Raw genomic sequence first — 144,179 nt, 5'->3', positions numbered from 1 at the left:
CCCAGTTGCTGAAACAAAATAATGCCCATGTTTGAGGGACAAATTACGACTCTCAGCAGCCTCCATACATGATGAACCGTGTGCTAGCATGACATACGAACAAACTATACCAGGAATAGAGCCATGTAACCAAGCAAACAGCAGCTGAGCTCCAACCAATCACAGGTTGCCACCTGACCAGACTATGTCCATATAAAGAATAATGCTAACTCCAACCAATCAGGTTGTCTCTCTATGACACTTCCTTTTCTCTATGCATAAACACATCTTGAACCTGTGGCAGCACAGGACCTTAGAATCATTGTCTTTTGGGGAATGCTATCCAGTTCTAGAAACTTTGTCTTCATCAGGTAACTTCCTTACATTTTGCTGGTGTCAGTTTTTCTTTGATGAGGTGATCTTATTCTGCCCATCACAGTGGTGCACACCTGCAACCCTAGTGCTCGGGAAGAGGTTGCTGGAGGAGGCTCGGAAGTCTGGGCTATATGACAAGATCCTGTCTCAAGAGAAAGGGAGTCCTTTATCCATCTGCTTCCCGACGTTCAACTCCTCCCTGGAATCTATCCCGAATCTGCTCTAACCTTGGCCTACCATAAGCTTCACCCAAAAGCAGGGTCTAACCAGCTAACTCCTCAATGATCTCATGGTTTCCCTCTGGTCCATCTCAGTTCCGGAGCTGCTTTTAAATCCTTCTCAGACCTATTGGAGCTCCTTCTTCTCACTCTGACAACCTTTGCTTTCCTGCCATTTTGCTAAGCCATCCAGCTCTCTTCAGTCTACCCTCCCCCCAGGAGACTACCCACCCACCAGTACCCTAACAAACCTTTGCTCAAATGCTCAAATGCTTAAGGCAGGGCAGCACCTTACCTGGTCTTTTTCAAGATGTAGTATACATGGCTATGCCTGCGATTGGGGATGTAACTAATTTCACTTGACCTAAAAGACCTATCAGCTAAAACAATGTTTTAATCTAAATGTTTAACCTCAGTGTTTAACACCGCTGCCAAAGGATACTGCTGAGCCAAGTGATTATTAGATTCTGGGATAGTTTTAAATACCAACTTTCCACAACCTAAAGTTACCTGGGAAGAGAGATTCAACTGAGGAATTATTTAGATCAGTATGGCCTGTGGGCGTGTCTGTGGAGGATTGTCTTGTGTGTTAGTTTATATAGGAAGACTCATCCTACTGTGGGTGGCTCCATTCCCTGGACAGTGTGAGAAATGAGAAAGTTAGCCGAAAACAGGAGTGAGCAGGCAGCGTAGCTTGAGTAGTAGCCTCGGGTCCTAAGGAATTGAATCAGGCTATACTGGGCAATAGCCCCAAGTCATAAAGAACTGATTAGCCCTAGACTACCAATTCTAGCTGTTAACTTCCTGGTAGGTTGGAGCTTCTTACTGTTCCAATAAAGCAGCCTCAGCCTGTTGAGACTGAGACAGTCTGCCTCTCTCCCTCATTTTCCTTACAGCAAGGATGAATTTGTTCCACTCTGCTTTATACTATGGATGCAGCTGACTCGAGTTCTTCTTCCCGTGACTTCCTGTAATAATTGACTGTGACCAGCAATTAGTTCTAAGTTGAACAAACTCTTTTTTCCCAAACGCCACTTTTAGTCAAGGGTACTTTATCACAGCAGCAGACAAGAAACTAGGTTAGATCCTACATTTTTAATGTAGGAATGAGATTGTGGCGTCTTTAAAAGGAATATTTCTTCCCTAAAAGATACATCCTGAATCTCTGACAAATTAAACGATGGAGCTGATTTAATTCAAATAATCCAGCAGGCAAGAAGCGAGCAATGGAAAAATATAAATGAAATAAAGTTAGTGATATATTACTAATTAATGAATCTGGATAACGAGCAAGTAGACACTTGTTATACGAGGCTATTTTATATATATATATATATTATCTCATTTCCATAGTAAAATTAAAAACAAAAGACAACATCGCTCAAGTATATGAACCTCACTGCCTTCACAGTCAAGTACCAGGTCCTCCAAGCGAGGTGTTAGAGGTTGCCATGCCTCACTCTGATTCCTCCCTCCGGAAATCCTATCAGCCCCCACACATGCACATCTCCAGACCAGCCAGGCCCTGTGCTGCCTTCAGACACTGCCCTCAGTGCTGAGTTTTGTGACATCTTGTACCTGTCAGAATACTCTTTGCCTGTCTCTCCCATGCACATTCCCTACATGGTCCCTTTCAGTTCTGTGCAGCTTTTCCTGACCCATGTCTACTCCATCATCCTGCAGGAAAGAAGAAACCTCTTTGTCTCCCCCGTGCTATGTTCATGGCTGATACCAATGTAACGAAAGACAGACCAAGAAGGGAAAGACATAAAGATAAGATGTGTTCAAAGCCAGTATTCCACAGCAGAGAAGCATTCATGAGGAAATGAAGACCCAAGGAGAGAGTTTACACACCTCTGAGCTAGGGCTGTTGAAAACTGCACAGACATGAACAGATACAAACAGGCACAGAGGGACAACCTAATGGAAAAGAACGGGGTGGCAGAGTGGGCCTTCTTGGTTCAGGTTCTTCTCTGTGTCCCACATCTTCAGGAATAAGGGAATTACCCTGGGTGTAAAAAGGGAACTTCTTCAGGAGAATCTCATGACCTCCACATGAGGGGAAAGTGAGGGGGTAGATTCTTTGACTCTCATGGCTTCTCATGTGTCAATGTATATATCTTAGAGTCGTGTCCTGGACAGCATCATCTTCTCCAGTGCACAGGGCATGTGATGATTATTTCTTGGCTGTCAACTTGACTACATCTGAAATGAACTAAAACCCAAGTGGCTGGGTTTACCCATGAGGGGTTTTACTTAATTTCATCATTTGAAATGGAGACACACCTTTAATCTGTATCTTTGAGGTGGGAAGATCCACCTTTAATCTGGGCCACACCTTCTGCTGGCAATCTATATAAAGGACATGGAAGAAGGAAGCCAGCTTTCTCTGCCTGATGGCCCTTGCTAGCAAGACCATTCCTTCACTGACATTAGACTCTACTTCTTCAAGATTCTGCAAAACACTGAAGGCCCCTGAGACATCCAGGCTCATGAACTGAATCACTACTGGATTCTTGGACTTTCTGTTGGTAGACAGACATTGTTTAATTATCTGGAGAACAGACTGTAACCCATTACCCATTCTAATAACCTCCCCGTGTGTGTGTGTGTGTGTGTGTGTGTGTGTGTAATTTTATAATACAATATACATTAATTCTATCATTTCTGTTCCTCTAGAGATCACTGACTAAATATAGGGAGCCATAAAAAACAACCCTGGCAGCACATTTGTGGCATTTCTTTCTTTCACTCTTTTCCCTCTACCTTCAGTTTCATGGGAATATAAATGTGGCCTCTGAGTGCCATTGAGGGGACTACAGTCTTGCTCTCCAGCAGTCATTTAATAAAGAAGCAGAATGACCAGAAGAAAAAGGCCAAGCGGAGTGAACACTTGTCTAGGAAGGGAGGCACGCAAGCGTGTGGGATCTGCAGAGTGTGAGAGAGCTCAGGCTGGGGAGGAATTCTTGGCTGCAAGATGGATGATATGCTTTACCAACCAGGGGACAATACTGAAGAAAAAAGACAATGCTGCTATTGTTTGGGAGAATGTGGCCCAAAGGGCTGTATCTGAAATCTCAGCTTGCAGGTTGGCAGTAGTGGGGTGTGCTCAGGACTTACAAGAGGTGAGGACAGTGGGACGACCATTCTTGGATCACTATGGACACGCCCCTGAAGGGAATAGCAAGACCCAACCTGTCTCATTCTGCTTCCTGGTGAAGACATGACAGCAGTCAGTTGTACATGAGCCCCTCCATAAAATGGCACTATCAACAGAGCCCTCCGAAAATGGGGGAGCCTGATGTTGGCCTTGAACTTCCCAGCCCTGCCAGACAAAATAAATATCTCGCCATAAACCCATACGGATACGAGTCCTGCCTAAACCTTCTCAAAGAATTGATCATGGAAATGTCCCTGCTGAGAACCTGTCCTCCTTAAGGGAAACAAATAACTTCTTCTTCTACTGGAAGATCCCTGGCCTGTCTGTCTTTCTATCTTGAGCCCTGTGGGTGGGGCAACACCTCTGCTCTGTGCTATCCATAGAAGAAAGCTTTCCAGCCACAAGAATGATGCTTCTTTCCTACGGACTCTGAACAGTAAACATCTATGGTGACAGATCTCTCCATAGGGAACACAATGGAGAACTTAGTGATAAAATGGAAGGAAGTAGTTCAGTAGCTACCTAGGGAGCAGGAGTCGACTCTTCTTGATTATCTGGGGATCCAGACTGACATCTATTTATGGTTCCTTAAGGACCTCTAATCCACTAGGTTCTCTCTATGCATGGCCATTTGTTCTGCTCTTAGCACAGAAACAGTACCTAATGGTACTCACTATCCATTTCTTATGCTAAAGACAAGAAAAGGAGAAACATCAACCATCAGGTATCCCATGTCTTACCTCAGCCTCCTTTCTGATGTGGGATCTCCAGAAAGGAGATATGATACCACATGAGATATGACAAAGGCCAATGACTGGTAGTGATGATGGAAATCTCTTTCTTGGTGATGTGCTCTGGGATGTGGCCATGGATGAAATCCATGGTTCCCATCCTTGGCGCTCATCTTAAAATCCAGACACTGCTCAAGGCACCCCTCATGTCTTATCAAACCAATGACCAGGGCAAGTTGGAAACAAGTTATGGATGAAAATCAAACTATGAAATAGGACAGCCTTCCAGGGACAGACTCGGTTTCTAAATCCTTACCACCAGCCGTTCAGTTCTCAGGGCCCATTTGACGGAGAGATACACATAGATAGTCAAACATGGGTGGAGCACACCGTTAGGTACGGCACACAGGAGGCAGACGCAGGAGGATCTCTGTGAGTTCCAGACCAGCCAGAGAGCTACAGCAGGAGTGAGACCTCAGGTAATTACCGAGTCCGTGGCAAGCGTGAGGGAGATAGCAGGCTGATATTGACTGAACACAGACTATATGTTTTGCATGTGTTGCTCCACTTATTTTTTATAGCAACCTGCTGAGGCATTCTTCACCTTCTCTTTCTGGAGATGAGCAAATTGCGGCAGAAATGGGTTCTACCTTTGGGCAAGATCAAACTGGAGAGGAGAGTCATTGTAGGAATCTGAGCCCAGGTTTAACACAGTCCAAAAACCTCTGTCCCTAGACTGTCATAGTTTCTCACATTGGCTTCAGCAGGATCAAATGATACAGTAGAAGTTTAACCTGGATATCCTGCCATCCAAGTGAGAGATTTATAATAATAGCCCTTTGCCAGTTTGCTCAAGAACTTAATCGAAAGAATTTTATCTTTTCTTCTCCTATTATTTTTTTTCTAAGCTTTGGTGCCTATAATCCCTTATCTGATAGTGATATCAAATTCAGCCATCCAAAAATGAATTGAAAACTTGGGAAGGATAATTAATAACCCTTCATACTCTACAGTACATTTGCTTTTGTCCTAAAAATAAACGCTACCAATGTTGATTTCATATTGTATCTGTGTTCTGAGAGCCCCAGGGCCTCACAAGGAAGTCATGCATATAAGGTCAATTTTAAAAATTGTTTGAGACTGGATGTCCTAAGATGGACCGTCTGTCTACCAGGGAACACCAGGGTGAACCCACCTCCAAATTAGCCAGGACACAGCAGGGGTATTAAAATTAATTTCCTATTCAGAAACAGCTGCTCATGTTCCCTCTTTGTCTTTGTAAGTAGCTTCTCTATCCTGGTATCTACAAAGGACAGAAGCAGTCCTGGGTGACTCAGTGGATCGCCGATTTCCCACAGAAAACACCTCCCTTTCAGTAAAGAAGGAGAGAAATTAGGTCACTGCCTGAGAACCATGGAACAGAATTGTTATGCTGCAAACAATTATATAAAAAGCCAGGCCCCACTGAGAATCAACCTCCTAGGACAATAAGGAAAGATGAGAAGAGAGAGCTTCGTAAACAGCCAGGTCCAAGGCTCCACGGCCCTGCTGAGAGGCCAAATTCTTCCTGCAGGGTAGCCCTTTATTCAGTCTCTCTGCTAATTTACCCACCCTTTCTACAGTCCTGCTCTGTGCAGCCCAGGGCTTTGCAAGGTTCCTGGATGAACAGGGGAATAAGCTGGCTGGTACTCATGGAACACAAGGGGTGCTGCAGAGAATTTAGAGAGGGTAACCCGAAGAGAATGTAGGGTGGGAGCCACAAAGAAATGTGAGCCTTTGGGAGAAAACAGTATTAGAGACTACACTGTCAGAATGTCCAAAAGGACCTTGTAGTATGGCACAGGCAAGAGAAAGAGAAATGGATACTGCTTTGTCAGAATGAAAAGCTTTTGTGCATCAAATGACACTATCCAAACAGTGAGAAGACAAATCAGGAATAAGTCTGAAAAGTGTGTGTCCGCCAGGGGGTTAATATCTGGAACACTTGTTGAACTTCCACAACTCAGCAACAGCAAACGTGTCCCTGTTAGAAAATGATCAAAGGACTCAAATAGATTTTTTTTTTTAGAAAGATGTGTAAATAGCTGTAGGCAAGCCTGCAGGGGATTCTCTTAATTAGTGATTGATGGGCTAGGGCCCAGCCCACTGTGCGTGGTTCTACACTTGGGCTGCTGGTCCTGGCTTCTATAAGAAAGCAAAATGAGCAAACCGAGGGGAGCAAGCCAGTAAGCAGTACTCATCCATGTCCTATGCTTCAACTCCCGCCTCTAGGTTCCTGTCTGGCTTGAGTTCTCATCCTCTCTGTTTTCCATGATGAACTGTGATCAGGAAGTAGGAGCGAAATAAACACTTTTTTTCCCAAGTTGCTTTTGGTCATTGTATTTCATCACAGCAATCGTACCCTAATTACCCCATATTTATTGATATACAGCACCCTGTGGTACAACAAAGCACTGTGCCAGGTTCTTCTAACAGGTGCCCTGCTCTCTCCTTTCTTCTTTCCTGTACCTGATATTTGCTGGAGGGGAGCATTTCCTTAGTTTTTAGTTAAGTAGCATCAGGGTTGGTAGTTGGGGATGGTGGTGGAAGCCATTCTGACGCTCCTGGTAGAGAAAAGACATACTTACAGGTGAGAAAGAATATTCCCTAATTGTGGGTAATGCGATCACTGTCTCACAGAACCTCCTCTTCCACCTACAAAAGCCCTTCATGTTCTGCAAATCAATTTCTCAACAAGCTCAAAATGCTATGTTTTCCTCTAAAAGTTTATACTTGAAATTGCAATCTGTGATCAAACATTAACCTTTTGTACGAAACAGGAGATTTAATGCCGGGCGATGGTGGCACATGACTTTAACCCAGAACTTGGGATGCAGAGGTAGGTTGACTTTTGTGAGTTCAAGGCCAACCTGCTCTACAGAGTGAGTTACAGGACTGCCAGGGCTGTTACACAGAGAAACCCTATCTCAAAGGAGGAGGAGGACGAAGAAGAAGAGGAGGAGGAGGAAAATAGAAGATTTAAGTCAAGATCCACTCTTTTTTTGTTTTATGCAGACTGAGCACAGTGTATTCATATATCTATGAATGTGTGTGAACATATATGTAACAATAATTAAATAAAAATCAATCATGAATTTGAAAGAGAACAAGGGGAGGGAGTACATGGAAGAGCTTGGAAGTGGGGGAAGGGAAAGAGGAGATGATGTGAGCATATTATAATTTTTTAATTAAAAAAATTAAAAGTTATTTAAAATATTCTAGCTGTGTTTGCTTTTCCTTATATATTTTAGCATAATCTTATCTTCATCCACAAGATCATCTTGGTAATATGACATAAACTATATTAAAATATGTATCAATTTCAAGAGACTTTGCTTTGCTACGTTGATTATTCAAATCTATGGGAACAGTGAGTGTCTCCACTGATTTGAGTTTTCTTTGATTTCTTTCATCAGTATTCTGCAGTTTGTTGAAGTACTTTATATTGGTTTTAAAATATTACACCTAGAATTTCAATGTTTTTTCATGACTACACAGTTTCACATTCTTAATTCTAGTTTTTAAGTGTTCATTATTTTTCATAGGTATGCCACCTGCAGAGGATACTTTTATTTTTTTATTTTTATTGCAGACATAAGAGCTCCCTGTACTATGTTTCTGAGGGAAAGGGTGATGAACATAGACTTCTTTATTTCTGATTTTAGAGATTCTTTGTTGGGGTTTCTATTGCTGTGATAAAATACAATGGCCAAAGCTGTTTGGGGAGGAATGGGTTTATTTGGCTTATTCTTCCACATCATAGTTCATCATCAAAGGAAGTTGGGGCAGGAACTCAAGTAGGGCAGGAACCTGGAGGCAGGAACTGATACAGAGGTCATGGGGGAGTGCTGCTTACTGGGTTGCTCCTTAGGCCTTGCTCTGCTTGCTTTCCTATAGGTCTCTGAGTCACCAGCCCAAAGATAGCTCTGCCTACCAAAGCTGGGTCCTCCCACCTCAACCACCAATCTGAAAAATACACCACGGGCTTCCTCCAAGCAGATCTGGTAGAAGTGTTTTCTCAATTGAAGTTTCTGCTTCTCACATGACTTATGTCAAGTTGATGAAAACTAATGAGCAAAAGGTGGGGAGGGGCCCAGTGTTTCCACATGCAATGTGTTGTTACTTCTCAGACTCTCTGGATATCTGGATGCCCAGTTGGGAAAATTCCCACTAGACTCCTTATTTTCTAGTTGTTTGGAATATAAATGGGTATTGGGTTATGTCAGATACTTTTTCTACATCAGGTGGCATGATAATGTGAATCTTCTTGAGTCTGTTGATGTGCTATATTACATTGATTGGTTTTAATAAATTGTACTAGCCTTGCAGACCTGAAATAATCCTTGGTCAATCATGATGCGTGTATAACATTTTCATATGATGTTGAATTCAGTATTTTACTTATTTTGTGGTGTCTTCCTTGTATATTTCTTGCCTTGTTTTTGTATTGGGTCAATAATGGCCTCATTAAAAATGGAAATATTCCTTCCTATATTTTCTAGAAGTCATTGAGGAGAACTGGTGTCAATTTTACTTCAAAATTTCAGTTTTTTTTTTCAGTGAAACCATCTTGACTTGAGATTTCTCTTTTGATAGACTTTAAATTAGGAATCAATTATGAGAATTATAGAATTCTTTGATGGATCTATTTCATATTGGGGTTGTTCTAGTTACTCTCTCTTGTGTAGAAACACTGCCCAGAAACAATCTGGGGAGGAAAGAGTTTATTTAGCTCACAGGTTATAGTCCCGTATTGGAGGAAGTTGGGGCAAAAACTCAAGCAGAAACAGGCAGAACTCATGGAGGAAGGCTCAACCTTCACGGCTCACTCAGTTTACGGTCTTATAAAACCAGGGCCATATATCCAGAGGTGGCACCGTCCACAGTGGCCGGGACCCTTTCACATCAATCATTAGTTAAGAAACACCTACAGGACCACCTGATGGAGAAAATGTTGCAATCGAGGTTTCTTCTTCCCAGGTGGCTGCAGATGGCTGCAGGTTGACAAAACCGAACCAGCACGGGGAAGTTGTGGTGGCTTGTGTGCTTCTTTTCTTGTTTCTTTTTGCGCAGGAACTTGTCTTTTTCATCTAGGTTTTTTTCTTGACTGGAGTAGCTCTTGGAATTCACTTGTTAACCTCTTGGCATTTACAGGAGCTGTAGTATGTTGTTTTGCCTTGAGACTAGCCATTTCTGCCCTTTCCTTGTCTATATTATTGTTTGATTGGTTGGTTGCTTTTTATTGTTGTGTTCCAAGAATCAGCTATTTATTTCATTGTATTTCTCATATTTTTTTTCCCGTTTCCAAATGCCTGAAAGAAAACTGGGGGAGGACTTGACGAGACGCTTTGGTAGGTAAATGCCCTAGTTAGCAAGGCTGATGGTCCAACTCCTGACAACCGGACAATCCTCAGAACCCACGAAGTAGAAGCAGAGAATTAACTTCCTTGAGTTGCCCTCTAATATCCAAATGCATGTAATGAATCATTTGAGCGTGACTGTATACACACACACGCACACACAAAATGTTAAAAAAAATACAAGTGTCTAGAGAGAAGGCTCAGTAGTTAAGAGTGTGCAGTGCTCTTGCAGGCACCAGAATTTGGCTCCCAGTACTCACGTGGGGTGGCTCACCAACACCTGTAATTCCAACTACAGGGGAATCCAACACCTCTGGTCTCTTTAGGTACTTTCCCTCAGGTAGGTATTCTCCCCTCAACACACATGCATGCATTCATGCATGCATGCATACACACATATACACATGCAACTCAAAAGAACCTTTAAAAATTCCATGTGTGCTGTGTGAGAGTGTGTGTATGCATGCTCATGTGTGTGTGTGTGCATGGCATGTGTATGTGTGTACCTTTGAAAGCCAAAGGCTGGTGTTGGTCTTCTTTTGCAATCACATGCCACTTCCCAAGGCAATACCCCTCACTGAACCTGGAGCTTGCTGATTTGGCCAGTCTAGTTACCCAGCTTGGTCCTGAGATCTTTAGTCTCTGTCTCTCGACAGCTGTATTACTGGTGGGCTTCCCCACTTCTGTGTTTCCACCTGGGTCCTGGGATCTGAACTCCAAACCTTACGCTTGTGCTGAAACAGCTTTACCAACTGAGCCGTCTTCCTAGCACCCTAAATTCACACATTTTTAATTGCATTTTTATTATTTTATTCTTTCTCCTTGCTTTGGCCTTTTTTTTTAAATACAGATTTTGTTTTTCTTTAGTTTCTTGAGGTGAAGGTTTAGAACGTTGGCTCGAGAGGTGTCCGTGTGCAAATTTCCCTTTCAGAATTGACTTAGCTGTGTTCCATGAATTTTGATATGCTGCATGTTCATTTTGATTCATCTTAATGTATTTTTATTTCCTCTGAGATAGTCTCTTTTATGCAGGAGTTGTTTTAAAATGTTAGGTTTGGCCTATAAGGCTTTGAATATTTTATGATCAACTTTCTCGTCTGGTTCCATTTTTATCAAAGAAATACATTTAAACTCCCAGTCCTTTCAAGTTGGCCACGGTTTGCTCATCACACAGACACAGCAGAACTCCACCGTTGTTCCCTGAGCTGGCGCAGGGTGTATGTTCTGCTGCTGATGGAGAAGTTCACAAGAGTTGACAGGCTCATGCCACTCTGTCCTACATTTGCGTTTGTTTTCATAGAATTATTTAATTTGATGCTGAGAGATAGTATTGAAGTCTCTAACCATGGTGACTTCAGAGACGGCTCAGTTCCCAAGAGCATGTATGGCCTTGTGGAGGACCTCCGTTCCTATCACCCACCTTAGGCAGCTCACAAATGCCTGTAACTCAAGCTCCAGGGAGCCAATGTCCTCTTCTGGATCCCCTGAATGCTTACACTTATGTGTACAAACTCACACACAAACACGCATATAGATCCTTAACATTTTTTTACGAATTAAATATTTATAAAGTCTCCAATTAGAGTTGTGGGTTTATCTGTTTCTCTATCGATTTCTGTTCAGACCTACCAGTTTTTGCATAGTGTGCACTCTGTGTTTGGTGTGTACATGTTTTCTTGGTGTGATGTCCCTCTCTGTTTCTGTCTTGTTTTGTCTAACCTGAGCTAACCTCATTTGATATTAGCAATTGTAGTAATTTTTCCTTTTGGAATCAATATTAGCATGGCATAACTTTAGCACCATTGTTTTCTACCTATATGATTATATCTGGAGTTGACTTCCTATAGGCATCATATAGGTAAATGATGTTTTAAAACCCACTCTGCCAATTGTCTTTTATTTGGTGTATTTAGACCACTTACATTTAATGTAATCACTGGTATTAGGACTGGAGTCCACCACTTTATCTTTCTCTTTTGTGGTTTCTCTCTCTTTCTTTCTCTCCCTCTTTTTCCCTCCCTCCCTTGCTTCCTATGCACTCACTTTTTTCTTTTTTGTGTGATGCTTTGTGTCAGCCTGTAAGAGGAACCTGACCAGCAGAGACTTGAACCCACCACTCATGCTGGTATTATGACATGGTGCCTCCTTTCTATGAATGTAGCACTGTTCAGTGGCCCCATGGAGGCTGCTTTGCTAACACTTTATTGGTAGCATCTACACTAGGCAGAGGCCACAGTGTTTTTTGTTCTTTGCTGCCTTCTATGTGGAAGAAGTCTTCACTCGAGATTGGTATTTGGATCTTCTAGTTCAACATGCTGCAGACCTCGGGACCTACCTATGTTTGCATGGCATCAGAATAAGCCTCCAAAGGCGTTAGAGGCTGAAATTTAATCCCTATTGTGTTATTAGGAGGGTGAAGCTTCATTCATCCTTGATGCTTAGAGGTGGGGCCTAAAGGTAATGAAGATTAGGATGAATTGACAGGGTGGAGCCTCAAGATTTCAATCCTTGCAGCTTCATAAAAAGCAGGAGAGAGGCAGAAGACAGACACACAGACCAGCTCTCTGTACCATCCTCGGGCGTTGGCAGGAGAAGACCATACTGTTCGTAGGTCCTTGAGCCCTCGCCAGAACTAGGTGTTATCTTATTCTCTGGCTAATATATCTTCTTCAAATTAGTTAAGAAACATTTTTGGTCTAAAAAGATGTTCTGCCTTGTTCCCTTGTTCCCTCTTAGTGGCACAGCCCTACATTTGGTGACAACCGTCCCTACGGATCTTGAACACCAAATGCAGAGGAAGGGAAACTGTGTCAGCACACAAAAGTGTGCTTGTCACTTTTGAGGGCTGTGTGAAGTGGGCACAGACCCTGCCCTGCCATTCAGTGATGATTTAAGAAATAAGGCTCATTCATTATTTCAGTCCATTTTTGTTTTGTTCCTTCATGAGTACAGGTCGGATACGTGGAACATGGGCAACGGAAGCATGGGAAGAAAGCGCTTGGCTTTCTTGGGCTATGATCATCAATAAACTAGGGCAAAGGAGAACTGTAATCTAATGTACCATATTACTGTAATTAGAGCTTCATACACACAGCTCTTTCCCGCCTTCCCTCTGAAATAATGAAACAGTTTAATATAAATAGTCATGACTTTCATCTCCATCATGTGGTGCTCAGTGATTGGGAAATTAGGCGAGCAGTGAACACTTAATGAATTCAGAGCTCAGAATGGAAAAGGAAGGTCGCGGCACAGGAAGCCAGCCTTGCTGAGCTGAGAAGCCCCATTCCACCAAAACGGAAACCGAGACCCAGAAGGGCCTGTAGATGCCAGGCACGTGGACCCAGCACTCAGAGCCCTCTTCCTTAATATTCTAGAAAGCTTTGCACACATTGATATGGCTGGGCTAAACAACACCTAACGTAGAGAAAATAGGTTCTGTTGCTGGGCTTTTCTGTGCACGGTTATAGCACTTGAATGTTATTACAAAAGACTTGAGTTTTTCTCTTCACTGAGGATTGAACCCAGAAAGGGATCTACCACTGAGCTACATCCTCCAGCCCTAGAAACAGTTTGCATCGTATCCATCTTGTGCCTATGATATATAGAGAAAAAAAATAATCACAAATACGTATTTGTTTGTTTGCTATTCATTAAGATGTTTGTGCACATACAATCATCTTTAACCTTGTTGAATTTCATTTCTGTAGTGATACTGAGAGCATCAGAAAAGGGGCTCTGCATAACATAAATGCTGGTTGTTGTAACGGAGGCACACAATGGTCCCCAAGGAGAGGAGCCACTATGCTCACAGTGCAGCTGGGAACAAGATTCCAGGTCACAATGTGTAATCCTAACGTGTTGAATTTAAAGAGACCTCAGTCAAAGTCACGGGCCTACCCTTTCTTTTCTCCTTACTTCTTCCTGTAGAAATAGAGGCTGAAGCCCTGAGGACAAGAGCACAGACTCCTCCCACAGTCCGTGCTCAAGAAAATCCCTGCTCTAGAAAGCTAGTCTCCAGGTGATTGATCCAGCTCTTCCTCTTCCTCCTCACTCTGCACAATCACTGCCAATAAAATACACTTCCTGTTGACCATTAAGGTTCATTCCCATTTGACCACGGCGCACGTGGAACAACCTATTTCTACCAGTCTGGATAAATCCATGAAGAAATACAGTGCCTATCTGCTGACCAGGCGGTCACTTGGCAAAATGAAGCAGGTCAATGAGAAACGGAAATAACAGTACCACAAAGAAGGAAACCATTTGTTCATGAACTTGGCTTTCCCAGTCCCAGTGTTGCCTCTCCTTATCTAGAGTGCAGTCAGGTCTTACTCCAAGGTCGCGAAAGGGAAGGAAATACACCCCAGTGTAGAACCGAGACCAGTCACGCAGGTGGAGGCAGGGCACCTCAGAGTGCATCTGTGGCCAAAGCTTGATGTGAATGTCAAGCTGACCACCCAAGGTCCCATTGTTGTCGCTGACTCATGAGGAACCCAAATCCCAGGGGAGTTAAACACACAGAGAGCTGATACAGGAGACAAACGCACAGACAATTTCTATTTTGTGGATGAAGAAACTGAGGCGCATGGGGCAAATGACTCAATCTGAGTCAACCAGCATGTAAAAGAGCCTCAAGTAGTCCCTGGTGCAGGTCCGTCCTCCATCACCCATAAATCTGATTCCTCCAGCGCTCACAGCACTCCTTCCTGCCCAGCCACCTGCTCTGGAAGCCTCCTTTAGGGAGGGAGTACTGTCACCTGGTTTAGATAGAAATGATTTGTCATCTCCCAAATAAAACCAATCATGAGGCCCAGTGATGAAGACTTCCAGGTCTCCCAGAAGTCTCCGGAGCAGAGAAGAAATTCTTTGCATCCTGATTGTCTGTGGTTAGGAATTAAGACAACAGTGAAGGATGCTCTCAGCAATATTACCGTTTCAAAAATCACTTTGCATTGTAATTTTGTATCTCAGTCTTTTTTTTCCTTTTTTTTTAGTGAAAGGTTAAAGTGGACATAGATGAAAAAATATAATTTCAGACAAACTTCCTTATCTCTTTGGCTCCTTGTATTATATCAGACATTGCATAAGTGCTTTTAAGAGATGTGAATAAACTAATCAGAAATGAATGCAACTGTCTTCCTGCAGACGGTTCCAAAGACTCAGGTTTACAGGGGTTGCATGAACTGCACCCAGAGAACCTCCGCTGGTTCTTTGCTAAAACGTCGCCTTTACATGTTTGATGTCCCTGATGCAAGGAGGTACCTTGGGAACACAGCAGAGTGCCAGCTCAGCCACAGCTCACACTGAGGTTGCAATATGCAACTCAGACTTGAGTAGGAGGCCCCAAGATTCTGCCAGGATCAACAGCAAGTGTGGGGGTTGGGGAGTGAGCGCTACACTTTCTTATGTGCTATTTTCTGGCAACTTACCAGTTCTGATCTTATTTCTACTCATTTGTCGATTCTTCCAAAGAATCAAGATGGAACTATTCAGAAGCCGACAGCTCTGAGATATGGTGTACATTTTATTTAAACTTTCATCAATGAGTTCTCAGGGGGAAACTGGACTTATCAGCATGCCTGGGTTGGTTTTGGTTTTGTGGTCTTCTATTAGCCAACTTTCTATTAACTATGCCCAGAGCTTTCCAAATAGAAGAAATGTTTATATAACCCACAGTCAGCGGTATGGGGTTTGGGAATGATTGATTCTGGTGAGGAATTCAGATGGCATTACAAGGGCAGGAACATACAAAAGGGAGGAAGAGAGGAGGGGGGGAGGAAGAGGGAAGGGGAGAGAGAGGGAGGGGGAGAGAGAGACAAATAGAAGAAATGTTTATATAAGCCACAGTTCTGAAGTTTCAGCAGTATGGGGTTTGGAATAATTGATTCTGGTGAGGAACTCAGATGGCATTACAAGGGCAGGAACATACAAGAGGAAGAGAGGAGAGCAGAGAGAGAGCAGAGAGAGATATAAACAGCACACAGGAGAGAGGAAGAGGGAGGGAGAGAGAGAGAGAGAGAGAGAGAGAGAGAGAGAGAGAGAGAGAGAGAGAGAGAGAGAGAGAGAGAAGCACCCATGGTAAAACAGCTAGAGGGCAGGTATGAGCCAGTCTTGAAATCTTCCCTTAAGTCCCACTTTTTCAAGGTTCTGCTACTTCCTAACATCCCCATTCTGAGTACCAAGTTTTTAACACATGAACCTCGTGACACAAGCCACATCTAAACCATAGTAAGTCTCAACACGCTTCCTGTTTCATTTACAGACGTGGCAACAGCAATGCCCACTGAACAGACTATGTTTGTCTCACGTCATCGTCGGTGCCAGCAGGTATCAACAGAGGTGGATCCAATGAGAGACTGGCTAGTCTTGGGGTGGGAAAGCAAGTCACTGAGGATTCGCTCTCAACAGAGGACAACTTCAGATCGCTTCTCTGCACCGCACTCTTAGAGACATGAAGCTTAAGTTTCTGCAGAGTCCGCCATTCCTGGGCCCGCCACCTTTGCACTTCCTGCCAGGGCTAGCTCAATCTTACCTGTGCCATCAGTTATAAATCTCCCCTTGTGTCAAACTGAAGTTAACCTTGTGTGCATCTTCATATTGTCTTTACAAATGGCTCACAGGCCTGACACACTGGGGATGAACTCACACACACTATTCATGCAGGAGTATTAAGCCAAGGGCCACTGCCTGCTGCAGACAGGAGTTTTGTTTTGTTGTTTGTCCTCAGAAAGAGATCTGCCAATGTCTCGTATGTACAGAGAAATGATTGGGACGTTCCATGACACAGAAGTGCAGTCGTGACCGATTTAAAGGCAGCCACACACTATAATTCACTATCTAAGCACATTCAACACGGACTCCTAGGGCACGTCACAGTTCTAACACACGCATGGTCATTAGACAGCGTGGTCACGACCACAGATGGAGCAGTGAGCGTGGTGGACAAAACGTCCCTCTTCCATAAAGAGCCCGAGACAGCAGAGAATTCCCAGGAGAGCACTGCGGGAATGAGGCTCAGCATCTTCACTATGCCCTGCTCAGGGGAAGTCTTACTTTTTAAAGAAAATCGGCCTTTTCCTTCCTTAGGCAGAACTATCATACTACCTTTTGATTCATCTGTCCTTCTGCCTACCCGTCCGTTAGCTGATCCATCCATTCACCCATCCATCCTTGAGCCATCCATCTATCCGTTCATGCACCTGTCCATTTTACCTGCCCTTGCATACAAGTATCCACATTCACTCACTTATCCATTCGTCTGACCATCCAACCATCTATCAGAGCGTGTGTGTGCACACGTGGGTGTGTCCATGGGAGCTTACACACCCATGTGCAGGGCTGAGAACTTCACTGATGTCAGGGAAGTAAGAACTCAGCCACTGAGCTATGTCACCAGTGGGGCATATTCATTTTTTAATCTGCCCGCCCCACAATCCACCCATCAAATCATTCACCCATCCACCCGCCCACCTTTCTAATCCATCCATCCATCCATATGCTCACTGAGTGCTTTCTCTACAGCCAAAGTCCTAGGCCTTCCCGCCAGACTTTATCCTCACAAACAGCAAAGTCTTCGTTTGGGACAGAAATAAAAGTGAAGCCTTTGCAAGTCTCCCCCCCACCCCCGACCACAGCAAAATGCTCTCATGTTTGTTTGTTTGTTTGTTTGTTTTGACAACTGAAGTAACAAACTTGGGAAGCTGACAACCAGAGGATAAGAAAAATAAGAAAAACAAAATCACCTTGTTTCTAAGAGCCCTTCCCTTCCTGAATTTGTCACAAGTACAGTAACTGCACTTGTGTAATGGGGAGCACTTGAGACGGGGAACACACACACTCCCAGGCCCTTTACACAAACAAGTCCAGATACTCAGGAATCCACTCCCCAATACAGTTCTGCAGCTTTTTGGACACGCTAATTCAAGTGCCTAGCGGTTCGGAGCTGAGATCCACTTATCCGCAGGATCAAGCTGTCTGGGATTTCAGAGCTGGAGAGTCAATGGTGTGGGTGCTTTAGGATCTCGAGTTCCCGTAAAGGGAAGGGCTTCAGTAGATCAGCAAAATCTCCAAAACCGGAGCAGACAGAACTCAAATCAATTGTCAAGTAGTATACAAAAGAGAAGGAAAGAAACCCAAACAGGCCAAAGAAATTTTGGCATTTTCAAATTCGAAATTTTCAAGTGAAAATCAAACTTGAACAGTTCTTTGGCTCCCGCTGCTCCTGTGCTGCCATCTCCACGAGCCCCCCCCTTCCCTTCGAGGCCCTGACTCACATTCGAACCCCGTCGTTCCAGAGCCGTATCTCCTCCCTGGCTGCCCCTCAAGTGACAGAGCGTGCCGGCAGAGAATGTGTTCAATCATTATGTGTTTCAGAGGACTTCCTAAGTAGATACCATTTCCAAATGCCCCACATGCTAACTAGGAAGCAAAGCCACACACATCGACAAAGGGATGTGTTGAAGCCAGATGGGATGACTTTTGCTCAACTCTCAGTGCTTGGGAGATGGGGGCAAGAGGGCTCGCTCTGAGTTCAAGGCCAGTCTGGGTTACACAGTGATTTCTGGGCCAGCCTAGATTTCAGAGTGAGACTCTGTCTCAAAAAAAAAAAAAAAAAAAAAAAAAAAAAAAAAAAAAAAAAAAAAAAAAAAAGAGATGAGCCAGGTGTGGTGGTGTACACCTTTAATCTCAGCACTCGGAAGGCTGAGATGGTAGGTAGACCTCTGAGTTCGGGGTCAGTGTGATCTACACAGTGAGTTTCAGGTCAGCCAAGGCTACATAGTGAGAACCTGTCTCAAAAAACAACAACAACAAGAACAACAAGGTGAAGAGCCACATCAGGGGAAGAGAAGCTGAATATGCCGTTCTAAAGTACAGTTATATAGGAGGGAGACGTTCTAATGTTGCATAGCACCAAGGAGTAGATCTGCTCCTGATAGTCCCTTGCTCCATGTTTATGAAGAACCAGAGGCACGCAACAGAAAGAAATGGCAAGGAACTAGAAATACTAAGTCAATTACCCTCAACGCATCATTACATACTACAGGTGTCATGACTTATCGCACGGCCCGCCCTGCAGGTGTAATTGCTGCTGTCAATCAAAAAGAAACGCATTTTTACAAAGCCCAAAGTATCATGTAAACTAGGTCCTTCCTTCCTATCTCTAGTGGTTTTATCATCCATTTCCCAAGACCAAAGAAACCCAAGAGCCATGAATTTCCCCCGTCAAACAAGAGGTTGTACTAATCCTCCCTTCTAACCTCAGATCCATCACTACCACCCAGGGAGCTGTACTATTTCTAAGCTGGATGCCCAGGCATCCACCCATCAACACCTCCTTATCTGGGAATGATTGATCAGCCAGCCAGCTCCTCAGCTGTCTCCTTGCCATGTCTGCCACTAGAGTTAGTCCCAGCCCTTGGAGCAGTGCTGCAAGCCTCCAAGGGCAGACCTTTGAGCATGTACTTGATGGTGCCTGTACCCCAAACCCCAGCTATCTCTAATGACTTCAGTCCTCTGTCTCTCTGCTCTTCTGAGCCAATGACTTCAGGCAGGCCCTCCACATGCAGCACGCCTTTCCCTTTTCCTTCTGTGTTAGAGCTGGTCAATACTCACGTCTCTGTTTCCAGCTGAAGAGCTCACAGCTCCCTGGGAGCCTTCCACTTCCGCCTCCAAACAGAACTCCATTACAATCTGCCTCCTTTCCAGTCTTACACCCTGAATCTGGCGGGCACTGCCCACACGTTATTGGTTTTCCATTCTTGCCCTAACAAGGCCCATATCTATACAACACTGATCGCAGGGCCAGCACCCTTAGTGAGCCAAGTAGATTTGATGGAATACATTTTTAAGACGTTTAGAGATTATGTTAAAAGAACTGCTTTTTTAATACTGTTTAAAAGTCAAGTAGTGATTATAACCTGAAGGCGTCTGACTAAGGGTCACAAGGCAGGATACGCATCAGCAAAAATGCATCAAGTGATGCGTGATGTATGGAAATACTTCAAAAAAGATGAGAACGTGGCGCTGTAGCTCAGTGGAAAGAGTGTATGCTCAGCTCACACGAGGTCTGTTGATCAAGTCCCAGTACCCCAAACTCCAAAACAAAACAAATAGATTATTTTTAATTTGTAGCCTATTTCTTGTGTGGGAATATAAAAACTCACACAAGCTAAAACATTCCCCCTGTTCTCTACAAGAGAACTCAGTGACGGCCCTCTGTGGACTGAATGTTTGGGAGCTCCCTGCATTCACACCTTGAACTCTAACCCTCAATGCGCTTGCACTCATAGGCTATGATTAATGAGTAAGAGTTCACGCTAAGGAATGGAATTGCTACCCTTGTAAGATGCCAGAGGGAGTTTCCTAGGCTCCCGTGTCACACAAGGATAACTAAAGGTACCATCTACGAATCAGAGAGCAAGCCTTCAGGAGCCGCTAACCTGGGGTCTTGACTGTACGGCTGCAAGTGATAAACGCCTGTTGTTTATAGTTTGTCTCAGGTATTTAGTTGTAGCAGCAGCAAAGACTAAAACACCGGCAAAGACATGACGGCCCATTAAGATGCCAATTCTTCCCCAAAGAACGGAATTTACGACACAGTAGGGTAGCTCTGTAAGTTTCTACTCTGAAACACGCCTGTGTATGCCTCACTTAAATTTGGGATTTGGAACACTTTTAGACAAGAAAAACCTTTCTCCACAAAATTACTACTTTGAAACCCCATTTCATAAACTGCGGAGGTCTGAGTCCACGAGGCGCAATTACACTTCAAGATCGGAGGTATTTCCAACTATGCCAGTGACAGGTACAGCCCAGCTAGATCTTTATTATTGTTATTATTATTTTATGTCTTAAAATTATTTCTCTTTTTGATGAGTTAAAAGTCTGTCCATGAACAGTTTCACACATGTACACAAGGCATGCTGACTGCTCTTGCCCCCACGTTGTTTTTAACAGCGCCATTTTCCCTACTTGGTACAGGATACAGGGTGAGCCACATCATGAGGGCCACCCTCACAGACCTGGGGCTACCTCTTTTGCGGACAAGCTTGTCGTAGCCTGAATCAAGGCTATGTCAAGGTCATTAAGGAGAAGCTATTTCCTCCTGGAAAAGAGTCGGCTCTACCCCTGGCCTTGGATGGAGACCAAAGGTTCCAAGCTAGCCAGGACACAAAAGTTAATCCAGCCGGGCCTGTTGGTCACCTAACCAAAGAGATCAGCCCTCAGGACGGCAGATTAGCTTTAAAGCATCCCAAAGACATGGGAGGAATAAATATTTCTTCTTGAGATAGCAGATTTTTCCTTACCAAAAACTCCTGACTGTGTGGCCCTGCTGTGATCTGTTCGGTTTTCTCAATTACTTGGAAAAACCTAACTTTTCCTTTTCCCTTCTTTTTAATCTTTTTCCTTCTTTCAGATTCTTTCAAAAAGCCTGAACATGCTGCCCTGAACACGCTAAACTTCCTCACTCCCTTTTCTGAAGCTGTCTCTGAGACCCACTTCTGTTGTACAGGAGAGCCGTCTCTACCTCTTCCTTCATCCTCTTCCCGGAAACTGCTTGTCCTGGAGTTCAAATAAAATAAAACTCAAATAAAATTGTCCTCGAGTTTCCTTCTGAGTTCATTCTTACATTTTTTTTTTTATTAACAAGATTAAGAATCTTAAAAAGGAATCCCTATTGGCCCCTTACCATGTGGCAACCCAAGTGGGGTATCCCTAAAATTCCAATAACAATAAGGGAAATAAAAAAATGGGCTTAGGGTCTTACAGTGTCTTCAAAAGAAGGCAGGTTCTCAGGCCCACTCTAGGAATGTTTGTCCCCACTATTCTGTGCTGGGCTGGCAAAAGACAGTTTTGAAACCCAGTAATTAAGACATTCTTCCGGTGGGGTGAAAAGCATCCAAAATAATGAGCCTCACCAGAGATCCAGCACTAAAGGCGGACTGACACTGCCCTTAGCAAGCTGAAGTGAATTTCCTACAAAATACCTGATTTTGCTTCTTTTTTGGAATAGTTTGGTCAAAGTTTCATTTCTTTAAGTTTTCATTTGCCATTAATACTTTGACACTTAAGAGATAAGGTATGAAGTTTTAAACCCCAAATCTCTGGTTTGATGAAGACATTACTATGGTGTCTCTTTCGTCGTTAACAAGTGAGACATGTCTCTGTCCCTTCTAGCACCAGGATTAAACAGCCGGACATCGAGCCACCTTAGTGGCTACGCAGAGGCGGCATCGCAGGCCCCTTTCCCTGACGGGAAAAACGAGGCTGCCCAGTGGCCTGTTTGATAAACATCCCACAGCAGCTGCGCTCACTCGCGATCATTCTGTCCAAGTATTACCCGATGCAAAGGAAATGGTCTGACAAAGTTGGCGGGAGATGAGATGGGGGATGAGGCGGGGTGGTGGGATGGGCGACGACCAGTGATGGTGGTGGTGATGATGATGGTGGTGACAGTGGTGGCGGTGACGCTGGGCCGGCTCCTCTCCCGTTTTTCCATGACTGCCAGTCCTCGCAGCCTCCGCCGTCCCCGCGTGGCCTCTGCCCGGAGAAACAGGATTTGCACCCAAGTCGCACGTTCGCTGGCGCGAGGCTGCGGCGCCCCACGAGCCGGCCACGCGCCCCTCTGAGCTCCCGCGCCGGCTCCGCCCGAGCATCGCAGCCTTGGTTCCTCTGGCCCGGCCTCCCATCACTTACTACCCCTCCTCCCCACCTGCCCTCTCTTACCCCCCCCCCCCCAACCCGCGGCAGCGCCCGCGCCAGGGCCCGCCCCGCTGAGCCCCCCACGGCCCGGTCCCGGCCCCCATCACTTACGCTGCGCTGGGCCCGGCGCGTCCGGCGGCCCGAGACAAAGGCTGAGCGGCCCCGGTGCCGCCAGCTGCTCCCCTAGCCGCGGTTGCCGGGAACCAGGAGGAGGATGGGGAGGATGGAGAGGATGGAGAGGAGGAGGGCCGGGGTGCAAAGAGAGGCAGCAAAGGAGCGCGGGGGAGGGGCCCGTGGCGTCCGCCACCCACCGCAGCAGCCCCAACCCTAGCCCTCCTTCCGGGCCGCCACCCTCCGGGGGTGCAGACCTCCCCCCAGGGACCAGGGTACCGCCCCCCTGGGGGCGGGGTGGGAGGAAGAGGAAGGGAAGGAGGAAGGCGGTGAGTGCGCCTGTGTGCTCCTCCTCAATCCTGATCGTCTCCACCCACCCCCGCGTCCGCCAGCAACCCCATGAACATGCTAGACTCCCCGCCTCAGCCGCCTGGCTCCCAGCGGCCCCGCTCCCGCCTCCCTCGGTGCCGGCATACCTCTGCCCCAGACCAGCCAGCCCATCCACCTCCACCGGAGAACAGACCTGAAGGGTTAAGTGGCCAAAGGCGCTAGCGAGGGAGAGCCACCTGAGAGGTGACAGCAGGGTCCGAGCCCTTTGTGACCCTACTCTTGTGGCACATCTTCTGCTCTAGCACTACCCCTAGTACCTATGGGGACCGCCAAGGTTGGGGAGTTGGGCAGGTGAGATCTGCCGGGCTTGAGTCTCCCATAGGCATCTTGCTATAAAAAGTAACTCCGTGGCTTGGCTCAGTCTTTTGTGTCTTGGTGAAAAGATTTTTTTTTCACATTTTAAAAACTTTGTATTTTTTTTTTTAAGTCAAAGGAGGAGAATAGTGTAACAAGCCATCTTCAGCCTTAAGAGATGTCAGAATTTTCCCGTCCACTTCACTCAAAAAGCACAATGGCTATGCCAGTTTCCATCCCTTAGTGTCATCTTAACTGTTATTTTCAGAGCATCCTGGATCCCCGGGCCTGTGCTAAACGCTTCACCTGTGCCGCTTGGCTTGGGGGAAGAAACCAAACAATTTATCCCCGAGTTGGTAGTGGGAAGGCTTTTGATATGCCTTCCATGAGCTAAGCAACACTGACCCACCAAGGGCCAAGCTGTTGTGGCTATGTCCTAGACTCTGCCAAATATGACCTATTCCATCCCTGGGGGCGGGGGGGGGGGGCAAGACAAGCAGAATGATGGCTTAAATTCCAAGGGCTTCAGTTCAGTCCTTAGCTTTAGGAACCCAAGTGCAGAGCGGTTATAAGGCACAGAGGTAGCTGGAGTCTGAGGGTGGGGCCTGGCATCCTCCGAGAGAATCCGATTTCCTGCAGGAGTCCACACACAGCATGAGATTAATGCTGAAGCACCCAGCCTTGGTCTGCGTTTAAGTTTCATGTGTTTGAGTTGAAGAATTGGTTCCTGCTTGTTCCTTAATTGGTGCAGCAATCTAAGGACAGACTCAGGCCATGCTGAGGGTACCCAGCCCGCCTCTCTGTGTGTCTTATCCCTCGCAGTGGCAGAGCAGAGGGGTGTCTTTGGTGAGTGATTCAGGGAGCAGTTGGGTAGACGGGTCAAGATGAAGACTATGGTCTCAGCCCATCTGGCTTTCAGCCCTTCACCCCTTCTCAGGGTTGTGCCCTTGGGCAAATGACTTGGCCACGCTGTGCCTTATTTTCTCAATGGGAAAAACTGGGAGTATGGATGGAGTCTGTCTGATGGGGCTGCTGGGAGGCATTTCTGCATGTAGAGCACTTGGCCTAGAAAGGTTGAGAAGGCATTGTACGCCCTTAGCCTACTGTATGGGAAAAGTAAAATGACTGAAGCCCAGAGAGACTGCTGTTCCAAAGGATCTGCGGCCTTGTTTTCTGAGGACGGAAGGGGCCCAGTCCTCGTTGGTTTGCAGAATTAGCTGAATGTACAGAAAGCAGAATGACTCTTCACTTTGCAGAGGCCTGCAGAGCTTCATAGAGTACTCACAGGCCGGCACATCTGCAGAACCCCTCTGGACCTGGCTCTCCTTATCACATGACTCCAGGACAGGGCCTTTGAAGGCTGGAAGGAAATGGAAGGTTGCATCCACTTTCCCAGCCAAACAGTGACTAGAAAATGCCCTGCTGCCCTGACTCTGTGTGAGCTGTCCCCAGCAGCCTGCCCAACCCCGCCCCATTTGTGGTGGCAGCTGTCAGGCATCCAGACTGTTGCAAGGATTGAGCTGGTGTCCACCTTCAGTCTTGGCTTTCCTTGTGACATTCTCACCACTGCCCAGCCCCGTGCTGTGCAAACTACTTCTAGAATGAGCAAACAAAAACCATTCTCCCAAGAATGTTTGCCCTGTACGGTGACTCCCAATCTTTAGCTAGCTCGCGATCTGGTATGGGTGACTTGAACTTGCTCTCAAGCTCATCCTTGCCTGGGTATAGAGAGACAGAGGCATGTGTGCCCTAGAGCTAGGGCATCCAGCACCTTGATAATGGCATCCTGGTTTAGACTTTTCATGTCCTGGTTGCTCTCGCTTCCCATCTGTAATGATAACCATGGTGGGGCTCAGGACTTCACTAGCTTTTTCTGATGAGAGCCGTGTTGTGTCTGTCATCTTGGCATCCCTTGGAAAAGCTCCTGAGAAGCCTAGTTTAGAGGGGGGAAGGTTTTGGAGGTCTTTCCATGGTCCCTTGGGTTCTGTGGCTTTGGAACAACAGAGGAGCGAGGTAGAAGGCCATGGTGGGGAACTCACAGCGCAACAAGGCTACTCATCTCATGGTGGCTGGGAAGCAGAGAGAAGATGGGACAAGGTTACAGTGTCTCCTAGGGCACACCCTCAGTGCCCCAGCTTCCACCTGCTACTTCATCCCAGTGACCCAGCTTCCTGCTATTCCACCCCACACTTCAGAGGTTCTGTCACTTCCCAAAAGTGCAGTCAGGTGAGGACCAAGCCTTAGGCATGTCGGCTTCCGGCGGGCATTTAAGATCTGAACCAAGGACCCATCTGCCCCTCTTCTGTCTTTGCTGTTTCATTTCCTTCACGCCTTCCTTCAGTTCCCTCTTTGCTCTGTCAACCCGACTGTCCTTTGCTGTGTCATATTATCCCATTATACGGAGTTTTTCCAAAACTTTTCATTGTGCTTTGCCTGCACAAAATCTGGAAAACGTAGATGAATAAAGCCGAGTTTCAGGTTTTGTAGGATGAGCTCGGTAAACGAAGCTTGGTGTCTGGTCCTCTTCAGAGAAAAACCGCCAGATCGTAAGTGTTCTTACAGAACATGGACTATCCTACGATTCTTGGAGATAACTTTACCAAAGAGCCTTAGCAATGGGTTAAGATGAAGCATAACGAGGGACATTATTAGCATCCATTTGCTCTTTGTGGACAATCTGACACTCAGAGGCGGCTCCAAGGGAGAACTCTATAAACTATTAAAATGACAAAGAACTTCAGTCTAGATAAAGAAATCGAGTTCAGTTAGCTAAATGGAAGACCGTACAAATGTAAGCGGACAGCTTGTGGTGATGAATGGGCTCCATAGCTATAAAGATCAACTTACAGAAGATTAATAGGAGGGGAGATGTATAATATCTGGGCTTCCAGCTGTTGAGGAGTGCTAAACTTATTGACATTGAAGATAAGCTTGGATAAAAGAAATTCCATCCAAATGGAGAGAAACTACTTTAAAGTAAGCCTAATGCTGGCGACTAAATTAAGGCAGTAAATATATCTGTGGTTCCAGCTCATTTACTCTTCTAGGGACTACAGATCATTATAATGAACAGCAGATTATTAACCACAAAGTGCCCTATGCATCATGAAGAATTTGAGCCACTCACTCTCCCACACCAAGGGAAATCCAGTTGTCCTAACAACAAGAAAGCTGGTACACACTGGTTGAAAACTAAGAAAATTGAGAATTTCATAGAGAGTGTTTTTATATCAAGAAGTGAAACCTGTGGCCCCTCCATGCTGATCTGGATGGATCTGCCAACCAAGAGAAAATAATGGGAGAACTGATGGTAACACCTGAGGCTGGTTAGGAAAAGGCTGGCAGTACATCGGCCTCACCTGGAGTGCTTGTCTTCGGTGTCCACTCCAAAGGAGATGCCAGCCACGGAAACAAGCCCAGGTACATGGAGACCTCGAGAAGAGATACTGAGGTCAATGATCTCGGCTTTGTTGGCATCTCGGTCCAGGCACCTGATGGGGGAATGACGCTGCCTCCAGATGACTGGCATGCCCAACCCTCAAGTACCCTCCAGCTGTCGAGTCTTTCCAAGTGAGACGCCAAGCTTCACAGAGAGAACTGCCACCCCCTTGATAATGTGACCAAATTCCTGATCCCCCAACTCTGTAAGCACAATGAAGTAAGGTTGCTTAATGCCATGAAGTTTGGGTAGTTGGAGCGATTGAAAACTAGAATACTGAACAATGTACAGACATGCGCCAAAGGAGACCATTTACACCACAAAGTTTACAGCCTTCGCAGGGTCCCATGGGAGACAAGCTGAATTAGGAGGTAGGGGTTCTGTTGAATTTCAAGGTGTACTGTGCCACCTACAGCCCCACACCCCTGGAAAAGTGATGGCCTCCTGCCTGTGTCTATAAAATAAGACAACCTGATCTCCATCACAGGGGAGTTAGAACATGGACTGTCCACAGATGTTCGTCATTATTGACAGGCTCACACACCAGGTGTGCCCATTCCATGGCAGAGCACGGGGAAAGGACTCCTGCTCCCCAGCCATGGCATTTGGTGATTTCCATTTCAGCGAAAGGAGATTCACATGATGGGCTTGGTAAACCGGTCCTGTGGTTTTATAGGGAGTTGACCGGAAGTTAGAGTTGTACACTCTTGTTTGAATTGTCACCTACAGTAAGAGATACACAGACTGTAAGCCAGGTACACAGTATCTACCTATGTAAAGCCATAGTCAGATGCTGATGAAATCATACTGGCCTAATACATATACCCTGCATGCTGATACTTTCTGTTTTGTTGTGCTGACTTCTTCCAAAAATGCTACTTGGGTTTCACAGTCTGCTAATGAATCAGATTTACAAGTTGAAAGCCAAGCAGTAATTTTTTTTATATGGCTTCTGCAGTGGTTCATCCTATGTGCCAACTTGATGAGCCTAAGGGATGCCCAGACAACTGGAGAAAGTGTGTGTGTGTGTGTGTGTGTGTGTGTGTGTGTGTGTGCGTGCACCCACGTGTGCATGTGTGTGAGTGGATCGGTGTTCAGAAGAGATTGCTAGAATCAGTATATGGAGGTAGAGAAATTCACCCCCCTCAGCATTATTTGGCATCATCCAATCCATATAGTCCCCACATTAAACAAATAGGAGGAGGGAAATCTCACATTCTCGAGCTGGGACAACAATCTTCTGTTGTCCCTTGGCCATCAGCCCTCAGGTTCTCAGGCCTCCAGGTTTAGATTAGAGCTAAACCAGTGGCACCCAGTTATCCATCGAGCAAACAACACGCTGTGTGACCTCAGCCACCACGATCCCACGAGCATTCTAACATATTACCATCATTTTCTATATTTCTCTCGTCTATCGCTTCAGAGTCTCCTCTTTGGTCCTGACCAAGGCGGAGTCCTTAGAGTAAACTTTTTGTTGTTTTTGTCTTGCTCGTCGAATCTTCCCCGCTTTTTGTATGTCCCACCCCTGCAGGATCTCCAGTCTACTGTCTTCCCAGAACGAGTACCAGGGCTGCATTCTGCAGAGCCAAGGGTCCATCCTGAACAGTGGTGCAGGGTCTTAGGTGGATGCTACTGTCTCTGCAGGCCGACGCATGTGCCCAACACAGAGTAGGTGCCAGATGGGCTCTTTGGAATTGATCTTGGAGCAGGACCACTGACCTGTATTATTCTGCTCATGTTCTATGTGTGGGAAGCGGTCAGTTGCTCCCAGATGATGTACAATTAGACGTTGTCACTGACAGGGATGTAATTTGGGTGTCGGGGAAAGAAGTTTGGCTGACATCCCTTCCTTTGGTGTCTCAAGCCAACGTGCCAGGCACTCACTTCTGTCATAATGCTCATCTTCTGGAAAAGCTGCTTTCCTTTTTAACAACAGAACATTTAAAATCAAAACCCAGAAAATGCCTCTCAATTAAAATTTTACCCTGTCCGTTGCTGTGCGCCAGCTTTGTTACTGCTTTTTGTTGCTGCCCATTATAAATAATGACCCTAGAACACGTTTCGTAACCAGAGCCATTAACGAACATGCCATTCTGCTCCCATGAAACAAGTCATGCATCTGCTAAGGTGATTTGGTAGATAGTTTTTATATTCTCTCTCTCTCTCTCTCTCTCTCTCTCTCTCTCTCTCTCTCTCTCTCTCTCTCTCTCTCTCTCCTCATACAGACAATGGAAATTTCAGAGAAATGTAAGTCGGAGCTGTTGCTTCCTTCAGGGGCCTCTCCATTTGGCTCACAGTTTTGGGGGCCACACTTGAGGCTGCTGTATCAGTGGAATGAGAATTTGTTAATAGAAGGATGTCTTGTTTTCATTTTGTGATTTCAGAGACAGAAAATGACCTTTTCTTCAAAGGTAACTTTGTGGTGGAATGGAAAAAGACCAGGGCATGGCACACAGACAAGATAGTAAATCCTAAATCTGTCATGTATTAGAGCTCTACGGTGTTGGATGAGGAGGAGGGCCTGCTCATTCATCCTGGCTGCCAGGCTAGCTTAGCCTTGAAATAATTAAACAGAAACTGTATTAATTAAAACACTGCTTGGCCCATTAGTGCTAACTTCTTAAGGGCTAACTCTTACATCTTAATTGAACCCATTTCTATGAATCTGTGTATCACCATGTGGCTGTGGCTTACCAGCAAAGTTTCTGGTGGCTCCATGGCTTTCTCCAACTCTGCCCTTCTTCCTCCCAGCATACAGCCTAGCTTTCCCAGCCTAGTTCTGTTCTTCTCTGCCATAGGCTCAAAGCAGTTCTTTATCAACCAATGACAGCAACACATAGACAGAAGGACCTCCCACACCATTACAGAGGCTGAGAAGTCCTGGAGGATGCTGCAGGCATCTAGTCAGAGCTGATGAGGCCTTCATGCTGCATCACAACATGGAAGTAGACATCACATGATGTGACAGAGTTGACGTCCAACAAAGCCATTCTACAGTAACTCATTGTCTTGATGGCCCAAACACCCCCCCCCCCAAAAGGCAAAACCCTGAGGACACGGATTTAGGGATTAAAATCCCAACACTTGAAATCTGGGAGACACATTCGACCGTAATAAAACATGAACAGGTGAAAAGAGAGGCCTATTAACATTCATGCTAAGAACAACCAGGCAGGACTCAGCCAAGGGACACAGCAAGGAGACTGATAACCTCTAGCCTCCTGCTGATGCCCCCACTGGCTGATTCCATCAAGGAGGCAGAATGAAAGGGACCTGATAGATGGCATGTGAAGGGTGGGCATCCAGCCACACAGGGTGGAGAAAGCTGGAGACAAGATCCCAGGGTCAGTGGTGACACCCTTCTGCAGACTGCTTGCTCCCATTCATTATTCAATTGGAAAAGATAACTTTACAGAGGGAAATGAGAAACCTTGCTCCATGTTGGATTGTCTCTGGTGGTATAGCCCAGCCAAGTGTTCACGTGGAACCTTTGGTTTTAGCCCCAGCGGCATCGAGAAGGAGGGGTTGTGGGGAGGAAAAAGCAGGAGGACAACAGAAACATAGCCTCAGAGTCTCTTCTCCTGTAGCTGCTCCTCAGGCCTGATGAGGGACCTAGAGGTGACTTCTGGGTCAGTGTTCCTCATGCACTGTGGGATGGATTTGATTTGGTTGTAGCCTATGGTTGAAGACTCTTTTTACAAGCCTGTGGCTCCATGAGTCTACTGGGGTATCAATGGAACAACCCCCGCTCCCATCTCTATTGCATGGCAGGAACCGAAAGCTTTCTTGGATTTCTTCAGACTGATATTCCTGCTCAGTCTGGTGAGTCTATCTAGACATTTTGGGTTGGCAGGATGAGGCTCAAAGCCCGGGCTCACCATCTAACGCGTTCCCTGGTGATATAATACGCTGTGGAATCTGACGCTCTCAAACCCACTGATTCCAAGATCCCACTAGGAGACGAAATCGTCCCAGTGTCTTTTGAGATGTAGCGGACTTGGCGACATTGCTAACGCAGCTCCTTGTTTCCTAGATCGTGTGTCTTGCTTCTGGGCAGACACCACCAGATACTGGCCATGGGTTTGAGGCAGATGCTTAATCAAGTCATCCACAGCTTTAAGGATGGTGTCTCCCGTCTGCTACCGCAACTGAGCCTCCAGCACACCATTCCAGCATCCTGTTAATTAATACTGCTTCTAGGTAGGGGAGCTTGAGGCAGTGATAGCCCAGCTCATGAACTTCTGTGATCACAAACATGTTTTCTGGTCACAGTCAATGTTGTGAGGAATACAGTTTGAAGGTTAATCCCAAAGTTTATGTTAGAAGTCTGATCCCTAATACAACAGGGAGGAGAGGTCAGATCTTTAAGAAGGTCATGATAAAGATCCTTAAGTAGGTCAGGATGACCAACTCTACCCACATCAACGGAAGAATGCCATGTCAGGAAAGTGGGCATTTTTAGTCCTCATTTGCTCTCTACTGCTACATAGTGCCTTCCACCATAAGACGATGCAGCACGAAGGCCTCTCTAAGTGTGGAGACTATTTAGGCTTTCTAGCCTACAGAATGTGTAATCATATATAACTGAAACATATGAAACTTTTATTATTTATAACTTCCTGGACTATTGTATCCTGCTGTTTCAAAACAGGAGAGAGCTAGTTGGCCTAAAAGTCCCTGCTCATGATTCGAAGTGGGTCCAGATCTCTTCATCTAGATAAACGAACTCCTTGATGTATGACCACATACTTAATTGCTAGCACCAGGAAAAAAAGAGGAATGAAATGCCTTCTTTATATCCTGGTGGGGTGGCACATGCCTGTAATCTCAGCACAGGGGAGGCTGAGGCAGGTAGGTAGACGGGCATTTTGAGGCTAGCCTGGGGTACACAAGAAGACACTCTCAAAAGGAAAGAGAAAATACTGAAGAGCAGGTAACACGGGTGAAGTTTCTAGGGTTTCTGTGGTTAAGGATATCCTTTCTGAAGCAAAGACAAACTTTTCCATCTTGGCTTCTAGCAATGATGAAAGAATTGCAGTGCAGGATGGGCTTCTCTGATGTTTAGAAGCAGCTAATTTCACAGCATGTTCCTAATTGCATCCACCTGTATACCAAATGTCACAGGTGTCCCCCATGTTTGAGCGAAGCTCACAAGAGTTTGCAGCGGCTCTTGATTTTGGGGCCTCTACACATGCCATTTGCAGCCTACCGTACTGAGAGTATCAGTGGTAGAAAAGCTGATGGATGGAGTTTGTAACAAGCGCCAATTGTAACAATGCAACCATCATATGACTCTGAGGTTTTTTGTGTTCCCCAAAAGTTCATGTATTAGAAACGTAACCTTCAAATTCAAATGTTGCCGGTATTTGGGAGGTGTGGTGTTTTCAATGAGAAATGTCCCCCCAGAGGCTCTGAGATTGGAGCACCCGGTCTCTGGTTGGTTGGCAGTGTTTGAGGTGGTTTAGGTGCTGGAGTCTTGCTGAAGGAAGTACGTCACTGGAGATGGGCTTTGAGAGTTCGTAGACTTGCTCCACTTCCAAGCAGAGTTGGTGCTCTCCGCTTTCTGTTAAAGATGTGATCCCTCAGCTTCCTGGTTTGCTTGCTGCCACACCTCCTCAGCCTGATAGACTCATCTGTCTCCAGCAAACACCGACCAACTGATTTGTTCCCATCTGACAAAAGCATAGCCTAGCAATAAACATTCAATATGGTCCCAGAACTCAGAGTGCAGCTGGTCACCTGGTCGCAGAATGACTCCATTTATTTTAATAAGAAAGACAGCTTCCAGGTAAGAGTTTCCCTGTTCTGCCCACGTGACATCCATACCACCTCCCAAGGCCTGGCATAGTGTTTGCTTCCCTGGTGAGTCAGCATTGATCCTGTCTTTTTATCCTAAGGTGTTGTCCTCTGGGGCCTTGCTGTCTCTGGGGAAATTGTCCAGTTCCTAGTGACAGTAAATGGCTCACCTGTGAGTGCAGACTATGAACGTGAACTGACCCATCCAGAGTCCCCATCCACAGCCACCTTCCCCGTGGGGTTCTCACACTATGGATTACCATCCTCCTGCCCTAATCAGTACAAGGTCAGACACCAGACAGCTACTAACAATCCCTGTACCCCCAAACATTTGGAAATCACCCTAGTCGGCCAATCCCAAGCCTGCTTCCTATGCCCCACCCATCCTTTCCTGTGGGAAAAGCTCACAAGAAGGTTTGCCCTTTGGTTTCTCCGCTCTCCCTTATCCTAGGCGGGTCCTGGCACTTCCCCAGGCCATCACTGTGGTTTGCCTTCCTCTTGAGAACACTGATCAGCTATCTTTTCTGCAGCTTTCTCTTGTGACATGTTGGCCTCATCCAGCTTAGAGAAAGAGTAAAACTGAACTATTCTTTTGTAAAGCATTAATATGCAATAATCAATTGGGCACAATAGATACAATTTCACACATATACACCACTCTCAACTCCTTCCTCTCTACCGTCCCATCCACCCTCTCCCGCCTCTTCAAAATCTTTTTCACATTCATATTTGCTTGTTTTGCTTTGTGACCCGTTGGGATTAGCCAAGGTCGTTGTGTGGCATGAGTTTGAAGCTATCCATTGGAGCCTGGAGGGCTTAGCGGTGGGTGAACAACAAAACAGAGTGTCTCCATTTCTCCACGGTACAGATTTTGACCTGTGTATGCTACTGGTAATGATCAAAAAGATAAATTGGCATTTCTTTCTCCCTATCATTTCCCTTTTTAGAGCCTTTGCGTTCCTCCGTACAATTCTGCAAGGAATAGATGGATCACAGGTGGCCATGAGCCAGTCAGCCCCCATACTGTGGAGCTTGAGAGCTCAGGAAACAGACTGCAGATGGCACCAGACTCAATGGCCTGTTTTACAGCAAAAAGGTCTGGAAGGGAGTCTGTGACCGTGAGACTCACTGATTCTATGAGCTGTGGAGAAACAGGACCTGCTAATGTCCTGGGGGAATTGCAGGAGCCAAAGCAAGACAGAGAGTTCCCTACGAGACAGAGGCAGCACTCTCCCCTAAGGCAGAGCCTTGCTGGTGGCAGGGCATGGACAGCACAAGCCGTCATTATCTCTGTCAAGGCCATAGCGGTCACAGAGCTGTCTGACCTGAGGTCACAAGTGTGAGGAAGCAGCCCCCACTGGGTGATATAATGAGGTGGAACGTGAAGATACAGCCACCCCGCTCCACAGCTCCCTGCAGGGTTGGGTACAACTTTGTGGGGCTTAGTGCGATTCCATCTGTCTCATTTTCAGCATGATGCTTCCCCCCTCCCCCATTCTCTTCACAGGTGCTGATCTCTGAGTGCATCAGTCTGAGGTACCTTAGCAAAACCACCAACTGCTGGGCTTCAACAACAGAAATGCGTTTTCTTGAAATCTCAACACTACACATCGAAGACCAACGTGCCAACAGAGCTGTTCTCAGCGGCCATCTCCTATCTTCCCTCTTGGGTGTGTCCCAATGGTCTCTACAGAAGGATGCCAGGCTTATGTGATTGGAAGCCACCCTAATGGCCTCATTTCAACCTGAGTAACTCTATACCAGGCCTGTCTCCAAATACAGTCGTGTTCTGAGGACCCAAGGGGAAGGGTTCCAATGTGTAAATATTGGGCACACACAGTCCAATATAAATTGTGTAATGAGCATCTTGGACTCTAAGCTCTACCTTAGCACCTGTTTTGAGAAAACTCAGTCTGATACAGAGAGCCCTGAGTCCTGCCATCCGAGGGCTAAGCCTGATCTCGGCTTATATTTCCTTTTTGTCTTCTCAATTCCAGTCTCTTTCTGTGCCTATTAAAGTATACACACTGTCTCCCTGGAGAGCAAAACAGCCCAGAATGAAGCTTTCACATAATAAATTAATATTAATATCTAAATCGTCGCTACTTGGTCCCTTCTTCATTCTGTCACCACTACCTTGGCTCATTTGCCATCACCCTTTGCCTGGATATTTGAGCATCCTCCTCAGTGGTCTCCCTGGCTCCAGACATGTCCATGTTTAATTCATTTCCCGTCTTCCTGAAGAATTCTGTGGCAGGGTGCTTTCCTGATATTGAACCGCTGTGTTTCCCCTCCCTGGAGATGATGTTGTCTCCCCTTGAACTGAGCTGGTGGAAGACAGAGCTGGAGAGAGAGGCTGCACATGCCTACAGGGTAATAACACTAATCTTTTAAAGAGTGGGTAAGCCCCTTGCTAGCAGCTGACCCTCATCACTGGCTAAGACAGAGGACCAGAAAGGACAGCCTTTGGCAGGGGAGCAGTAATCTTTGTGTCAAGTCACAAGCCCCTCCCAGAACTGGCAGCAAATATCATCCTTGCGGCCAAGATGACAAGATGCACACAGATCCCAGGGTGCCCTGGGAAACATCCAGTCCTGCTGCTTTGGGAACGAGGGTAAGAAGGTTAACAGAGACAGTTAGTGGGGCTCTTCGGTGTAGCCTCTGCTGATGAGACCTGTTCTGGCTTCTGGGGGTAGATATTGCTAAGGGGTACTGTTCAAGACCCAGGGTAGCCTCTCAGGCCTTTTCCAGGGAGGCACTTAGCCTATGGCTCTGCCATATTTTGCCTGGATTGGATTGCTTGAATATTAAACATTTGCATAATCAAATGTAAATACAACCCTACATTTGAAAGTCAAACATAAAAGGATTCTGGATTTGTATCATTTTACATTATCCAGGCTTCGACTTTCATCCACAAGAATGAATAAATAAGAGTTGTTTGAATCCGAAACAATTTTCTGGGCAAGGCAGAATAATGTGTTAAAATGAAGAAAAGGACGAAAAATCCCCCAGAAGATGAAAAGGCTTTCACCCAAGATTGAGCTAGGAGAGAGAGAATCTGCCTGCTATTTTCTATTTGTATCTTCCAGCCTTTTATTAACAAGGTGAGGATAGGGGAGTGCAGGTGCCGTGGAAGGGAAGGAAGAAAGCAAAGATGAACAAATGGTGTCCATCTATTAGCCCCAAGGCAGGCCCGCTAAAGCCCCGCACTGACCTCTGCATGCATAGGATGCCAATCAGGTCTCCTCTAGGTCCTCGAATTTGTTCTAATAGCTTAGTATTTTGAAAAGGAGCTAGAGTAAGCCAGCCCATTTGCTAATTCACATCAAGGAGGTCTGGCAAATTGTGTTTTCTCTTCTCATTTTTAGAGAAGAGCAGACATTTCATAGGCTGAGGGCTTTTCAGAGCCTTCTATAACGAGGAGAAGGCATTCATTGCAGAGCCAGACCTCTTCTGACAACTCTGAGGTGCTCATCCTGGATTATCTAAGAAGTCCTAAAAGTCTGTTTGTTAGAAAAAGCTTTCTTGATAACATTTATGCAGAAATTATTTCTGGCTTTTAAAGACTGTGTCAGCCCCTATCAAAGGCAACAGGTACTTGGGTTGGAGAACAGAAAGCAGTGGGTGGAAGCGGTACTTTAAAATGGGTTATTTGGGGCTCTCTACTTCTCTGAACATGAAGGCTGCTCTTTAGACTATGAAATATGTCTACACGCAGACACACGTAACTAGCAAGTGGCCTGGAAGTAAACGGCCAGTGAGACCATTACTCCCCCAACTCCTGCTCTCTCTCTAGGCTCAGGCCCTCAGCCACGCACGCCCATAACTTCCCCAGCTTTCATCTTTTGTACCTGCTGACTTCCTAGACATGGACCCCCAAATAAAGACAAGTTCCTCTGTCCTCTGCCTCTCTCGTTATGGTCCATTAGATTTTTGCTTTTTTATTCTATAGAAACCATTTTTTTTAATGTCCACATTATCCTAATAGTATTAGAGGAGGCCTAGCTGGCTGGTGTTCCATGGGAGTACAGAGGTCAGAGAAGACACTGGATCCCTAGAAGTATAGTGATAGGCAGTTGTGGACCACCAACATGGGAGCTAGGAACCAAATTTGGGGTCTCTAGAAGAGTAGAAAGGGCTTTTAATTACCAGGCCATCTCTCTAGCCTTTATCCCTTCAACTTTTTTTGTGCCCTTTTTGCTGAATTCCCAGCTGCTTTAATTACTTTTTTGCTGCTGAAGCAAAACACCACATGACCACGGCAATTGATGGAAGGAAGAACTGATTGGGGTCTTACTTTCCAGAGAGTGAGTCCATGACCATCTTGGTGGGGAGGGGGGCATGGCAGCAGATAGGCAGGCATGGTGCTGGAGCACCAGCTGATATCTTCCATCTTTATTGGCAAGCAGCAGACAGAGAGAGTTGATTGTAAATGGCACAAGATCTTGAAACCTCGAATCCCACTCCCAGTGACATACCTTCTCCAACAAGATAACACCCCCTAATCCTTCAGAAATAGTTTCACCACCTGGAGACCAAGTATTCAAATATATGCGCCTATGGGGGCCATCTTCAAGCAAATTGCCAGTCTCCCTCCCATGTCTTGTGTTGTTTTATGTTTGTTAATTTTTTATTTTCTATATTTTGAGGCTTCCAGCATTGAGGGGTGTACCATGGCTGAACCCCCATTATTGCTAAGTAGCACTAAGCTGCAGGCTTGACAAGCTCATGCATCTATTCACCTATCAGTGGTCATTTTGAGCTGCTTCCTATGTGACCTGGGAATGTAGCTTCTATAAAATTGGCACACAAACAAGTCTTCGTGTAGACATGGTTTTCACTTGGGATACAGTCCAGAAAACATAATCTCTAAGCTTTGCTGACAGGACTGGATGCACCAGTCACCCTGGGAAATAGTTCTTCAGCATCTCACACATGTTCCATGCAGTCTAGCAGCTGTGAATAAGAAATCCCAAGAGGAATCTCTGGAGACCGATGCTCGTGCAAAAATATACCCATGATCAAGCTTCACTTGATCTCAAACTGAAGGAAACAATATTTTAAATTATAGATAAGAAATTTCCACAGATCAGCCAGGTAGTGATGGCACATCCCTTTAATTCCAGTACTTGGAAGGCAAAGGCAGGTAGAACTCTGTGAGTTTAAGGCTAGCCTGGTCTACAGAGTGAGTTCCAGGACAGCCAGGGATACACAGAGAAATCCTGTCTCAAAAAAAAAAAAAAATGGGAGGAATAGTCTTTCTCAGGGAAGAGCACCCTAATTGGTTAGCCATGGAAATATATATATATATATATATATATATATAAAATATTACAGAGATTTAGCAGGTTGTACTTAGGAATAGATAGATAGATAGATAGATAGATAGATAGATAGATAGATAGATAGATAGATAGATAGGTAGGTATAGAAGTAGTGAGGTTTTGGGAGGAGTTGAGGCAGGGGATGACCAAAATACATTGTACAAAATTTTCTTTCTTTCTTTCTTTCTTTCTTTCTTTCTTTCTTTCTTTCTTTCTTTCTTTCTTTCTTTCCTTCTTTGGTATGGTTTAGAGAAACGTTGTTGTTTAATGGTAAAGCTTAGCACACTCCAGCACCAGGACTGGCATGGAATCAAGCAGCAGGGACAGCCTGGTGACCCCATGGAGCCTCACATGGCAAAGAGGATGAGGAAGGTGACCATCAAACAGAAGAGCCCCATGGCCTCAGACAGGGCAAAGCCCAGAATGGCATAGGAGAAGAGCTGTTACTTGAGAGACGGGTTCCTGGCATAGCCAATAATCAAGCTACCAAACACTGTTCCAATGCCAGCCCCGGATCCAGCCACACCAACTGTGGCAGCCCCAGCACCAATACGCAGCTGTGTCAATGTCCTGGGAAACAACACTGGTCTGGAATTCCCGTCTGGCCACCTGGAGAGGAGAGCTGCTGCAGGAAGGCTGTTTAACCTGTTTAGATGGGGCCTCTGGTCTACTCAAGAGGGAGGCAGACACAGGCCTGATTAGACCCCTGGTACAGGAGCGGATCAGAACTGGAGAAACGAGCAGTGCCTTTGGTGGTCTGCATTTTTCAATCTCCCAGCTTTAGCCCTTGGTCTCCCAAAATTTTCTTACATGATAAAAAATCCAGCTATCATTTAGTACTCAGACAAATAACATTCCATACTTAAACAAAACCAATAGCTAAACTACACTTTCGGTGAAACTTGTTCTTTCTCTGCATATAATATAAATGGGCAGGAAAGGAAAGTTCTGGTAAGAGAAGGGAAGTTTTCCACTTAGTATATTAATAGCCAAGAAGATTTCCTAATCTTCGAAAAGCCATTTAGGGGAGAGAAGTAGAGAAATTGCTCTGGCTTAGGAACGGAGGCTGAGAGCTGCACGCTTCCTCCTGACAGACTCCCATCACCTCTTACCACCAGGATGAATTGCCAAAAATTACCTCCCAGCTTCATTTCTTGCCTCTCATTAGAAAAACTCATAAACTTTACATTCTACTTATGCTAATGTTTTTAAACAGCCTCACTACTTTACATGCATACCATCAAAACATTATTTGAAATCTTACATACATTTGTCTCAGTTAACTTCCAAGGCAGAGAGTTACAGGAGCACGGAAGTGAGCTGAACTCCTGTGAGTTCCCACCCCCTCCCCCGCCACCCCCAGGCCCTGCATCCTGGGGAACCCGGGCTTCTAAGAGGCATGGCATTCTCATTAATTCTCATTAACACTACCACTTAGTGGTGCTCAAGATGCTGGGAGAAGGGTCCAGCCTGTGATTTCTTTGTGTCAGAATCAGAGGTCTTTCGCTTAGCCACATCAAAGACTTTTAGGTCAACTTCCTAAGTGCCAGGCGAGGGTCTCAGCATTGCTAATATGTTGGCCAGTTTATTTCTTAAGGAGAGCCTGTGAAGTAAATAGTAATAGTCCAGGAGTGGGGTATTTCTACAACAGACCTAACACAGTATTTTGGGGAGGGTTGTGGTAGCATTTGATCTTTGGGCTAAGTTGTTAAGTGCTCACAGCTCAATGGGCTGTTCTTTGGACACTTGGAAGAGAACGGTGAAAGAAATACAGATGATGGAGGTCTGGCTTGTGAGGTTGTAGAGATAAACAAAGATTCCATTGGGGTTCTTTATATGATGTCCTGAGATAAGAATCGTGATTCTAGTCAGCTGGAACTGAAGAGCTGGAAGGACCAGAGGCACTAAAGAGAAGAAGCCTTTGCTTTGCTGAGGCTTATCAAAATCTTCTGCGAAGTGTTTCCTCAGAGTCAGCACACAGAAACTATGGTCCAGGTGGTTGAGGCTGCATCCCATGCTGGCAGCCAAATCTGGCAGTGTAAAATCTCCCAGGTAGTTCTGATTTTGAAGGCTTAAAGAGGTCATGGAGAGTAGCTGAGACTTGGTACCATGGAGCTAGGGGGAGTCACTGATGGAGGTGCAGCCTCAGTAGCAGTGAGAACCCCAGGACTGAAGGGATCATGGAAAGAGGCTGAAGCTTGGCATGCCATGGCAGAGTCAGAGTCCCTGAAGAGAACTCAAGAGAGGCCATGGGTGAAGGTGCAGCCCATTTGCCCTGGAGATCCTAGGATGATGTGGGTTTGTTTGCTTGTTTGGTTGGCTGGTGGGTTTTTTTTTTTTTTGTTGTTGTTGTTGTTTTGTTTTGCTTTGGAGATGCCAATACCATAGGACAGTCACCAAAGATAGCAATAGGCTTGGAGTGGAGCTGGCCTGGGCCTAGGAGGATAAACCATGTGTGCTGTGGCAAGCACTCTGGAGCCTAGATCATGAGTCCCCAAAGTCTGGCATTGAGCTTCACAGTGTTGGATTTGGGGTTTTGCTTTGACCTGATTGTAATCATGTCCTGGTTCTTCCCTCTTAGAATAAGAAAGTATTTAACTGATCTTGATTTAATAAGCGCCCACACTTGAAAACTTTAAACTTTTAAGGAGATTTTGGAATTTTATAGAGATTTTGGATTTTTAGAGAAATGTGGACTTTTAAAAAGATTGGCTATACTTTAAAGAGACTGAATTTTTAAAGATTTTTGAATTTGTAAAGACTGTGGGACTTTTAAACTTATTTAAGTTTTATACTACAATATTAAAATTAACATCTCATTCTGAGGATAAATGAGAAAGGAAAGGTTCAAGAGGAAAAATGTGTTTGTGTGACAAGTTGTCAAGTTGACAAGGGGTCAGTTGTCCTGGCTAGTTTTGTGTCGACTTGACACAAGCTAGAGCCATCTGAGAGAAGGGAATCTCAGTTCAGGAAATAACTCCTTAAGATCAGGCTGTAGATGGGGCTGGAAAGATGATTCAGCTGGAGAGATAACTCAGCAGTTAAGAGCACTGGCTACTCTTTCAGAGGTTCTGAGTTCAATTCCCAGCGACCGCATGGTAGCTCACAACCATCTATAACGGGATCTAATGACATCTTCTAGCATGCAGGCATGCAGGCATACAGAGCATTCATACATTAAAATAATAATGGTGATGATGATGAGGTCATGGGCACTGGGAACGGACTCTGCCCCCTCACCTGAGGTGGGCTGCCCGGACTGACCAGTTCAACTACCATCCAGGCTCTCAACCGCACTTTGGGTTGGCCCACCCTAACATCTACCCCATCTAGGACCTGCTGGAGATTGTGAAGGGACTGATCCCGTGGAAAAATACCTGCAGAATCTCTATGACTTAGGGCAGCCACAGGGCATGATAGAGGGGTCCCTGTGAAGATCCAGTGATGATGGTGTACCGGAAATCAGAGGCCTTGAGCCAGACCAGTGACTCACTGCAATGAGCATTTTCTGGTGAAGCTGGCTGGACAAAGGGTTTTATTATATGCCACACTGAGGAGAGGCAAAGAGGCTGTCGTTTGTTTTTTTTTTTTTAATAGTTTTGTTTGTTTGTTTGCTTGCTTGGTGTTTTCTTAATTTTTTAAATTTTATTTTGTGGAGGGGGGCTGCAAGGGTAAGGGCAGGATGTGGTGGGACTGGGAGGTGGGCAGAATTTTGGGGTGTATGATGTGATAGTCTCAAAGAATCGATAAAGACGCTTTTTAAAAAAGAAAAGAATGGGAGGAAAGAAAGAAAGCAGGCTGAGAAAGCCATAGGGAGCAAGCCAGGAAGCAGCATCCCTCCATGGCCTCTACAGCAGCTCCTGCCTTCAGGTTCCTGCCCTGTTTGAGTTCCTGCTCTGACTTCCCTCAGCAAGAGTCTGACTTGAGAACTGTAAGCTGAAATATACCCTTTCCTCCCCAGGGTGTTTATGTTCATGGTGTTTGGTCACAGCTGTAGAAATCCCAAACTCCTGCTCAGGCTGGCTCCCCATGTGTGACAGGCTATGGGCTGTCATTGTGGCTGCAGCCTGGATGTGGCCTCCCTCGGTCATACACGGCCACTGTGACAGCCTGAGATAAGTGAGTAGCCTTCCCTTCCAGGATATGTTAATAATACAACAACCGAAACAAAACACAAACCAGGAGAGACGTGCACAGCTTGCTCTGAGGGGAAAATCGCCTATCCCTGAGACAAGCTTAATCTTTTTTATTGGTGGTGTTTCTATAATTTACACCACCTATAAACTATTCTTAAGGCTTCAAAGCCTTACAGCAGCCCATTAGGATAGCATTTGTCTTTCTGTCAATTTTCCCTCCCCTTGGAAACTCTGACCCAATACAAATCTTGCCACATTTGCTTTGAGTGACCCTGAAAGACCCCCGTGTCGGCTCTGCCCTCGTTCCATCTCCTCTAGATCTCTTTAGCACTTTGCTGACATGATTTATATTCTGGAACTGATTTATATGCTGGCCAGTCTAAGTCATTCAGATCCCCCAAAGCCCCTCCCACCTTGTAAAGATCATGCCTCACCACGGGACTCAGCAAAGCCATTAAAGCCCCACACCAGTTCTGAAGTCCCTGCTCAGGGAATTCCTTCCGCAGCTCTCCTATGAAACGGTGGTGAAGGTTGGTTTTAAATGTCAACGTGCCACAATTTAGAATCACCTGAGCAGGCAGCCTCCACTGAGGAATGGGCTTGATTTCCTTCGCTGATGTGGTCCTTCTGGTAGCATCCCAGATGAAGAAAGGCCATGCCAGAAGGAAGCGGGATTCACTTTCTGTTTGCCTGGCGTCCCTATTGCTGCTTACTTTAGCCTGTTGATGCTGCTGCTGATTTCTTCCGGCCTATTAGAACCAGCATCCCAACATGGACTGAGGATTAGCGGTGCTCCAGGACCCTCCAGGTCTTTGGCGCCAGATTGGGACTTCCGAGGCAGCCTGCTTAAGGATTGTGCAACCAACCAGTTGTTACGACTTTGATCAGTTGCATAAGCTGATCTGGTACATTCTTCCGTATGCAATATATATATATATAGTTGGCTCTGCCCCTCTAGAGATTCCCAACTAATACCATAGTCCTACTGAGCCCAGTGAACTGGACATCAAACACAAACCTTTCTCATGCCTGCTTCTGTCAGGAATGCCCATCCTTCCTCTCCTGTCTTCCAGTCCCTGAAATTCTCGAGGATCTCAGCCTGTGATAACCGAGTGTCCCCAGAGTCTCAAAGGATGGATTTATTTCCCTCCTATCGGCTCAGACTATGGAGTCTTTCCCTCAAAGGAGGTGATCAGTGACACATCTTTGCTTCTCTCCTTCTCAGCACTTGGACTGACCCCATCTCTCTATAACCCAGAGCCTCACAAACTAGCCTAGGAGAGGCTCTTTCATTGCTTGCTTAAAAGTTTTATTATTTTTTAAATTCAGATAATTTAGATGTTGAGAAAAAAATTTTTATTACCATAGTTTCTTGTGTTAGGTCATTATAAGGACCCTATTTTCATGTGGATTCATGGGCAACCCCTCCCCTTCTTCTCTATTAAAGGTCAGACATGATGGGTATCTTCTTTCACCTTTCCCCCACTCTCTAGCTCCTTTCTGGGCTATTCTCAGAGTTTCCAAGTACTTCCGCTACAACAAGGGCTAAATCTCTAGTGTGATCTAACTTATATTTTCCTTCCCTTTCAGCCCCATTTCTCAGCACCTCCACCTCACCCACTCTTTAATCCAGTTTATCTGGTGTAATAATTACTTTTCTGTAACTCTGATAAAAGTCCAAAGTATATGGCATCAATTTTAAGAGGGGTGTTTACAGCTACCAGTGTTTCTATTAAAATGTCAGAGAGCTCTTAAATAACTTAATGACGCACATTAGTGCCTTGGAAAAACAAAAGCAAGCCAAACTCCACATCATAATATGGAAAAAATTAAGATCAGGTGGAAAATTAATAAAATGGAATTAATAATAATAATAAACAAAACAAAGAGTCCATGAAAGAAGGAAACTGGTTCTTTGAAAAGATAAACAAGATCACATTGCATCTCCTAGTCACTTCTTGGTGTTGGGCTTAGACGGTATGAGATTACCGCTGTACCTGAATAATCAAGGTAGGAGATAATGGGACCCACAAACTGTCTCAAGAAGCAATCAAGGCAGACAGAGGGGAGAGTGTGATTTTAACAGGTGTGATGTGAAAGTTTTTAGTAGTAACGGATGCGGGGAAGGGGTCCGAAATGTTGGGCAGATTTGAATTTGATCCCATAGGTGGAGAGTGGGGTCCTTTACAAAAAGAACAGAAAACCAGCAGGTGTGGGGGGGAGGAAAATGATTCTCTTCTGTCCTTGCTGAATCTGAAATGCCTGCGTAATAACATAGAGGTGACCTGAACAGGCGGTGGAATTCAAATGCTATACAAATACCTTGTTGGGGGTACAGAAACACATGAGGGGGTTAGAGTATTCTGAAGAGCAGAATTTGTTCAGGGATTAAATGCGTGGAAAGAAAGGGAAAAGGTGGAGACGGAAACCTAAGATACAGGGGGGTCCCACAGCTGAGGTAGACGGCTCTGTGACATTGGCGCATTTCAGGACCTGGAGACAGTGGGATCTTCCCTGCATTACCCAGTCGCCGTTCTCCCTTCTGTTCTCCATTTGGGGGGGACACCAGCGGTTAGGAGGAAGCAACTGACATGAGAGGACTCTCACCAGGGCGAGAGGATAAAAACACAGGTGGGGGCAGAATTTAAGAACGGTGTCAAATGCCTGGCAGACATCCCATGAAACGGAGCTGAAAGTGCGCACTGACTCTCCTAGTGAATGTATCGATCGATGACTTTGGAAAGACTCTGGGGACAATATGAAAGCAGGGGTGAGAACTGGCCCTGCGGGGAGGCATGCAGGGGAGTGCAGATTGTTCGTGGGTGTCTAGCTTTAAAAAGAAGAGAGGAAAAAAAAAAAGCAGAGATTCTCTAAAGTATGATAATGCAGTGGTGGTCACATGACCCAGCACTATGGGTATGTGCAAGAAAGGGAGGCCAAGGGCAACTTTTATCAAATATTAGGCTTGCACTGGATGTTTCTAGACGACAATTCTTGGCCACAATGGTTAATGTTAGATTTCAAAGGCAGCGTAAAGAGACAAAAGGCCCATAGCTGGACCTCAACAGATGAGACTGTTTGTTAGCACACACACACACACACACACACACACACACACACACACACACACACACAGAGAGAGAGAGAGAGAGAGAGAGAGAGAGACAGAGAGACAGAGAGACAGAGAGACAGAGAGAGCAAGGAGCAAAGGAGCAGCCTCTTTCCTTTGGGAAATGGAGGGGTCTGCAAAGGGAAAAGCCATCTGGGGACCCTTTATGGAGACCTGGTAATGAGGAACTTGATGTTGTTGTGTGTGGTGGGTGCTATGTGTGGGCCTGCGGTCTCTCTTTACTATTGTTTGCCTCAGGCAAGACAGATTATCTCAGGAGACGCTGTACTAGCTGAGGAATCCGGTTTCTACAACTGAGGCATTCCAACAGGGGTACCTAGGAAGATGTCAGTCCAGGGTTGAAAGAGCAGGGAGGAAGATGATTCTGAAGCTTCTTGTCTTTGGAAAATTGTGGTTCTGACAGACTTCAGTGGTAGACTCCGTAGGGACCTGTTTTCATAACCTAGCTTGCCTTGCACTTGTTGATTAGGGTTGGCAAAAGTGACTCCATTTTGCTAAAAAAAAGTTTCCCATTTCTTCCACATTGGTACGGAAATCCTGACAATTGATCCTGGGTGTTTGGTAGTAGAGCTAATCTGTTGGTCGCTCCAGACACCTGGAGCTCTTTCCCAGAGTCCAGAACAGGGTAAGAGGCAGGGTGAAGAGTCTTGGAGCACTGTGAGGAGGAGAGAGCAGGCACACCCGTGTGAGGAGCCTTTGAAGATGGCCTTTCGGTGCTGAGCCTCCTGCAGAGAAGCTACTCAAGTGCAGAAAATGGCAAATTACTTTCTGAAAGGCTTTGGCAGTAAAGGTACAGCTGTTGCCCACTAACCTGACAAAACATTAGTGTGGGAACTTTGTGAACTTCAAGAATAACAGAACATCCCCAAAGGGTTCCCAACACTTGATGGTTATGCATTATAAGTATACTCCCTGTTCCTGGTATCAAAACCAGGTTTTGTGGTCCTAGTACCAAGAAAAGCCGACTTTTGCTGTGGGGCCTGACTAGTGCACTAGGATCTACAAATCATGCATAAATGTCAACCAAGCAAGAATGGGCATGATTGTTTTTTTCTCATTTACATATGAAAGACCAATCAGGATGGATCCCATTCTGCCCTTCCAGATTACACTCAAATGGGGGTGTCTGGGATGTGCAGGAGAAGAGGGAGAGGAGTTCCCAGGCAAGTTGGGTTTGTATAAATGCTAGTAATAGGAGCCTGGATGGAAACTTTCTGTAGCAGCCAGCTTCTCCCTTCGGCCCTTGGCATGCCCTCTCATTGTGTAAGGAAGGCTGCCAGCCCCATGGTTTGTACATTTTTGTTTTTCCTTTCTTTGTTAAGTAAAACTTCCACTTCTCTTGGATTCCGTTCTGGTAAATCTTGTTGACATACCCTAAGGAGAAGTGGAAAATGCATCCGTATGAATATGCTCGTGGCTCATTATTTACAGTATTATTTTTAAAAAAGCGCATGTGGCTAATGGTATGGAAACTAGTTAAGTAAATTACAGAACATATGCTCGATGGATAGAATATTATGAGGTCATTAAAATTATAATTATGAAGCTTAAAGCGCCACAGAAAGATGGTGATGACTATAAATGGAAGATCGGTTTTTAAATTGTGTGTGCTCTAATGGTAACTGTGAGAACACCCTTTTGTGCCAGTATGCTGCGGGAGAAGCCCAAATAATTGCCAGCTATTGGCTGGGGGAGAATGCTAAAATCACTGGCAATCTTTGTTTTCTTTCTCAACTTAGTAATCTTGCTTTGCCTCCCTGTTTGCCTCGCCTCTACTGTTCCAGATCACCAAGAGTGCTTGGTCTGCTATCACTGATTAGCTAGCCTATCTATGATGCCACTAATCTTCCCCTCTCGACTTCCACAGTACAGAGTCAGGCTGCTTCACAGTGGAGCAATCCCACCAGACTCTGCTTATAGTCCACATTCAGAGTTGAGTGTTGCCAGGAATGGGCGTCTCCGGTGGGGACTGGATCCTTCTGAGAGAAGCAATTCTGCCTAAACCAGTGCTTCTCGGCCTTCCCAATGCTGCGGCCCTTTAATACAGTTCCTGACGTTGTGGTGACCCCAACCATACAATTATTTTCTTTGCTACTTTGTAGCTGTAATTTCGCTACTGTTATGAGCTGTAATGTAAATATCTGACTTGCAGGATATCTGATATACAATCCCTGCTCAAGGGTTGTTCGACACTCCCAAGGGGTCACGTCCCCCAAGGTTGAAAACCACTTGCCTGCTTGGCAATGGAGGATGTTAGGATTAAGTGAAGACAGCCAGCATCAGAAAGATGCACTGAGTGTTGTCTTCCTACGTGAGGACAAAAGAATACCGATCTTAGAAGCTGACAAGAGACTGGCAGCGCTCAGAGGCTGAAGCAGTGGGGTGAGGGCTGGGTAAGGTTGGCCAGGAGCACTAAGCTGGTTACATAGGCTTAAGCTCTGGGCTTCTCTCATGCAGAGTGGGAACCACAGTTAACAGTAATGTACTGGACATTTCAAAAGAGCCAGAAGAGTGTTGAATGTTCTCGTCCTAACTGGAAGAGGCCAGGACTTATTAGGAAACTGTAGCAGCGAAGTAGAAACTATCCCATTGGTTCATAAAAGGATATAAGAGGGGGGAGTAGAGAAAGGAAGAAAGACAAGCCACATTGGCAGCCCAGGCACCAGGCTGGGTTGGGTAGTAGGTGAGAAGCTGGGCAGAAAGGGCAGCTCTTGTCAACCTGAGCTCTGCCAGGAGATAAGCTTCTCCCGGACCTCTGGGCCTTGTATGCCCCCCACAGGCCTCTCCTCATGCCCATCATCTCCTGTGCCCTGGATCAGGAGTCTCAGGTGCTCGCTCAGCGTTTGCCCTCGCCCAGTTGGAATCAAATGCCTTCTGTGCTCCCTCCCCCGCTTTTGGTCCATTAGCATTTAGACAGCATATGCTAAATCGAATCATTGATCAAACACAGTTTTGAAATGGCAGCTGATGTCCAGAAGTTGTCATTCAGGTCTGGGAACCTCATGGTTGGAGATGGAAGCAGTGGACACCAGACTTATTGGCAAGGGCACTAAGCCTCGGCTGCAAGTCTTTCCCAACCATTGATGTCTTTCACTGAAAGGGCTTGCTTTAATGGGGAGATAACTATAGGTTCAAATGTAAGAATAAAGGAATAGGCGAGAATTTAGAAATGTGTCTTCAGTGGGTAGGCTTAGGAAGATAACCCCCACACCTGGCATTACCAGAAGGCAGAAAGCGCACAGGAATCACTGAGGTTAAATCTAGGAGGAAGCTGGAATCCCTTCCTGTCTAGGGCCTTCAGTTGCTTATTCTGTTGTACACTGCTCCATCTTGTGGCTAAACAAGGGTACTAATTGGGATGCTGCTATTTTCACATACAAAAGCAGTGCCTCCTCGCTGTTCCCCACATCGGCAGAGATCCGTTCTGAGACCCCCGTGGCTACCTGAGCATGGATAATAGCAAACCACACATTTTTCCTGACTTAAATTAATATGTAGAACAATTACAATATTTTCTAATTAAAGACTCATGAATATTCTGTCTCTGCCTCTCTGTCTCTCTGTCTCTTTCTCACACACCATCTTCATCTTCTTGTGTGTTATCTATCTGAATTTTTAGCACCACTATCTTGCACTTTGGGCCACTGTTAAATAATATAAAGGCTACATGGATTCTGTGATCTCAATATAGTCATCCTGGTCATCAACATGATTACTAAGAAACTAACAGCAAGTATTGTACATATCATGAGTATGTTGGGCATAGGGATGATTCATTCCAACCAGAGATTTCATCAGGCTACTCAGAAAAGAGTGGATTTTAAAGCATATAAATTGTTTACTTCTAGAATTTTCCACTTAGTATTTTAGAGCACAGTTTCACTCAGATAATTGACACACTGGAAAGCAGAATATCAGATGAAGAGAGTTACCTTGTTCTATATGATTAAAAGTTATGAGTGGCTTTCTAAAAAAATTCAAACCAAGGCCTCAGGATATAGCTCAGTTGGTACAGTGCTTGCCTGGCATGCACAGGGCCCCCAGTTCAATCCCCAGCACTGCATAAAGCCAGGAATGGCAGGGCACACCTATAATCTCAGAACACAGGGAGGAAGCAGAAGAATCAGACATTCAAGGTTATCTTTGGTTACACAGTGAGTCTGAGGCCAGCCCAGGATTTATGCGATCCTGTCACAAAAGTGCGCCCCATCAATCAAACTATACAAAAATTACCAACAAGATTTACAGACTTCTAAACACATATAAAAGGGAAAGAAAGCTTTTCATAATTCATAATTCCATAGTCTAGAGATACCTGCACATATATATGTTAAAAGTCAGATATATACTTCATTAAATAAGAATTTATGTAAGATAATAATAGTCATTGGCTCTTTTTTAAAGATTTATTTTTTATGTGTGTGCAAGTTTGCTCACATGTATGTCTGTTACCACGTGTTTGCATTTCCCAAGGAGGTCAAAAGAGGGCATTAGGTCCCCTGGAACTAGGGTTAGATAGTAGTTAGCCTCTATGTAAGTGCTTGTTTTCTGGAAGACCAACCAGTGCTCTTAAGTGCTAAGACTTTTCTTTCTGCCTCCCTCTCCCCCCACCTTTTTTTTTTCTGGCTTCAAACAAATAACTATTTCAATTCAGTTCAGCGAGTAGAGCCATACAAGATGGGCTAACAACTGTTTATCGTTGTGGTGATTAGGCTAAGTAGCTACTGGTTGGACAGGAACCTCTTGACTTCTTAAAGGGGATATGGGATGTAGCAATGGGGTGCCAAATCCAAATTCACTATTTCATAATAATTTAAGCTTTCTGTGATGACAGTGTTTTCCTTTCAGCTCCATCCTCTGGCCTTGCCCTGGTCCATGCATTTATAGTGCTTGCCTGGGAATGGATTTGGCTGGCAACCGAAGGGTCAAATGCTGCTTTAATTCCTCTGCCTGAGACATTTAATCACGTAGTTCCTATCCGGAGGATTGTTTTGGTTTGTTCAAGACAGGTCATTATGGTGTCTGACTTGTTCTTGAAATCTCAAGTGCTTCTCCTGCCTCTCGAGTGCTGGGATGGCAGGTGCTCACCACACCTACCTCTCCCGGGCACACGAAAGTAGTGGTCCTTGGGCATCCAGGGAGGAAGGACCACGACTTGCCTTGGAAAGAGAGGTCACACTGGTGGAAGTTAACTAGCGTAAACTCTGAGGGTCACCGATGGAGAGCATTGATTTAAAACCCCTACTCTTTCTTATTGGCCTGTCTTTCTTCATTGTTATGAGTTCTCTCTGTTTTCCATCCACTCAGGAACAGGCTACGATCTGGCAGTGATCACAATATGAATTATATAATTTACCAAGTTTGGGGTTATTGGCAGTCTCCATCAACTTACAGGGCGTGGCAACAACTTGTAGATAAATCGAGAATCGCTTCCACTTGGTTTGGGAACTGGCTTTCAAATCCATCCAATGTGTTTGGATCCATCAAGCAAACCAATCTCTCCCCTTTCTCTGCCTCCACTTTAAGTACTCTGGTCCGTGCCACCATTGTCTGTTATCTGACTTGGTGCAACGGCCTCTTGTGTGAGCTCTCAGATTCCATCTCCCATTCTCTAAAACAAGTAAGGGGAGTCACACTGCATTCCGGTCACACTAATGAGTCCCCTGTCACCATGAAAAAGCAGAGCCTTAAACGACTTTGGTCACTTGCTGAGCTGGCTGATGAACGAAGCTTTCTTGTACGATCTTACTGCTCTGCAGATCTGCAGGCTTGGTCTTCCTGGACTGAAATCAGGTGGCACACTTTGCTGTCCTTCCAGCAGGAGCCTTTCCCAATAAATGCCCCTTCAGACAGTTCAAACTGGGTCTTTTTTTTTTTTTTTAACCTACTAGAGTCCTAAGCCTTTCTAGTGTAGCCACAGACTGCAATGCAAAACTCAGTCTCCTGGACTTTATCTACTGAACAGCACCATGCAGAACAGCTGCTGCCACGGCTCTCTTCAAACAAGTGATACCATAAAAGAAAGTCAACTGGACGATGGGCTCACTGGGAGGGGCAGCTTCTTCCAGCAAGAACAACACCCCTGGAGAAGGGAAGGCTAGGAACCGCTAGAGAGGGTTCCAGAAGTTGCTTCATTTGTCTCAGAGAGAGGCCTCACACGGTGAGGCCAGCTCCCCTGGAGGTTTCAATCATTTTTAGGAGGGCAACTCAGAGCTGAGGAAATGAAAAAAGACACAAGCTTGATGATATTCGCCTGTAGTTTTCGTGGAGGAGGGTGATTTAAAGGGAAGTGGGGTGAAGACTGAGCCCAGACTAAACAGCACACTGACCTTGTGGGCATCAAGGAGGGCTGACCATGGTCAGCATGCATTCTTCTGGGGGCCAAGGAGTCACTCTCGGAGCCAATAAAAGAGTAAGACCTCAGTCTCCAAGACTCCACTGAAAGATTCCATCCTCACCACTAAGTGCCAGCTCACTAACCTGCCCTTTGTATTTTGCTTCTCCAGTTCTGGACCCTCCTCCCCTTCTCTTCATATTAAAAACTAACACGTACACTTTTAGGCAAGAGCTCAACATTCAGCCTTGCTAGTATATTAGTAGAACAGAGAGGCCGGGGTGTAACTTTTCTAGTTTTGTCTTTGTTATTTAATTTTTCTCTCTCAGTCATTTCTCTACCACAGTTACAAACACCAGTCAGGCAAAAGTTCCTTCAAGGATTCTTCTGTAAAAGGACAGGTCCCGTTATTAACACAAAATGTTCTTTCTGTTAGAATGCCAATGACCGGATGATAGGTTTTTCAAAGGGGAGAACTTAGGTACCCGGTGGACCAAGGTGGAGATGAAAGATCAGGTCTCAGATCTGTTTCCCTGAGGGTAGAGTTGTATAGCTGACAAGGCTTTACCAAAGGAAGTGGCAATCATTTTTTAAATGTATTTTTAGTATTAACATTAATAGCAATAATACTGATATAAATTATTAATGTTAATTCCTGCTTCTTTCTGTAAATATCAATGTTTATAAAGCAACAAAAGTCTTTGTTTATAGATAGCTGTAGGTCATCCTGCCTGGCATCACTTTGGAGTGAGGATTCTTGTCTCAGCCTGGCTTGGGAGCTAGTAGACTTTGCCAAATGATGGTTTTCTCAGTATCTGCCTTAAAGACTACTGGAGATAGCTAACCTGAAGGAGATGCTGAAGGAACAGGAACTCCCAAGGGTCCTTTGGGCAGCATCTGCCTGTTTCCTGGGCCGGATCTCCCCTCTTGGTGCTGCTCTGTCAGAAGACATTTCTCCACCTGTGGGACCAGCATGTAAGGCTCCTCCACTGCACTTCTTCCTGTCCACCTTCCAAGTCCCCTCAGTGGGACAGTCTTCCTAGTCTCTCCCTTCTGAATGTGGGCGAACACTGTGGGTGCTGTAGGCGAAGACACAAACCCTGGTAGACCCCACTGGTCGCCTTTTGCCCCCCTCCCCCACTTTTACCAACGTTCTGTGCAATGCTTGGCCTGATTTTATATTGAAGATCTGCACCACCGGTTGCGTTATCGCATCTGCCCAGGTGAGCGGAGAAACATTTCTCCCTCTGAATTCTGCCTTCTGGGCTTCAGCCACCTCCTTTCCTCCACCTGCAAATGGTTCCTCAGCTTCCTGAAGATTCTTTAAGCACTTTTTCTCAGGTGCTTTGGGGTTCAAAACTGTTGTTTAGGAAGGTGGGATTTAATGAGGCTCACATGTTTTCATCAGATTAACTATGGTGACCCTGCTTCATATATCTTTCAAGTGTTCTCTTGTTTAACCACGGTTGAACCCCCAACCCTAACTTTGGGGAGATTCTCTTTTGGCAAGTTATATCTGATCAAATGAAAAGCATTTGTTAAGTGTTTTTGTTTTGCTTTGCTTTGCTTTTTTTAGACAAGGTTTCTCTGTAGGGTTGGAGCCTTTCCTGGAGCTAGCTCTTGTAGACCAGGCTGGCCTCAAACTCAGAGAGATCCGCCTGCCTCTGCCTCCTGAGTGCTGGGATTAAAGGCGTACACCACCATCGCCCAACATATTGTTAAATGTTTTATAGGTTTAGATTAAATGGCCACGCTGTTTGATGAACTATCATCTCTTCTAATTAAGAGGCGTCTGCTGTTCAAATCAAATCTTTATCAATTTTGACGGTACCAATAGCTTTTCTTTTCCTGTGGAAATAAAAGCAAAGCCCCTCTCCAATGTAACACATGTCCCAGTTTTCCATTCTGAGGTCAGTACTTCTTTAAAGTGTCTTAACTGATTTAATCCTGTAGTTTTTTCCTACTATCCAGTCTCTCTCTGCAGATGTTGTTCCTTTCTCATTAGCATTTAGAAAATACAAAGTTAAAAAACCATTATGCAATCTATTTCTGGGGGTATTTATCATCCCTTTCTGTTTATTTAACATACCTTTAGAGATTGATTTGATCTCTCTATAACTGCCTAGGCTGTAGGATTCTGTGGTGTATCTGTAATATGCTTTATAATAAGCAAAAACCTTTCATTTTCTTAGAGAAATATGCTAGAGATTGTCCATCTTTATTTGTGCAGTATACCCATGATGACCATAATTTCTAGCAAATGTGTGATTATTGAATCACCCTTTTCCAAACTCAAAGCAGTTGTCCATTGAAAACCTGAAAGGGTATCAATGCCGTGATATACATATTTTAGTTTTCGAAATTCTACAAAATGGAACACATCCATCTGCCAGATTTCATTCCTTTGAGTACCCTTTTGTTACTTCCCGAGGGTAGTGGTATTTGGTTGTATAAAGAAGTAGGACATTTCCTTATAATTTCCTTGGCTTGAGATGGAAAAGTCTTCTTTTAAACCTTTGCTACTAACATGTTTTTAATGAAATTCTGAGACCTTCAGCACATTTTCAATCAATAATTGATCAATTTCTGCACTACATTGTGGTAGAGGACCTGGGAGACACATATGGGATATGTGTTATGTATATGGGATGATTCCTGCACCTGATTGTCTTGTAACTGAATAGATAATTCTGTATCATCTGGTATAAATTCAGCAGTTTTAATATGCAAAACAACTTTTTCTGCACAATATGAATTGGTAACTATTTTGAGAGGTTCTTTAAAATCCCCTAGTACCATGAGAATGGCAATTATGACTTTTTAACAGAATCATAAGGGCTTTGGTCCATTTTACTTAAATTTTCTGATTTGTAACCTGCTTTCCTGATTTATTTGCACCAGTACAGAATACAGTAGGGGCTCCAGTTATTGGCGTGTCCCGTGCAATGCAATTAATGATCCAGTTAGTGCTCTTTATAAGTTGAATTCTCTTACTTTAAAGATTTTGTTAATCTTTCCCAAAAAATTACTGCAAGCTCTTTGCCAGGGTTTAATTTCTTCCCCTGACTTTTCAATTTCAACATTATTAAAAGGTACTATAATTTCTGCTGGGTCTATTCCTGCTAATTGATGAAGTCTCAATTTTCCTTTTAGAATCAGCTCAGAGACTTTTCCACATAAATTTTTAGTTTTTTCCCCCTCAGTTTACGTGGTAAAAAGATCCATTCTAAGATAATATCTTCCCTTTGCATAAAAATTCCTGTAGGGGATTGTTTGGAGGGCAATATGACCAGAATGCAGTTAAGATTTGGATCCACACGATCCACATGTGCCTTCTGTAAATTCTCTTCAAAGCCAATTCTCTCTCAGTTTCAGCTGGTAATTCCCTGAGACTATTTAAGTCCTTGTCACCATCTAAGGTTTTTTTTACATTAATCAGGCTATCAGGACCTAGCCCAATAGTGTGCTGTAGATGGGACATGTCTCCTAGCAATCTTTGGAAGTCAGTAAAGTCTGCAATTGATCTTTCCTAATTTGCACCTTTTGGGGTCTAATTTTTTGTAAACCTATTTTGTAACCTAAATTAATAGAATCTCCTCTTTTGTATATTTTCAGGAGTAATTTGTAATCCCCAAAAAAGCAAGATTTTCTTTACTACTTGAAACATTCTTCTCTGAACCAATTACTCCACTGTAATTGTGGATGCCAAATGTAGCATGAATAAAAAACCCAGAGGCAAATATTGGGGTTTCAACCTGAAGATCATAGAATCAAAGCAGCCAAGCCACTATTCTTACCTCTATGAATCTTCAGATGGAGAAGAGTGAGTTCCTGTCTCATCCTGCCTTATATCCCTCTCTAGTACTGGGATTAAAGGCGTGCACTGCCACCACCCAGCCTCTATGGCTAACTAGTGTTACTGTTTGCATTCTGGTCTTCAGGCAAGCTTTATTTATTAAAATACAAATTAAATACTAAAAAGACTTGAAAATAAATGCAGGAGATGGTAGAGGTATATACGTGGGTATTGGTTGAGTATGGACAAAGTATGCACAAGGTGTGCACATTTGAGAATGTCATAGTGAAACTTGTTTTGTACAATGAATACATATATACTTAAACAGATAAGCAATTGAATCACTTAAAGTACTCTGCCACAAATTGCCTTATTTTCCCTCAAAGACCCACTACAATATAGTAAGAAGATAAAAATGTTAAGTTTCTTTATTTAAGCCAGGGTAGTTAGGAATCTCAATTTAATTGTCACTGTGACTGAAGAGTCCAGCTCCTGGCCAAACACCTGTGATGGGTCACATCCAACTGCTTTACCTGCCCAATCTCATAGGCTTTCTGTCCACCTGGTCTGCAGCCCAGCCAATCTCTGGCTACCATTGAAGGAGTCATTAAGGGAACCCAGACTGCCTCCTTGGTCCAGGCCATTTGCACAGCAGCCCTTAGTCCAGGTACCTTCACCCAGAGGTCCCTGTTGCCATTTCCTTAACCAAATCCCTTTCAGGCACCTCCAGCAGGCTCTGTGGGGGAAGAGCTTGAGGATACCTGACCCTCCATCTTGCTGCTTGGAAATGGATTCCAAAAGGGACCAGTGAAGAACTCAGTAGTGGTGAGCATTGCTTGTTTCATTGCTATTACAGATACCTGCCAAACTGCACCCAAAGGAGAAAGGGATTATTTGGGGTTGGTATTGGAGGGCAGAGGCTGTCAGAGCAGGGATGGCATGGCAGCGGGAGCTTGAGGCATTCAGAGTCAGGAAGTAGAGGGGCAAATGCTGTTACTCCACCCTTTTAGTCCATCTGGGATGCTGACCTACAAGGTGTTGCACAGATTGTGAATTTTCCCATTTAACAAACATTTCTAGAAGCACCTCATAGACAGGCCCAGTGGTTTGTCTATATGATTTTAAACTGCATCAAGTTGACACAAGATCAGTGCACGTGTGCACACACGTGTGTGTGTGAGCCTATATAACATCTGTATTATACAATAATTCATCTGTCTGTCTGACACTGATGAACCTCGAGGCCAATACACTAAGTGAAACAAGTAGGCACGGAAAGACACTGCACACAATCTCACTTAGCTGTGTCGTCTATGAGAACTGATCTTGGAGAAACAGTACAATAGTAATTACCCCATGCAGGGGGTTGGCAGGGTTGGGAAAAAAAGGGGACCTGGTTAAGGGTGAAAAGTCTCAGCACCACAGGAAGGGAAGAGTAAGTCTACACAGCTAACACAGAGCATATGCACCTCAGGAGTCTGCTTTTCATTCCCCACACAGAGGAGGAGCCATCTGAGGTGATGGATGTGTCATTTCTCTTGATTGCAGCAAACATTTCATACATCAAAATACCCTACTGTGTACCTTAAATACAAGACTAAAAAATTTATAAAACCCAAACTCCAAACTGATCCAAAATAGGCTCAGTCTCACCATGCTCCTGTCCAGTGACTGGGGCTGAACCACCCTCACCGGCTGCAGTCACCAGTCACCCAAGTCCGGAGGCTCCGAGCCTGCTAGCTCTGCCGAGCTCCTGCAGCAACCCATTCCCTCCTACCTTAGAACTCTGAGCGCTCAGTTCTAAGAGCACACTGCAAGAATGACCAACTGTGTGGGACAACAAGCCTGGTGCAGCGAGTCCTACTATGGGTCTAGCATCGGCCGGCGAGCAGTGGTCTGTTTCTGGTAGGCTGCTTCGCCCTTCAAGAATAGAACTCCATACATGATGGGGTGACTGTAACTTTCAAGTCCAATATGCCAAGATTTTGTAAATTACGCTTCTGTATTTTAAAAAGTTAAAAAAATAAATAACAAAACTAAGATTATTTTTTATTATTTTAATGATAACCACAAGAAAATAGCACTTAAAAATAAATCACGTTATAACTCAAACTAAAAACGATGTCTAAATGTGCTGCCTCCCTTGGTCAGTGTATATGACTGTGATCTACCACGAGCCAGGCATATAGACACAGGTGCTCCTTGCTCTCCTGTGAAAGTCTTAGCGCTTCTTCCAGGTGAACTTCCTTCGGGCACCCTCCTGGCCTGGCTTCTTCCGTTCTCTGACCCGTGGATCCGTAGTAAGTAGTCCAGCTGCAGTATAAACGGAGCCTTTGTGAGCTGTGGGAACACAGGCTGCCTAGCAGACAAGGCGTGAACTGCACAACATTTACAGAAACTGCTCTTAGAGAAACCCAGAGGCATACAACTAAACTAATAGTTCCCGTCACCAGCAATGTTTTATGAGACTCTTTCTGCATCCTAGGAGAATTAAGGCTCTTTCTTTGGTTCACCAATACTGCTCAACTTAGGTTGAAGTCATTCTTCGTGGCTAGCCACTATTTACTGAGCTGGAATGTATTCTTCATATCTCTAAGAAGGACCCTGACCTTGTGATTTTCACATCTATCTCCCAGGTGCTGGGATTATAGGTGTGTTATCACACCTTATTAGCGAGGTCCCAGGAAGCTCAGACACCTGTTAACAGCACAGCAAGGCTCATATAGAAACAAACAGCTGAACATATTGGAGCAAGAAAGTATCTTGTTAGAATTTCTGTGAAAACGATATTTCTTAATGTTTTAGTTCAGAAGCTGGATAAGTTTTGAGTTGTTTTTTGGATAGAAGTTGTTTGTTTTAGAAGACTAAAGTCACTCTTTGATGGAAGCTGCTGCCTGTCTGGTCAGCAGGAGCAACCATGCTCTGAGGCAATAGCTTGTGGTCCACAGGGAACGTCAGTAGCAATCACAGACACCAGCAGCATGCAGGCCTTATATAACTGTATACACAGAGCACTGTTTTTTACCTGTCTTTTGGTTGTTGAGACAGGGTCTCACTATGTAGACTGGCTGACCTAGAACTCACTTTGTAGACCTGGGATTAATGGTGTGCTCTTCTGAACCTGCTCCTTTTCACCTTTGTAACACGAGCAGTCTTCTTATTGGCACGGGGCTTACGGTGCTAGTCAGCAGGGATTCACAGGATAAAATAATTACATCGAATGGGATACAGATACATTCTCCATTAAACTCAAAGTCATGAGCACACAACTCGGTAAGTCAGACCTATGCAGACCTCCTTCACTGTCCACTCATTTTCACAGTTGGTGAACTTGATAAAATGGCAAACTGTTTAAAAGCAAGCAACATTCCAAAAGAAAATCAAGTAGCCTAAGCCACAAGCATGACTTCTGTCACTTCCCAGTGCCTGGGGCTACAGGCAGACAGGGAGACCATGTAAAGAGTTGTATGATCTGGAAAGGGGTCAAGTCTGAAGCACTGAGTGACTCCTGGGGGCTGCTGCATCAGCTGCACACACGGCGCTTTCTCCCTGTAGATGGTGCAAAGACCATCTTGAGCTTGAATGGCTCCTACATGTGCAAGCAATATCGTAGTGCAAGAATGAAGCACACTCCTTACCCTAGTGCGGAGACCCTCCATTCACACACAGGTAATGAAGCACACTCCTTACCCTAGTGCGGAGACCCTCCATTCACACACAGGTAATGAAGCACACTCCTTATCCTAGTGCGGAGACCCTCCATTCACACACAGGTAATGAAGCACACTCCTTACCCTAGTGCGGAGACCCTCCATTCACACACAGGTAATGAATTCACAAAGTGAAAGGAAAAAGAAAACCAAATTATAGTATCACAGTGCAAAAAAGGAGAACCCCTAATAATGTTGGAAAAATTCATCTATCATCAAATTATTACTGATTCTTATGATAAAGTAAAACAACTAATCTGTTTCGAATACACGAGTTATATGCTGGTTCAGCTACACGGAAGATGATGCTAAGGCCAGAATAACTCCCGCTGGCCTTGACTGCACATCCTCGCAGGGACATGGCGGGGTGGGAGGCCCTTTAATCTTGGTTCACTATGTACAAGTCCAGGCTGAGGGTGACAGTGTGGTTCTGCAGATGGAAAGGGGCTCGTAGTGTGCAGAGCACAAAAGGAAGTTTTCTCACAAGCATAAGTAATATCAACAGGGCAGCAGCAGGACCTGTGCATGGGCACTTGTACATGCATGTACACACACACACACACACACACACACACACCCACCTACCTTGCCTCATCCACTCTATCTCGTCCTCTGTGCATGGGCACATGTATGGGCACGTGTACACACACACACACACACACACACACACACACACACACACACACACACACACACCCCTACCTTGTCTCATCCACTCTATCTCGTCCTCGGTGACGAAGCTGCATAAAGCTCTGGCCATTGCCAAGCGTATGGCTCCCGCTTGCGCTGATCTCCCACCCCCGGAGACGGTGCAGGTTACATCGTGTTTCTCCAGTCGGTCCAGGAAGTGGAAGGGGAACATCAGCTGCTCTCTAAGGCACATCACAGACAAACGGATCAGGCCTCCTACGAAGACCCGTGATGTCATAAACTACTAACCTTGTGCACGGTCATGAAAACAAATGCTGCCTGCCACAGTTACACTGGTCACACTTCTCCATCAGCTGGACACCAGGACAGAGAAACACGATCCTCCTGAGTTTTACAGGGTTCACAGATTTAGTTTGGTATGGACAGAGTAGAGCAGTTCCCTGACCTATCTGATCATCTCATAAGAACCTTGTGAAAATCACCTGGTGAGGAAGTCTTACAGCTGAGGAATGCCATTAACTCACACTGCATCCAGCCTTGGATTCAGTGACCATGTATAAATTAACAGGCCTTCTTAAGCAACACTCAAATGCCTTTGGCTTTCCTAAGTGAGGTGTGCTCTAATGTTTCAGCATAATGTACGATACTCATCTCCGTAATGCTGCTTTGAATGTTACCAGAACCACAGTGAACATGTGATGTGTCCGTCCACCCAAAATCCCACATTCCTACTGTAGCCCTAAAATGCATATATGGTCAGGCCTGCCCCTCAGGGCCAGGGAGCAAACCAGGCAGGTGCCATGAGGAGGCCACACACAAGCATGGTCCCGTGCCTCCTCCCACTCAGTGAAGAAGCACCTGCTAAACACCTTCATGTCAGTATGATGTGCACTGGCACCTCTGCTAAAGAGCTGGACTCTGTTATCTCGCTTTTACCTCTGCTGGGTTTTCTACTTTATTTATTTACTCAAGGCCTGTGTGCACCGGGCAAGCACTCTATCCCTGGGCTACATATCTCCTGAACTTCTCCTTAGGTCCATCTATACTGTATTTGCTTGCTTTCTCTGCCACTGCAGCTTCTAGACCTCAAATGAAGCTGATTTTCCAGTTAGCTGAGAGTTGACTACAGCTGGGGATTCAAATGCAACTTTTCACACCGTGTAAGAAAAAGAACCTCTGCAAGCGGACTCACACAGGCGCTCCAAGGCTGCAGCAAACTATGTTTGCAGTGGGATATTCAAGGATGGGCCAATCCTACAACACACATGAACCTCTCCTGCCTTTTTGACAGAACACTTAAGGCAACCAAACAAAGCTAGCCATATTATTAAGATTAATACTACTGTAAGCAGTAGCAATATTATAGAAACTGAGAAAACCAGAAACTGATAACTAAATTCTGCTACTGTAGGGCAAAGTCGGATTGTCCCATGCATATGCTGAGAAAGTCCCTGAACCACCTGACAGGAAGCAGTTTGTGATGGAAGTGAAGCTATAAAAGAGGCCTCTCAACAACTACTTGTTTGGGACCACACACATTTATCTGTCTCAGTTCTCAAGGCTTTACGATTCCCAAACATATGCTTACATATAAACAGGATGAAACGCAGAAAAAACAGAACTTTATTAGAGTAAAGGAGACAGAACAGACAGGGTCAGAAGGATGAGGTAGCAGCTACAGAGCTGGATGCTGGGGGCGGGGGGACTGTAAATAAAAGACAAACTATCTACAAACCTCACCCCAAAGTTTAACAACGAGTAACGACGGCCCTACTGCTCCTGACTTTAACTGCACTAGACTATCAATCAGCATATGCTCCCAGGTCCATTACAAAAAAAAAAAAACCCTTTCCACAGCTCAGCGCCTCTTCTCTCATAGATATTATATCCTATAACATCCTTCTGTCTGTACAAGAACCACACTTACTTTCTTCTGACTGTACCAACTGGCATAGCCTAAGATACATAAATAAATGACTTCCTCATTCCTATGTTCTCTGACTGCTACTCCTCTGGTACCAAATACAGACACTGATTTTTCTGTAGCTGCTTTTAATGGAAGCATGTTCCTTCTACTATATGGTTAGTATGTGTGAGCATCAGGGAGTACTCCTTTCCAGAAAGGTTATCAGCTTTTCTTGTATCCTGAAGTACTAGGCACATAGCAGTCCACATGTGTTGTAAATAAGAGCAAATGGAAAAGTAAATTCTGATGACACTGGGAAGGCAACATTGCCTGCATCCTCATGACCAGCTTTCTGTTTGTGTAAAAACAGCAGACCCCATGGAAAAGACCCCAAAGGTGAATAGGTCTAGTGACTTTAAGACACACAGCTCAGGGACCATCATGCTCAGTTCCCTGATACTTTCTCCTGTTGTCTCCCATGGGCCAGTGGTCTCTTTACTGCTGACTTACAATTGCCAGCCCTGCTTCTCTAAAAGGAAAGGCTAGTTCATTGCTAGCAGGGCAGCCCTTAGTTCCTACAGCTATTGTAAGTCAATGAGAAGGTCTGAGCGTCCCTTCCCAATATGAGCAGCAGTAGGCTTCCCAGCTGGATGTTCTCTGACAGCAGGGATCATCTTAAATGTCACTGACATCTTTCCATGCTTTGGACAAGAGGATCACAGAAGATGCTGCTGGTTGAGTTCAAACTACAGATTGAAGCTGCCAGGAGTGATGGACATGCCTTTAATCACAGAGCTTGAACGGCAGAGACAGGTGGACCTCAGTGAGTTCAAGGCTTGTCTGAGTCTCACAGCAAGTTCCAGGCCAGCCAGAGCTAGGCAGCGAGACCCTGACTCAAAAGGGGATGGCTGGTTAAGATTTAAGGTGTAACTGGAAGACAGATCAAGCTACGGTTACGACCTGCTGTTAAATCATCAGGAATTTTGTCTGAATACCAAGTCACTCATCAAATACCACTCCTTGTTGCTGCTAGTGAAACCACCATCCTGTGGTGTGGGCCTCTCTCTGGCTTTTCCTAAGCTTCCTCCAATTATTCCAGTGCAGACGATGACAGAATGAGTTCAGTCTGTATCTCACGGAATTAAGAACAGATTCCTTCCTGACACAGGAACACAAGCACACTCCCTGAGGTAGCTACTCAGAAGGGCCCCTACTTCCTACACAAGCCTGAGCGGAGCTGCAGTCCCTTTGCCCTTCAACACCACCACACGTCAGGAAGCACAAGGAGTAGAAGCTGGGAAATAATCATGAAGCTTCTGCTGTGCACGAACCCAACAGCAGTGACTGGAACAATAACCACTGTCAAGAAGAGAGAGTTCCAAGGGGAGAGAGTTAAGGGGCACGAAATGTCTAATGTCTGTTTATGACAAATGTCTGCCTCTCAGGGATAACGCACATAGCACTGGGAATGCAGCAAAACTTGTCTTTTGACTTCACACACACCTGGTCTCTTTGCTTCCTCTACATGTGTCCAATTAACTTCCCCACGCAGGAGAAAGTCGAAAAAGACACGCAGACCTTTCCTAATGTTCTCAATTAGGAGAAACAAGCCTAAGCCACGGAGAGCTGCTCACACTTCCCCTTGCTGCTCGGCTTCGTCAATTAAGAAGCCAGGGTTGGTTCCTAGGCTGCTGTTTTCTGTGGACGCCTGTCTTCCCAGCAGAAGGTGATACGTGCTTTCCTTACGTCTTGGCACACTCTGCATTTCAGAATGTGAGATATGCCTCAGTATTCAAATTCCAGCAGGAACTGACAAAACGAGCCAATTAATGGGGGCTTCTAGGAATGTTTTCCTAAAAATCTGAAAAACTACCTAGAAAACTAGTAGTCTCCGCTTAGCTAGTGTATTGGTGAAGAGAAATAACCCTTCAGATAAACAATGAGAAAACTGCAACCTTCTTAATTATGATGATGAATTATAAAGCACGATTTCCTTAAAAGCAGGAATCAAAACCACACCTGTCCTGTGTGACGGGAAAGTAGAGCAGATAATCAACTCCGTTCACGTGGATCTTCCCGCTTCCGTGCTCGTAAACCACCGCCTGCGCTGTGGCGCTCTTCCTCCTGCCTGCAGACAGAAAAGCCCGCAAGGGCGTTTAAGACCGTGTCAGAGTGCCCAGGAAGACCACTGCTCCCTACTGCATGAGCCTGCAGAGAGGAAAGTTCTAGAACCACTGCAAAAGTAGTCAAAAGGAGAGGGTGACTCACACGACAGCCGAGGAAATAAACCCGACTGGGAGGTAGTTATGATTTCAAATTTGTTTCAAGAATCAAGACATTCACATTCATTTGTCTTGCAACAGAAACAGCAACCAACTCACATTGTTTTGTTTATAATTAATAAAAACAAATCAACAGAAATTTTTAAGAATATGTCAACATTAGAATAAAACACAACTGAAAAGAAATGCAAGGAGTCGTTAGGAAAGGTGGCATTTCAAAGTGACGCATTAAAGGACCGAGCTTAAAGCTTTAAGAACTATAAATATACTTCACAGGTCAGTTTTTGGTTTTTTTTTTTTTTTTTTTTTTTGTTTTTTGTTTTTTTTTTTTGGTTTTTCGAGACAGGGTTTCTCTGTAGCTTTGGAGCCTGTCCTGGAACTAGCTCTTGTAGACCAGGCTGGTCTCGAACTCACAGAGATCCGCCTGCCTCTGCCTCCCGAGTGCTGGGATTAAAGGCGTGCGCCACCGCCGCCCGGCCACAGGTCAGTTTTTGAAAGAGGGATCATGTCTAATGTCCTCACTCAGAATCCAGGAAAATTCAAGTTGAGGCCTCAAGTTTTCACATCACATGTTTACATCTGAAATGCACACACTGAGCATCTGGGGTTTCTGAAAACCCCTTTCACAAATATTCTGTTGATTCCACCAGTTGAAAACATGAAATAGTTTAATGATTGCATGGCTGTGGATCCACATTTTCTCTTTTAACAGTATAGATTTAGGATTTTATGTTTCTTTGCTTAAAAAAAAAAATCAAAACCCAACCAAACAAAAAAAATTCCAATAGAATCTTAAGATTAGGAAATCCAATGTAACACTAGCAAAACCCAACAAAACCAATAGGTCCTGGAGAGCAATAGCATAAGAATAACCAGGTTTTGAGGACCTGAGTCTCTCTGTGGAACGTCATTACCTTCGCTGGTGCTGAAGGCCATGCCTTGCTCGTCATACTGCACGGGCTCAATCATTTGCTTCTTTGACTGAACAGTTACACTTTTGCGGAACCTCTGCACGAGTTCCTCCTCGGCAGGACCATACGGCAACGTCAATAACTTTTCCAGCAGCCGAATGAACTGCACATACTGCAGACAATAGGATTCATTAGAAGAAGCAAGTGTAATTGCATTTGCTAAAGTTTTGCTATTTTTATATCCTTGATCTTTCCAATGTTGCCTTCCTGATGAATTTTGACAGGATGACACTTCTGCATCTTTTAAAACAGCATGCAGATGCATCGCTTTCTCCGTGGATCTTTAGTGCTTATGCTTCCCTCTCAAAAAAACAAAGGGATTTATCATTCAAAAAAAATAAATTTTTCTGCATTATGATTATGAAATTGATATTAAAATTTGTTTTCAAAAATATTTAGATGATCTTCAAAAGTACAACTTCTATTCTGTCAATAGAACTGCATCAAAAGGAACATTAGAAATAATTTCCAGTCAGATATAAATAGCAAAAGAGTCTGATTTCAAGAAAATGTTCCCCTTAAGTTATATTTCATAATACATTTGGCAAATATATTTTTGGCTGTTCAAGCTGTGTTACTTTAATGTTTATGATTTCCTTTAAAACCGAACAATCAAGCTATTTAAAAATTCAAGAGATACTTGACTTAAAGGGCAACCTCTTGAAATAAATTATCCTTGCTACTCTGTGCATTTTTTTTAATAGTTCTTGAACATGTGATTAGAAAGTAAACAACTTGGTATTAACCCCTTAAAATTAGAAGCCCGAATAATCACTCTAGAGTGTCTGTGGAGAAGGAAACAACCATACTTAAGAGCCTTCGTTAATATGGATCGTGGAGCCCAGTTTTTGATGACTTAGTTGTTCCTGCCAGCCCTAAAAGTCACACCCAACTTTGCCACATTGCCTTTCCAGGATAATGTGAAACATTTAAGGATCTCATGAGTCCGGTTAGTATTAGAACAACGGTTCAGATGCAGCTTCCTGGGAGACAAGGAGCAAAGGCAAGCATGCATGGTCTGAGTCGGCATGGAGAAACTCCCACAGCCATGCTCCATGCTGCCAGGCCAGCTACACAGCTGTGCCCTCGGACTCGATATTCTCACAGTTTCTTCACTGTGTCCTTCACACAGCTTTGTTAATGAACTAGGCTATGGTTTAGGAGGCCAAACACCAGTCCCTCTACCCTCAGCTTTATTATCACAGACACAGTGTCCAGGACTCCTCTGAACAGCAGGCGTTCTGATGACCACCTATGCTGTTTTGTTTTTACAGTTATATGCTGGTACTAACGTCCTTGGGGTATCCCCTAAATGGAAAAACGGACAAAACTGCCTGAATTTTACAAAAATCAAAGTGGTGGCTGGAAAAGAGAAAGAAAATGAAATGATGCATTCACGGAAGAAACAGAGATCTTTCCAATTCAATTCACACACAGCAGGACCCAGCAGCTAAGACCCTAGCAATCACCTCCAGATCGGCCACCATCCAAATTCCAGATAACTTGTCTAAACAAACTGCAACTTTCCCAAGCCACTAACTTCTCTGGTACTAAATCAGAACAAGCAAGGGGCACAACTTAAATCCCACGGTGGCAAGGCACTAGCATTACTAGCCATTGTCACAGCAGGATCGGGGAGTACAAACCTTGACTCTGCATCTAAATACATAATACATCCAACTTCCCTGATAATGCTGGGCTCTATTAGAACACTCGACACAATAAATGCAATTCAGACCTAAAATGGGGTCATGAACTTTACAGGACACAGGTTCACAGAGGGAGGTTGTTCATTCCTGGGTGACTCCCCAAGGGTTCTGTCAGGTCTGGGAAATGCAAGTTAGCGCATTTTCAAAGTGTCTGTGACACAGCTAACATAAGCTCTAAAGGTAAAGGCACTGCCCACACAGACCAGCACATGAGGAAGTTACACACTGCATGAAGGTGCGCTGTATCCGCTTCTACTTGATGGCTCCCTGCATCCATCATTAGCCTATAAAATTAACTATTGGCCTTACTGAAGAGAATAAAAAGCGACATCTGCTGTACTCCCTAAAACAACTGGCAGAAGACATGAGGGCACTTCTAAGAGGAAAGGAGGATCTGGAGACTAGATGTTCACTTTCCCGACTGCAGAAATCAACAAGGGCTGTATGAGAACAAGGGTAAGTGTCTGGGGAACACCTGGCTCTGAGGAGCATCACTATTAGGATCTTAATACAGCAATTGTCTGCATTCTCATGACACAGGTCCCTTAAATTAAAAAGATTAATTACTCACATCTTGATCTGACAGTTTTTCCACTAACATTTCTTCTAGTTCCTCCTTAATCAGCCATCTGCTGCCAATCAGGACTCTGTTAAAATATCACATATATTTTTAATTAAGCATGCAATTAGAGTTATATCACAAAAGATCCTACATACAGTAGCAGTTCATGATGTGGAGACAAATTTTCATGTTATTCAGGAGTACTCCTACACCACTTTGGAGAAACACTCGATTCCCCTAATTTCCTTTAGAAATAGTATGAGCAAACCTTTTGTTCGAAGAGCTAAATGTGTCACTCTCAAACTCATTTAAAGGCTACCAGATGCCTTAAAGCTTACGACTGTGCCTGTGTAGTTTGCTAGGAAGGCATAAAGGGTTCAGTGTTCTCCTATCAACCAACTGAAGTAGTAATAAAGTCCCCAGAAAAATCCAAAGTCACATTCACAGGTTGAACAAGCTGAATAAGATGTCTTGTGCAAGAAGAAATGCACGAGGCCTGTAGAAAGCTGACGCACAGGCTGATGGAATGATCGATCGGCCAAACAGAAACAAAAACCACTGAAATTCACAAACATTGAGTAAGCATGCGGCTTATGCATAAAACACTGAGACCATCACAATCCAAAACAGTGATTAAATACCACTTAATTCATAAGCTTGGAATTAGGTAATGTAAAAATAAACTCAGTATGTTTCCTCTTAAATAAAAATCACCTATTTAGATACTTAACTTTAGTGACTACTGTTGAAATACTGTCCAAACCTTAGGCACTATGCTAGCAATGGACGACAAGAACTTACTTGGACTCAGTTTTCTCTGAAAGTGGACCTCTGCGCGCTTCTAGCTGGAGGACCTTTCCATACACTTCCTAAAGCAAAGAAAATACACAGCTGGAATGAGAGATGGTACAGTATTTCTGATAATATATTTTATCGTTTTCCTGAGCAGCCCTTATTCTAAGCGCTCCCTCCTCGATCTAGCTTCAGAGTAGGAAAATGTGTCTTAATAAAACGTTCTCAGCTGAACTGAGGGGCAGTAATTTCAATGTGACTTTACAACACTCTAACTGGATTAAAAAGTCTATGACAACTTAAAATTTCACACCTGTGAGGATGGTTAAAACAACAAAACTCTATAATGTATTTTCTCCTACAGTTGACCATGTCTTTTCCTTACAGACACAAATTTACCCTAAGGAAAAAAATCCTAACTTATGTAGTAAATTACACTTAGACCCAGTGAACTAAAGGCACCTCGAGCTTAATAACTACTGACCTAACACTGAATCTCACAATCTAAGATTGTAAAAGCCTGTTTGACTGTGGTTAGGGTACTTTCAGCCAGTGTGTGTGTAGTGCTGGGGACTGAACTCTGATTTTCACTTCTGCTAAGCAAATGCTCTGCCATGAGGGCTTCTTAGCTGCTAACGCACATTAGGGTAAAACTCCACGGGGCAGCAATGACAATGTTTTCCGCACACTGGTCTCTAAAACGTAGTTCTTGACACTCTCAACAGGTGCCCTCACCCCAACTTATATACTCCTCAGCCTGTATTTTTCTAGGAATATTCTCTCATTACACCATTTCCTCCTGGTGTTGTTTATACCTATACTCACCCACGATTTCAGTGAAGAAAGGTGGGGAAAGTATGACAAGTGTGCATCAAATGTCAAGCAGTGAGTGTCTGGACTGGGTGAAACAGAGCAACTCGCTGCTCCCTGGACTTCTTCAGCAGGAGGTTCTAGGCCATGAATACAGAGCTGAGCATGCAGGGAGTCTCTACGCTCAACTATACTCTCAAAAAGAAAATGTGTGCCAAAACCTTAACACAGTGCTTGGCCTGTAGCAGTGGCTAAAGGCGCTTTAAAGAATCAGGTTCATGTAAGAAACCACTGTGTTGTGTTCCACTCCCATGTATTCTCTCTGCTAGTGCAAGAAACCACTGTGTTGTGCTCCACCTCCACGCATTCTCTCTGCTAGTGCAAGAAACCACTGTGTTGTGCTCCACCTCCAGACATTCTCTCTGCTAGTGTAAGAAACCACTGTGTTGTGCTCCACTCCCATACATTCTGTTTGTGTTAAGAAATGACTCTTCAAGGTCTGTGCTGTGGTTAGCTAAAAGCAGCAGTTCTCTGGGAAGTAAATTCTATAGCTTTAGTTCCCTGAAGAGATGTGTCCCAATTTGCATAGAAAAATCCTTGAGGGCATAAAATATGTCAGGAACTGTCAACGTCACAGATTATCACGGGTAGCTTCTGGTATATTGTTACACTTCCACTTAATTTTTAAGGGACACTAGAGAATTAGAATGACCCCACCTACACTAAGCTTATATACTGTACTTAATAGTGTAATTTCAAATATGACAGGAATAACCCAGATGTGAAATGCTGAATCATTAATCACAGCTATGATTAATATTTCATAAAATCAAAGCAAGCCTATCCACCCCTTGTGCCATCAGATTTCCATAATGTATGAGTCAAATTTAGAAGGTGCCTTAATTTGAAAAGACCAGATGCTCAGGTTGAGAAAAGAAATTTTGAAACCAAAAGCCCTTCTTGGAGCCTAAACAGTATGAATCACAGTATCCTTCCCAAATTTGTTTGGGTTATACTAATCACGTGGAAATTCAAATTTTAGGAAGGGTAAATAAATAATAGCTCATTGGAGGGGCAGCATAGGAAAAGTCAATTGCATTTGGTATACAAAATAGTAAGTAAGCAATAGTAATTGTCATTTTAGACAGTTCATAATTTGTTACAGAATCACAGAGAATCAATGTCTTAAGTCATAACCACCTTGAGTGTTTTGGCCACTGGTGTAAACAAAATCACGTGAATTATGCCAATGTAATTCGATGCACCTCAGGTTGCAAGGGGCATGTTTCTACTGCAGACCCCTGCCACCCCTCTGTGAACGGTCTCCCTATCAAGAATGCCATTTGACATAAAATGGCAAGAGTTTTCACTTCAGGTCATATGAGCCACTCCGGGAAGCTAACTGCCAGCAGCAAGGATACCAGAATGTTTAGGACTCACATCCCACAGAATTTTACTTCTCGAATTAAAGCCATACATTACAATATCTGCACCACTACAAAATAAGTAATCTCATTAAATTAACAAAGGCAGCAAGTTGAATCCTATTTTTAAAACATTATTTTCCTAACTGTATACTTTGGGTATATAAAGTATACAATAGTAATTTTTCTTATACAAAGAAACTATATACTAAAGCTATCTCTAGACTGCTGAATTAATTCCTGCTGCCAAGAAGTCTTAAATTAACACATATATAAATATACCTCAGCAAAGTAAGGACTTTTTAAAAACAGTAACTCCACAGTCCTTAAACAGTCACTCACGTAACAGTTATTTTAATTCCACTTTTAAAGACAACAGTATATCCAAGAGCTTTAAACATTTACCACGAGGTCACAAGGAACATCTAGAAACAATAAGCCAAGTGCAAATGCCATGACACTCTATCCCAGGACCCTGGCCTGCAGCCTACAGTGGCCTCATCAAGCAGGCTCTCTTGAGGGGCTGCAGTCCTTAGTGGGAGAACTGGGGTTACTCAGTCATCAGGAAAAGCTGGTAGAATCTCTGAAATGCCAGTGACTTCTCTGTTAAGGCAGGTGAGTCCTATTCACGAAACACTTCCAGAGATCAGAATGGTTAATTTTACTTTGGACTTTTTTTTTTTTTAACCCAATAGTGTAAATATATAATGAACTACTTAGTCCTTCATTTCTCGCGTTTTTAGTGTGTGTGTGTACACACCTACATATTTGTAAAATGTCGGTGACCATGCAGTTCCTTCAATCTGAAGAAGCATTTTGAAAATACTCTATTATTTACTATAAAATTAGTTGCAAGTGTAAGTGAACTTTCTACATCATATTATATTTCCATTTTTGTTTTCAGAGTTGTGTATCTGGCCTCTCCTAAAAGTCTGGAATAAGCTTATGTAAAGTCTCTTGAGTTCTGAGTATATGAGGTATAGCAGGCCTGAAACCAAAGGTTTATCTCCCTGCTTTGGAGACGTGTGTCTGAATAATGCTGGCAAGGACAGTATATAGATTTCACTATTTTGCATGGCCTGTCCCAGCATGGGACAGCACCATGTGTGCCTGCATGGTGCCATGCTTCTCACCATGACAATAATGGACTAAACCTCTTAAATTGTAAGCCAGTCCCAATTAAATGTTTTCCTTCATAAGAGTTACTATAGTCGTGGTGTCTCTTCACAGCTCTAGAAACCCTAACCAAGGCAGGTCTCCATGTAAGTCAGATAACTACCTCCTGTAGTAAGGTGTAAATGACTTTTGCTGCAGTCTGGATAGTGCTGCCCCCACCCCACAGCCCAGGACCCATGTATACAGGCTCTGTGTCTGAGGTAATGCAACTGAGGAGGCACCTGTAGGAAGCTGGGACCCATAAAACAACTTTTGGTCATGGGAAGCATCGCTCTGAAAGGAGCCACGGCCTCTGGTCTCCTTTATTTTTCACTCCCCATTACAAGATGAACATTTGCACATGTCCAAAAGAAGAGAGGCCAATTTAACACTGACTGAAATTCCCAAAACTGTGCCAAAGAAACATCTTCTTTTTAAGTTATCATAGGTAACTTTTTAAATAGTATAGGTAAAAGAAAACTAACAATTTTCAACTCACTTCTAGGAAGTGAATTCCACAAACACGGTCCATCCACTACCACATCTGCCACCAGGACAGTCATCCTGGGCAGGCTCACACAGCTCTGGGAAAGCAAAGCTAAGGCTACAGGCCACAGCAGCCTCCACTCCTGCTCTAGCCCCTGGTCCTCTCCCTGAGTCATAGATACAGGGTTTCACTAGGTAGTCCCAGCTTGCATATCTGCTCTACGGCATTTCCGATTCGGCAGCGCTGGGGAACTCGCTGGGTAGGTGTCGGCCACAGAGCCACACCCCAACTTTGCTTTTCAAACAGACAGATAGAACATGCTTAAACTTCTTCTCTGTCCTCTAGCTTTGCTTAGTGTTTTCAGGAAATTTGTTTGATTCTCTCTCTTTCCTTCTGTTCTTGAAACCGAGGCTGCAGCTGCTCATGCTGGTGAAGTCTACAAGCCCTACTGCTGAAACGGCTTCTGATGGAATGGAAACCCCCAATCTAGAGAGCGGGTTCAGGCCATGCTATCAGGCACCTAGCTAGGCCCTTTCGGCTGTTCAATGCCACTCTACAAAACCCAGGAAGACTCTTACTTCTTGAAAGCATTTCTTATTGTTTAAGCTGTGGTGCCAGGGTGGTTTTACATCTCTTCATTATGAACATCCTACTAACTGGGCTTTTACAGAGTTACCCAGGATCCTGAAGACATAGGAGTCACTATGTCCACAGTAAAATTGGGACCCAGCTGACCTACAAATGAACCCTTGAGAGGACACCACAGGCCAGCAAGACCTCCTTCATGTACATTTTCCCATCTGGTCTCACTTCCTGACGGGGACAAAGAAGCTAGGCATTTCTTTTCATTGTCATCCTCCCACAAAGGCAGGCTCCTGCTAAATTTCTCTGCTGGCCTGGGATTCACTATGCAGATCAGGCTGGCTTTGAACCTGCAGCAGTCCTCTTGCGCCTGCAGTGCAACTGCTGAGGTTACATGTATGTATCATGCCTAGCTATATATTGACTTCAAAAAAGAAAAAAAATGTCTTTCTATGTAAGCCCTGGCTGGTCTAGAACTCACTATGTAGACTGGACTGACTGGTCTCAAATTTAGAGATTCACCTGCCTCTGCCTTCTGGGGGTTGAGATTAAAGCTGTGTATCAGCATGTCTAGCGTTTTATTATATGCTGTTCTTAACTGGAGAGTGCCTCAGGGCTATCTTTGACTAGTTATAAAGTTACCGGTATGTATACTTCCTATGCAAACAGCCACTCATACTAAAGAGACTCGGCATGATTACAGACAATAAGGAAGGTTAATGGAGCTCAGAAAGGTCTCCTCACATAGCTGCACACAGGCATGACATCTGTTTCCTTGTCAGAAAGCCTGGCCATGGGCTGCCCTGTCTCATACAATGATAGCTGGTCACAGACATGGGAAACATTGCTTGGTTGAGTGTCTTTTCCCTGTCATCCTGAGAGAAAATTATACTGGCCAAAGAAAATGGTAGCAACAGAGCTTATTCCGAAGGCTTTGCGGTCTGCCAGTCTACAAGGGCTGCTCTCCATGCTGCCTGGGGACAGAGGGAAGGCATCCCCATTATAGGATGCTAGGGCAGAACAAAGGAGAGGAAGCCTGCAAACCGGTCTAAGTCTCACTGCTAGACTTTATGTGCAGCGCTCACTACAGCATGAAAGTGCTTCTGTAGGCTGAGCAGCAAACACTTCTCCGCGACTTCAGAGTCCGAGCACCGCAGGGGCCAGTGATCTGTATGCTCCAGAGGTGACATGGCTGTGACTGCAGTGGTAATTAATGACATTCGCCCTAAGCGATGCGGAGGTGACTGGCAAACATGGAGGATTTCCCGAGTTCACTGAAATGTAATGTACTCTTCTATGTGCAACAAAACCCAGCCCAATCCAGAGGAAGAGCATTTATTAGTCAAATATAATTTGACATTTCAGTCAGAGCATGGTAAAATTCTAACACATCAGTTTCGGGAGCAAGACCTTTTAAAGCACACAAGCAAACTAAAAGTAAAGGCAGGCCTCTTACACAATGTGTAATTTCTTCATTATGATGGAATGCAACAAAATATCTTGCCCTTGGGTTGCTCCATTTCAGCCAAAACAAATGCAAATGGCTTGTCAGATGACAGCTGTTTGATAAGGCTCCTCTGTAAGACCTGCCCGCTTTACTTTTTTCCGTGAAACTTGGGATGAAGGCAGAAGGCAGGAAGAGAATTAATGTAGCATACAGTCTAAAGGCAATGCTACAACCGTGATTAAGTAGAAAAGTTAAAAGGCACAGATTTTCCATAGCTTCGCTGCGTGCAACCCATCCGTGTAACAAGTTGACAGGCCTAGCGCGTCAGCTCCATCATCCCCTCCGACAGCTAAAACGCAGCACTGCATCCCTTTTCAGGGAAAATTTGCGTCTGCACCATGAAGCGTTGTACATTATTTCTTAGCACTGCAGGGGGCTCAAGTCCATATGGAACCTTCACAAATATTACCACAGATCAAACCAGCGGCGTTTGGAGGCAGATTTGACATACCTATTTAAATGAGCAGCAGGGGTCCTCGGGCAGCCGCAGGCTGTGCACGGGAGCCTCCGTGGAAGCTGGAGCACAGCCCCATTACTCAGCAAAGACACACTCTGCATTTGTCATTCATTTCATCTCTGCCAGGGCAAGAAGCTCATTTGCCCAAGGTCAACAAAAAGCGAAAAGAAGGTTTTCTTTTTTTCCCTAAGAAATAAATGTAGCTGACAAGTGGGGATTTTGTCCTTTGGGTTTGTGAAGCACAAATAAACAGCAGATACGTCTAAAGGCAGAGGAATGCGTGCAGCCACTCCAGCCTCTCTCTGACTGTGGATGGGGAAGCCCCATAAATATTTCTATAGCTTTAAAAATCACATTATGGATAAAACAGAACTTGACACCATGTTCTAAAAATAAAATGGATTCTGTCTTTCAAAATGGATCCTGGCATCCAACTTGTTCTCACAGCAGTTTTGAGGACTGCCCTCACATGCACACACAATCAAACAGCTTTCTTCGAAGGCAGCAAAACAAAAACTTCCCAGCATCCTCCAAAGCCGAAGCACAGTAGGACCTCTCTGCCTGGTCTGGATTCTCCCTCACACACTGCATTCACCAATGCAAGGCTGAACTTTAATATGATAACAAGCAAAATGAACGGCTGTCTGGAGGTGAATATATGGCCTCACAATCCGACAGCACGCAGTGCCTGGCCCTCCTTATCCACCTTCAAAGTACACATGAGGATCACTGAGAGAACTTGAGCTTGCGAGCAAGAGCATTTTCTGAATAAAGATTCCGATGCAGCACAGACGCACAGGAGGCCTTTCATCAGCAGTCCGGCCTCAACAAGCTCTCCTCTGTCCACAGCTGAGATAGGGCTGATGCTAAGAGAAGCCTCTAGAATACTTTTATAGCTTATAAATGAAGATACTTACGTGCATTAATGAATAGTATGATTGCTTGCCAGTGTAGAAGAGAAAATTAAATGGACGGCCATCTTCTCCCCACTGGATTGCTAAATGAAAACAAAAACATTTACAGAGATTAACCAAACTACGAGTTTAACCTCAGTATGGGATACATCTGTGATTCAGATTAGCATATCAAAAGTATCTAAAATATCAAAAGTATTCACATTTAAAATTCATTTAGCATGTTGAATATGTAAATGCTTAGGATATTTAGTTTCCTATCAATTAGCATAAAACATTGTCTGTATTTAATATAATATTCTGCCGTGAAGATCTATTTCATTTGTTTTAAATAAAATCTCATAAGATAATCCACATCACTTTGTTAGAACAAAAATGTTCAGGTCCCAGAGTTTTCAAGTAAACCCTAACAGTCAGTAAGTCAGTGAGCCTATGAAGAGATTCGAAGGCGGCCCCGTGCAACCCACACATCTGTGCCGAGAACCTCTTGCCACATCATTCATTCCAACCCCTTCATAATCTACCTGAGAGTTCAAAACAGGCGCAAACAGATGGGCGCTCAGGAACACCTTTTCAAATATGCAGTTATCCACTTAACCACCGAACAGCCTGACACAAACTCCAACTCTTCTGCCTATATTCTGCTGAGCTACTTCTAAACCGTTCGGAGTGGCCCCCCTGTTAAAGACTCCATTCTTAGGTGGGTGTGGTGGTGCCCATGTGCAATCCTGGCACCTTGGAGCACAGAAAGGAGAACCAAGAGTTTTGAGGCTAGCCTAGATTACAGAAGAATACTTTGTCTCAAGGGAAAATTACATTTGTAGGTTTATCACATAGTATAAATTATGTTTTCCTGCCTGCTACTTCCTACAGCTTTAATTTACAGTGTCCTTTACAAAAGTTTATAGATTGTCTCACAGGGTGGATCTGGTACTTCTCAGCAATGTGCGGAGCCTGGTTTTCAGTACTGAGCCCACCAAGAAACTTCTTCAGATAGTTTAGCCTGCTTGCCTGGGCCCTCATGATATGTTTGTTTTTACTGCAGATACACTGTATACAACCGCTGTGTGCTGTGGGTCTTTGGAGGGCCACAAGGTACTTTAAAAACAGACTTCCTTTACTCTTCTGAAGCAACCTCCATCTCCACAAGAAAACATGCTTTAAAGGATTTGGGCTAAGCTTAGCATTATGTTTTCTTTTGGAATTCTAATCGCTTTCCTATCCGGGTATCCAATGTATCTAGAGTTTGTGCATGTGAAGCAGAAAGCCTCTATTTGTTGATTTTTAAACAGTAAACATTTTTCTGTTGAAACACCTTTAAATGCAGGATGTTTCTCTTCTTTGAGGATAATTAGTACCAGCCTGGGAATACACTTAAAATGGAAAAACAACACTGGATGAGTGTTAAAAAAGTCTTAGCTGAGTTTAGAATAAAAGGAAAAGCCATGTGTTTTGTAGCCCTGGCTATTCTGGAACTCGCTTTGTAGACCAGACTGCTTCAAACACCTGCCTCTGCCTCCCGAGTAATGGGATTAAGGTGTGTGTTACCATCGTAGAAGTAGAAAAGCAATGCTCTAACTAGCCAGTGATTCCAGATGATTTAAATACTTTCCAATGACATTTCCAGAAGCTCCATGGCTTCCACATTACCTAGGACTTGAACCTGCACTATCTGTGGATTATCACTGTTCAAGTAGTCAGTCAGAAAGTAACTGAAAACAATAAACATCCAAACAAGCATCCTGGTTATGCTAAGACCACTGTTAAGTCTGGGGAGAACCTTGAATCACAGCTCTGTGTGCATTTGTGCTTGTAAATCTAGACTTCGTAAGGTATTTGTGTGTATACACACACATAAATTCTTTCATAAACATACCTGATTAATTAAATCTATAGTGTCATTAATTTTAAGATGAGCCATTATGTACATTTATATACTGCAAAGTTTGTCATACCATAGCATGCATCAGAACATAATTAATAATTAATTTTAAGGTGCACTCTGATCTTAAAGGTACAAAATTTGAAAAGTTTCAAATTCATAAACCCTGGCCTCGACTACGCCGGCATTTGCTGCTCTGTGTACTTGTCTTTCTGTCCTGCACTACCATCACCAGTTCGTCCATCAGAGCCCTCTGCCCCCACGATGAGTGAGCCACCCTCATTACTCCTTATAAAAACCTCATCACTTCTTAACATCTTTAAACTTAATAAAAACTTCCCTAGATACCTACTAAGCATGGACACTTAGCAATTAGAACTGGGTCCAACAGGCTAGACCTGCAATTCAAACACTAGTCCAGGCGGCCAGCAAGCAGCCGGCTGTGCTAGACTGACACATGCTTTTCTAAGCACAAACAGGGCTTGGCTCACTCTCCAGTATGGGGAGGGAAAAGGTAAGGAGAAACTTTGGGCTACTTTTCTTTCTTTTCTTCGCTTTTGCCAGCCAAGTTTTCATTTAAGGTCTTTAGCTTAATTGTCTATGAAAATCTTGTCCATGTTCATGTAATTCTAAGCAGGGTTTGTTGTTGTTGATACAGACCCTTCCTGCTTAGTGCCAGAGGCAAGGTGAAAGTTAACAGTTCTAAACTCTTGTGCATTCACACTGGTACACTCGCAGGAAAGAGCAGCATTTGCCTTGTTACCTGTCACTGTACTTTGTATTTGCTTTTACAAAAATTACATACAATTACTTATGGGGGGGGGCATCACGGTGTAGCATAGAGGTCAGAGAACAAATTGTGGGTACCCATTCTCTGCTTCCTCTATGTGGGTCCTACAACTGAACCAGTATGCCAGACTTGGCAAGAGCCTTTAGGTGTCGAGCCATCCTGCTGGCTCCACTCATTTTGGTACTAAACAGGGTCTCATCGTGCAGTGAGGCCTGCAGCTCACCATATAAAGCAGGCTGGCTCTGACCCTGACATCCTCCTGCGTCCACTATCACACAGTTTAACGGCTTTATTATACACATACATAGCATTCTATATTGTAGTTACACTACAGATTACAGCATCTTTTAGTTGTTTTTCCAACCCAACATTATGAAGTAACACAATATTTTTACCACCTGCATGATGATATGACAGCTTGTTCAGGAGCTTTATAATAATAGTTAAATTGTTCCTAATAATTGTTTCATAACAACTATACTTCCTAACCCCTAAGCAGAAAAAAATAATAGCCTCTTGTTATTGTTTTTATAGGGCATTATTTCTGATCTTGGATATTTTAAAATGTTTACTGGCTACATTTTTTTTTCATGTACAAGTTGCATGATATTCTTTGCTTATTTTTCCACTGGGCTTTTTTCTTTTCTTTTCTCTCTCTCTTTTTTTTTTTTTGGTTAATTTCTAAGAGAAATTTTGGAAACAAAGCCCTTATACTTCAGATTTTCTGGTTTCTTTTTCTCAAAAAAAAAAAAAAGCTTTTATTTTGAAAAAAATTTCTAATTTTTTTGTCTTTTCTGTTTCTTTTTGTGACTGTCATTTAGATAGCTGGGGCTAGTGGTTACTGACATTTACTCATCCTACATAAGACAAGGATTTGGTTCCTAGCGCCCACATGACAGCTCTTAACTGTCTGTAAGTCTAGTTTCAGGGGATCTGATGCCCTCTTCTGGCCTCCATGGGTACTGCATGAATGTGGCACACATACATAAATAAATACAGGCAACCTCATAAAATATTGCTAGCTGTATTATCTGTCTAATGTTCTAGAGTGAACTGCCTTTTATTTCTTTTTTTTATAAGGGATAGAGGGTCGTAGTTGATATAATGCCACTTTCTGTAGTCTAGGATGACCTTAAACTCCAGAAAATCCTCCTGCCTCAACTTTCTGAGTTCTAGGATTATAGAGGTGAGACACCAGGTTTGGCCCTGAAATTTGACATATAATGTTGCTAGTGTCTCAACCCAAATTTCATCATTTGGATACATCTGTTTGCCAGTATTTTTTTAAAATGGATTCTAAAAACACACAAATTGAACCATGTCTACATGCATATGTAAACATGTATTAATATAGTTGGACTCATTAAATTTTTTTTTGTTTGTTTGTTTTTCGAGACAGGGTTTCCCTGTAGTTTCTAGAGCCTGTCCTGGAACTAGCTCTTGTAGACCAGGCTGGCCTCGAACTCAGAGATCCGCCTGCCTCTGCCTCCCGAGTGCTGGGATTAAAGGCGTGCGCCACCATCCCCGGCGACTCATTAAATTTTTAAGATGGTCTGTGACTCCCCAAAAAGAAAGGTGGCAATTCATGGGCTACTGTAAGATCAGCATCACACACAATCCAAAGTGATTTTTCCTTCTGTGGTTTTGGCCACTATGATCTCTCTAGGTGGCAAGATCCTCAAATATTTCCACATGATTTCACATTTCACCCTTTAACTCTTTTGTGGCATAAGAACTTTTATAAAAGACATGATTTAAAAACTCTAGAATTTAATTTTAATGTTGTGAAACCAGACACCCAAATAATAACTTTTTAGTAATACTCAAATATAGTTTTTCATTTGGATCTCATCAGTTTCTTTTAGCAGGAAACCATCATCTATGAATAGTACTGATTCCCCGGCGTCCTTGTGGCTTGTTGGGCAATGCTGAGGACTGGGTCCAGGGCCTGCACATGCTGGATGTGCGCCATCACTCATCGACATTCACAGCTTTGTCTCCCATGGTCCTGAATTTGCCACGAGGTCCTATGTGTGGTAATTTCCCTAATTATATGGCTTTGACCTATACTCCTTATATGATTTCTATGTATGTGGTGCTGGGGATGGAACCTCACACATGCTAGGCAAGCACTCCGCTACTGAGCTGCATACACACCTGGCCCTATGTGTTTCTTTTAAAATTATAATAGTTAAGGCTTCTAAATAACTGCTGTTAATTGATGTATGCTATTTCTGAATGCAATGGGATTTAATGACAATTATAGATTCGATGTTTTCGTTTGCTCATGAAAAGTCCTACTCAAACAAGAAAGCTTCTTTACATTTCTAGTTCAAACTTTTACCAAAAATAAAAGGCTCCATTTTGTTAATTGTTTTCTCTATGTAAATGTTTTCTCCTTGAATAAAAAATACATTAATACACTGATTAATGTTAAGCCATACTTAAAATTCTGAGAAAAAATGTTTTCTGGTACTCTCTTAAAATGCTATATTTGTGTACTCAGGAGGCAGAGGCGAGTGCATCTCTAAGTTTGAGGCTAACCTAGTCTACATAGCAAGCTACAGATTACCTAGGGCTGTACAGTGAGACTCTGTTCTCCCAGGTGGGCTTTACTTACTTTTTATGTAACTCAAATTTAATAATTATAAGTTTGCAAGTACTTTTTCAGTAAGCCTGATGACCAGTGGCCTGCCTGGTGTTTAGTCTACCCAGAATTTTCCTGACTGAGGTAACTGGGACAATTAAATTACTCTTTAAGTTTTGTGTGAAGAGAGGAGCTGAGGATGAGTAAAGCGTTTGCCACCAAGTCTGATGACTTGAGTTTGAGCCCTGTGACCCACATGGTGAAAGCAGAGAACCAATTACTCTAAGATGTCTTCTGACTTCTATGTGTGCATGCTTACTAGCATGCATGTGCACACACACACACACACACACACACACACACACACACACACACACATTTACAGGTATTTAAGAAGAATGAAGTGAAGCCCTAGGACAGAAGAGGCGTAAGCTGAGTGGATCCTGGTGGCAGAATGCAAGTAATCAGTGTGGCATTAACACAGAAACAAGGCTTAACTTGATCTAACTTTCGTATCCTACACAAAATCTGCAGATTCTACCATTCATTATTATACAGAGTACTTCTGACCACATCCCCTGTGTCAAAACTGATGTGTAACCCAAATCTACAGTAAACTAAAAAACAAAATGAACCATCTCAGTCTTGAGCAACCTTACCTCTTTGTTTTGGAAAAATTTGCTCAGGATGCTGTAAAATAAATGTAAAATGTTATTAGGCAACCTCTATAACACATAAAAGACATTATTAAATAAGTATTTAGGATTACCTTCATTACTGGCCTGGCTTGCTTCTCAAACAAACCACTTGGGAAAAGGTAAGCAATAGCTCTCTGAAAATAAACACAAAGGTTAATTAACAACTGTTATAAAAATTACAAGATGCTTACTTTATACCAGACAATGAACTGGAGTTTCATATGAAGTATCCTAGTTCAAGTGGCAAAGCACAGTTACTAAGCACACATCGCCAAAAGAAAAACAACAACAAAATCTGATATTAGGAACCTGGCTACGGCAACTCTCAAGTGTCTCTATCAAACTAGAGGTGCTCCTCCACAAACTCTGGCACTGTGCTCAGGTAATCATTGCAAGCCCAGGCCAGGGCAGAAGACTGCAGCAAGCAGGCATGTGTTTCACTCACTGTGACACACTGGAGAGAAACAGTTTACAGGACAGATTTATCTTGGTTCATCATTTCAGCAAACTGTGCTGAATCCATTGCTTTGGTTTTGAGCCAATGCAGAATATTTGTTGGGAAAGTATGGTTTCCCCTCATGGTGGCCAGGAAAAAAAATCAAGGGCTGGGGACAAGCTTGTACTCCTCCAGCATGCCCCATAGGACCCACCTCTTCTAGCGGTCCCAGTCTCTGGGAGTCCCACCGTTTCCTTAAACAGAACTCAGATGGGAGAGAGCTCTCAGCACACGGATCTGGGGGCAGTTCTCACTCAGACCAGAGCATCCACCATGGCTCCCTTGGTGTTTTTAGGTGACCTTTGAGTTTACCCTACAGTCCTGAGGACTGAGCATGGCCCTCACACACAATGAACACACACTCTACACTATCTACCCTGGTCCTGCTGAGCTTTTGAAGTATACTTTCCAAACGAGGCCTCCCGTGTGTTTCTCACAAGGAACGTGACTGACCTTGCTTAGCCAAGAGTCACTAGGTGCTCTTCCCTCACACAGGTCTCTGAGCACGCCTGGCTTATTCCCATTTACACCAGTGCTTGGACAAATTTCACCCCTCACCCCAGGACAATCTGAACATTCAAAAGAGAGGCAATGCCCTACAGCACACTTAATAAGTGGGTGTACCTATATGAATTCTAGAAAGCACATACACACACACATGAGGGGCAGCAAAGAAAGAAACCTGCTTAATAGCACAGTACCAAGTATAAAAGTAGAAGAGAAGGTACAGAGACAAAGCCCATCACTTTATAATTTCCCAGTCGGCCATAGCTCAGGAAAGGATCACAAAGGCCTGGCTGACCTGCCATCGGGGACCAGAAAACTTACACTCAAACATTACCCTCCTGAGTTAGTCACTTTCCCACAGCTGCGACAAATGCAACTTATTTTGGCTCACAGTTTCAGAGACAAAAGAGTTCGTCACCATCCTTGTGTAGAACCACGGCAGCACAGAGTTCCTTTCTTAAACCACAAGCAGGATACAGATCAAACTAGCAATGGTGTGAGTCTTTTAACCCTTGAAGCCCATTTCCAGTGACATACTTCCTCTAAAAAGGCCAAGCCTAAGCCTCCCAAACAGTGCCACCAACTGGGCACCAAGTATTCAAATGTCAGAGACTATGAGGAATATCTCATTCAAACCAACACGCCTCCAGATTGCTTGCTAGGGACAAAGGGAGAGGGTGCTTTCACAGGAGCGGGACTACTGAAAGCAAAGGACAGTCATACCAACAGTGGGGAAACTAGGTACCCCACGGTGAAGCTGTAAGGGCTGTCTTCACCCACACTAAATCTGATCATGAGGAAGCGAGCACAGCTCCAGAGTGCACAACAATGGAGCAGCTGAGCTGGTCTGCAACCCGAAACACTAAACAACTAGGGCGACCTGGAAAACTCAATGTAGACCATTTACACAGATGACATTATAGAATTGTTCTGTTAGAAGTGACCATTGTACTGTGGGAGATAATGGCGTGAAGGGTATATACTTAGGTGCTATACTGATATGTTTAGGAGTTAAGCTTGCAAAACCTGATTTTCAATGGGCCAGTCAAAATTATTCTGCACAGAGGCAAGGGAAATGTGGAAAACACTGTCAGATTTATCTATGTGAAGAGCATTTATTCAATAAGCATTCAAATTTCATAGAAATTTGAAACATTTCTAAGTTAAAAGGTAGGAAAAAAATGTCCAAAACTTATAAATAATACAGACTTTTCCATACCCAACCTATCTGAAGAAAGCCATCTCTACCCTATAGCCTCTGTGAGGCCTTGTCCACAAAGCAGCTCCAAGGTGGTCAGCATCAGGGCAAGGCCCAGGTTAGAGGAGCACAGGCAGAGGAGACTATGTAAGCCTGTGAGCTCCCAAGCCGTTCATCCTCCAGTGAGCAGCAGGCTATTGCTGGCATTGCTTTTCAAGCATGAGACAAACTCCTGTGATCACTGAATAATCCTAAAGGGAAACACGAACGTAAGAATCCACACTTTTATATTTCTCAAGCATGGTAAACCTTGGAAAAATCATGAGACAGTTAGCTGGTAGAGGGTGGGTAGGAAGGGAAAGGAAAATCACTGCAACGATTGCTAGGGGGCAGAAACAACCTCCTCAAACGCAAAAACACGTGAACAAAGAACCTGCTGGAAAATACTGAAATTCAATAAAAAGGGGATCTAACTTAAAGAGAGAAGCCCTATGTTAGAATCCAGTTAAAACATAAAAAAGGGAGGGGATAGATAGAATGATAGAACGAGAGAGAACGGTAAATAAAATAAGTCAGTTGTGTGTACTTGATGTACACACAAGTAATAATACATCCTGAAAAGAAAAGACAGGTTCTCAGCATGCTGCCTGCATCTGTTTAGTATGCACGGGACAGTACTGACGCCACCTAACCTATTACTCCCATTCATCTCCTATGGGCATTCTATGCAGATTTCTTCCCCACAAATTCTGAAGCAAACAAAGGACTCAATGGCTTTACTGAAAAAATAATTTTGTTGCTTTCTGGGTTCACTTAACTCTGTTAGCACACAGTTGTTAAAATGTAAGTGAATGCATTTTCAAAATAAATCATGAATAAATAAGAACAAGATTTTTCATTAGTGTTGTGAAGAGTGTAGAGTGTGTTGGGGCAGAACACTAGGCACCATAAACAGGAAAAGCCTGACTCATCCAGAGAAGGGAGCAGAGAAGGGAGCAGGGAACGAGCAGGTGCAGACAGAAGGCACAGAGCCTGTGTGCTTCCCCATCATTCCAGTAATCTGATTGCTGGGTTTGGGATTACGTAAAATACGTTATGAAGGCAGCGCTAAGTGGGAACTCAATAAATGTTATATAAACACAAAATTTTCAGTTTCCAGAAACCATATTATTCCTCCATATTATTTTAAAAATAAGTCATGTATTTACTAACTCTATTTTACAGATGAATCCTCAGTTAAGTAACAATAGTCTAAAAACACCTTGGGTCAGAATTTAATCCTGAGGATGAATTCTGGAATTTGCTCTTCAGTTCTCTCAGGTTACAGATTTACTTCTTTACTGGCTTTAAAGGCACACAGCAATTGAGCAGTAAAATTCACAAGAAAATTCCCAAAGAAATAAAGTTTTATTTAACAAATATTTACCCTATACTGATTCTAGGCACTTGCCAGTTTAGAAAGACAAGTAAGATAGAGCCCCGACTTCATTCTGTCAGGAGACACAGAATCTACAGTGTCAGATACAGGAGCTGATGTATAAAAGAGGTCAAAACCAGGCAGCGATGGTACACACCTTTAATTCCAGCTCTCTGGAGGCAGGGGCAGGCAGATCTCTGTGTTCAAGGCCAGCCTAGTATACAGAGAGATCAAGGACCGGCAAGATGGTTACACAGAGAAACCCTGTCACAAAAACAAAAACCAACCAAACAACAACAAAAACCAGCCGACCAAACAAAAAACAGATGAGTGGTTGCAGCTCCTCCTCTCTGACAAGGACCTGGACTTACTGATTGTGGGTCACACTATAGTTCTTTCCCCTCTACACAGCCATGCATCTCTCCAGAACTAGTCACATTTGTAAGCAAACTAATATGAACGAACCATCTAAATTATGGTGGCACCTAGGCCACCATACAGTTCTCAATTCCCAAACCCAATCCTGTCCCTAGACGTATCCACCATCCACTTCCTGTAACAGCCCCCTTTCCAAAGATTTCTATCCAGCCTCACTATTATTCCAATCCTGCAACTGCTCCAACACCATGATCAAGGCAACTTATAGAAGACGGAGCTTATTTGGCCCATGGCTCCAAAGGAATAAGGGTCTGTCATGGCAGGGAAATGTGGCAGCAAGTGGCAAACATGGTGACTGGAGCAGGAAGAGGAGGCAAACATTTGGAGCTGCAAGTACAGAGCACAGCGTGACTTGAAATGGTGTGAGTTTTTCAACTCTCGAAGCCTGCCCTCCAGTGACACACTTCTTCCAGCAGGCCACATCTCACAAGCCTCCCAAAACTTCACAGTCTTTCTAAGCAACCCACACTGAAGGCAATTATTTAAACCTAATACCTAACCTTCCAGTTGGTACTACTTGTGTCCACCATCACACCAGGCAGTTATTTCAAATTAAATAACAAAACTGGCTGAGGACAGAAAGCTATGTCAAATAAAATTTTTACCTTGGGTAAAGATTACATTCCTCTGAAGCATAATATTGGCATAATAGATAATGTAAAATTTCAGTATTATGATGGGTGAAGTCTGGCCAGCCAGAAGCCCACAGGAAGAAAGCAATGAGGAAAACGAGCTGGTGACACGGGTCTGTCTGTTCCCCACCACTGACCTCTGGTTCCCCAGCGCTGGTGGGAGTTAACAGTCAGGGCAGAGTAAATGGCCCATTCCCCAAAGCATCTGTTTTTCTGTTTGTTTGTTGTTTTGCTTTGGTTCTTTTGAGATAGAGTTTCTCTGTAGCTTTGGAGCCTGTCCTGGAAGTCACTTTGCAGAGCAGGCTGGTCTTGAACTCACAGAGATCCGACTCCATCTTGCTTCCAGAGTGCTGTTATTAAAGGCATGTGCCACCACCATCAAGTATGCTTAAAATGAGGTGTTTCATTTCCAAATTATCATTTGGGTCTACTTGGACCAAGTTTGTTAAGTACAACAGAATTAACCAAAATTTCATAATTCTCTTCCTAAGCAAGCTACACTGAAGATAATTAAACTAAGAAATAAATAACAAACCTTCCACAAAAAGAACCCTAGGGGTGTCAGCTGGGAACCATGCTAATGATTCTTCAAGAAGCTTCAAGTGATGCAGCTAGCCAAAGGCCTGCTTCTGACTTGGCAAGTGTGTATGTGTGTGTGTGTTTGCGCGCGCGTGCGTGTGCGTGCACGCGTGTATTTTCTCTTGCAAGTGTGTTTTAAAAGATTATTTCTCATGTAAGAACCAGACTCTGGTCATAGTCTGTATTAAATATATCATACTCAACCAACTCCAATGCATATGTACATAGACCCGAAACAATAAAAAACTTCTGTTCTAGTCCACGATTAAGGCTGTCAATTTTAAATTCACCCAAAGAGAATGTTAGCTTGAGGAACAGAAAAAAAGAAAGGACATTCTTGTGGGTACTAGTTTAATAGTTCTTATACAAAGTCCCAAAATTCATATGAATTTAACCTGGCAAAGTTCTTCAATGTTTTAAACTAATATCACATGTTAAGAAATTGTTACACATAAAGTTTACATTCAATGACTGCTGCCTTTCCCTTCCCAACACACACACACACACACACACACACACACACACACACAGAAGAAAGTAGAACACACATTCTGTTTAAGTACACCCTTTAAATACTTACTACACACACTACAGTATGACATGGACGCCTAATCTGACTCCCAAACAAAAGGGCTAACAAAAGAGGCAAAGAATGTAAAAGTGCAAAAATTTAAGTCATGTGATACAGTTAACATCATCAGTAAATATCATTATCTCTTTTTAAAAATGTAATTCTTGTTTTAACTATAATATTGGCAATTGGACAGTTTTCTAAAATGAAGGAATTCTGTCTGACTGTATTCTTGGGCTTCAGTCTAAAGTATAAATGGACTGCAGGCTCAGCCCAGGAGAAGCACCAGGTCAGCAATGCAATCTCTATTAATTAGGTATCCCAGCTGGGCAGGGGGTTTGCAGCTGTTAACTTGATCAATGACTTACCTAAATGTCATCTCTACTGATTCGCTTATAAATTACCAGCAAGTGAGACTAATGTACAGGTGCTAATTTATTTAAACTGTTCTCCACAGTTCTACATAGCTTTACAAACTGCATCTGGCACCTAATGTTAGCTGTCAGTTGTACTTAGACATGCCTGTCCTAACGACTCTGTTCATTAGAAGTGAGCACAAATTATGAAATATTGTGAAAAATGATACATCAAATGGAATGGGCACAGCAAATCAATTAGAGAAACTTCATACAGCACATTCACACTGAGGAGAATAAAACATTCTGGTTTTAGAATGAGGTCTATAATACCAATTAAAAAGTAATTGGTAGACTTCAGCAGTGTTATACATCAGTTTGCTGGCTTTCTTCCTGAAACTCTACAGTAATGTAGAACTTAACTTTTAATTCCCAAATAATGGCATTAGTAAATATGAGCACACATCTGTATTCACCGTAGTTAATATTAAGTCAATGAATGTCCCCAACCCAAAATTTATCACTACTGTGTGTTTAGTCAGAGGGAAATACAATATCAGGGCATATCTGTAATGCAATAGTTTTCGGTGCAGAAGAAAGATTATGAGACTCACGGAGACCTTGCAGACAGGCAGTAGTCAGTGTTACTCATGTCGGCTCTGCATCCAGAAGACCTGCAGGTCCTGGCTCCCACCATTCATCCGGCTCAAGGAAACTGAGCCTGCACTGTCACGTGCCACCCCACATTCATGTGTTACAGTTAGCTTCCTACCGTTTTCACAGCCCTCAGAGAGGCCTTCCCACCATACAACCCACTCACTCGGCTCACTGTTCCACCTGACAGATCCCTGCTGACAGTCATGAACTGCTGCAGACAGAAATAATTTTGCACACCCATCAACACGTGGCAGTAGCATGTGGTCTACAATGGTGAGTTCTAGGACAGCCAGAACAATACCCCCCCCTGCCCCCACCACTGTCTACCAGCTTCTGAGCAGGGGCTCCTAATGACATGGAACTCCTAATCCCTTTGATTCCCTTTCCAAAGACTAGGACTGCAGGCTTGTACCAGCACAGTTACATACAGCAAGTGATTACTGAGAAATTCCTTACTGTAGCCTTAAATACAGCACATCTTCCAAATGATAGACATAATTCTAAAGTTAAAATCAATAGTGTCAAGAACTATTTGTATTTAAACTATTTGTATCTTTGTTAACACATTTAGTACCCTCTAAAATGTCTTATAAGAAACAACTAGTGAGTAATATTAGTGAATCTAATTTTCACACATAAATTTTATATGCGACATTCAGTGAAACCAGATTTCTATTCAAACTCAATTCTATAAGGCAACTTTATAAACTAAAAATCAATTGCTTTCTGTTGTAATTCACATTCCTGACAAACTGAGTTATGTCAAAAGCTTAGCTAACAGGGCGGCTAAGGTGGACACACAGACACTTGATGGGAAAAGGGACGACAAGAATCAGTAACGGAGCAAAGCCTGGCCCTGGCCGTTCACAACGGGGACAGCCATGCACTGTCAGCCACAGCCAGGAGTCAGCAGCCCGAATAGAAAGGGGGTCCTGAGGCACTGCTGGATAGCACTAAACTCACCATGCTCTACGAAACGAGACAGCAACTGATTTCAGAAACTGTTAACCCCAAACACTAATCGTGGAAACTGCAAAGCACAGTCCTGAGAAGAAGGCCGCTGACTTGGGATCCTCTACCACGGAAGACACCTCAGGGCTGTTTGGGAAGACTGAATGTGACAGTGGATCAGGCTCCTTGGCAGCATCTCACACATGGGTTTTCGGTATGTGTTAGTTCCTTTCCCTTAACTGGAAAGCTTGCTTTTGTGAAATATTAAACTCCTGATCACAGTTAAAAAGGAAAAACTTACAATATTTACTTTTAATTAATATATTAAAATAAGACAAATTATATAAAAACATGATGTCTTAAACATAATAGCAAATGCAATGGCTGTTTAAAATATTTTTTTGAATTTGGATAAATTGCTTTTGTCTTTGGAAATACCTAAGCACTTTTTCATGTGGAATTTGACAAATACAGCTCATCACCTATACTGTCTCCCTTTCAGTTTATATATATAACCAAGCCACTTAAAAAATAATAGGAAAACAGAAACCATACCAAGTAGATAACTGTAACGCTTTGATAAGAGTTGGTAGTCACTGTCTGCTTTTGCTTTTACATCTCCTAAAATGCCAAAGGGAATCCACTAAAATTAATAAAAGGCCAAGAACTAATTGTAATAAAATGTGAGAATCAGTGAAGCTCATCAGTCACATGCTGCACAGCCTAGTGCAGCAGAATTATGTCACTGGTACCAGGGAAATGACTAACACTCACTTCCATGTGAGCTTTTGGATATGGAACTATGGAAATCACATCAGACAGGAGATCAGGCAATTTCTCCCTTAAATCAATCAATGGTAAATCGCTGTACTCAACAGTATCTCAGGTGAGTCTGCCAAACACAAGCCTGGGGAACGCACAGCGAGCTGAAGGCATGTGGGCCATTATGCAATGGTTCCAGCTGCAGTGTATTGTGTTCCTTGCTACTGATAGTGATGTGAGCAGTAACACTGCCTTGTTCCATGAACATCAGAAGGTAATTAACACGGACATGTTGGCTCACCTATAATCTACTACTGGGGAGGCTGAAGCATGTGTATCAGAGGTGTGAAGCCTCCTTGGGCTACACAGTCCTGTCTCATGTCTACATACACCTTGTCTCAAAAAACAGACCCCAAACCCAAAGAGCTATGAACTGGTACCAGACTCAGAAATCCTCAGCAAAAAGCTCAAAAAGAAATCCATAAATACATAAAATTACACAAACTGATGGAGTGGAATTATCTCATGAACACAGAGGTTATTTTAATATCTGAATATTAATTAGCATTATATACTAGGTGGATTAATAGAATAAAAGACAACACATGGTCACAGAAAAAGTGGTAAGCAATATTCATCATGCTAACCACAAAAAGATTCAACAACGAGGTATGAGAAGTAAGTTGCCAAATGTGATGACGTACCCACAAAACACTTATGGCTAGCTTCACGCACATCTGTAAAACAACGAACACTTTCTCCTAAGTTCCGGCAATGTAGTGGGAGTGTCTGTACCCACAGCCCAAGTTCAAATAGAAAAGGTAGATAGGGAAAAGAAACTAAAAGGCATTCAGAGAGAAAGCAAATGAAGCTGTATGTATTTCCTGAAGATGGTACCACAAAAATTGCTAAGAAGTCAACCGAAGACCCACTCAGTAAACGATCTCAGCAGTACTGTAACTTAAGATCACTTCACAAAACAGACATACTTCATAGAAGAAAAATCAACTTACATATACTTGAAGAATACAGAAAGAAAAGAATTCTACTTATGAGATTTTTTTAAAAAAAGAAATTAAGGCAAAGAAATAAACTTACTAAGCACTAAGCATAGACTATGGAAACTACAAGTCTACTAAGAGATGCTAAAAATATAAGCAAGTCAGATGTGTTGATCTCAGAGATCAGAATGTAACCTTCAAGTAGCAACAGTCATCAAACTGGTCTAGAAATTCAGCAAGTTCCAAACCACAACCCTAGGTGGCTGTTTTGCAGAAAGCAACAAACTACTCCTAAAATTTCATACACGGATTCAAGAGGTACATAGTAGCCCGCTTTATCTTAGGGGGAGGAGGACAAGAATGTCTGTATTTTCCTATTTAAAAGTGTGCTATAAAGCGACAACAATCAAAACGAACTTGCACTGGCAATAGAATAAAAATACAGATAATGGGACAGAACTGAGGGTTCAGAAATAAAACCTTCACATGTATATATAGTTGATTCTTGGTAAAATGGCAAAAGAATTCAATGGGTGAATCAATTCCTTACAACAAATGATACTGGGCTAACTAAATATTCACATGTAAACAAACAAGCCAGACACCTTGTTCAACAACTTAAATTAAGAGCTAAAACCATAAAACCCCTAAATCAAAACAGGAAGGCAAATCTTCATGACTTTGGCATAGTAATGATATAAGTTAATATCTAGAGAATAAAAAGAATGTTGATACAAAAATGTACTCACAGCACACTGCTGACGAGGAAGTAAGAAATATGTTGTTCAGCCCAAGAGTAGAAAAGTAGTAACACGGAGGAATGAAGACACTGTGACAAACTGAGCAAATCTTGAAACCATCAAGCTAAGCAAAGGATGCCAGGGACAAAAGACTGATATCGTATGACTCTGCTAACACAACATGTCCCAAACAAGCAAACGACAAAAAGCAGATGCCTGGGGTAGGAGAGAAGGCTCAGTGGTTAGGAGCACTTGTTGCTCTTGCAGAGAACATGGGTTCAGCTCCCATTATCCACTTGGTGGCTTACAGTTCCAGGGGAATCTGATACCCTCTTCTGTCCTCCACAGACACCAGGCATATACCTGGTGCACATATTTATGCAGGCATGCAGGCAAAACAGTCACACAGAAAAATAAGAAAATAAGTAATTTTTAAATGCATATACTTAAAAAAAGAAAGGAGATGCCTTGAGTTGCAAGTATGGAAAAGGTATCTATGGCTGTGAGACGAGGCCTATACAAGGAAAGACTACTAGTCTAAAGCCCAAATGAGAACATCTTCTTTTTGCATGTGTGCACAATGCTTAGTCTTCAGGAAAATGAAGAAATACCCACATTATCTGAGACAAGTGCCATCACTCCATTTCTTAGATGCTTTCTAGGTTATCATATATATAACGACAGAACAGCACTTATAAGGTCCCTATATTGAAACACCTTTACCTTCAGGGCAATAATATATCCTTCTGGGCTGGGATGTAGCTCTCTTGTTTAGAATATTGTCTAACACATGGCACATGCTTGTAATCCCAGGCTTCAAAGGAGAGGAAGGATGATCAGAAGTTTAATGTCATCCTTGGCTATAGGGTGACTGTGAGGCCAGCCTTAAATATGAGATCCTACCACAAGCAAAAACAACAAAGGAAGACATTCTTTTAACTAAATAAAAAATGTAGGTCTGGGCTTTATGAAGTACTTCTGTACCATTTACAACTAATAAAGACCTTTTTTTTTTGTTTTTAGACTAAAATGCAAAAATCATAAAGATTAAAAATAGCAATCCAGCCAATTCTCTATATTTTATAGATTCAACTATCATCTTAAAGAAATCATGTCTGTATTTCAGCTGCATACTTTTTCCCCTTTCATTATGCTCCAAATGCACCATAGTAAATATGTAAATTACTTTTTGTTATATAAAATTGGTAAATGATCTAGAGATTAATTTAAAGCATTTGGGAAGATGTACAAGCTACATATAAAATACATAGCAATTTTATGTGAAACCTTGGTATCAGTGGGGATTTAGAACTAACCCCCCCCATGATAAATGTACTTAGTCACATGCTGAATAATGTTTCAGTCAACAGCAAAAACCATATGAAGGTACTCCAAAAAATTACATTGGCTAATATCATAACTTTCTTAGTTTGTGTAAGAATACTCTGTAAAATGATAAAATTACCTAATGATAAATTTCTCAGACTATATTCACATGGCTCAGAAATCAAACTACAAAAACAAAAAATAATAAATAAAAATGTTATTCTTCAATTAAAATATAAAACAAAGTTAGATTTTGCTTTAAAAAAATAAGATCCAGCTTTAGAGTTGTTGAACTCCCCTGCTACCCTCTTTGGGGTGTCTAGCAAAACTGAAAGAATTCCCCACCCAGCTGTCCCTACTCTCCATGGCTGCCTGCGGTCTCCCAGACTATGCACCAGGCCAGTCTGATGAGTGTAGCTCTCATCTCTCCTCAAACAAGCTTTTTCCAGTAGATGGAGACCATTACAGAGACCCACAACTGGTTAAAAATGTAGAAAATAAGTGGTCATGGGGAAAACAACCCCAACTGATACAATTATAACACAACCTCTACACTTACCCTCAGAGAAGAGCGAGAGAGCAGAAAGCCTAAGAGCCAGAGGACCAGGGCCCTAACATAAGATAAGATAGTATCTCCTAGACAGGACGGGGGACTACACTCATGAAATCTCAACAACATTGCTAAACAAGATTGGCTAACGATACTACCAGCCAATATGCCAATGTTGATGGGGCAAGGCCCCATCTCTAGAAGCAATCAGTGGCTGCTGAGGGGAAACAGAAACTCAGACAGAAAGGTCAGTTTTTTCCAGGCACAAGCCCCTCACATTCAATCACAATGGTCAGTCCTAACACAAGTACACAAAAGCATCACTAAATGGATTCAGTAAGGTGTGTGTGTCTGTGTGTATACACATATATGTGTGTACCTCCCTCTCCCTCTCTCTCTCTCTCTCTCTCTCTCTCTGTAACAATAAAGAAGTAATGAATCTGAAACATCCAAAGACTTGGAAAGGGAGAGGGAAGGGTAGAAATGATGTTAATAAAGTACTCATGTATGAAATTCTCAAAAAAAAAATCCAGGGGTTAGAGAGATGCCTACAGGCTAAGAGTATCTGTTGCTGTTGCAGAAGATCCAAGTTCTAGCAGCCACATGGTGGCTCACAACTATCTGTAGCTCCAGTTCTGGGGTATCTGATGCCCTTTTCTAACATCTGTATGCACATGGTAAACATATATACAAAGAACATATATCCCCAGTTTGAAAACTGAAAAACCATACTGACCAAGATTACTTAATGGATTTGCCTTGACTTTACTTCTGTTATCACACTTGTAATCATCTACACTACACAACCAAACAGTCCCAAACTCACAGTGGCTTCTATGACCTTGACTCAAAATCAAGAAAACCACTCATTTCTGGAGAAAATCTAAAACTTACCTTTCTTTGTGAGGTTTCAAATAGAGTGGCATGTCTCTTTGAAATTATGGTTCCAAGTATTTAAAAAAAAGAAAAGAAAAACAAAAAGAACTCTAGCCAAGGAGAAGGGCACAGGGAAGAGAGAAATGAAATAATGAAAACAAATAGGAAATAAGCCAAAGTAAATTGATCAAAGCTGAAGTTATTTTAAAAATTACCCAAATAATGTGACATCTCGGAAAGAAAGAAAAAGAAAAGATATGCTTCCAACTTGCTTCAACAGAGGCATCTTCCTTTGTCCTGATGTAAATTTTACAGAGCCAAAGGGTTTATGCAGAATCACTTTCCCATCAAAGTTAACTGTACTCACGTCAATATCCTCTTCGGTAAAGGTTTCCGGGTCTTCTCCCATCATGTTGGCTAAGTGTCTCTTCCCTATGTTGAAGTCTTCAATCTGCTTTTTAATAAAATCTTCTGTATATGATTCCTGTCTTGAGGCTTGGACATTCTTCTTTGATGTTACAACTGTGGTATGGATTAGCTTTAATAGCTAAGGAACATAAATGGAAAGAAAAGAAAGTTTTTGAAATTAAATAGTGATTTAACAGGTCACTGTCTCTAAATAAAAAAAATCCTCAGTCAACAGGCATTCAGAAAAAAAAAAAAGACCTTCCAACCAAGGTGCTAGAACTAATAATAATCTCTGCTCAGAAATTTACAAGTCCATTAATTCAGGAGCATCTCAACTCATCAGAGCTGAAATACCTACAAGCAGTATGCTGTGCCTCTTGACTGTAAATACCACTGTTGGTACTGTTAGGTCCATGACAGTGAGCTGTCACACTGAATGTACAGACAATAAGGAGAGCATGACCACATAAAACAAACAAACAAACATGCCAGGCGTGGTGGCACACGACTTTAATCCCAGCACTCAGGAGGCAGAAACAGGTAGATCTGGGTAAGTTTGAGGTATCCTGGTCTACAGAGTGAGTTCCAGGACAGGGTGGTTATACAGAGAAACCCTGTTTCACAAAACAAACATACAAATCCAGGCAGCATGCCTTTAATTGGCACTCAGGAGGCAGAGACGTTTGCGGGTTGTGGTAGTGATGGTGGTAGTATCTGTGAGACTAGCCTGGTTTACTACAATCAGGCTTCCGAATAGCTAGGAATACATAAACAGAACTCTCAACAAACAAACAAACAGGCAACTGCATGAATCATGCAGACAAGAGGATTGAGGACGGTACCAAGGCCTTGTGGGCACTCCCCTTGTTTGAAGGGAGAAACACAAAAGTGTAGGTTTGGCTGAGGACTTTATTCTCCTCCCCATATATATCTTATATTATACATTAACTTACATAAATTTATATAATGAAGAAAATAACACTATAAAAAAAGTATTTCACTCAACATTAAGATTTCTCGTCAACTTGGCTCAACATGCTAACTGTAAATGAAGGCTTTCCGTCTTTCTTGAGGCAGCAGCAATCACACTTGCTGTTGTGGGTCCTCCTATGCTACAGCACAACAAACTTCCTTCCAAGGTATCAACACTTCACCTTCAATGAACAGGGTCAATGGTAAAATAAGACAGACCTTTCTAGTCTTCTCTTAAGACCTGAACTGAACCCTTTTATGGCTGCCCAGCAAATTTAAACACCACTAATAACATAGACTCCAAAGTCACAATCTTAGCAACACTCTGATTTCCTGCCTCACACACATCAAAAACCTCCTTCACACACAAAAGCCCAGCTTGCCTACATTCTTCCCCTTCCAAGAGTCTTAAATTCAGAACAATCTACAGTAATTTGCCACTAAGGTTGCAACAAAAAAAATGAAAGAAAAGAATACAGAAAACATTACAATACCCAATTAACAGTAAAACTTACATTCTGAACCGCCTCTGGATTAATCAGGTGAAAACTATTTTAACCCCAGTCTTTAATGGGTAAGAAACAGCAATTTAAAGTTCCTTAAAACCTTAATTTATTTTGGCTAGGAGAGCAGAGCTTCACCTCTGACAATTATATCCTCCTACTGCAATGCTTTACAAAGTATTATCAACGAGTAAAAACAAGATCACCAGTGGCTTGGGTTCACAGCAGTTCTTGTCTTGTTTTGCTTTTCCTGATTCAGTTATTTGAGGACAGAAGATGAATGTGATACAACTATTTTGAGATGGAGAGATATCCACCTAACTTACACACTGCTATAACTGCTGTATTTTATTATTGGTTACAGTTGTTTAAGCTCTTATTGTTCCTAATTCATACGGTAAACCTTATTGTAGATATGTAATGGGAAAAACACAACATATAAAAGGCTGGGTACTGGCCGTAGTTTTGAGCATCCAGCGAACTCAAAAGCATCAGCTGCTGGAAGGGCGGCCTACCAGAGTCAGCCTGCTTTAGAGACAGAGCCTATTTTAATAACGGGGCTCACAGGTTTCTCCAGCCTAGGAGTTTTATCACCTCATGCATTTAACAGTTGACAGAGTCTTTTAGCTGGTTGTTTTTATGATCCCAGGCCTAATCAGCAATGGGGAATCTTGCTTCCTATGTAGTCAATAAAACAACAACAACAACAAAGCTTTTCTGCTTTAAAAATCTAGGCAAAAGCATGAATTTGGGGCCCAAGGTACAGCAATACAGTAGATCATTATTTCAATGGTCTCAAAGCCAAAACAACCCATACACAGTACAAGCAGATGTTCTGACCATGGTGAGGACAGTGCACTCAACTGCATTTGAACCCGTGATTCAAACCAACCCAGAAGACAGTCTCTTAGGTTACCCCCACTACTCCTCCCAGCAGCCAGCATCATAGGCACCAGATCTGAGCCTCGGGTAAATAGGGTCCATGCTCTGCAGTAAAGGATTCTAGAGCAGGGGCACCATCAAGGAGGAATGTGGCAATCCACCTGCAAGAAGCCTGTGAGATGCCTGATGGACATTCCAGGATGCAGATGGCTCTGTGGATGCACACAGCAGAGATGTGAGACAGAGGGATGTATCTGCTAAAATCTACTGAAGTTGGGCATGGCAACACACACCTTTAATTCCTATTTGCAGAAAGCTGCCAAGTCTGAGGCTAGCCTGAGTTATACAGTTAGAACCTGTCTCAAAATAAACAAAACTTGGATTGGGGAGACGCTTCAGCAGTTAAGAGCACTTGTTGTTCTTCCAGAGTGTTGAGGGCTAAGCTGATCTTAGACTTTCCCTGACACCCTGGTGTATGGAGAAGGAACACAGCTCCTTTTCTAAACCAGGTACACACTTGGCAGAGCCAGTCCATAGCCTGGAACTGGGCCTAGGGAGCTTATCTCTGAGGCCCTGGTGTAAGGAAGAAACATAGTTCCTTCCCTGAAATCAGGAAGATACTTGGCCGAGCCAGTAATAGCCTGGGCCAGAGCTTCAGGGAGTTGTGGTTTCAGATCCTGAGAACTCAACTCTTCTTCACCTGAGGGGCAATTGGTTATCTATCCAATCCTTGAAATATTCCATGCTCCCCTTGTGCAACACTGTTCAGTTAGGTTCCTGCTGACTTCTGTCCCATAGTTTGATGTTTTTTTGCTGACTCTGTCCCATTTTCTCCTATATAATAGCATGTAAGAAGCTGTTCTTAATAAGCTTTCTTGGCATAAGACATAGCTTATGCAAGGCCTCCTGATTCTTAGCTTTTCTGATCTCACGCATCTTCTGATCTCCTGGTCCTCTCTCAGGACCACATAACTGAAGACAAACCTGCTGGTCCAGGTCACAGAGGACACCCATACCAAGCAGCTCACAAGCCCCTGTAACTCTGGCTGCAGTGAACCTGACAGCCCCTCTGGCCACTCCAGACACCCACATATATGGCATATACTCACACAGGCACATCAACAAAAATAACTTTTTTTTTTTTTTTTTGCAAAGCCAAAACTGCTTGACAGATGATATTGAAAAACCCTTGGGAATGGAAAATGGCAGGTATTAATTAACGCTATGGAAATATAACTCTTCCATGTAAAGAAACACCTTATAGCCAAGGCAGAGAGGTAAAAATCATGTCTTATGACTAGAGTTGTGTGTGTGTGTGTGTGTGTGTGTGTGTGAAATAAATGAGATGGACTGTGATGATTAAAGGGGAGGTATGATGAACCAAATACTTCCCTTTCAGGGCTCAACGTGTAGTCAGAGAAACTACAAGCAAGCATTCACACTGGTGTGAACCAGAGTTCCAACCACACTGTCTCTGTAATAATCTGTCAACCATTGCTTCCCATCAACTTGAATGCTGAGTAGCTGATGAGAGCTGCATGCTACAGCACACAATACCCTTCAGAATTAACCCTGTAAACCTCCTGGGATATCAATGCCAATACTTTTCATTTAAATCCTAGGCCCTAGAGAGGGTGCGCGCACGTGTGTGTGTGTGTGTGTGTGTGTGTGTACTTACGTACATGTGTGTAACCTGAGGTTTCAGGAAATGAAAATACCCTATTTACGTTGGTTTTGATAGCTGTGGTCTCATCATCCACCTTTACATTTTTCGTTTCTATCCACTTAGGAAATTAGACGATACCCACTCAGCTGTCCCCAAATACTCTGCACTTCAGTCACGGCAACGATATTTCCTCCACACACCAATTCCCCTGTTCTATTCTGGCCCCTTGTTTCTGCCTTCTGTGCAGTGCTTACACCTCCCTTCCTAAGTTCTTCTCAATGTCCGCAGTACCAGTTCTACTTCTGCAGCTTTATTGCTGGTCTATCTTCAAACTCCACGCCTCAGTATCTTCTCTCCAGCATAGCCTGTCATGCCTCAACTTAAAGAGCTATCCCTCACTTAAACTTTCTAAAAATGTCCTTGATGATGTGAAATGGTTGTGGTAAAATAAGATTTTGTTTGTTTTGTTGTTTTTTTTTTTTTTTGCCACCTCTTACTTAGAGAAGACCCCAAGCCCCTGGAGGGTAACCGAAACCACAGATAGCTCAAAAGCTCACATACTATTTCCATATATGCTTAACTTCTAAAGAGTAGCACAGTAGATTAGCAGCAGTAATTTACAATAACGTGGACAAGTCTAACTAGATGCTGTGACAGAAAAAGTCCTATGAATGTGGTCTCACTACCGAGGGTCAAGACAGACGCTTGAGGACTGGAGCTGACCACAAAGAGCGGAAACCACAAAAGGGAAGGGCTGCTGTCACGCTTCCACCCGGTTACATGAACATCTATTTCTAGCTCTTCATCTATCTGGGCTGCTGTGCCTTTGCTGCTTTGGTTCCTACATCTTAGCATCTTCTCAAGTGAGAGAGTTGATTACTGACTTGAAGGTTTCTTTCCCCACTTGATTTGTTTCTTCACTTGTCAATCAAATTCTCTGGAGTTTGTGACATGAGATGACAGCTTTCCTAATTTTAATGTAAGTGAGGCCTAAATATATTTACAAAAGTTTTTACTGTTCATTTAAAAGACTTTTACAGATGACCCTAATTTGGAACATTTTTTTCTCAAAGACTTAAAAATACGACATACTGAAATTCATAATACTTGTTATAACACAAGAAATAGCTCAACGAATATATTTCTTCTTAAAGGTTCTGAATTATTCCAGCAATAAGCTCACAGAAAAACATGCATACAGAGTGGAGTCTACTACTCATTCGTACAGTCCATTAAGGCGAAGCGGAATGAAACCAGCCAACCAGACAGACAGCGTTTTAGACAAGCGCAGTTCCAGTTCTCAGAGAGAATTGGTTCTCGGAGAGAATTTCTTTGGACCATAAACAATCCTGATGGAACCAGCTACAGGTTCCATCCCCAACTGCAGACCCATGGTGCCAGAATTTTCATCAGACTTTTGTTCAAGGAATAGTATAGACACAACGTGACAAATTTGTTTCTTTTTAAAGATAATCAGTGGGTCAGACAACTATAATTTCAATCAAGCTGGCTGCCAAAGAGGCAGATACATCCTGACAGCTCTGATGTCCCAAATTTGGCCAAATGCCAGTGTCAACATTACTTTAACGGTATTATAGCAGTATCAGGCTGTTTCTTTTTAGTTTAATTGGCTAAAAACGGAACAAAGAAGGCTGTTCTGCTACTATGACTAGAAAAGGTAGAAAAATACTTTGAGGAATTTTTAAAAAGGTAAAGACAATTCACATCAGAAAACGTGAATGGAAAGAAACTATACAAGGACTCCAACAGAGGAAATACAACGACTTCTTTGAACAGATGTATAGCTGAATCAATTAGAAGCTTCTGGATATAAGCAAAAGAAAGCTCATTGACGAACTACGCAAAAGGTGCCCATGTTCCTATAAATAACCCTATGAAACTCCCGGGGTCCTAAAACCAAAGTGAACCAAAAGACACAAGGTGAAAGGCTGCCAGCTGAGGAGAGGAAGGGTTAAGGATGACAAGGGGCGATAGCAGGGGACTGAGGATGATCACTATTCACTAGTTACATGTATAAAAATGTGATAATGAAACATACCATGCATAAGTAATATATACCAATGAGCATTTTATTTTTGTGAATGTTTAATAGTTCTTTCTAAGATCTTTTTTAAAATGTGCATGTACCTGCTTGTCTGTATGTATACCACATGCACACAGGTGCACATAGCCAGAAGAGGGCACTGGATCTCCTGGAACTGAAGTTATAGGCAACTGTGGTCACTCGACGTGTGTGTCCAGGCCCTCTGCAAAAGCAGCAAGTGTTTTTAATCCCAGAACTATCTCTCCAGCCCCATTTAAAAAATAAATTAAAAAGACTACACAATTATATTAAAAGTAGGCAGGGTGTGAGGAATTCTCTGACAAAGAAAAATACAAATTCCAATGATTCACAACAAGTTCAATAAGATCAGAATGTGGCCATTAAGATTAAATGAGATACCAACTATCTTATCTCTTATGTTCAAGATCTCAAGCAAGTTATTACCTAGAAGGGCTAAGCTGGGTCAGGTGTCCCAGGTCACAGTTCTTCTAGAACATATTCAAAAACAGACAAAAAACCCAAATACTGGATTCCTCTTGAGGTGTTAACATGAAGGGGAAATGACTGCTGCTTGCATTTAGCAAGACATTTTGCTAAACTGTCAATGAAAAATTTGCCATTCATATTCATTCCACAATCACGTATATTAATGCATTCAACATACTTACCAATCAAATAAAACACACAGACCATATCTGAATAATGATTAAAACAACCCAATAACTATAAACAGTTATAGGTGCAACTGTCGGGGAAATATGAGTATGGTGAGCATAAGCAAGGCTGTGACAACAGCATCACTCACAGTAGCAACAGTGATGGCATGGAAGCTATGCTTAGAGCAGAGGAACGCCCTGATTCTGTTAGCGACGTACTTACTACTCAAGGACAAGTCACAGAACAGAACATCTGGATTTACACTAGCCACCTCTAGGGGACAGAATGGGTAGAAGAAAGGGAGGGAACAAGATGGGGAGGTATGGATCTATTATCAAGCTTTCTTAAAATAAGTTTGTAAGTTGCTACATAAAGAAAACATCAGTTTTAATGCAGAGGTACTTGAATAAGTAGGGCAATGAGGGAATGCACTAAAGCTTATCCAGGACAAGATGGCATCTTAAAGGGAACAAACACCTCACTAAAGACGTTATCGTTCCCACTACAGCTAAAAATATACACTCAAGGACTGGGCAGAGTATCTGACTAGAGTGCATATGGCCCAGGGTTTGACCTTTAGCATACATACCACAACACAGACATACAACATATATGAATGTGTATGTCTGTCTGTAGATATGTGCTTGTGATGTATAAATACTTGTGTGTATGAATAATACTAATATCCAAATATTATTTACAGAAGATAAATAATTTACAAAACTGACTACATCTGTCTCATAAAATGCGAGACAATTTTTAAATGCATCATTTAAAGTACCTTTGACCACTAATTAAAAAGTAATTATTTTTATAAAGCCCTTCTGTAGATCAACACAGCAATGTGCTAAATATAGGATGTTACAGCCCTTGGGAATTCATGAGAGAGAAAATGAAGAGATACTTTACATACAGACGGGAACAAATTTACTATGACCATAATATACAAGGATTAAGCCATCAAATGCCAGGGATCATTCTTCTCTGGAAGATCATCTAATCAGCAAGGACATCATGTTGGATTTGAAAAAATAAAAGATTTAGGTATTAATAAAATGCTTAGTAGAAAACAAAAAGTAAAAAGATTTTTCACCAAAATTTTGCAGCAATATTTTCCAAGATAGCAATGGTTCTACCACTTTTATTTGAAAAGCTATAGATATATAAAAAGCTAAAACAGCATACCTACTCTATTAAACTATAATCATAGAGGGTTTTAAAACTCATGGGTTATTTTCAAGAGCATCACGAAAGGGAACTTATCAGTTGTTCACAATAATGCCAACACTATTTTGTTCACTTGGGCCAAGTTTAAAATAAAACCAAACCAAACCCTTCACTACCTAAAAGAGCAGAGCAGACACAGACATGTAACAGAATTTCTAACTCCTCTGGCACCACTGAGATGGAGGGAAAATTAGCCTATCTGCTTCTAGTTCCTTGCTTTTCCCCCTAGTCTGAGACAACCAGCTAAGCAGGGCATTTTCCCTAGCTTATACACTGCAGCAAGGCTACAGGGCCCAAGAGTAAAGCTGCTGTTCAGGAACTGGCAAGGAACTCAGATCTGCTGTAAGCAGCAATTCTCTGCCGATACAAGCGGCCTTCTGACTTCATGCTAACAAAATGGTCATGTGCTGGCTAGTTTTTGCCAACTTGTCACAAACTACAGTTAGCTGGAAAAGGGGACCCTCAAATAGAAACAGCCTCCATCAGATTGACCTATGGGGCATTTTTTGATTAATGACTGATGTAGTAAGGCCCATCTGTGGGTGATGCCACCCAATCCCGAGAGGGGGGCAGGACAGGAAGTTTTGGGTTGTATAAGAAAAGCTGAGCAAGCCGTAAACAGTCAGTAAGCAGTGTTCCTCTGTGCTCTTCAGTTCCCGCATGGAGCTCCTGATCCAACTGATTCCCCTTGATGAGGAGCTGTAATGTCTACACTCAAACAAACCCTTCCCTCCCCAACTTGCTTTTGGTCATGGGTCTTATCACAACACAAAGAAAATACAGCTACTTTCTGTGAAGAGCCAGGAAGATGATCAGATATGACAGACCACCCATCACAGAGGGAGGCACTACATGTGGCCATAATGTGCCTGGTTTGCTAACTCCAATCTCTGACTCAGTCCCTAAGTGCTATCCAGGTATTTGTTGTTGGAATCCACTATGATTTCTCTGTACCTGTTTATAACTTTCTAGGTGCAATTATACCTTTCTAGAGCATATTAACTACATAATATTTGTAGATAATATATTAATAGCTCATACAAGCTCATTCATATATATATATATATATACATATATATTACATTCACACACACACACACACACACACACACACACACACACACACATTACTAACTGCTGCTGGAGCTTCCACTTTCCTCTCCCCTCCTCTGGGAAGGTGCCCGTGCTCACCTCTCTAACCCTCTGCCAGCTCTAGACTGAACCGGGTAAACACATTTCTGTGGCTCTTCTGTACTACTTTCTGCAAACCTCTACAGCACATTAGAGTCCAAGTATGCGAGGGTGAACTTTATGAAAGAAAGTTTGGTCACTCACACAGACTGCTATCCTTAACCAAACTGGGGATTCTCAGAGATTTGTGACTGTGTTGGGGCATAATACAAATGGGTATACTGTAAGAATGGCAGAGGAAATCAGCTGACAAGGGTCCCACCTGAGAACCAGGAGTCACACCAAACCAGGAGTCACACCCAAGTCAGGCCTGCTTCCTTTTCTTCACTGCACTAGAGTTTCTGAAAAAATTTTACTGTCACCCACAAGCTCTGTCTATATCACCAGTACACACTTACCAGTGTAAACTAAATGCAAACACACTAGTTATGAAACGGATTCTATTACTCTATTACCTCTACTCCTTTCTAGCTGTTCACGACCTCTGAAGAGATTCCATAATTAATGGAACATGACCCAAATATGAAATGAGGGGAGTTAGTTGGATAGTGTTTTATTTGCTCATGAAGTCATTAATTTTTGTTTGTTTTAGAAAACATGGGCCCAAGAGAAATACAGCTATTAATGTTGAATGCTGAAGTAGATAAGTGTTTTTTAATGCCAACATCAGGAAACATTAATATTTCTGACAGGCTGTACAAAAAAAAGGTTTCTAAATGTCTTTGTGAGTGTCTACAAATGTGTGTGTGTATATGTGTGTGCATGTGTGTAGGGGGCAGGGAGAAGTGATTTGAAAGAGGAAGGCCCAATAGGCTAATAAATTTGATGCTTGTTCCCTAGTTGCTGGAACTGTTTGGGGAAGGATTAGGAGGTGTGGCCTTGCTGGAGGAGGTATATCATTGGGGGCTGGGCTTTTAGGTTTCAAAAGCCCACACCAAGTTCAGTCTCTCACCACCCCCTCCTCCTCCCTCTCCTCTCTGTTGCTGCTGCTGCTTATGGATTAGGATGCAAGCTATTAGCCACTACCTCACTCCCATAGCTGCCTGGCTCCACGCTCCCAACATGATGATCATGACTAACACTATGAAACTGTAAGCAAGCCCTCACTAAATGTTTTCTTTTATAGGTTGTTGTGGTCCTGTGTCTTTTCACAGCAAGAGAAAAATGACTAAGAACAGTGTGTGTGTGTGTGTGTGTGTGTGTGTGTGTGTGTGTGTGTGTGTGTTTGTGTGTATGGAACAATTAAGGATCTAAAGCAGTTAAGTTTTTCAGCTATTATTTAAGATGTATTTCATGTGGCAAAACATATGCTGTGGTGGTATTCAGAAATTTGGAGAGTCAGCCCTAAGACAACCATTCCTTGTGAGTGGATCAATTTTCATGGGTAGTAGTCAACATTTGAGTACCTGGCTCAAGAGATGCTAGGTAAACATTTGGCAAACTGGGATGGGTCATTTCAAGAGTGGACAAGGAAATAAACATTAGCAAAGGCCAGTCCCATCCTCTGACATTAACAAGCAAATCCTGATGCAGACAGAAAAAGGAACACTCCCATATCTCAGTGACAGAATGAGAACTGCAGCTGTCCTTGGGGACAGCGATATGAAATGCTGGAACTGGGGATACACATATCGTTTGCAACAATAACCTCACATGTGAAAATCTCCACAGAAATGACAGCACAGAGCCAAAGCAACACACGTACTTTGACAGCATTAGCAGGGAGAAAGCAGTAAGCAATTAGAACTTCCCTTAGCCAGAATAAAAGACTTAGTTTTAAAAAAAGTAAAAGGGATGTGACCCGAAAAGGTCTATCTTTAAAAGACATGCATGTTACACATAATTATAAGAATATGGAGAAAGACAGAAGGGTAGACACTAGGTTCAGAATGTAAGAGAGGGAGAGCCCCATAAGCTCACTATCACAATAAAAATATTCTGTATGCCACAGTTCATCTCATGCAATTATGTGTATAAAGAAATATTCAACAGCCAATGGTGGTAGTGCACACCTTTAATTCTAGCACTCAAGAGGTAGAGGCAGGCTCTGAGTTCAAAGCCAGACTGGTCCACAAAACAAGCTCCAGGACAGATAGGGTATACACGGAGAAACCTTGCCTTAAAACAAACAAACAAGCAAGCAAACAAAAAAAAAAAAGAGAAAAACAAAAGAAAAAATAGAAATATCCAAAGAGAAGTATAGAAGAAATAAAAAAGTCTAGTACATTTTCCAATTTACAAAAACAACAACAAAACCCTAGATGCCTGATGGATCAATGGACAGGTTGACTGCAGCACAGAAAAAGATGACCAGTCATTTTGCAAAACAGTTTTAAGATCCAGTACTTAACTTCTCTGCAGTATCTGGTTTTTGGTACTCTCTCTCTACTTAGAACGTTGTTTGCCAAGGCCCACTTCTTTGGCAGCACATTCTCAATCTCTTGAGGTCTCTTTTCTGGCCTGTTTGTACTTTACGGCCCAGTCCCTCTGCATACTCCTGTACCACAACCTCTCTGTGTGCTATTTCCTGGGCTTCAGTAAGCACCTACAAGGTAACGTGACTTAAAAGTTTAGGTCTCCCTCTATGTCACAAACACGCCTACCTAGGGTCTACTGGAAATCCCCGGTGGAACACCCCACAGACACCTTAAATACAATCAGCCAATACTACACCCGGCTTCTTCCCTCACTCGGTGGCCCTTGTCAGTGGACCCGCGATGCAAGCAGGTAACAGACGCAAGCTGGAAATCACAGCTTCACAATGACCCCAGGATTGGGCGAAGCGGACAAAACTCTGCCCTCCAAGATGTCAGAAGACAAAGTTTCAGGAAAAAAAAAAATACGGAAACTGAAGTTCCACAATGTGAGGCACTTATATACAGTGTATGTCCCCCACCCCCTCCACGGAGTGGTGTTCCCCACGATGTTTTCCGGGTCGCAGCAGGGGTCAGCTCGCCTTCTCCCCCTGGGACCGATCGCCACACGTAGGCAGTAGCTAAGCTCCATCTGCGGGAAGCTTTGCCTAGCGGCCCCAAGGCTCAAGAAGAGGCTGCTGAGGAGCCGAACCGCCCACTCCCACACGGGACCTCCGATCTCTCCCCAACACCTCAGGGCCGGGGGCCACAACGGACAGCGGGCTGCCCGGCAAGGTGAGCCGGCTTCACATCACCCAACCACGCGAACTGCCATCGCAGGCTTACCTGGGCCCTGGGACCTGCCTGCCAGTCAGTCGCCGAGGTTGTCCAGTACCCGGGCCTCTGGCAAAGGCTAACCCTAACCGCGTGAGAGAGCCGACGGGAAAGCGCCCGGCCGCAGGACACACAGGGCGCCGCCATGTTGGCTGGGAACGAGGGCCTGGAGGGAGGGGCGAGAGGCGGAGCCTAGAGACCGCGCAGGCGCAGACCGCCCAGGCGGAAGCGCTTCCTTAGCAATGGGAGCTAGGAGGCGAGTCCTGCAGCCCGGCCCCTCGCCGCTGATGGGTCCTCTGGGCTTTGCCTGCAGGTTAGTTGCGCGTGTTTTTTCCCCTTGCCGCTAGCTGTAGTAGGAAGCTTTGCTCCCTGGACCCTCCTTCCAATTCCTGTTTGAGTCGCAGTCCCACACTCAGACAAGCCTTCTGCAGTCCTTGCTCCCATTCCGTGGATTTCAAGCTTGCTTTCTTGTCGGCCTGCCTTCCTAGAGCGGCCTTCTCCTCCTCTCGAGCTTGCCAGCTTTCAGGACTTAGGTCAAGACCTTCCTCCAACTGCGGGCTAATTTTACTCTAGGTTCCAACTCATTCTTGTGTTGACTCTTAGATGTGTGACCCGCTGACTGACAACACTCAACTGCTCTGCTTCACTTAGGGCTCTCACTATGGTATTAACTCTGAACTTTGAAAGCAGTAAGAACAGTGTCTGTGTAGACAAGAATTGGCCTTGCCTTCTGAAACTTCTAATTCCTAACAGTAACTCTCGGGGTGATTTCAACCAGGTACAAGTGATGGAATAAACCACTCTAAAGAATTTCCAAACATGTTGAAAGGATCAATAGACATTTAAAACATAAACAGAAAATGATATCAAAGTGACCAAGTTAGAGGCCGAGGAGATGGCTCAGCAGTTAAGGGCACTTGATGCTTTTGCAGAGGACCTGGGTTTGGTCCCTAGCATTCATGTGGCAGATTATATCTGTCTGTAATTCCAGCTCTGGGGCATCTGACGCTGCCTCTGTATTTCAAGGGCATCAGTTATGTCTGTGGTGTACATAGGTGCAAGCCAAACACTCATATATATATAAAATAGAAATCTCACAAAACAGAGTTCTAAGGAAAGAGAAATAACACGATTTTAAAAAACAGAAGAGAAAAACTCGAAGTGGGATATTTGTTATAAGGGGGGGGGAGGGAATCACTGTTTTTCCATTTGTTCGTTACTACCTTTTACATTAGTGAAAATCTCTTTAGTCTTTGGCTTGGGTTCAGGACTAGTATTTGGAGAGCAGGATTTTAGCGCTCACTAAAATAGAGGTGCTGTGATGCTGGCCAGGGAAGCCAGTAGGCTAGCTGCAGATCTATGGTTTTTCCTCATTTCCTCCAAATCCATCCCCTTGTCTCATCTCCAGCTCTGTAACGGATCTACTGTGGCCTCTCCTCACTCTTGCCAACAGATGGGTCATCCAGATAAAAGCTGAACAGAAATGCCAGAGCTGTCTGATGTTATAAACCAAAATGGACCTCACAGATATGTACAGAATATTTAACCCAAAACAAAGAATATACTTTTTTTCTTAACACCTCATGGAACTTTCTTCAAAATTGACCACATACTCGTACACAGACTGAGACTATCTTCTATCTGTTAAGACAGATAGAAGACAATTGAAATAACACCCCATCCTATCTGACCACCATGGATTAAAATTGGATATCAACAACCATGGAAGCAACAGAAAGCTTACAAACTCATCAAAAACCAAACAACTCATGACCAAATGAAAAATAGGTCAAGACAGAAATGACTTTCTAGAATAGAATGAAAATGAATATCCAACATACCCAAACTTATGGGACACAATGAATGAGGTTTTAATAGGCAAGTTCATAGTAGCAGGTATCTACATAAAAAAATTGAAGAGATCTCATACTAGTAATTTAACAGCACACCCGAAAACTATAGAAAAAAGAAAGGAAGGAAGAAATCACATCCAAAATGAGTAGATAGCAAGTAATATGCAAACTCAGGGCTGAAATCAATAAAATAGAAACAAACAAAAGAAATACAAAGAAACAAAGAGTTGGTTGTTTGAGAAAATCAATAAGACTGACAAATCCTTATCCAAATTAGTTAAAAGGTGAAAGAATATTTAAATTAACAAAATTACAGATGAAAAAGGAAACAACGGAAACTGAGAAAATTCAGAGAGTTATAAGGACATACTTCAAAAACTTCTGCTCTAGCAAATTGGAAAATATAAAAGAAATGCATAATTTTCTTGAGACATACCACCTACCAAACTTAAATCGAGATCAGATAAGCAACTTAAGAAGGCCTATAATTCCTAGTGAAATAGAAGCAGTCATTAAAGTCTCCCAACCAAAAAAAGCCCAGGGCCAGATGGCTTTAGCTCAGAATTCTACCAGACTTTCAAAGAAGAGTTGATGCCAACTCTCTTCAAATTATCCCACAAAATAGAAACAGAAGGAACATTGCCCAATTCATTTAGTGAGGCCACAGTTACTCTGAGACCCACCCCACACACACTCAACACAAAAGATAATTACAGACCAATTTCCCTTATGAACATAGATGCAAAAGTACTCAATAAAATACCTGCAGAAAAAATCCAAGAACACATCAAAAAGATCATCTACCCTGATCAAATAGGCTTGATCCCTGAGATGCAGGGATGTTTCAATGTATATAATCCAATAAACGTAACCCACCATATAAACAAACTGAAAACCACAATCCACAGGATCATCTCATAGATGCAGAAAAGGCATTTGGCAAAATACAACACTCCATGATAAAAGTTATAGAGAGATTAGGAACACAAGGGACATACCTCCGTATAATAAAGGCAGTTTAGAGCAAGCCAACATCCAACATCAACTGAAATGGAGAGAAACTCAAGCAGTTCCACAAATTCATGAGCAAGGCATGGCTGCACACTCTGTCCATACCTATTCCATACAGTACTTGAAGTCTTAGCTAGAGCAATAGCACAACTTAAAGAAATCAGGAGGGTGTGAATTGAAAAGGAAGAGGTCAAAGTATCTTTATCTGTAGAATATATGATAATATAAATAAGTGACCTGAAAAATCATACCAGGAAACTCCTATACCTGATAAACACTTTCAGCATAGAAGCTGAATATAAAATAAACTCACAAAATCAATAGCCTTTCTATATACAAAACATAAAAAATAAAAAGGACAGTAGGACACAGAGATAGAAGCATAGAAGAAAACTACGTGAAGATATAGGAGAAGATTATCTACAACACAAGGTCACACACACACACACACACACACTATCAGAAACTAGGAAACGGAACTGGGGCAGATTTTATTCTCACAATTTCTAAGGAAATCACACTGAACTTGGATATCCAGCATTTAGGAACAAAAAGGCATACCCTTGTGTATTTTGAACAACTCAGTTTATGGTACTTCATTATAGAAATCACAGCAAAAGAACTGGCGTGTTATACTAGTACTAGTACTAAAACTAATAAACTGTCCCCAGTTTTTGATACTCCTTTCCTCAAAAGGTAGAACCTGCCTGTTAAAGATCAACTGACTGAACGATCTGCCTCTGAGAAGCAGTATAACATGGACATCATCTTTCCAGAGTACTTTGGATTTCTATCTCTTCTTGTCCTCTTCAGGGATCTTTTGGGGAGAACCTGGATGTTCTCCATCTGAGGTAGCTGCCTGCTCTCAGAGACACAACTAGCCAGAAACTAGAGATTTCTTCTAATAACCTTCCCAGAAGTGACCCCTCCCACCAAGACTTCCTATGACCACAGCCTCTAGTCATCTCTAGATTGTCACGTTTGGGCCATCCTGAGCCAGAACCATAGAGTGTAGGTACTTGGGTGACATCACAATGAGATAATATTTTAAACCTCTAAAATAGTACATAATTTGTTATGCAGGAATAGAGAACTCATCAACCTGAGAACTGTCTTAAAAATGCAAGTTTTTCAGTCTCCCCCACAAAACTCAGGACTGATTTATGCATTTACAGAGTGTCAGATTGCATTACATCTCTTATTAGCTAGAACGTAACCCAAACATCATTTTCCTCATTCTAAGCGTACAATTCAGTGGCATTAGGTATAGTCTTATTGTGCAAATGTCACCACCACCACGTTCACAATTCTTTCACCTTCCCAAATTGAAGCTCTGTCCTCATCAAGCACTGGCTGCTGGATCGTTACAGCCCCAGGTCCCTCAAAACCACCATCTTTCTCCTGGATGTATTTGTCACTTCTAGGGACCCTATACAAATGGAATCACGCAATGTCGCTCCTTTTGTGGCCGTCTTACCTCACTTGCAGGAGGCACAGTGTGCTTCCACTTCAGCCGCAGTATCGTATGGGCCAGAATTTGCCTGTTTTTAAGGCTGAAGAAGGTTTCCTTTGGTAGATGTAGTATGTATATATTTTGTTTCACTGATGGCCGAATGATAGACATTTAGATCCTTGTCAGCTTTTGGATGTTGTGAATAATTCTGCTGTGCATGTTTGTATATATTAGCAAATACCTGTGTCAGCTCTGGGTTTTAATCCTTTTGGATATGTACCTAGTAATACAATTGGAGAATTTTTGTTTTTAATGTGAACAGGTGTTTTTTTTTTTTTGAACTTCTATCAACACAGGCAATGCCTGCAAAAGAGACTTTGCATTCTATTTAAATCTACAACTTGAAAAGTCTCTCATTATCTACATCCCTCCTAGCTAAATAAACAGTATGCGTAGGATAAGAAAATGTGCAATGTAAATTTCCCTGAAATGGTGAAATATTTAGGAAGCAATTTCAGTATAGAAAGGCTGTATGTCAAGTTTCTATAATAGTTTTAAAATGAAATCTTGTCTGAGTCTACGAATCTGTTCTCACAAGATGCATGCATATTGCCATATTAATTGAATTTTGATAATTTGAAAATAGAACAAGTATCTTCTTTGGTTTTAGTCACAGTGTGGCCCAAATCCATCCACTTGTGCTATTTACCTATGAGCTGTCAATTCTGTTTCTTATGAAAGACACAACACACACAGGGAGCTGTCAGTCAGCGCTGTTGTGATGCTTCCAGCATCATTTCCCAAGACAGGGTTATCAAAAATAAAACAAATCATGTGCAACAAAAGGGGGAATCAATCATGCCATTTTGATGTGTGATGAAAAATACCTTCAGTATGTACAAGTTCAGAGTCAGTGTACGTAGGCCCAGTGACTCCTTAACTTGCTTTATGTAGGCTTTGCGTAGGTTTTGTCAATTCTGAAAGATCCATTTGCGTGTTTGCCTGGCACATGCAAGAACGAGAATTTGATTCCTACACTCTATTCCCCCCCCCCCCGCCCTCCCAAAAGCATACTAACATTAAAGGAAGTTATGACAGTCAGGGGGTGAGTTTTAAAGTAGTTCCGGAGCTGGGGAGATAGATCATTAAGTGTTTGAAATGCAAACATGAGGATCCGAGTTTGATCCCCAACACGGCATAAATAGCCAGTCATAGTGGTGCACAGTTGCAATCCTGGCACTGGGGAGGTGAAGACAGACAGAACCCTGGGCCTCACTGGTCAGCCAGCCTAGCTGAATCAGTGAGGTTCAAGTCCTAATTTAAAATCCCATAATGAAAAAAAAAAGTGGTAAACGGTTTTGGAGGTGTGACACCCAAGATATCCCTCAGGCTCTTACACACATGCACAAGTAATTCCTCTACTTAAAATAATAGTGTGCAAAAAATGTATGGCTTGTTTTATCTCTGTCTCTTTCTCCTCTACCCCACACCACACACACACACACACACACACACACACACACACACACACATTGGGGATTGAACTCAGACCCATGAGCATGAATTTGGACTGGATATCTGATTCCCCTGTGACTGTGATTGATGCGGAGTGAATATAAAGAAGACCTAGTAAAATAGAGATAAGGATCCAAGACTGTAGACTAGAAAATATATAGGATGCTGGGACTTTACAAATAAAAAGAGATAAATACCATTAAAATCAGTAAAATCACAAAGAATTTGGCTAATAGACTTACTAATAAAATTCCAGAAAACTAGAACCTACATTAAAACCCCTCGAGGCATAAAAGAGACTATTTTAGGACAAATGGAGGAGGTACTATTTTACACAGCAGGGAAGGTGTCTTAAAAAGTGCATTGCTCATAAGACAAGATAGCACCTGAAAATGTAAATAAGCAGGAGGTAGCAACCCAGACCTGCACAGTGAGAAACATTCTTAAGTGTGATTTTTGTCTCAGCCTTTACGGGAAGTACAGACAAGAGCAAGAGGGATCTTGTGTCTACTTCAGAATCAGGGTAGGAATTTAGATGGGTTGTAGGGACAGTTCTAAGAAATGTAAAAAAAGAAATACATTATTTGTGTGTACTCACGCACATAACCACATACAAGATAGATGTACATAGATACATCTATCTATCTATCTATCATCTATTTATCTAATATATCTATCATCTATTTAATCCTGTCATCTATATCTAATATATATGTATATCAATGCAAATATAAAAACATTAGATGGGGCTGGAAAGATGGCTCAGTGGTTAAGAGCCCACCTGTTTCTGTATTCAGTCTTACTCTCCTATGTCAACTACTGTCACAGTGCTCCCTACTGCCTGTCTAACGATATTATATTTATCTGGCTTGTTTGGCAGTGATCAAAAACTGGCCTTCTATTTTATATCGTCTTTGGCCAACAGAGTGTTTTGGATGTGTATGTGATGTTCAAACATGAGTTCCTTCAGTAAATCACATAGCATTTCTACCATGCCCTCCCCAACTTCCTCATCGGTATCCTGTATCAGGCTGTTTTCAAGTTCAGGTTACACCCATGTTTTCTACGGAATGTTTCCTGAATGATGCATGCACTCACTTAGTGAATACTCCCCAGTATAGACATGAGCCTTGGAACTGTTCAGACTTTGCTTATTCAGAAATAATTAGAATTCTAAAGTCAAAGGATTCTTCTAGAAAGGCCCTCCAAGAAAATGATTATTTCATGATTTGTAGACATGGAATATCCCGTCCAACATTCCCAATGACCTGGCTGCCCAGCTGGCAAGTGGAAGGTGGATGTTTCAGAAATGGAGGTAAGAGGTTAATCTACACAAGGTCTAGTTAATCTTTATCAATATGTATTGAAGCATATTTTTGCAAGGCTCCGGTGACAGGAACCATCTGGGTAGTGAGATGAAACCTGCCTTTCAGCGGCTTATAACCTTATAGGGGGAAAAGATATTCACATAAATAGAATTCTAGAGAAACCGTGATAGAATCACGAAAGAATTGCAAAGTAATTTAAGAAAGCAAGAAGGAAAACATTGCTTCCTGCCAAATGGATCAAGATGGCTTTGTTTCCTAAACGTTTTACAGAGCTGCAAATCAAAATAAAGAAACTGTCTAACTCATTTCTCTTCTTTGGTGCGGAGCTGCTTCTAAACTTTCTGAGAATGATTCAACCATCCCATTTTGATACCTGCAAGGTAGAATTTTCTGTCTCAAGTCATCAAATCATGTGATTAAAAATTATCCTTCAATATCCTTAAATGACTCTTAAGCATTTGCATGCCACCTTTCCTATTTCCACCGAAGAACATTCCCAGCCATTTTCCAAGTGTTTTTCCAAAATCAAGAATCAGATCTGATATCTGAAATTGTGTCCAATTTCCAAGATGGGATCATCACCTAGCATGTGATTAAACTCTTTATGAATAGACTTTGCTGTGATTAAATTGTAAACACCTGCATGATGCTATTTTGACTTTAGACTGTCTTAAAGGAACACTTTATTCTGAGAAATATAGATTTCTTGAAATAAGCATATCATTTTTCAACCAAGCTGTTAAGGAGACACTCTTAATGACCCTTGAAGCTTTGACATACTTACATTTATATGATAACTCCATGTTTTCCTGTCATCCTAATTATATGTTGAACATACTGTAGATATACATTGGTGACCGCAGAGCAAGCAGCTGTCAAATAATTATATATTCTTAATCATTTCTTTTTCATTCAGGACAGCATGCTTGTTTGTGTTTTAAGAAACCAAAAATTTAATTTAGAAATTGACATGTTCATACTATTTATAGCTGATAACATGAATTGGTATGATTTCTGCATTTTCAAAACAAATATGTGTACATTTGACCTATTGTTGAAAGAAGAGATCTTGAGAAGCACATAGAATTTTTAGCCTTTGACATTCCATTTGGTATGGTAATAATATATGAACAACAGGAATGGTAATGAAGGCTGGTGGGTCGGCTCAGTGGGTAAAGGTCCTTGCCTCTCAGCCTGATGACCTGAGTTCAGTCCCTGGAACCAACATTGTAGAAAGTGAAAGTTAATTCCCAAAAGTTGCCCTCTGACTTCCATATACACAGCATGGCATATGCACGCACACACACACACACACACACAGAGAGAGAGAGAGAGAGAGAGAGAGAGAGAGAGAGAGAGAGAGAGAGAGAGAGAGAGAGAGAGAGAGCGCACTACAACGATTCTCTGTGGATTTCACATCATGCATTCTAATCCCACTTATCTTCCCATCTTCTTTTTTTTCTTTTTTTTTTTTTTTTTTGATTTTTCGAGACAGGGTTTCTCTGTGGCTTTGGAGCCCTTCCCATCTTCTTGAATGTGCTCTGTGCCTTTGCAACCTCCCCCAAAATTGAAACCAAATTAAAAAAGAAAAACAAGAAAAAAGCAAAAACAAATAAAAAACAAAAACAGAAAAGAAGAATCTTATTGTGTAAGATACAGTGTGGTTGTCTTAATTAGGGTTACTATTGCTGTGAAGAGACACCATGACCATGGCAACTCTTATAAAGGAAACATTTTATTGTGGTTCAGTCCTTCATGGCATGGAGCATGGTGGCATGTAGGCAGGCATGGTGCTGGAGAAATAGCCAAGTGTCCTACATATAGCAAACAATAGGAAGTCAACTGAGAGTCACCTTGTGTGGTATCCTAAGTATAGGTAGCTTCAAAGCCTGCCACCACAGTGACATACTTCCTCCAACAAAACCACATTTCCTCCAACAAGGCCACTCCTCTTCATAGTGTCATTTCCTTTGGGGACCATTTTCTTTCAAACCACCACAGTGGTCCATTGAGTCACACAGTTTACCCTTCAGTTCATTCTTCTTCACTTACAAGTGTTCACTGCCACAAGTCATTGGTCTGACTCAAGGCCTCTGGTTTCATGAGCTCTCAGTGGTGCTCATCCTGGATGTCCTGTTGTTGTCCTGTGTCATGGAGATCCTGCTGTTTTGGATCTGTAGGTTCATCCCCTTCACATGCTCTAACAGTTTATAGATGAGGTGGATGTTAGGGTGGGCAAACTCAGTTCTGGTTCTGGGTTGGGAGGTAGGTAGCATTGCCTCAGATAACTCACTTGATGCAGCCTACAGCTCTTGTGATCAGTTCTCCTGCTCTTGGGCCCTCAGATCCAGGCCCCCCCTAACTTAGATCACCAGAGTCAGCTCTACTGTTTTGCTCAGGCAAGATGTAGGGTCCTCTCTTCTGATTGTTGTAGGGGGAAATGTGAGAGGGTGGCGGGGTCAGCTCTCCTGCTCTCATGCCTTCAGGCCTACCACACCTGCACCTCTGAAAACAGGGTCAGCTCTAGCGTGCTGCCCAGGTGGGGTGCAGGGTTCAGTCTCTTATATGCTACAGCTGGTGTGAGGCAGGCTTAGTTCTCTCACTCTAGAGACCGTGGGGCTAGCTCTCTCACGTCCCACCTGTAGCGAGGGGTGGGGGGGGGAGGGCATCTTTCCCTCATCCATGCCACCACATGGCAGACAAGGGTCAGGGTGGGGGTCAGCTCTCCTGCTGTACAACCACTATAAATATAGCTACAGAGTCTTCCCTAATACTGTTGGAAACTGAAATCGACCAAAGTTTAGCTGTAATTCTCTGGAAGTTTGAGATCTTCTGAGAACTCCAGAGTTCCAAAATGGCTACGTCTGGAAGATCTTACTCAGTTGGTTCAGTTTAATTTCTATCGTGAAGATCTTAATAGTATGCTCTAGCAGATGGTTTTCCACCACGCAGGCTATATTTAGATGGGAAGCAAACACTACAGTGAGTTAAACCTGACCTAAGACTTCTCTTAAGAAGTGATATCTTCTTGGTAGAAGGGAGGCTAACAGCATCACAAAAAACATTCTTTTCTAAACTCAGAGGCTGAAGGTCATCTTTCCATCACTCTAACAAGTACCCTAGATAATCAATGTTCAAAGAGAAAGGTTGGCTCACGTTTTGCAGGACTACAGTCTATGTAACATTTGGACTGTGTTAAGGCCGGTGGGAATAAATATGTGTGGTGGGGCAAAAGCACTCATCTGATGACCAGGAATGAAAGAAATAACCGAGGTCAGGATCCCATGACCTTCTTTTACTATTCCAATGACTTAACAACCTCCCTCTAGGCTTTGCCTCTCACAGATTCCATCTCCCCATGATGCCACCTGGCTATCAAGTCTTTAGTACATGTGCCTTGAGGGACTTTCAAAACCCAAACTATCATACTGAATAAAAGGTTTCGTTTTCTGCAGTTGTCAGTCGAATGACTTTCTTGACAATTAAATTTACTGAAGAATTTTATAGAGAAGGGAGAGGGACTTGAACAAAATGTCCAGATGTCATCTGTTAAAAAATGTTTTATTGAGACAATAAAAAATAACATCAACAAGCACTAAAATTTTAATTAAAATATGATTTACAATGCTGCTCTACCCCGCTACAAGCATTCTTATTGGTAGAAAATAACATTGTTCATATCCTTAGGACACTCAAACACCCCATTTGACTTTTTCAGTCTCCCATGCAGAACTGCACTCTGCTCTCTTTTCTATGCCCAGGAGCATGGAATTCTCTTCATTGCTTCCAAATCCACAGTATCAATCCCTCCCTTTCATTGCTGGCTCCATCACTAAATAGATGTATATTATGTTCTCTTGCCTTCTGCTCTGAATATTCCAAGTATTGCGTTTCTGTCAATTCATTGATTGAAGAGCTTCCCTCACAGAATGTTGACAGCTGTTTCAGGCATTTACTAAATAACTCGGGGAACAGCTGCAAATGGATTGGCTAAAGAAGATTTGGAACCATGTCGTTAACATTCATCAGATTCACCCAGTTCCATTGAAAAACCCCTTCATCACAAAAGTAGACTAGCAGGAAGCTGCTCTCAGGAAGCTTGCTAAGAGTCCAAACAGGACTGACTAGTGCTTAGCTCTTCACTAGCTGGCTCGGAGTGGAAAGCATTGATATGCTTGCTGTCAAGTAAGTTAGAATGCTGTCTATAACTAACTTTGCTCTCTTTTGTCTCCTTTGTCTATGTGAGAAAGATACGGAGAATTAATATGTATACTGCACACACAAATCCAGGGTTCTGGCTCACTGAGGATGCTGGTTTCATATAATGTGCTATAAAGTCCTTGTACTTGAGCAGATGGAATTCCCCAGACATACAGTAGAAGTGACCTCATCACCTCACTCACTAGCTTTTTGAACACACAGGAATGTCTTCATGGGAAAGAAAAACTTAAGTATCTTAGTCACCATGAAGCTCAAAACTGTACTAAAATTCTACAAGTAAACATCCAAATACTACTGATAGATATTTAGTGTGGTATAAACATGGACAATTTTTCTTTCTTCCTAGATGTTTAATATAATGTTATTTAAATGTATAATTCTTACATAAGTGTAAAAATAAGCTTTAAGGCCGGGTGGTGGTGGCGCACGCCTTTAATCCCAGCACTCGGGAGGCAGAGGCAGGCGGATCTCTGTGAGTTCGAGACCAGCCTGGTCTACAAGAGCTAGTTCCAGGACAGGCTCCAAAGCCACAGAGAAACCCTGTCTCGAAAAACCAAAAAAAAAAAAAATAAACTTTAAATTCAAATATATAAAGGACAAGCTACTTTCAGAGGTAAAAACAAAATCCCCGATCTTTCAACTATCATAAAAGGATCTCCAGTTTTAAAGAAACTTTCCCTGGGGCTGATTCCACAGATCGATAAGTAGATATTACAGTATTTGTTGTGTGAACAGTTCAAGGATTTTAAAATAATTTGTACTCTTTAAGAAGAGAGGATTCTCAAACATGGATTTGTATTAAAAATGATAATATGTGATTATTACTGAAGCTGAAAATATGAATATCTGTACAGCCAAGCTTAATATAAACAAGGGATAGAATGGTGCATTTAACTCAGTCTGTCAGGTTTCTGGATAACGGAATTTGTTCAGACAACTTGGCCAACAAGAATTTATCTATCCTTGTTGTTTTAGTTAGGTTTCTATTGCTGTGAAGAGACATCATGACCACAGCAACTCTTATAAGGAAAAACATTTAATTGGGGCTGGTTTACAGTTTCAGAGGTTTAGTCCCGTATCATCATCATGGCTATAAGCGTAGTGTCATACATGCAGACATAGTACTAGAGAGGTAGCTGAGAGTTCTAGACATCTGGATCGACAGGCAGCAGGAAGAGAGAGTGACACCGGGCCTGGCTTGAGCATTTGAAACCTTAAAACCCACTCCCCAGTAACACACTTCTTTCACAAAGTCAAGCCTGCTCCAACAGGGCCACGTGTCCTAACAGTGCCACTCCCTATGGCCTATGGGGGTCATTTTCATTCAAATCACCACACTCATCTTTCCACTTTGTTTAAACAGCTCAGGGCTTCTTTTGAGCACCGCTCCTCTGCTCAGATTTTTCCCATTTCCTGGACTGGGTACTGACCTCATCTTTGAGTCTTTCTTGCTTTTTTTGAGCTCCTCTAATGCACTGGACCTATCTCCAAACTGTCGTCTAGTCTGTGGGCCCTTGGCACAGAGCACATGACATTTTTTCAAATCGCATGATGGCATTCTTCTTAATTTTTATCTCATATCACTGACTAATGGTTCTTTGCTTCAGAATCCTTACTGGGGTACGATTGACATACATACACTGTACCTATTTAAGGAATACAACTTGATTCATTTTTTATTTTAAAAAACTTATTTTTCATCTTACATACCAAGCCCAGTTCCCCATTCGTCTGCTTCTCCCATCTCTCACTTCTCCCCAATCCCACACCTTATCCACTCCTCATAAGGGGGAAAGGTCTTCCTTGGGAAGTCAACAAAGACTGGTATAGCAAGTAGAGGCAGGACCAAGCCCCTCTCCCATGTATCAAGGCTGAGCAAGACATCCCTCCATATAGAACGGGCTACAAAAATCCAATTAATGCCCCTGGGATAGGTCCTTGTGCCACTGACAGGGGTCCCAAAACAGATCAGGTCACATAACTGTCACCCACATTCAGAGGGTCTAATCCCATGCAAGTTCCCCAGCTGTCAGTCCATAGTCTGTGAGCTCCCACTAGCTCGGGTCAGCTGTCTCTGTGCTTTTCCCCATCATGGTCTTGACCCTGCTTGTTCATATGATCCTTCCTCTCTTCAACTGAAATCCAGGAGTTCAGCCCAGTGCTTGGCTGTGGGTCACTGCATCTGCTTTCATCAGTTACTGAATGTAGGTTCTATATGACAATTAGGGTAGTCACTAACCTGATTAAAGGGAAGGTCTGTTCAGGCACCCTCTCCACTATTGCTAGGAGTCTTAGCTGGGGTCATTCTTGTGGGTTTCTGAGAACTTCTGTAGCACCAGGTTTCTCCCTAACCCCATAATGGCTTCTTCTATCAAGATATCTCTTTCATTGCTCTTCTCCTCTGCTCCTCCCCCATCTCAGTCTTCTTGATTCCTCAGGTTCCCATTCCCCATCCCTTCCGTTCTACCCTCCTGTCCCAGTTTACTCAGGAGATCTTAAATATTTTCCCTTCCTGGGCCCTCCATGTATGTCCCTCTTTCAGTCCTCCTTTTTGCCTTATGTTCTCTGGGGTTGTGGATTGTAGCTTGGTTATCCTTTGCTTTATATTTCATCTGCACTTGTATGAATATATTCTATGTTTGCCTTTCTGGGTCTGGGTTCCCTCACTCAGGATGGTTTTTTCTAGTTCCATCCATTTGCCTGCAAATTTCAAGATGCCATAGTTTTTTTTTACTGCTGAGTAATACTCAATTGTGTAAATGTACCACATTTTCTTTATCCATTCTTCAGTTGATGGACATCTAGGTTGTCTCCAGGTTCTTGTTATTACAAATAATGCTGCTATAAATATAGTTGAGCAAATGTCCTTGTGGCATGATTGTATACTCTTTGGCTATATGACTAAGAGTGATATTGTTGGGTCTTGAGGTAGATTGATTCCCGATTTTCTGGGAAACCACCATACTGATTTCCAAAGTGGCTGTACAAGTTTGCACTCCCACCAGCAATGGATGAATGTTCCCCTTACTGCACATCCTCTCCAGCATAAGCTGTCATCATTGTTTTTGATCTTAGCCATTCTGACAGATGTAAGATGGTATCTCAAAGTCATTTTCAGTTGCATTTCCATGATAATAAAGGATGTTGAGCAATATCTTATTATGAAATAAATAAATATCTTTCAGCCATTTGATTTTTTTCTGTTGAGAATTCTCTGTTTAGATCTGTACCACATTTTTAAATAAGGTTATTTGGTATTTTGGTGTCTATTTTCTTAGGAGACATGGAGTTGGTGAAGATATTTTCACGTTTTGTAGGCTGCCACTTTGTCTTATTGACTGTGTCTTTTTTTTTTTCACAGATGCTTCACAGTTTCAGGAAGTCTCATTTATTGATTGTTGCTCCCAGAGTCTGTGCTACTGGTGTTATCTTTAGGAAGTGGTCTCCTGTGCCAATACATTCAAGGCTACTTCCCCCTTTCTCTTCTATCAGGTTCAGTGTACCTGGATTTATGTTGAGGTGTTTGATCCATTTGAACTTGAGTTTCGTGCATGAGGATAGATATGGATCTGTTTGTCTTCTTCTACATGTACATATCCAGTTATGCCAGCACTATCTGCTGAGGATACTTTCTTTTTTCCATTGTACAATTTTGACTTCTTTGTCAAAAATCAGATGTTCATAGATGTGTGGATTAGTAGCAGAGTCTTTGATTCAATTCCATTGGTTCACATGTCTGTTTTTATACCAATACCAAACTTTTTATTACTGTAGCTCTATAGTAGAGCTCGAAGTCAGAAATGGTGATGACTCCAGAAGTTCCCTTATTATACAGGATTGTTTTGGCTATAATGGGATTTTTGTTTCTCCATATGAATCTGCAGTCAACCTACACTCATGTTTTCAAGTCATGGCCTTTAGATATTGTTTTATTTTCTGTTGCACAATTCTTCCTGGGAAGACATGCATGAACACCTGTTGTCTAGATAGAGCACTAACGAACCAAGTTCCATATAAGCCTAGCTTGGCGAGACAACAGGTTGGTTTGGAGTTATTTATAGGAATATGAATGAGGAGTTAACTTATAGGAACTTGGTGAACCTCTAGGGGCTACAGAACTGAAAACCCCACCCCAGCATGCACGGCGATTCATAAAACGATAGCCCAGGAGCTCTTTGCTCATGTTTTTAGGTGGCTCTACAGAAGTGTCCCTCTTCACCCACAGTTTTCTATAAGCTCAGGGAAGATCCTTTTGGTCCTGTAGTTTTCTGAGCTTCAGTAGTTTTGTAAGTTCACTTAACTTCCTGGATGTTACTAGCTTTCTTTCTCCCTCCAGTAGGGAGTGTTTATATTCGTAGGACGTGGCACAATATTCTCTTTGGAGAGAAAGTTGTGTTTTTCCTTGACAGAGGTCAGGATGCATTGGTTTTTTAGCATTGATGTGTGACAATATGCTAGAAGATTGCTGGCCAGTAACATTCTCCCAAGCTCAGGACCCAGAGTTTCCATTAGAGGTATTCATTACATAAACAGGATTGATGATTGAGTGGCCATCTGGTCACCTTGAGGAAAAGAGATAGAGATGTGAGAAGGGAATGCTGGTTAGATTCTGAAACCTGGGTTATTAGTTGGAATATAGAAAAAGATTAAAGCTCACGAGAGAAATATGCTTCTACTTTTATTTACTTATTTATCTTTTGAGATTAAAGCCCAGTATGATCTACAATTCATGTCTTAACCTCTAGAGTCCTAGAATGACAGATTCAAGACCAATGCAAAAAGGTTTTTTTTTTTTTTGGTGGTGCCAATTTAAATATTTTTATTAGACATTGCATTTTCTGTTTTATTAGACATTGCATTTTCCACTTAGGATACAGTTATAAAGTGCAATGTTTATTTCACTCCCTGTGCACATGGAACATGTTCAAGTATTGAGAATGCCCAGTAAATTTATTGTAGCAGTTTGAATTTGAAACTGCCATGAAACTTGCTAAATTTGGGTCCTTCAAATGTTTCCCTGTGGAACAAATGCTACATGTCTACTTGGACTGACTTAATCCACCTCTTCAATGGTGGGCCCTGAAGAAGCACCACCAGATGGAGGAGCTCCTCCACCAGGGAAGCCACCAGGCATTCCTCCAGGCATCCCACCAGCAGTCTGGTACAGCTTGGTAATGATGGGGTTGCAGACTTTCTCCAGTTCTTTCTGCTGGTGTTCAAACTCTTCCTTCTCTGCAGTCTGATTCTTATCCAGCCAACTGATGATCTCGTTGCACTTGTCTAGGATCTTCTGCTTGTCTTCATCATTGATCTTTCAAAAATATGGAACGCTTCACGAATTTGCGTGTCATCCTTGTGCAGGGGCCATGCTAATCTTCTCTGTATCGTTCCAATTTTAGTATATGTGCTGCCGAAGCGAGCACTGCAAAAAGGTTTTTAATGAAGGAAACGGCTAATGAACAATTTAAAGTTTTACTATGTAAATAAACAGCGAGCCCCATCTATAAACTTTTATAAAAAATATACACAGTTGTGGGCTAAACTGTGTTCCTCTCCAATTCACACTGAAAAGACAGTGACCTCCTAAGCCCCAGCACTTCAAATGATGAATGCATGGGGAGACAAGGTCTTTAAGTTGATAATTGTACTAGTTTGCTAGTCGTCGCCTTGAGAAAAATATCATGACCAAACAAAATAGCTAGAGGGAGAAAAGGGTTTATTTCTGTTTATAGTCAGTCAAGAAGAGAAGCCACATGGATAATGAAGGCAGTAACTGAAATAAAGTTCACAGGGGAACCCAGCTTACTGGCTTGCTTACCATGAATTACTCAGCTGTTTATACAACCAACCTGCCCATGGGTGGCACCGTCCACAGTGGTCTCAGCCCTACCACATCGACCATAAATCAAAAAGAATGCTGCCACGGACTCACCTACAGGCCACACGGAGGGAGGTGTTTTCTCAGCTGAGGGGCCTTCTTTCCAGATGATTTCAACTTGTGTCAAGTCTGGTGAGGGGCGCAATAATTAAATTAAAATGGATTAATTAAGTGATCTCCAGTACAATATGTCTGTTGTTCTTTTAAGAAAAGACTAATGCAAACACATGCTTAGTGGGCAATCATGTGAAGTCAGAGGAAGAAGACGGTTATACCAGAGTGAAGAACCCCAAGAGAAAAGAATCCTACCGATGCCTTGACTTTCAGCTTCCAGGATCAAGGGGAAATACATTTCTGTTGTTCAAAGAAACTAGTCATGTTACTTCCTAATGGCATTCTTAGCAGTCTCACATATCAAAATGTAGTTAGTGAGGGTGACTCAGTTAAGGGCATGCATGGCTTGTGAGCAGAAATCAGGCTAGCGCAGAGTCCCAGAGCAGAGGCAAGCTGTTCAAAGCAGCATCCTAGAGTTGAACACCACCTTGAGAAAGCGAAGAATCTGTGAGATGCTTCAGGAGAGATTTGTGCATGCCTGGGAAGTTCAGAGCATGTTGTGGCAGCTGTCCCATAGACCTCCGCCACACTTTGGGGATTCAAAAGGAAAACCTCTTCCTCATAAAACCAGCTTCCAGCTTGCCTCTGCTTCTGGCTGGTAACTAGAGACTGAATCTTTCCTCTTCCCAGAATTCTCCTAGTCTGGTTGCCCTGCCTATACTTCCTGCCTGACTACTGGCCAATCAGTGCTTTATCAAACTAATACAAGTAAGAAATCTTTACAGAATACAAGAGCATTCTCTCACAGCAACACTTCCTGATGTAGGAGACTGGAATCTACTTTGGCAAATGCTTGCTTAGACAAGGAGTTAGCAACAGAGGCTTATGAGCCAAACCCCACTCAACTATTTCAAATACCATGTCACTGACACACGGCCGTGGTTGTTCCTATCTGTATACATTACCTCTGGCTGCTTTTGTGCTACAAAGCCAGAGCTAGAGAGTTGGAAGAGAGTTTCCAAAATCTAAAATGGTCACTAAACTTTACAGAAAACGTTGGAAAAGGAGATGAATCAATCTCATAACAAAGAACACTCCCCACCCAACCCCCACCCACAGCCACACATTCAGAAGACGAAACTACTCTGCTGTCAGGGGTAAAGGCTGGGAAGATCATGGAGGGTGGTTTGCATTCTAGCAGTGTGAATCGCTATAAACTAAACCCTGGCGATTTACAGGTCCTCACGTGTTCCTCGTCTCCTTCCCTGCTGGGATGTTCTTCCGACTGCCCCCACCTACAGTCTCGAGCCTCAGATCTCCCCTCTATTTGCCGTCACCTCATCTTTTCACTTATTTCCAGGCTTCTCCCTTCCCACCTGCTCTACTCAGCTCTTCAATTACTGTCACGAAACCGAAAGGTGTGCTGCTTTGTAAAGAGTATGCATTTGCTTAGGTGGGTGATCCTGGAAGTGCAAGATTCAGAGGGCACAGTGTAAGCTTTGATGAACCCCTCCAGATTGCATCATGCAGGAGTGTGTGGCTCTAGGTGTTGAGTTCCTCTCCTTTCTACAAAACCAGCCGAATTCAATGATTGCATCATGGGCTGCATCCCGGTGCTTGATCTAATCTAATCACTTTCCAGAGACTCGAGACTCGTCTCTCAACACCAGTCAGGTTGCGTTTCTGTCCTCTCAATACCATTGACATGAGATTTTGAGGATTAGACATTTTTATGGGTTCTAGGGAGATAAGCTGTAGTCAAACTCTGGGGTCTCATGGAAGCTAGAACTTCCCTTTGGGTTTCATGCTGACCCCATCAGCTCTCTTCCCTTTCATTTAAAAATGTTCTACTGCCTCTGGCTACCAAAGACACTGGTAAGAAGGGCACTATCATTAGCGAGAGGTTTGCTTTCATCTATGTATGCTTTAAGAATTTCCAGTCATTATGCGTCTCTCAAATGCTTCCTTCCTGTGCTCCTAATGAAGGTTTAATCTGATCAACTGCTCATGAAACTTCCTTGGGAAGAATCCAATCCAATACTCACATCATCCGCTCAAGTTCTTCAGCAATTGTAGTCTTCAAACTACTGTGTTCCTCTGCTTGCTTTCTTTTAAAAAAAGAAGTGTCAAATATAATTTAATGTATTTTCAAGAATGAAAGAAGAAATATTTCACCAAAGAAATGATAAAAATATAAATCTGATAGGGGACGGTCAAATCAAAGGACCTCAGACACCTCACAGACATAAGATTTTTGAAGCAATACTACAATGCTGGTGGTGCATAAATTCATTTGATGGAACTATTGGGCTTGTTTCATTATCAAATGGAAGTAAATGATCCATATATCCTCCCCGTCAACACTTTCTTCTCTTCCTGCAGTGCTGTGTGGTGATGGAATCCAGGACCCACACTAGGCAAGTGCTCTGCCTCTGAGTTCCAAGCCCAGTCCCTGACCTAGTTTAGTCTTGAACAACTAATCAAAGTACGATGTTAGTGATTTTTTTCTAAGTTAGATGTTCTTAATCATATCCAGGAGGTAGCATTCAGATTTTAGTTTGTTACAAGTTGATACTTTTTAGTATGATTAGGTAAAAGTTTTTAATCTATACTTTCTAAAACTGATGAGGTGTGTGTATCATAGGCTGATGCTGTTGGCCGTGCTACGGATACTGATTTCTTGGCATGGAGAACTTTCAATCTGCACTCTTCAGTCTGCCCGTAAATAGATGCTTTAAACGGTCCTGTGATAGGGCCACGACTCAAAGCCGGCAATTTCCTTTAGCTCCTCATTGAGATTTGATAATTCTCCCCCTTGTTTCTTAAAAGCGATACAGATAAAAGATTACTCCAAGCCCGGTCACCTCAGTCTAATCTAATGATCTGAACAACCTACACAGACTCTCTCTTGTCAGGTATCTGGCTCTTCCCTCTGTTTTTTTGAGGCTGCTGTGGAGCTTCATCTGCCTAGTCCCCCCCCCCAACACACACACACCCTGGGCTATGGCTCCCGTCTTCTGGAATGAACACTCTTATGCTACTGTTTCCCCATCATATGTATTTGAGTAAAATGTACAAAAAATTCACCCCAGAATGTTTTTCGTTTTAGAAAGAGAGGAGTCTTTCCTAGACTAGGGATCCCTAAGATGTGCAGGTCAAGGAGCAGTCAGGGTCGCAGCCCAAACAGGTGTGTACTCTGTGGCAGAGACCCTTACATGTGTCGTGGGGTGTTCACCAGAGAAGACTGCTTGAACATGGGTGTAAGCCAGTGGGCCAGTAGCAAGTCTTTATTAGCGGGTTGGTGACCACACTAGGTGTTTGAGACTCCAGTGTCCCTCCAAGCCTTTCTCAGGATGAACGTTAAAGCATAAAAACCATGTTCCGGGTTGGCATACTTCAGTTAACAAGAACAGTTAGCTAGAAGCAGAACTACAGAATCCAAAAAGCAAAGTGAATACATTTAGAGACTTTCCCAGAACTATGGACTTGGATGGATTGATTAGGCCTTTGTTTTAGTTTGGCAGGTGGTACTGTCTACGTGCTGAGTTTTACAGCCTGACTGGTGCTTCCACTGTGGAGTCAGTTGTGATAAGGTCTCAGGGTGTACTAAGTTCTAGGGCCCTGTTATGTGGAAGTGTTTTCTTAGACATGCCTTCTCTCTGGACACACAGATAGATGTTGGTACTGCAGCTGGTTTATAGGCTCCTCCTTCCTTCTTTCCTATTTTTTTTTTTTGTACCTGCTGTCTGCATGATGACTTATCTGGTGTCACCTCTCAGCTTCTAGAAGCATCTTAACCACCTGAATCCAAGGAGTGCCAACTATACTTACAGTACTTACATAGACAGTATAAACACAGGAGGCGGCCTTACCTAGAACTGGAAGGACAGAGGAGAGGGTCTGGGTTTCCTGAGATCTAGACCCGGGCCTGTGAGGAGGAATGTGAGTCAGGTGGTGGCTGGCATCTCAGAAGAGACAAAATGAGTTTGGTTTAAGCCTCACGGGCTTTCCCCCATCTACTGTGACATGCCTATTGCTGCTGCCCTTACTCAGCTCAGATTTAGGCAGTCACGCTGGTGAGGCTTTATGGGTGTAGCATCAGACATTCCCAGCGAGACTCAGTCTCACAGCAGTTACATGAGACTTCTCTGACTTTTACAGTCTTTCCGCCCTCTCTTCTGTAATGTTCCCTGGGCTCTCCCCCGACTCACCTAAGGCTTCTGCAGGTGGGACCCAGAAAAAGGAACACATTGCCCACCTCTTCACCCCGTTTCTGGTGCTTCAGACCCACAAAGCTTAGCGGAGAAGGAGAACAGTTTGCCCCAAGAGCACGTGCTCTCTGCTGCTGGCAGATTTTAACTTTATTCTTTCTTTTGCAGAATACGGGGTATCTCATCACTGTGGCTTTGGTTTGTAGTTCCTTCAACATGTGGGCTACAGATGAGAATTCATTTTTTTTCTTAGCATACCCTCTCCAGAGAAACTTCCCAGTGTTCACAGTTCAACTTGTCACCTCACAACAGACTAGGCAGTTTCTGACAAAAGTCAGCTGTTGTCATCAGATAAGGATAAGGATTTATGGGAAGGAAGAAGGAGGGGAGGGAGGCCCTGTTGGTGTTAGCATCGGGCATGCCTACTTTTTCCCGCAGGGCAGCCATTCTCTGTAAGAAGATATTCCAAACCCAGGTCATTGGGCTTGGTCAAGGGAGAGTGCCCTGGTCTGGTCCCTGTCTGGCTCTCCTGGAAATGCTGTCTCATTTGCTATATGTTGAGGGGGCTGAGGCAGTTCAGGAGCCAGCGTTCTCCTTCCCCAAGAGTAGTGGTTCTTAACCTCTCTAATGCTGTGACCCTTTTAATACAGTTCCTCATGCTGTGGTGACTCACTTCCACAAAATTATTTCATTGTTATTTCATAACTGTAATTTTGCTACTGTTATGAATCATAATGTAAATAACTGATATGCAGGGTATTTGATATTTGACCCCTGTAAAAGGATTGACACCCTCCTCTCCCTTACAACCCACCGGTTGAGAACCACTGCTCTAAAGGCCAGCCTGGGCTTGTTCTTAACTGACAAGAGGGTTCCATATAGCCACAGGATGGGCTCCAGGATGCACAGCCTCATCTCGGCTGCAGGTCGCTCTTCAAGGCAGGTAATGAACATGACAGATTTGAAATGAAGGAAGTAGGGAAATTGAGAGTCACAAATAACGTGAAGCTAATTTTAGTAGTTCACACGAGGATGCTTTAACATCCTCAATGCCTCCCTTCTGCAAAGCACCAAGAGAACTAACCAAGAAACAGAAAGCAGGGTATTGGCAGGAGCCATACAAGTGTCCAAGCCAACGCTCTCACATCAGGTTTTGACCACTCTAGTAAGAATGTCCTGAGAACCAGACATTCCTAGTCTGCATCAGGGCAGTCAGTGAGACTAGGACGATGAGCAGTTAGTGTTCCATATGCCTTGCCTTTCACGGCCCACGATATCAAACAAATAGCCCTGTTGTAAGTATCTCATTTTAGAGCCATTTACTCTGGATTCAAAAGAACAGTCCAAGTTGTAATTGAAGCCATTTCTTTCAGTGGCAGCCACTGCAGGTTCAAGGTCAGGTCCAGACACTGTCCAGATGCTCTGTGATACTTTGCATGTGTCTAGGGCTCCCACATGTGGCACCATGAGCATTCCCCACTCCAGTTGTTAAAGACACTCTTGATCCAAATTCATTGCACTTCCGATTTGAAGAAGATGTCTGGGTTTTTCTAGACATGCATCTAGTAACACTTAACAAGTGACACTTGGAAATGACAAACTCTAAATGGACGGAAATGGGTTTCGCCCAGCTCTCATGTGTGCAGGTGAAGGCTCAGCATAAAACAACAAATACGCCTGACATGTCGGAGGGAAATGCAGCCTAATCCTTTCAGACGGTTTATTTGGAAACGTTTTCATGGTTTCACTACACAAACAAATTAGCTGGGAACAGTGCATTATAACCCGTTTCCCTCCGCCCACGCATGTGGAAGAGCAAGTATATTTTTACAACTTAAGAAATTAGTTATTTTTCCCAGGCAAATGAATGGGTGGAATTTTTGAGGCATTTTCCAATGCTACACCTGCATCCTGGGCAGCCGCAGAAAAGAGCCTCTTTGTGTTTCAAGACGAAGGGAAACACCAACCACCAAATAACCCCTTAGCTTTGGCACAATGATGCTATTAGTATGATATGTATTTAAATTATAGAGTTGGACCAGCATTTAGGCATGTGGCCAATGCAAAACCATTGACATTATTGCTGAAGCAACAAGATAATGCAGTGTGCGATGGTGACAGACACTTGATCCAGCCAGTGTACATTTTGGTATTTTGTTAAATACTAACTCTGTGTATCTCTGAGCTGATCAGAGAGTTGTGCATGTTGTTTGTGAAAAATATAACAAGGGCATCCATTGTTGCTTCGGCCGTGACATGGTAACGTTTCGTAGTGATTGCTGGGGAGAGCTAGACCAGCGACAACTGCTGTTTCGTTCACTTGCTGAGATAAAAATACTGCGACCAGAAGCAAGCTGGGGGGAAAAGGGTTTGTTTCATCTCACATGCCATAACCCATCATTGAGGGAAGGCAGGCAGAAATTCAAGACCGAAACTTGAAGGCAAACCTATTTGTTATTCCATGTGACATTACCTCCCACCAGGGAACCCATGCAGAGCCAAGGAAGTACAGTAGGAACCATGGAGGATGCTGTCTGCTTGCTAGGTATCTCACAGGCTCCTGCTTAGCTACTTTTCTTATATTACCCAGGACCACCTGCCAAGGAAATGGTACCACCCTCAGCGGACTGGTCTTTCCACATCAACGTATACGGTAAAGACAATCACTCAGAGGTATTTCCACAAATAATCTTGATAAAGATTAACTGGGACTCTCTTTTTTTAAGTGATTCTAGGTTGTGTCAAGATGACAGTTAGTATTAGCTAAGACACCCACCACCTTACCAGCTGAACTGGTGATGTATTCGGACATTTGCCCATTGCTGGCCACTGCTTTCTTTTGAGTCTCCTCAAGCTCCCTGCTCTGTCTTCACCCCACCTCACTGACCAGGCTGACAAAGACTTCTGCTTTGTAACCGATGGTGTGGTTTGAATTTCCATTGTCACAGCGGAATAGTGTGTCCCTCAGAGACTCCAGGATCTGTCTTCAACCTCTGCCAGTTCCTCGTCATCCTCTCCTTGTGTTGGAAGGTCCCGTGTCATCCTGGGACACTGTTTTCAGTTGCTAACCTCAGATGGTTCCATGGTTTCAGATTCCCAATCTGATCACCCTGCAGAACTCTGGACTGACAAATGGAGCTGCCTACTTCTCCCCTCCCCCTGCACTTCTTCTAGGAGACACTCCTGACCATATCCCATATGACTGATGATCCTTCCCTGCATCTACTCTACCCGATTCTGTCCTGTCGGTACCAGCAGCTCTGCCTTCCAGTGCACAGACATAAGCCCGCAGTCATTTTTAACTTCCTCTCTTCTGACCCCTGTTCCAGCCCCTCAGGGAATCCTGCTGAGTCTCCCTGAAAAGGGGTTCCCTTGCCACAAGTTGCGCTGAAAGGAGCTTGAAGGTGGCACAAGACACAAGACCAAGTTCTCAGCACCCACATTTATTTGTCCCCGAGGGAAAGGGGCATGGAATAAGACAAAGACAGGAGACAGAGGACAGGGAGATGGGAAAGGAACAAGGGACGGGGGAAGGGAGATTTGCCCCAGAGAGACCAAGGCCAAGCTGTAAAGAAGGCTCTGGCGAGACTGAAGAGATGGCTCAGTGGTTAAGAACACTGAATGTTGTTCCAGAAGACCCTGGTTCAAATCTCAGCACCCACATGGCAGTTCACAACTGTCTGTAACTCTAGTTCCAGGGAACCTGACACCCATGGCAAAATACCAATGCACATAAAATAAAATAAAAAATAAATCAATAAAAAAAAAGACTCTAGTACAAACATAATAACACCTGACACCCATGGCAAAATACCAATGCACATAAAATAAAATAAAAAATAAATCAATAAAAAAAAGACTCTGGTACAAACATAATAACATAATAACTAAACATAATAACTATAACCAAGCTGCCTGGAAGAGGTTTAGTCCAACAGTTGAGGCACCTCGAAAGGACACCCTCTAACCTGCTGAGCTGCCTGCAGGCTGTGCAGTGGGCTCCATGTTTCCAGCTTTGTGAGCTGTCACTACTGCTGAGGTGGGCTTTGGTAATCCAGCTGTCCTTGAGTCATTTCTGCTCCTGTAAGTAACCCCTGATAAAGCTCATAGTTTGTCAAGTTGGCCTTTGGTGGTATCCATACTTTAGCCTGTCGTGGGCCCCATAACTGGGGTGAGTAGACTGTGTGTGTGACTGTGTGTGTTGGGTTTCCTTGGGAAGAGTCTTGTCACACAGCAGTGGCCCTTTCTAACGTCACCTCCTGTTTTGTCCTCTTTGCTAACCCATCCCAGCACATTCCATTGTTTGTGCATATGCTGTCGCTGAATATGGCGTGTGCACACGATGGGCTTTCGTCTTTGCTCCTCCATCTTCCTAGGTTCCCAGATTTTTCATGTCTGGTAAGAGAGTCACGAGGCCCCATTATTCTCTCAAGAATAAGTTCAAACACCCCATGAAATAGCTTTCTAAATAACCACATCTGTGCCCATCATCAGTGCTTCTCTCAGCTTCGGTCAGGGGACCTTCTCTTTTGCAGTGATCCATGGCCACTGCAGAGATTCATAACTGGCCAAAGTACTGAAAATAAGTGACTTCTGAATGCTTGCAATAAGTGGAAAATCTCTATCATCTCCCTCCGAGGCTTGAGGAACATTGCAACACCAGGGCAGAAAGAATATAAGAGCTGAGGAAGTGTGTTGTGCAGGGGGCAGTGCTATGGAGCACAGACCTCCAGGTGTGACATAGTTGCTACACTGTATGCATGCACACAGATCCATGCACACAAAGGTCTACATAAGACTGGGTAGCGCAACACTCTGTTGTGAAGAGGTAGGAGCTCATGGGCTCCTCTACTTTTTAAAGGATAGGGAGAGAAAGACAGACAGAGACAAAGCGTTTCCTTCAGTAGCATAGCCACTGGTAAAAGGCTCGTGTTTCAATAAACAAACCCTCACCAGACCTAATGCAACTTACTGGGTCAGATAAAAAAAGTCACGGAAACAGAAGCTAGATTGGAAGATGAGAATAATTAATGAGGATAGGAGGGGGCAGGAGATGAAAATGTGTTATATATACATATATATGAAAATATCATAATAAAGCATATTATATATAGTAAACATATACTAATGCAACATTTAAAACAATATTCAAATGTCCAGTTTCCATGGTTGCTTTCCTGAACCATCAAGAAAATGGAAGGCTTCTGCCCTTTCTGTTTCTACTTTATTTATTTAATATTAATTAAAATATAGTTGCATCTTTTCCCTCTTCCCTTTCTTCCCTTCAACCTCTCCATGCCCCCGCCCCCACTCCCAAACCTATGATCTCTTTTTCTGTAGTCATTATTGCCCCCCCCCACACACACACGTGCAAAACATTTCCCCCTACCAATCATAGACGTACTGTTTTTACTTATTGTCTGTCGTCTCATATCCTCGCGGGTAGGATCTGAGACGTGTGAGCATACAGGGTATTTTTCTCACAGCTGCGTCTCTAGTGCAGAGAGCACATAGTAGGGACCCAGGTAATGCGTGAATGGATGGATCTGTGGATGAAAGCCTGCATCGCCTGTGCCTGAGCTGATAGCCTTTCATCATGCAAATGAGAGATAAGTGTGCAACTGTGCCCTCGAATACCTTGCCAATGATAAAAAACGTCAGAATCTCTGAAATGATTATTGCTGTAAATATAGCCAACATATTATGCCGCTGTTCCATGAGATGTAAAGTAAACATTATTTTCATCGGAAAGAAAGCTGGTTATTTACATTAAACCCTTGCTCACCTAGATGTTGAAGGGTAATTAAGGGGGCCAAGTGGTGTGCCTGGAGGGCTTGAAAGGCAGGCTGGATCTTAATTTTGGCTCAATGGCTTGATTATATCAATTTGCCATCCTCTGCTTTTATTCCTTGCTGAATGAAAAATGAGCTGAAACTTCTTTTTTAACTTTACAATTCCTCGCATTAAGAAAGTTTTGAAATTCAGAAAGAGATGTGTCTTTTTAAAGCTCCCTTTAAGTACAAGCATCTTACGTTGGTGTAGCTTGAGTACAGAGGGAAATTTCCATGATGTCACTGGAGTCAGTGGGTAGCGTGACTGACGGAAAAGAGAGCGCGGCTGGATTGACTGGGCTGGGGTCCCGCCTTCCACGTCCATCAAGTCTTAGCCAGGACAGTTCAAGGAACTCCCAGCATTCTTCTGTTTTCGGACTATGAAACATGAAGGAGAAAAATAATCTCCTTTTCATAAGAACATCGTCATGTTTTATAAATGAATGCCCATAAAGGTTGAGTTATTACAGAACCCAAAGAAGACGTTCTCAACTTTGATGCGAAGTGCTAGTGTGTATTTAGCAAGCAGGTGGAAAGGTGGCTGTTGGGGCTGACAGTGAACTCAACCACTAAAGGCTGTGGGGAAGGAGCATCGTCATGTGTTGTCTTTGCTCACACAGAGTCAAAGAACCACCTCTACATTAGTATACTCTAAAATATTTAATGCACTCATGGTATTATATTGTTGCAAGACTGCAAAGTTCTTTTTGCTTTAAAATACCTTCATGTCCTACCCCAAACAAGGAAGTGTAGACCCCATTTTCAGACAGTGCAAAAGAAATGTTTAGTTTAATTTGACATGACGATTAATGGTGGTGTGATAGTGACAGCCAGAGTAGCTGTCTAAATGTGATCGTAATGGTGGTGGCACGATGGTGCTGGTTTTGGTGTTTGTGGTGGTGGCATTAGTAGTAATGGTGCTACCATGGTGATGGTGAGTGATGGCGGTGGTGATGCTGGTCATGTTTGTGGCTATGGTGGTGACACTGCTGGCAGTGGTAATAACAGTGGTGGTGAGTGGGCGGTGGCAGTGATGTTGGTGGTGACGATGGGGCTGATGGTGGCAATGGGACTGATGGTAACAGCAGTGGTGATGGTGACATCAGATTATTTGTCCTGACCCTAAATTTTTCCCTAAGGTGATATGGCTCCATTCTAGAAGGCTGGCTTAAATTGATATGTAATTATCCTAAGAGCCAAAACTCCAGATCTCAATATTTTGACATGTTTTATAAACGGTTAGAACTAAATCACCGGTAAAGAAAGCATAACAACAAAAGTATTTTAATTGACTTTTTAAATTGAGTAAATTAGCTGAGTCAGCTGGCAGTCCCCACATAATGGAAGTCCATTTTGTATTGGCATCGCTGGGGTAGCTTTTGCACCCCTGTATTTTTGCTCCTCTTCTCTCTTGTTTCTTTCACTCCCTCATCCTCCCATTCTCTTCCTCATTTACCAAGTAATCAGAAATAAACTGGTATAGATATAATTTGCCACTTATCTCATTTCCGTGATCAGTGTGTGTTCTCGCCTGATCCATGAGTCTTGTGGGCTTTTAGCTGTAAAGGCCCCTTTCCAGGCAGTTTGTTCGCAAATGCTCCATGCTCCCGAGTGTAGCCCGAAATACGGATATGATCTGAGTTTATACAGGCTGAGAAGGAGCTATTATCTCAATATGACAGTAAAACAGTTGATTACTTCCTGAAGCACCACTTTAAATCAAGAACCTCTCTAATAAAATCCTTTAAAAATTCTTCTAAATTATAGAACGTGGAGTTAACCAGCCTCTGCACACCGTGGAGGTCTCTCCCGGGCTCAGTTCTGAAATGTCTCCTTTCGCCCTGAATGGCACAGAATTGGAAAAATGCAGGTCTAACAGTCACTGAAATGTTCTGAGAGAAGTCATGGACCCTGTGTCTAACTTGACTGATAACCCAATGGCCCGGGATAGCCACCTCTACAGCTGTGTCTTACCTAGGGTTCAAAGCAGTAAACATACGTCTAGCCTATAAAAGCACAGAGCACTGAAGGAAAAGAGTTCATGGAAGTTGGAAGTGCTAAGTATAGTTCGGTTTAGGTTGTAAACAAAAAACAAAACCAAAATGCTAAGTCAGACTCCCTATAGTTTGCCTTGGCTTCCGCAGTGCCATGGGATCGCATCACCATGTGACAGTCGCTCCATCCCACAGAGTCTGCCTCTGTTTCTAGGGCTGATGAATGTTGTCACTGCAACTGCTGCAGGTAGAATGGAGCGCCCACCCAGGCGATCACAAGGGCAGGCAGCTTCATCATAGAAGAGCTTGTTCACAGCAGAGCGCAGGGCTGCATTCCATCAAAGATGCTAGCGCCTGATTGGGGTCAGCCCAGGGAAAATGCTTGTGCATGGGATTTTTGCTTGCTTTTAGGTAACACTTAAATGTTAATTCTGCGAGCCGGGCGGTGGTGACGCACGCCTTTAGTCCCAGCATTCGGGAGGCAGAGGCAGGCGGATCTCTGAGTTCGAGGCCAGCCTGGTCTGCAAGAGCTAGTTCCAGGACAGGCTCTAGTAACTACAGGGAAACCCTGTCTCGAAAAAACCAAAAAAAAATGTTAATTCTGCTTGAGCCATTAGTTACTGAAACCTCTCCATGCATTTCTACTTACAGACCCCACTTTCTCTGCCTGTTTACAGAGCTGGATACAGCATAGCGTCAGCATGATAACGGGGTCTTGGGTGCATTTATGGCTCAAGGTTTATGTCCCCCGTAAACTTGTATGTGGAAATCCAGACTTCCAGTGTGCTGGTTTTAGGCCTTTGGGGGGTGATTACTCACAAGAGCACAGTGCTTGTGAGTAGAATTACACCCTTTTGAAGGAGTCCCCAGAGCACTTCTTTACCCCTTCTGTTTCATGAGGATGAAGTCCATCATCTAAGAACCAGGAAGTGGGCATTGTCGGGTAGCAAATCTGCCTGGGTCCGGGAGTTGCGGGTTCCAGAATGCTGAGAAATAACACATCCGCGTTGTTTAAAAATCACCTAGTTTATGTTATCTTGTAATAGCAGCCCCAAACAGGCTAAGACAGGGAGTGTGCATGCAAATGTAATCGCTCCTTATCGGGTATAAAATATTCTCCCCAGCATCCGCGCTAACTAGAATATCTGAAGATAAGGAATGAAATATTCATGACATAAAGTGTAGAGCTCTGAATTTAAAAAACATTTTGGCATATTTTAGGGAATCTAACAAGGAGACGAACTCTTTGCTGCAAATGAGAATTTCCATGTTCATCGTGTACGTGGGAATGGAAGCCCTGTCCCTTCAGCGTCACCCGCTGTGCTGCATGCTCCATGGGGCAGTGAGCAGCGCAGCGTGTGTGTGGTCAGGTGCCTGGTGTATTGATTGACAGAAGCCAGCCTCAGCCTCAAAGGGGTTAAGCACTCTTCAATTCTGGAAGGAAATTCATGTCCTGTGACCACATCACCTGCAGAACACGAGTCATGGAAGTACGATTTTTTTTTTTTTTTGCATGACTGCAGAAGGTTTTGAAAGTAACCATAACAAAAGAAAGTGACATTAAATAAACAGTTTTCCTTTCACTTTTACAAACTAGTATTGAGAGAATCAGACCAAAGGACAGCATCTCCCAGAGATGTTGAAGGGTGGAGAGTAAGCAGATGAGACCTTACTATAGCAGACGGCCTCAATACACTTTCCAAAGCAGAGGTGCAGGCATGTTATATAGTTCAGGGTTGGCTGACACGTAGAATTTATTTGAGGCAGAGGATAAATTCATGATTTTCAAGTTTGGCAGCTGACAGCCAGTTTAAAAAAAAATCTTTCAGTGAGGTGTGAGAATGAGCATGGTTTTAAGGACAGGAATAAGTTGAGTTTTGGGCATAAAGTTGGCTAATAAAGTTTCTCCATACCAGGACATGACATTGCCTCTCCTTGTGTGTGGTGCTGGACCTGCAACTTGGGGGCTCATGCATACTAAACCTGCAGCCTACCACTGAACTACATCTCTAGTCCCAGCTGGCTCTTGAGGACAGCAGTGACTGACAAAATGTTTTTATACTGCTAACTTATTTAGCAGACATCCATTAGATAGCCTTTATATGTCAGGCCTACAGTAAGCACCAGGGACATATCAGCTAACTTTAAAAGATAAAAAGAAAAAAATCAAGACACCCCCCACCCTGCTGGAGCTTGTTTTCTGGTGGGGAATAGGGGGCTAACAACTACATAAATGACCTTGAATTATGAATTGGAATTGGGATCTAAGATCTTAAGGGACTAAGAACAATACTGGACAGACCAATGTGGTGGTTAAATTCATGTGTCTGGATTGGAGCAAAGGGTAGGTGTAATAAAAGTCCTTTCTGCAGGACTGACTCTTGACTTCAGCATTAAAGAATGAATGGGAGTTTGCTATGCAAGATGTGGAAGAGAGATTCAAAAAGTATGGGACAGCAGTGAACAGCAGGTAACCAGCTAGCCCAGAGTGTCACAGAAGGAAGCTGTCACCCCACCATGAATGAGACCACGTGGGATCTTAAAGCGCTCTGTTTAAACATTCTGACTATTCTAAGTGAAATGGAGTCTTCGGAGACCTTTTTCCAAAGTGAAGGCAATGTCCCCATCTGAGCTGCTGAAGGCTCACCCTGCACTCTATGGAAGGCAGATCGGAAAGACCAGTACAGCGGTTAATTTATGTGTCAGCGCGACTAGGATAAGGAATGTCCAGAGAGCCTGGCACTCATCACGCCTGGGCCTGCGTGTGATGTGTTTCCAGAGATTAGCGTTTGCATCAGTATTCCCGGTGAAGAGGGTCTGTGATTGCCAGTGTGGGTGGTGTGTCAGTCAGCTGTGGACTGAAGTGAGAAAAAGGCAGAAGAAAAATGAGTCTTCTGTCCTGTCTTGAGCAAGGACACCCACTCACTCCCGCGGACCCTGAAGCTGCTTGACTTCGGCTTTTGGACTCAGACCAGAACGTGTAACGTTGCTGCACTCATCGTCAGACCTCAGGTTTGGGTTGGTATTCCGTAGGTAATGCCCCTGCTTTCCAGTTTGTTGAAGTCAGACCCCTCTCTGCCTCCATACTTGCACAAGCTAATCTTTCATAATCTATTCTCACTCTTGTGTGTGAGCATGTCTGTGTGTGTGTGCGCACATGCACACCTGTATGCCTGTATAGTTCTGCTTTTTGTTCCGTTCATTTATTGGGGATGACAGAGCCTCAATATTCAGTCCATGGGTCCAAATGATAACCTCTGGAAACACCATCACAAGCAGGGTCCCACGATAAATATGTGTGTGTGTGTGTGTGTGTGTGTGTGTGTGTGTGTATCCTAGTGGTTCTGTTTCTTTGGGGGACTCTACTATGGCCAGGGGCAAGAAGATTGCAGAAGGCCAGGCAGGAATGCTGACAGCGTGGAGTGATACGATGTAGCGAGATGGAGAGAAAGCTCAGGGCTCCACATGTTCCTGCTTGATAAACTGGGAGCAAATCAAATAAGCACCCCACTGTTGAGAGCTGCTCGCAGTATACAGTCAGGGAGTTAAGCAGTGAACATGATATGTGGAAGAGAGGAAAGACAAGCATGAGTCCAGCTATCTAAATGGTGACCATCAACACGTCCTTCCTTTTGAATGAGCTATGGTGAGTCAGGCTCTTCCCCATCTGCTCTCATTTGTTTCCTTTGAGAACAGGTGCATACACACAATGCCTTATTACCACTAGACAGCTTCATTTCTGTTTGCCATTGTTGGTGGGGCCCTGCTGCCATGCTTTATATCTGACCAGTGCAAGACTCTGTTCACTGCCGTTTTCCTGGTGGCACTTGCTTATGGTTTCCAACAGCCCCTTCCCTTCTCACAATGCATCTGGATTCCCTTCCAGTACCAACTCCAAGAGATCCAGACAATTCCATGGTTAGAATGCGGCATTAAAAGCAGGGCGAAGACAGAGTGGGGCTGTAAAAATACTCCGCTAATAGTCGGAGAAATGTAAATGAAAAACACTTACCAAGAGATGCCTTTTATAGCATCTACATTATTACACTAACAGAAGTAAATTGTATTTTGATTGTGGCGGGTTGAAAACCACATCCTACACGTATGAGATATATAATCAGCTTAATCAGTTGCTGATCCCAGGACAATTTCATCTCAGAATATTGGAAAAGTGCAAATAACACAGAGTTTATTCCATTCTTCTTTGTAATTTAAATGTCACTCTGTTAAATGAACATGGAGACAGATTTGCATTCCTTGAATTCAGGATTTCCAATAATAATCTAGCACTCCCCCCTTCTACTACCAAGACAATAACTTAATATACAAAGCAAGGGGTTATATTCAAAACACTTTTCCTGGATGAGTGTCTTTGGAGCTTTGATTTTCTTTTTGTTTGAGGTATCAACTTTGTTTTCAAAAATCTTAATAAATATATCACTAATTAAATCGTTGTCTGTCAACTTCATCTTACCTTTGTATGGTTTGATGATGTCAGACCTAGGGGTGCAAAGCATGTTTGCCTACTGCTTCCCTGACAGCCATTATATGCAGGGGCTTCCGGGCTGGACTGGAAGGATGGAGTCCTTTGGAGATGAAAGGGAACTCCCTGCTTCCTTTGCTTCTGGTTTGTGCAGAATCCTCCCCACTTGATCACTTCCCTCAGGCGGCAGCAGCTTCTTGCAGCAATTGAATTTAGTGCCCAGATTTTCCAACGCACATACAACCAGCTTCATCCTCTCCCATTGGAGATGCCAGGACCTCTGTAGGCACCTCTCCTCAGAAGGTTTTGATTTTATTTAACCTTGAGTCTAGTGCTAGAAGAGGGAGCTACTTTAAGCAGCTGCTGAAATATTTTAATATTTTAAAGTTCTCTTTCTGCTTTTGCAGCTCTTCAGTGTGTATGTGTGTGTGTTGGAGGCACACACATAGAGGTCAGAGAACAATGTCCGGTGTCAATCTTCTCCTTTTACCTTGTCTGCGACAGGGTCTCTTCACTAACTCTTCATTGCTGCTTTGCCAGGCTAGCTGGCCCACGAGTGTGTACCAATTCTCGTGTCTCCACCGCTTGTCGCACCACACAGACACTCACTGTGCAGCGTTTACTTTCTGACTGGGTTTGTGAGGTTCAGAGTCAGGTCCTCGATCTGAGCAGCAACTGATTGCCTTTCCCCATTAAGCTATCTGTTCTACTTTCCACCTGATGTATTGAACGTGGGCTCTCATTGAACCTGGAGTTTGCCAAGTTGTCTAGACTGGCTGGCCAGTAAGACCCCAGGAACTACCAATCTCCATCCTCAACCTCCAATACTAAGACTACAGACATTGCGCCACCACAGCCAGCCTTGACAAGGGTAATGGGGATCCAGGTACTTTCCTCACAGAGCCACGTTCTACCCTTGTTCAGTAACCCCAACAACCCCCCAATTTCACATCTGTATTGGGGAGCAGCTGGTAACACTACACAGCACTCAAAGAATGAGCTACATCTTCAGAACTTGGGGTTTTGTTTTGTTTTGGAGACAGACTTTAATCACAAAACCCCAACTAGCCTTGAAATGACTATGTAGTCCAAGCTAGCCTTGAACTCGAGATCCTCCTGCCTCTGTCCTGACTGTTGGGATTAGAACAATACACAACTTTGCCAGCTGTAGTTAGTTAGCTACTGTTGCTGAAATAGCTCTCACCTCAAAGGGAATAAAAGACATGGTTTATTCTAAAGAAAAAAATCAGTGACCATGGCCAGGAACATAGATTTAAGTCTTCCCAGTGTGAAAGTAGTTTCATGGTAACAGAACAAAGAAAGCTACAAATCAAGGCATTTAAAAATACATTAGCAGAGACATGGGAGAGGTGAGTTCGAACCCCAGTTAGGAATGAGACTAGAGCATCAGTGTATCTCTCCTTAGAGAGACGGAAATTAACTGGGAAAAAAAAGGTTTTGTGTTTTTACTTTTGATGTTACCTCAACAGTCTTTAGCTTCCCGATGAGACAGCTTTCTTTATTTAATTTTTAAAGTATTTATTGATTGATTGGGTGGGGGATTTGTGCCATGACTGCACGTGAGAAAGAGAGGAAAGCTTTCAGGAGTTAGTTCCGCCTGGAGCAGGACTGGCTTCTCTGGGCTGTGAACTGCATTGACAGGTATTAAAGGTCTTCAAGGCCTCCATGGCTGTGCTGCTGAAGCCCCGCAGGCCCTCAGCCCTGCAGCCCTGGGCCTTGTAGTTAACAAGTTGCAAAGTTAACAAGTTGCAAAGGTCCTAAAAAGAGAATTAGAGAAACTAGAGAAGTGGGTGTCATAAAAGTAGCCCTTGCCAGTTTTTCCAGCTGAATTCCACAACGGATTCTTAATAGGGAGAATAAGAGGATTTCTTTTTCTAAGGGAAGATGATAGACAAGTATGCACCCACCCCCGACACACACACACACAATGAGACATAGATAGATATAGATTGGAGTGCTCACGGCCTCGGGGTACCTCTTAGGATCTGTTAATAGACGTGTGGCTACAGGTCTGAGAGCCATCCTCAGCTATGAAGTCCTCCTTGGACTCTTTGGCAAACACTCTGTCCTGGTTTGTTTTTTGGGCAACCAGACCAAACTAGGGTCAGACAGGGAAGAGGGAACTGCACATGAGAAACTGCCTCCATCAGATTGATGACTTGGAGGCAAGACTGTAGAGCGTTTTCTTGATTAGTGGTTGATGAGGGAGGGCACAGCTGACTGGGGGGGGGGGTGGATACCACCCTTGGCCAGGTGTTCCTGGGTTGTCTATGAGGGCAGGCTGAGCAGGCCATGAAATGCCTGCCTTGGGCTTCCCTGGTAGACTGTAACTTCGGATATGTAAACCAAATAATTCCCTTTCTCCCCAAGTTGCCTTTGCTTGTTTTGTTTTGTGTTTTTGTTTGTTTGTTTGTTTTTTCTTGCAGCAATAGAAAACAAACTAGAACACACTCTAAAAATAAAATACTAAAAAGTTGGTGGGAAACAAAAAACAGTAACAAAAATTAACAACAGCAACAGCAACAACAAAAACTCACAGAACTTAGGTGAGAAAGTCATCATTTCTGCCCCTGGCTGCTACTCTCAAGGCTGGGTCATTTGGTGTTTTGGTAATGGCTATCTTGAGAATTGGCTGGGAGTGTTAGTTAGGAGGACCCAGAGCTTGCTGACTGGTGTATGAACCAGCAGCTCCCCCACCTCCACCTTCTGGAGCCTGTTCTTGTAGTCCTAAGCCTTAATAGACTGCATCTTCCCCAAAGGCAAAATCCATCAGGTTAGTGTGAAGACGAGGCACAGACAAGACTCAATACAGCCCTTTGGTTTTGTTTCTAGTTGAGGTCTCCACAATGCCCATTACTCTGTTTACTATGTCATAGGACAACAGAACCAGGATGCTCAGTGTTGGATTTACAGAGTTCGTTTCCCATCCCACCTTGTTCCCAGAAGTTACCTATTTCTTTCCTTACTGGAATATTAAGAAGTAGTTTTGCAATGTAGAAGATAATTTTAAAACGATACTCAGCTCTTCTGTTTACATTATTCATTTATGGCGAGAGTCTGTGTCTCCTCTTTATCCTAACCTGTCTTTGAAGAAACATTAGTCCATTGTTTATATGGATAGAGACTTTCTGCTTTAGGATCACAGGGATCTTGGTACTGTGGCAAATTCTTGGCATCTGAGATCCTTAAGCCTCCATGGATACCCTCATTGTCACCCAAAATAACAAAGAACTCATTCCTTTCTGATCTGTTCCACACTCAATCCCACAATAACTGTTTTAATCAAAACTCAACTCAAATCTCTCTCCAATTGAAAA

The 144,179-nt window shown here is 43.2% G+C and overlaps 1 protein-coding gene, 1 long non-coding RNA gene, 1 other non-coding gene and 1 pseudogene across 3 annotated transcripts; 1 reads left to right on the top strand and 3 right to left on the bottom strand.

The window, feature by feature from the left end:
• Positions 1-38,268: 38,268 nt before the first annotated feature.
• Positions 38,269-40,006, bottom strand: LOC119823767 (annotated as a pseudogene).
• A 17,353-nt stretch (positions 40,007-57,359) lies between these two features.
• On the bottom strand, positions 57,360-107,169 carry Mrps9 (mitochondrial ribosomal protein S9). The gene is made up of 11 exons (XM_038343982.2): positions 107,022-107,169; positions 94,618-94,797; positions 81,265-81,327; positions 81,155-81,185; positions 75,240-75,319; positions 67,910-67,977; positions 67,118-67,193; positions 64,781-64,949; positions 63,604-63,712; positions 59,730-59,899; positions 57,360-57,630 (listed from the first exon to the last, which is right to left on the bottom strand). The coding sequence occupies exons 1-11, from the start codon at positions 107,154-107,156 to the stop codon at positions 57,539-57,541; spliced, it is 1,173 nt and encodes a 390-aa protein (XP_038199910.1). The 5' UTR covers positions 107,157-107,169; the 3' UTR covers positions 57,360-57,538.
• Positions 107,170-107,233: 64 nt separating this feature from the next.
• On the top strand, positions 107,234-121,802 carry LOC119823083. The gene is made up of 3 exons (XR_006020882.1): positions 107,234-107,322; positions 114,077-114,156; positions 121,752-121,802. It is a non-coding gene; the product is annotated as an uncharacterized LOC119823083 (long non-coding RNA).
• A 1,904-nt stretch (positions 121,803-123,706) lies between these two features.
• On the bottom strand, positions 123,707-123,813 carry LOC119824148. Its single transcript, XR_005287068.1, has one exon. It is a non-coding gene; the product is annotated as a U6 spliceosomal RNA (small nuclear RNA).
• Positions 123,814-144,179: the final 20,366 nt, after the last annotated feature.

Source organism: Arvicola amphibius, chromosome 9 (genome assembly GCF_903992535.2).
Source record: "Arvicola amphibius chromosome 9, mArvAmp1.2, whole genome shotgun sequence".
Lineage (NCBI taxonomy): Eukaryota > Metazoa > Chordata > Mammalia > Rodentia > Cricetidae > Arvicola > Arvicola amphibius.
This window is presented reverse-complemented; position numbering and strand designations above follow the sequence as displayed.

What these genes read in the sequence shown, in the direction of transcription:
- Mrps9 (XM_038343982.2), bottom strand. Translation starts at nt 107,156, where the DNA reads ATGGCGGCGCCCTGTGTGTCCTGCGGCCGGGCGCTTTCCCGTCGGCTC. An exon ending in TTACCGAAGAGGATATTGAC is followed by an intron (nt 81,328 to 94,617) that starts GTGAGTACAGTT and finishes GTTTATTTTCAG; the next exon opens with AGAGCTATTGCTTACCTTTT. An exon ending in TCAGAGAAAACTGAGTCCAA is followed by an intron (nt 67,194 to 67,909) that starts GTAAGTTCTTGT and finishes ATATTTTAACAG; the next exon opens with AGTCCTGATTGGCAGCAGAT.